The sequence below is a fragment of the Cibotium barometz genome, chromosome 25 (genome assembly GCF_041138505.1).
Source record: "Cibotium barometz isolate CiBa-2024 chromosome 25, ASM4113850v1, whole genome shotgun sequence".
NCBI lineage: Eukaryota > Viridiplantae > Streptophyta > Polypodiopsida > Cyatheales > Cibotiaceae > Cibotium > Cibotium barometz.
The window spans coordinates 51,285,989-51,430,167 of record NC_141070.1 but is presented as its reverse complement, the minus strand read 5'-3'; the positions used below and the strand labels follow the sequence as shown (position 1 = coordinate 51,430,167).

Genomic DNA, 144,179 nt, shown 5'->3' with positions numbered 1-144,179 from the left:
GACACACATCTCACTAGTAAAATATCAACTTTATCTATTGCTAAAATTCACACTTAAAGACTCATCTATTCATTTGCACACCTAAACTTTGGTTCTTATTAAATTGATTAGAGAGCTTACAAACAATTAAACATTTCTTGCATAAAAACTCATTTATTCATATGCACCCAGACTTTGGTTATTTGAGAGCTTATAAATAATTAAACATTTCTTGTGTGAAACCTATTGTGAAGGAAACTATTTTAGGGAAAAGACTATTGGATATGAATGATCCACCCTCATATTTTATTGTATAGGCATGGCTAGCTCATGTTTATATAGGCATGGCTAGCTCATATAGCCCCCATTATTAGGAGTAGCCATGGTTGAGTAGTCCGAGCACTCAGCATCCCCATTATTAGGAGTAGCCATGGTTGAGTAGTCCGAGCACTCAGCATCCCCATATTCACTGGGGAAGGTGGCCTATGAGGCTAAATAGTTTAGAGATGGCTTGGATTAGATTTGGCACACTAAAAATATGCATATTTTTATCACTTCAGCAATACACTATTCTTATTTATCTCTATTATTATGTAATTTGAGTTTTAAAGTGTTGTGCTATAAAAGATCCTACTTCCCATGAATGTTCTCTTGTATACACCACACATTGTAGCCTCTTACATGGCATGAGAGCTATGGCTTTGTACAAAACTTCTTTTCTAATTGTTGTGTCTCTAGCAGTCCCTTAGAGAAATGGCATCTTTCATAAGACCCCACCCACCACCATTTAATGTTGATGGAAAGTTTATGGCACTAATTATCCTCTTTGGAAGTTCAAGATTAAGGCTATTCTTTCCTCCTATGAGCTTTGGGACATCGTCATTAGTGTTAATGTTCACCCGCCACCAATAAGGGATGCAGATGGTAACCTTGTACCACCTATGCCGACCTTGTCCAAGCTTGGAGACAAAGGGATTCAAATGCTCTATGTTTCATTGTCACAAAAGCATGGAAGATAGTGTGTTTGTCCATGGTCCATGGTCCACCACAACTGCAAAAGCATGGGAGACAATACAAGACCACAAATCCCTCAAAGATTTAGAATCTCAAAAATTAGCTTCAACAAGAGATGTTAAATGAAGGTGAAATGATGGAGGTGTTTCTCACCATACGCCAACAATCGGCATAAGTGTGCTCTCCATGGATCTCGCATGTCTCACTGTTTAAGGGTATTTTCACCTAAGTATACTAGTTTTGTTACATCTTTGAACTCTCACATTTGAGGAGTTCACCTCATTCCTTAGGGATGAGAAAATGTGGATACAAATCAAAAGAAAAAGGTCAAGTGCATTTACTATGTAACAAGAAAGGACACATAGCCAAAGAACACAGGAAAAAGTAAGCAAATGCCAAGATTAGTACTCTAAAGACCCAAGGACACTGTAGCAATAGAGTTGTTTTGTTAACATTGAAGAAGTGTGCAATGAGACATCTAATATTTTACAACACATGACAATTCTTGGATCATCAACAATGGGGCTTCTAGGCACATGAACAATCGCAAGGATTGGTATTCCTCCCTAAAGCCTATGGGAGATGACATCATGGTGGTAGTGGGCAATGATGCAAAGTGCTCAATAAAAGGTTCAAACACTACTTCACTTATGTCTAAAGAAGGTTATACAAAAAGTCTTTCAAATATTCTTTGGTCCGTGCTATCTTGGCCATCATAGACCATGACTTGCGGGTTCACTTCAACAAGAATGGTGAATGGTGTATTCATTCTTAATGGACATTTAGAGAAACAACTTGTATGAGCTTTTAGCAGTTGGAATCCACACCTGATTTAATTAGCAGCAAACTTTAACATGAGAGATATGGGCATTTTAGTATGTAAACTCTTTCAGAGATGCTTAAAGGTAAGCTATTTAAGCATTTGCCACCAATTTCTGACAATTCGGATGTATGTGAAGCTTGCATGATGGGTAAGCAACATCGGAAACACTTTTCACAAGAGCCCAATTTTAGGGCCAAGGCTCCTTTTCAGCTCATACATGCCGATCTCTATCGAAGGAGAGTACAATTGAACTTAGAGGTTTTTCTTTTTTCTTCACATTGATAGATGATTACAATGGGAAGATTTAGGTGCATTTTCTTAAGGAAAAGTCTCAAGCTTTTGGAAATTTTAAGGAATGGCTTGCATTGGTTGAAACTGAGATGAGAATAAAATGCAATTCAGACAAATCGAGGAGGAGAATTCATGTCTGATAAATTCTAGGGTTTCTGTAAAGAAAGAGGCATAAAGCAGCAACTCACAACCACTCATACTCCATGGAAAAATAGTGTTGTCAAGCGTAAGAATCGTGCTATTATTGAGTGTTGAGATGGTAAGGAGAATGCTTAAAGGCAAGATTCTCCTAAATCCTTTTGGGATGAGGTAGTTAACATGGTTGTGTGCATTTTTAATAGGAGTGTGTTGAGATGGTAAGGAGTATGCTTAAAGGCAAAATTCTCTTAAATCCTTTTGGGATGAGGTAGTTAACATGGTTGTGTGCATTTGTAATTGGAGTGTTAATATGGTTGTGTACATTTTTTAACAGGAGTGCAACAATAAAGCTCATCAAAGGGATAATGCTTGATTTTCACATAAACTCTTATCCTGTGAAAGGTAGTTTCTTTGACTGCAGGAACTATACTAGAAGAATCACCCTTGGAAGAGGATTGCCAAAGGTGACTGTAACATTCACTAGAGGCACAACCATCAACTTCAAGCAACAAACCATGAACGTTCTTCTTTGTAGAAGGATAACCAAGATAAGTCTCCTTGAAGATCTAGAATTTGCTCACCTTATTATAAGCACGAGATGGTAAGTTTGAAAGCCACACAACAACACTCTTGGGTGATTCTAGTGTGGCTAATTTTAGTAGTTTGACAAGAGGAATGAGCTTTTCTGTAGCTCCAAGATTCATCGAACCAACCACAACCCTTCCCAACTCTACCGTAATCAAGGGCCTACAAGCCAAATGCCAAACTTAAGGAGGTGAAATCTAAACCAAAACCAAGGAGGAACCGTAGGAAGAAATAGAAAAACAAAGAAGAAATCATCCTTAGAAGAGGGTGGATGGCCAAATGTGATTATAGCGTTTATTGGATAAGGACTGCGACCATCAATTTTGGCAACGAACCATGAACATTCTTCTCCGTGGAAGGAGAACCATGAGTCTCCTTAAAGATCCAAAAATTGCTCACCTTATTAAGCAAGTCCGATGAGCTGGTAAGTTTAATTGTCTGCAAGCTCAAGTTTCATCGAAACAACCACAACCCTTCCCAACTCTATCACAAGTAAGAGCCCATAAGCCAAATCCCAAACCTAAGGAGGTGAAATGCAAGCCAAAGCAAGAAGGAACCTTCACAATATCTTTACAATCAAGTCATGCTAGAGAGGCAAGCATAATTATCAAGTCGTCACCTATGTGGGATGTAAAAGGCATAAACATCGAGTCTAAGTCAAGGTTAAGGACAAAAGAAAAGAGTCCCACTCATGCACTAATGGAGATAGCACTCAAGTGAAAACTCAACTCCAAGAGCCACTCAACTATATTCCTAGATGGGGGGCTAGCACATCAAGAGGATAAAAGGGAAGCCTTTCTCTCCTTATCCTAATGAATAACCAATCGCCTAATAATTTCTTTAATCAAATCCTTTCTTCCACCATAACAATGTTTCTAGGTTAAAAACCTCATTTTCAAAACCCTCATTGTGTTTGTTCAAACACTACTTGTTTTATGCATCCAATTGCAACCCTAGGTGTGTTAATAGTACAGAGACACATACATTAGGCACCTTGATATTATTGAGACCCTTGCACTAGCACCCAACCATGACTGAAGAAATCCCAAATAAAGAAAATTAGTACTACCATGCTAATATGAATCCATACCATACCGGGGATCCTAGATTTTGGATCACCACCAAACTTCTAAACAATCATCGATTGCAAAATCTACACCTTCAATAGCCAATCTTAGCTTTGGTTGATCTTAACTTCACATTATCTCTTTTTAGACCACCATTCTACTGATCCCAAACTTTACCTTTCAAATCACTGATCCCATAGTCTCTGATTATTTCACTAACTAGATCACAAATCCCATAGTCTCTGATTGTTTCACTAACTAGATCACAAATCCTACATTTCAAATGGTGTGTTCACTTTCACACTATTGGATTTTGAGACCACCTCATTTCGAGATGGTCTGGTTTCAAATCATATAACTTCAGGATTGTTCAAGTTTGGATGTCACAAACTCGACTCAATTACCACATGGATGATCCGATTGAGATATCTATATATTCCAAAAAGCCCTGAGCTCTTTCATTTCATTGATAATTTAGAATCAACAGAAGAACTCTATCTCGATCGCTAACCACCATCAAAATCAACAACACAAGTGCATGTGCACCATTAGCAATGATCATAACAACAATGGCATGCTTCCACTTGAGAGTGCTGATTTGCATCACCATCTATGCACTCCGCTTGTTGCAATCTCTTAAAGAGGTATTTGCATCATGAGGCATGGTCAAATTATGACCATGAGGCATGGTCTACTGGAGGTGTTTCTAGACCATGGGATCTTACACCCGCACCATGAAGGCCTTCTAAGTAGATCTCATACAAGGTGAGGAAGGGCATAAAGTTATCCTTAAATTAACCATGGAATAAGTGTAGAACTCTCTAAGATTGCCAAGAGTCAACCATGCATGGGCAAAGCACAATGCATCAAAAGTATAGCCATGTTCGACCTAATAAAGATTACAAAGCCCCATTAGATAGATGCCACGCTTCCATATCTCGTTACACTGAGAAAATCCATATGTACATATTTTTATTTATACAAACTAAACCAATTCATGAAGTGGACGCATGAGTGCTTCTAAAGTTATACAAGGCCTATAAAGAGCAAGATTCTAAAACAAAACCATTCAAAATTTTGTAGAGCTCGTCTACAGAAAGATTGGAAAAGCTACTCACATTGGGAGGCCAATACTTAGGGGGATATATCTTGCTCACATGGACTATCTATTTGGGACTAGAAGCACTCCAGTAGCTTCCAGAACCAATGGAAAGGAAAGACATCTACTCGAACCCCACACAATAGAAAGGAAATAGATTTCACAAGTTTCACACTTGCAAGGAAGTCTATAGTGGAAGAAATGTACAAAGCACTACTGAGAAGTCTGTAGAAGCCAAAGGCCACAAGAAAAAAATAAAATTAAGAGGCATTTGGTCTTGACACCTAAGAGTCAAACACAGACTTGGAAAGAACACCCTCTCCATGGCCACAACCCACAAGGAAAGGGCAAGGGAAAAGGGATTGAGGGTCAGTCAATTAGCACTAATGAGGCTAATGCTAAAGAACAAGGGCTGTATGCGGAGCCACAAGTGAGTCAGAGAGGATGCCTCTAGTACCACCGCTATCCCCATAAGAAAATTACTAATTGGGCGGCAAGAGATGCAAGTCCTAGTAGGGATACCTTTGAGAGCTAAAGTCTAACTGTTGATGGAAAACTGGATATCCAAGATGGATGTATCAACTTGATCCAACACTTCGCTACATAGCTGTCATAGTTACACACCATTCAAGCACAAAAAGTTGCAAAAATTGCTCCCTAAATCCTCATCTTGCAAGAACAAATTAGATTGTAGGAAGCTCAAATACACTACACCTTGAGGTCCAAGGATGCTTTGCTAGCAACCTGTAAGGGATATGGAAAGGACTCACTGATAAGCCCAGTTATTCTAGAATGCAACAAAGCTACATAAGCTCACATCACAACTCATGTCCAACCAATCCATTCTTACAAAGAAAGACAAGGCCATTGGCACTTTGTAGAACAAAAAGGAGTTGACCCTTTAGGCATTGTCTGAGCAACAAGCTCAATGAAGCCACCTTGTGGCCGCCGTGACACTAATGCATTACATGTATCAGAGATCTAAAACAAAGATACAATGATCAAAGTGTTGTAAATAGGAGAGAAAATGCTCACAAGCCAAAAAGCCTGGACTCAGACAAGTGGGTTAGTGCTATTGTCTTAAAAAGGATCAATTGATCCTTGAGGTGATGGCAATACACTTACCAAATCTAGTGTTACAGCACCATAGTCCCACCTATAATTCCATTTAGCCCTCCAAGAAATATCCCTAATGTTTATATATCATGGATACACCTTGGATCAACCCCTCAACCTCTAAATGTTCATAGAGTTATGTCGAAAGGTGCAGCAGAATACATGTATCTAGTTAACATGCTCATCTTTAAAGGGGACATCTTCTTAGAGCAACCATCATTATTTATATTCAAAGGATACATCTTGTTATGGCCAACTACCAATCATGGTGCTCCATACTGAATTACCCATGTGCAAAGACTTAGCCAATCATACCGAATGCTGATCACTTTACTGAGCTGATTGCCATCGTAAATGAAATGATGGACCGTGCTTAGAGCTAGATGCATGGGGAAGGCCTTGCCCTCATAAAGACAAAATACAAAGTGCTTCAAGTGACTCCATTCCCTTCTACCTACAACCGAGTTGACATCCTCTCGGGTTATAACTTTATGTTCACACCCACAACAATGGGAAGCCACTCCAATGCTTAAAGGTGATGCAACACTTCACATTATGAGGTCATCTCATGAAGATAAGCTAAAGATCCTATCATTGACAAAGCCCATCATTCATAGCTTTCGAGAACGGAAGCAGGTCTAGGCAGGGGGGTTATCCACTTATTCCATATATCTAGAATCCCTACCTTTAGCCTAGGAATATTTCACATTACGTATGGTCATGTGGGCCCAATGATGTAACAAAACGAAACCATAAGCTTTGTATATATGGATAGAGATAGGCAATGGGCATCCACTTAAGTTGGGTGGCCACACAAAGTCCACTTATATATATATATACAACTTTTGATAATGTGAATGGGATAATTCAATCATTTTCTCAAGTGAAAAGAGTTCTTCTTCTAAAGGCACTCAAAGAAGCTTGAGCAAAGAGCCTCATACCTCTTATGATGTAAATAAGAAGTAAATTTACTAGCCCTAGTGAAGAACATAACTTTTGATAATTCAATCATTTTCTCAAGTGAAAAGAGTTCTTCTTCTGAAGGCACTCAAAGAAGCTTGAGCAAAGAGCCTCATACCTCTTATGATGTAAATAAGAAGTAAATTTACTAGCCCTAGTGAAGAACCTAACCTAGTATTCATTGCCAAAGAGACCTCAACCCTAAGAATAATAAGGAGATTTAATAGCCTTACTCAAAGGATTTCACGGTTTTTTTTGCATGGAATCAAACTCACATGAAGGAAGTTCTCCAAAAGTGGTGAAACATACCATCCCTCTCACTAAAGGGACAAAACCATCAAGATCCTACCACATGAATCCCAAGTATAGACAAATAGTCAAAGAAGAGCTAAACAAGCTTAATATCGATAAAGGATGTATGTATAAGATTGAGTACACTGAGTGGTTATCACCAGCTGTGATGATTCCCAACAAGAATGGAAAGCTTAGTGTGTATTAACCTCAAAAAGTTTGATGTTTCCACAGTCTTGCCTTACACCGACCATATATTAGAGAGAGTCATTTGAGTAGAAGCTTATAGCTTCTTGGATGGTTCTTGGCTTATAAACCAAGTGACAATTGATCCAACTGATTAATACAAGGCATCATTTATGGTGTGGGAAACTCGCATCATGCCATTGTTAGCTTGAAAAATGCCCCTACCACCTCCAATGCTTAATATATATAGCCTTCAAGGATCTCCTTCAAAAGACCTTGGAGATATTTATTGATGACCAAGGTGGAAGGAACATCTTACTCATCTTAGATTAAGTCTAATAGATGCAAATTCTATCACATCTCATTGAACCCACTCAAATGCCAATTTTGGGTGAAACATGGAGTCATATCCTTGGACACATCATTTCCAAGATTGGCATTTCTAATAGATGAGAATAAGATCCATGTGATCTTGGAATTAATGCCACCTATCAACTATAAGGGGGTGGAGGTATTCATGGGGCAGCACATTCACTATTATAAAAAGATTTATCTTTTTGTATGCCATATATGCGAGACCTTTGTATAAACTATACGAAATGTCTTTGAATGGACATACAAATTCCAATAAGCATACATAAAGCTGAAAAAGGCATTAGTGAGAACACTCATCTTGAGATCCCCCAAGTGGGATTTGATTTTCCATGTGTATATTAATGCTTACGCATGTTAGCATAGCCAAGGGGGCATAACATGGACTTCTTTGCTAGCCATCAACTCAATGATAATGTTACGATAATTAATTTATTGGGTGATCCAATAAGTAAAAAGAATATCTTGGGAGACCCAAGTGTGATTAATTTGGTTGTGAGTGAATCCAACCAGCTATGACATGTGTGACGCATGTAAGAAATGTGTGAGTTTGATTGTGAGTGAATCCAATCAACTCTTTTGAATTAATGAGGAGGATGACCCTAGTTGGTTGTGAGTGAGTCCAACCAACTGTGACACGTGTGAGACGTGTGGTATACTTTTGAATACGTGTGATGCGTGTGAAAACATTGTGAGTGAATCCAATGTACGAGTTTGATTGTGAGTGAATCCAATGTACGAGTTTGATTGTGAGGTAATACTTTTGAATACGTGTGATGCGTGTGAAAACATTGTGAGTGAATACTTTTGAATACATGTGATGCGTATGAAAACATTGTGAGTGAATCCAATGTACGAGTTTGATTGTGAGTGAATCCAATCAACTCTTTTGAATTAATGAGGGTGACCCTAGTTGGTTGTGAGTGAGTCCAACCAGCTGTGACACGTGTGAGACGTGTGGTATACTTTGTGAATACGTGTGACGCGTATGAAAACATTGTGAGTGAATCCAATGTGTGAGTTTGATTGTGAGTGAGTCCGATCAACTATAAGACAGGTGTGATGCGTGTTAAGGTTATGTGAATTTGATCGTATCGACTCTAAGGCAAGTGTGATGCATGTGAGAATATGTGGGAGTGAATCCACTTAAATACATGATGACATACTTTGTGAATACGTGTGATGCGTATGAAAACATTGTGAGTGAATCCAATGTGGGAACAATTATTGTGTTTGATCACTCGTGTGTGCTGATAGATACAACCAAGGAGACGGTTGTCTTCTCAAACGGGACGACTATCATGGGAGTGAGATTTTCTAGAATATTTTATCATGGGAGTGAATCCAATTAATTATGTGTAATGCATGGTTCATGTGTGAAGCATGGTAGTGAACGATTTCCATTTGTTAGAATTATTTTTGTGAGTGATTCCAAAGTAATTGTGATCTAATATTGTGGATTATGTTGAGTATAGATGATGAGTTCGGGACGACCAAGGTGGACATTGGACGAGATTATCTAGCCAAGCACATGTGTGCTAAATATTTAATTTTGTATGGTTTGGCCCCTTGTGCATATGTTGGGCAAGATTTATTTTTGATGAGATGCTTTAAAAGCATTGGACTAAGGTTCAATTTTGTAAAAGCCCAATTTTGGAGAAGCTATGCTATTTATGGCTCCAAGGGCTAAATTTATTAATATGATTTAAATACCGCGTGTGGGAGTGGAGCCACACATATCGGGGGGGGGGGAGATTGCACCCAATCTTGTGTTCTTTGATTTTTATGTTCTTGGATTTATGCTATGATGTTATGGTTTATTTCTTTTATTATTTAATTTGTGGAATAATCTTATCTCCATGTACCATGGTCCTATAATAGATAATGCTAAATGTAATTATACAACCACAACAAGAGAGGGTTTAGCTCTGGGGTATGCTATAAGAAGTACATACATTATCTCCTCTTGGCTACATAATTTATTTTCTTTGTTGACCATCAAGCCTTGCTTTATTTGGTAAATAAGCCTTGCACCACGGGCAACATAGGTTGCTAATTATTTTGGAGTTTGACTTTACCATCAAAGTGAGAAAGGGATTAATGCATGTGCCTCTACCACCATCCCAAAAACTTAAGCAATAATGAAGAGCAGTGGCTCTGCCTCTACCATTGTCCCAAAATCTTAAGCACTGGCTCTGCCTCTACCACGTCCCAAAAGCTTAAGCAAGAACAAAGAGCAATGCCACCTCAATGTATGAGCCAACACCACCTCCAAAGGAGCCAAAAGACTCTATGGACACCATCCAGAGAGGCATCACCAACACGCCCGTGTGTGCAATTATTTTACCTAATTCCATTCCTACCACAAGCAATCTCAAGGGTATCACCATAGTGTATGTGATCCCACAATACCACCACATACACCATGTGCTGCAACACCAACTCGCCAACTGGAAGACTAAAGCTCAATCAAGTGCTCCAACAAAGCCAATAGAGGTGGCATCAAAGCTTTCATTATGGATGAGCAATATATTTTTTGCCTTTGTTCATTGAGCACAAGGCTCGAAAGCCTTAAACCTCTTTTGTTCATATCTAACGTAGCACATCCTATTTTTTTGTACAAACAAATATAAATGGGAATGATTTAAAACCTAAAATTTTAAAAAGAAAAGAAAAGATTAACCCTCCCTCTCTATTTATACACACATAAAACACATACACCCCCTATCCACACACATATAGAACACCTACACATGCACACACAAAATAAAAATTTTAAAAAGAAAAGAAAAGATTAACCCTCCCTCTCTATTTATACACACATAAAACACATACACCCACCTACACATGCACACACAAAATAAAAACCCTCCCCTTGCTCTCTCTATCCACACGGACACAAAACACACAAACCACACTTGCACACTCTTTATCTATACCCACAAATACACACACACATACACACAACATTCACACTTGCATACATACACACACACACACACACGTGCACACACACACTCTCTACACTTGCGTGCACACGCACATGCAGACACACACATACAAAACTCATTAAAACAACCCTTCCCTCATTTTTATTTTTTGAATTCCCCTCCCTTGCTTTTAATTTTTAGAAACCCCCCCTTTGTTTCTTTAATTGTAACCCCTTCCTCCTCCCTAAAATTTCCCCCTCTCGTTTTCATTTTATAATTATAACCCCCTGTATTTTTCATCAACACCCCCCTTTCTCTTTTATTTTGCACACGCCCCCCCAAAAAGAACACCACTTATCTTTTTTCCCTAAAAAATAGTAAAAATTTAAAAATTAAAATAAGAAAAAATTAATTGAAAAAAACCACGACTGCTACCCGGCCATGCACAACTAATATGCAAAGCTGTAGGCTCAAGAAACCAAGGCCTAGCCACATAAGACCACAAAGGGGGATGCTATGCCCCCCCCCTCCGCACGAAAAAAGCACCCCTTATCTTCCCCCCCCCAAAAAAAATAATAATCAAAAATTGAAATTCACAGTAATTAAGTTAAAAAAGTAAAATAAGAAAAAAGTAAATTTAAAAAACCATGGATATTACTTGGCCATGCATGATAGAGACTGAGCACTCAGATGTGAGCATAATTTGACACCCTCATCTATAACTTCAAGGATGAGCAAGTGGAGTATCAAGAGGTGGAGGCAACCAAGCTCCATTTCCAAGGATGAAGATGAGGCATCCTATGAATGAAGATAACCAACATGAATACTAAGCTTCACTAGAATAACTAAGCCCCATAGAGTACCCTCCATAAGGAATACTCATAATCTGATGGAATTTGAGATCTCATTCGATACCTAGAGAAGTTCGACCAAGTTTGTGAAGCCATGGGAAGGATTGATGATCCCACCAACATTTGCTCATTTGGAATTTACCTTGATAGGCCATTGGTTTAGGGAACCAAGCCCCCAACCATCGATGCTATGTTATATACACCTTTAGTATTACAACCCCAATCGATTCCTCCTCCCAATACTACACCACGGAACCACCACACTAGTACAACAGTACTCAATGACTTTGTTAGTAAACTTTGAGAGTCCGAAAGCATGAAATTTATGAGTTATATAAGCGATATATACGAGATCTATATGGATATCTAAAATAGCCTCTAGCCATTACCTCCTTTTTTAAAGCCATGGTACAATAAAGAGTAAGACACTTCAATAACATGTCACACATGCCACCTGCCACCTACACAGGCCACCTCTTCAATGTCATTGTGCAAGGGTCAACACCATGTTGCCAAGTGTCCTCATAAAGTCATTGCACCAAGTACCCCAAATCCAATGGCAAACCCCAATATCATTCCTCACAAAGGCACATGCTACAAGTGTGATTCAAATGTGCTTTCATCCAATAGAGTGAGAATTCCTCAGTGGTAGCATCACCCACTTTGATGTGCCTTAACTTGTTGAGTGTACAAGGAGGACTTATTAATATAGTCTCCCTTGATGTCATCGCAAGAAGGCTCCAATCCAAGATGAGGGTAGTTTCTAAGGGCTACTAATAAGTAGAAAGCTCTAGATTCAACCTTAAAGCAAACAACTAAGAGCATGTGAGGCACAAGCCCCAAAGGCCATACTAGCCCCTAAAAAGGCTAGTGAATCAAAACAAGAGGTCCAAAAGAAGAAAACCTCAAAGAGAATGCAGAAACATAATGCATGGTCAGTTGTCAAGGACAACAACATCATGAGTATTTAAAGTGGCTCGAACGAGAGCTTCAAAGTTGCCTTCCTTATAGAGACACTAAGTGATCTGCTCAAACCAACTCTTCCCAAAGAAAAGAAAGACCCAACCCCATGTGAAACAAGCCCAAGAGCTTGTAAGAAACTAAACTAGAGCCTATTCTTCGAGTTCAAACCACATACCTTGCTGTGAGCATATACCTTAACCTACCTTAGAGCTAACCATAGAACCTATGGGGGAGCCTCAGAGCATGGCAAAGACCTTGACCAAACCTATAACCATTCTTAAGAGGCCACAAAAAGATATAGTTTCCAAAATCTCTACCTCTAGAACCAATTCAACCATACCCCTCATTGCTAGATGTAGTGAAAGAGAACCTAGTGGGAGGTGAAATTTGGACCCCTTCAAAGCCACTGCCTCTCTCCTAGGGAAGATTCAGTGTTGTTACACATCACTGACATGATGGCAGGTCCAAGCCCACCTCCGTGACCTCCAAGTGAGTGTGAATATCGCCCATAGGACATAGCAAGCCTCACAACCTTCTTATCCACAAAATTTTGAGCCTTGATAAGCTATATTTAATAAGGAAATTCTCAAGTTTGGAGAGGCTTAAGCATTCAATTGGGGATATTCAACTGGGACAAATAAAAATTCAAGAGCCCATATGGCTGAACTTGAAGAGGAAGAGGATGAGCCCTACCACATTGAGTTCTCTCTCTCCTTATCCAAGACTAGAGGACAGCCAGAAGTGCCCATGAGAAATATGGGACACTACTTTGAAGTGATGAAATGAATGACATGTTACATGTCATTTATAAGGGAATGACATTCCTTTGTAATCTTGGATGATGTTGAGGAATCTTTCATCTATGGGTTCTTAAGGCAAGGTCCTAGATGAAGTGTAGTAAGGGAACTCAAACAATGGAGCAAAAATATGAGGAAGCCATACGACATTACATCTTATGCATGAAAACCCTAAACTAACAATGTTAATTCAAAATGCCCATACCCAAAGTAAATATCTTTATGCTGCAAACATTACAAAACTCTGGGACATGACACCCACCTCATAGTGTCTTCATTCACATACAAAAAGTACACAAAGATTGGCTCAAGTCTTGGTTGTTGCACCCAAAACCTTGATGAGAGGTGCATCACCCCCCTTGCACCATCATGACTGGCACACACGCTTCACCAATTGCTCTAAAGTAAGCCTTGGCAGGACCAAAAATGGGGCTAAGCTGGACGCCCATCCGGCACGCGTGTGAACTCTCGGCCAGCACGTATAATGCGTAAAAGGGCCGCCTACCTCCAAAATCTGTGCACAGCAAGCAAAATCCCTCCAATGGAACGTCAGCGACAGAATTCAGCGGCTTCACCGAGTCGTCGTCTGGCATCGCACTCCATCCTTCTCCTTGCCGGCCTCATCCTGGGCTACACCATGTCTCGCCTTGCCCACCTGCTGCCCAACCTCTTCTCGTAAGCAACTCAACTCGGTATTATTTGTTGATCATGAACTCTGCATAATTTCTAGTACTCAAATGTAACCGTTATAGACACTTTCTTTACCTGATTAATATCAAGTATAGGTTTCAGTTTGTGCTAAATCCATGTTATATTTACACTTGTGAGTCTAAGGGAAGTAAAGTTTTCTTGTGGATGCATGTATGTGGAGAGAGAGATCTTTTATGTTTTGTTCCTAAAATCCATGGATTTAACACTAGACTATATGAGGTACTATTCTTGGGGTGTCTGTGTGGTTCTACGCACAAGTGGTACTATTTTCGAGGCATAGGTAATGAGTTACAAGTGGTACTATTCCCGGTGCTCATGTGGACTAGGCTAGATCAAGTCGGTACTATTTCCAGATCTATGAGGGTCAAGTGGCATGAAAGTGTCTGTTGTTGACGAGGTTACATGATATGGAATTCCTAGCTTAGACTGAAACCTTTAAAAATTATTGTAAGTTGTAATCTACACTTTAATTTATACCGAGGGTGGACACTTTATTTTAAAAGATCGCCCACTTGATAAATCATAAGTATAGGCAACTGTTGTTATTTTTACTGTCAAATATCTCATATTTTTGTAATACTTGTTTTTGGGGGAAAGCAAATGTAATTAAAGAAGAATATAAGCTTGCTACACATTTGTTTTCCCCCATGTTTTGTTGGTGCCAAGCTTACCGGGCATTGGACTTGGGACGGAACTCCATGTCGCTTGCTCCATGAGAGATTAGGGACAGTGATAGGGAAACACGTTCCCTAAGCACCCTTCCTGGGTGTTGTTTATTATGTTGTTTTTAAGTTACATGTTAAGAAAATTTGGTGATCTTGCGAGACACACTTAGCTTGTATATAAATATTTCTTTGCTAATATGAGTATTACAAGGTGGGGTGGGGGAGGGGGGGGGCATAGTCACAAGGAACGGGGGACGGCCATAAGTAGGGAACGGGGACGGGGGAGGGAACGGCACTCAAAAAATACTTTTTTTTTAAAGTTTTTCCACCCTCAAGTAACTACGCAGGCACCGGCTAACTCTACTTTGTGAGTCCCCCCTATATGAGGAGAAGGCATTTATGAGTAGCACGGGTCACCTGATAGGTCCCGGTTTAAACACCGGATGGTGGCCGATTGTGGCCAGATAGCATGAGACGATTTTGGAGAAGGTTGGCACACTGCCAACCAGGCTACATGCATATGCGGTGAGTTATTATACACCTACTGCATATGGGCTGTAAATTTTGACTCCGTTGCGGTGCGCAGTTTCACACCAGCCTACTTGGGGGAAGGTGCGGAGGGGGCCGTGAGCCCCTCTCTGCAGGGGGTCCGGGGGAGAGATGACTCCCCCCCCGGCCCTTCGGGCCGTTTACGCTAAACTCCATGTTTGTAGCCTTGTAGCCTTGTTCTATATATAGATATTAGATAGGCAAGAGAGAGGCAAGGGCAAGTGAGAGAGAGAGAGAGAGGCAAGGGCCAAGCCTCAAGGGCCAAGGCCCAAGGCCCCAAAGCTCAAGCTTAAATGCCAAACCTCAAGGCAAGAGAGAGGCTTATTGTTCTAGGATCGGAAGGGATGGTTTACAGGTTACGTAAGGCCTTGTATGGTCTTAAGCAGGCTCCGAGGGCTTGGAATCAGAAGATTGATTCCTTCTTTATTCGGACTGGATTTCAGAGATCGGTTGCAGATCCGAACCTGTATCTCTTTCGGGAACGCGGCATGGTCACACTCATCATCCTTTATGTGGATGATCTCATTCTCACCGGCGGTCATGTGGAGCACATTGGAGTGACGAAGGCTGCCTTGTCAAAGGAGTTTGAGATGACCGACTTAGGCTTACTCCACTTCTTCTTGGGATTGGAGATCTGGCAGACCCAGAGGGGGTTTTTCGTCTCTCAACAGCGGTATGTTCATGAGTTGCTTGAGGCCTTTGGGATGGAGAACTGCAAGCCTATTACTTCGCCGATGGACCCGAACACAAAGTTAACCGTTACAGATCCTTGTGAGCCAGTTGATGCCTCGCAGTACCGGAAGTTGGTTGGTTCATTGATCTGGTTGCTGAACACCAGATTGGACTTGAGCTTCTCCGTGGGGCTGTTGAGCTCTTTTATGCAGTCTCCATTGAAGACTCATTGGGACGTAGGATTGCGGATCTTGCGGTATCTGCAGAGTACGAAGGATCTGGGACTCTTTTACACAGGAGGGAATGGAGTCAAGCTCCAAGGTTGGAGTGACTCAGATTGGGGAGGAGATCCAGACACGAGGAGGTCTACTTCAGGATACACTTTTACCCTCGGCTCAGGAGCAGTTTCTTGGAGCAGCAAGAAGCAGCCAACTATTGTCCTTTCTTCGACAGAGGCAGAGTATCGGGCTGCTTGTGGTGCTGCTTGTGAGGTTGTATGGCTGCGGAGGCTGCTAGGCGAGATGGGGTTTCCACAGAGGGAGCCCACAGTCATCCAGTGTGATAACCAGAGTTGTATAGCTATTGCTCGGAACCCGGTTTTCCATGCCCGGACCAAGCATATAGAGATACAGTATCACTTTGTACGTGAGAAGATCTTGGCGGGTGACATCTTGCTCCTTTATTGTTCGACGGAGGACAATGCGGCGGACCTCTTCACGAAGTCTCTACCTCAGGCTACGTTCAGGCGGCACTCCAGCTCCCTGGGGTTGGTTACACAGCCAGGAGCCGAGAGGGGGTGTTAGAGGTCATCTCCTGTCTATTTGTATACACCAGGGCCTCTGTTGTGGGTGTGCCCGCCCGTATATCATTTTTCCACACTCCCCGTATTTTTTCCCTATTTTTCCCATTTTTTCCTAGTGGTTGGAGGGCTGCCAGGTGATGCCAGGAGCACCCTATTGCTGGCCGACTGGATCTACATCAGTCGTGGGCTGTAGGAGTGCTGGCCGACTTGCTTTGCTCAGGCGTAGGCATCTGTAGCTGGCCGACTGCTATTTTCAGCAGTCGTGGGTATTTTCTCAGTCGTTGGGGGCACCATCTGAAGCTGGCCGACTGCTCACATGGAGATGTATATATTGCCCCTCAGCCCCCACCACTTCTTCATTCAGTTTTTCGGGATCTTGTGTATAGAGAAGAGTTTACACACCTATCTCTCTGTGTTTCTTGTGCTGATTATTTTCTGCAGTCTACTTGCTCTTGTCTACCCAAGTTTGGTTGTCATTTCTGCTGCATATTCTGACAGGGGGGGTCTCTGGCATGCGAAGACTTGAAGACGAATCATAAACTTGATTAGAGCCTAATTCAACACATAAACTTGATTTGCAATGTAGAACACTTGTGCCTATGTGCTAGGGTTTTTAGAGAAACAAGAGTGCAGTGGGATGACACACAGCACACACGTGTCCTAAACTACTGATCATTTTGACGATTTGGCTATCCAATGTATATATATGCACCAATGCTACTGGTCGGTGTGTTTTATTGCTATCGGCTAGGTCCACGACGTGCCATTGCCACGTGGCACCTGTGCCTGCCCACGGGCCAATCTTCTGTGTACTACATGTTTGACATGCAATCGGTATGATCGTGTAATGCATATCAAGGCCTTCTTTATATCTCTATGTTAGTGAGCATGATCCACTTTAATCTTTATTCACAAGAGATAGAACCGAAGAGAGAACGTAGAGACGATTTACCCACTTAAGGCCCCCCTCCCGCAAGCAAGAGTATTTGCTTTATTGATTTGAAGAACTTTTGTCCAATGTAGAAAACTTATTGAAGACGGTTGACTGAGGATTGCCAAATGTATGGACAATGTAGACTAGTCCAAATATCTGTTAAACCATCAAATGGGTTGAAGCCACTTTGGAGAGCCTTATGCACATCCAGCTCTGTCGAGGGAGATGCAATATGAGAAGCCTTATGCACACCCAGATTTGCTGAGGGCGATGCAATACTATTGGCTGAATGCTGAAGATAGCTTCAGACTGCCTTGGACCATAGCACAACGAGTGCTTGGCTGAATTGATGTATGTACAAGTTCAAAGACTCTAGTACACATACTTCTGCAATGTTTGACTATAGCAGAATGAGTGCTTGGCTGAATTGATGTATGCACAAGTCCAAAGCCTCTAGCACACTATTGCCAGATGCAGGGGTAGTGATGGGCGAACACTAGTAGGACCAACTAGGGCACCTTTTACCCTCCATAAGGGGTGTTTTTTCCCTCGAGCTCTTATGCATGTGAGCCTACCCTTATTTCACTTATAATTTGTATTGTACTTTGGCACTTTATCCAATACATTACAATTCGTGCCTTTCCTTGTACTTTCCAATGACTTTACTTTGTGTGTTTGTATATGTGGGTTCTTGTGCTTGGCTGCACTTTCTCTCGAACAATCTATATCATTGGCTATTGTGCATCTGGGGGATTCCTTCATGTGTAGGCAAGATAAGTGGAGCAGCTCATTTTTCCTTCTTGTAGCCAATTGTAACATGCGAAAGCTTTGGGTAGTCTTCTTTGAGCCCTAAGCATTGCATAGGAACACTCGATGCGAGAACAACCAACATAGACAGAGAATAGAGAGAGGGAGATGGCTGTATTTTCAGTATATTCATAGAGTACAAAAAGGTGCAATTTGTTGGCTGCCTTAGCGACCCCCAAAAACGTAATCTAGACCTCTAGGATCCTATTCTAGACCTATCTCCAAGGAGATTAGATAGCTACAACGTTTTCTAACATGGCCGTTTATAGGCCCTTTGGTTGCTAGTCCAACTGGCCGATCCCGTCTCCACATTTGGTCTTCCATACCTGTCATTGTTGCATGTGTGGAAGCCGATCCGTAGTAAGCCTAATTAAGAACAAGATGTTGTTTAAACATGATTAAGACAGGAGAGAGAAGAACAGAGAGAGTTGGTGTCAGGGTTTTCTATATCTATATGGTACAAAAAGGTGACATGAAAGTCTGTACATAATCTAAGCCATTCCTTAGGGGTGGCCTCTAGCCCCTACATGACTTCTATTGACTTTTACAATGATGAATGACTGAATTATGTTGAATGATTGAAGCCAATGTTGACTTTTTGCTTATATATATATATATATGATTTAGAGGTGCTCGTTGGCTTATATATATTATGTTGAATGATTGAAGCCAATGTTGACTTTTTGCTTATATATGATTTAGAGGTGCTCGTCGGCTTGTATCCTTGTTGTCGACCAGTTGGCTTGGACAAATAATGTATAAAATGTTCCCTTTAATTGCTGCGCTTACTTTAATGCTGCCCACACCTCCTAGTCACTGTCTAGGACCTGACCGCTTGCTGCCTAGGACCCCTATTGGTTGCCGATTGATGTTGATGTTGATATTGATGATGAAGATGCTACGGCTGATGATGGTTTATTCTATGCCTTAATCAATGTCAAGGTGGACACTTTGTCATCCTTCCTCCTTGGACCTTGACCTTCTACTTTAACTTTGACTCTTTTTGTCTGAACACCTTCCACTTATGATCTCCACTTCCAAGTCTAGTTGAAGAATTGAGCAACTGTTCCACTGCTGTCCCCATGCATGCCATCCCTTTCCCTTCACACAATGGCGGGTCACCTGTCGGAATTGATCATGCCTATTGCTAGGCCTTTGGAACTGATTTGAGAGCTTAATGATGTACTGGTTCTGAGTACATATCCTCAGGGAATGCTTTCCTCTAGCTTCACCTGTTGCAAACCACTCCATCTGCTACCCTGCTCCATTCTTATGATGGATCTGTGCACCTCCTTGGGACTATGCTTAGTGGTATAGAGACGGGTGCTGCAGAGGTGGCGTACGATGACTTCACAAAGGTGGCGGCGTGTAGCTGTAGGGGCGGTGCACGGTGGAGATGGCGGAGCAAGGTAGCGGCGACACAAAGGTTGTGGCGCGGTTGCAGGGGTGGCACATGGTGGAGATGGCGGAGTGGAAGATGACGATGGTGATGATGATGATGCTCTTCCCAAGATGGCTCACCACAAGTTGATATATCTCCTCAAGAGGGTACAAGCGTCTTATATACTTGAGGGGGGAGTCCTTGCTTTTTGCCATGCCTTGCTTTTGCCTTTTGCTTTGCTTTTTTCTTTTCTCTTCTAAATATTTTATTAATAGTAAAAAATAGCCAAAGTTCTTGATTTGTGCTTTTTGCCATGCCTTGCTTTTGTCTTTTGCTTTGCTTTTTGCTTCTCTTTTAAATATTTTATTAATAGTAAAAAATAGTCGAAGTTCTTGATTTGTACTTTTGTAGGTTCAGGGCCTTGCTTTTTGGCCCTAGAGCTGCTTTTTGAAAAAGCAGCTTTTAGCTTTTTGAACTAGTTCAATGTCCTCTTTCCAATGGTGTCCTCAGCTCTCGGTCAACCTAGTTTGACTTTTTGCTTTTTCTTGCTTTTTGACCATGACTGGTGCTTTTTCTTGTGCTAGCTTTATGAATCCTGTTCCCATGTGTCCATCAACCTATCCATGTGTCTGGACATGAGTTCTATCATGTGAAAAGAGCTCGGAGGGCCAAATAGACTATATAGTTACATTCCCTCTCTCTTATATCACAGTTGTCCTCAATTGTGGGATACAGATATTCCATATGTTCATGGTACTAGCCCCATCTGGTGTTCTTGTGCATCTGGTCTTTCCTCATATATGTAGTGTCTTTCTTTATGCCTTTTCTTTGACGGATTCCTTGTTCTTGATGGTACTGTTAGAAGTCATCTCCTGTCTAGTTTTATACACCAGGGCCTTTGTTGTGGGTGTGCCCGCCCTTATGAGGTGTTTTCCCATTTTTCCCCACTCTCCGTATTTTTCCCCTATTTTTTCCCATTTTTCTGAGGCTTGGGAGGGCTGCCAGGTGATGCCAGGAGCACTCTGAAGCTGGCCGACTGCATCTGTAGCAGTCGTGGGCTGTCAGAGTGCTGGCCGACTGGATTTGATCAGACATGGGGCACCAGATGCTGGCCGACTGCTGTTTTTCAGCAGTTGTGGGTTTTGTCCAGTCGTGGGCCTCTTCCAGTGCTGGCCGACTGCCCTCTAGGGGAGTATATATAGCTCCTCAGCCCCCATACCTCATTTGTATCATATCTCGGGATCTTCTTGTGTATATAGAGCAAAGTTACACGCCTACATCTGTCTCTCTCTTGTGCTGTTTTTCTGCCTGCGTTTTTGCTCTTGTGTTCCCAGATTTGGTCATCATCTCCGCTGCATATTCTGACATGGTATCAGAGCCTAGGCTCTAGATAGGTCTTGGGATTTGTGTGAGCTAGAGGGGGCTGTTTTGTGGCTGATTGGTGGACTGTTTTGGACTGTTCGGGAAGAGGAGAAGCAAGAGGAAGGCGGGCTGATTTGCTGGACAGCCACTTGCAGGTATCAGTTCTTCTTTGTTCCCACCCACCCACCCTTTTCAGAGTACATCCCCGCTATGGCAGATCTGTTTGAGATGGCCGAGAGACATGTGAAGATCCCGACACTCCCCACGTTCCCGGTGGACCGTCAGTTGGACGGGAGCAACTACGGCATATGGAAGGTGATGATGGAATCCGTTCTGGAGTCCTACGATCTCGCCGATTTCGTCGTTGTTGGTGTTCCACGGCCGGAAGTAGAGGAAGGGGAGTTACCGTCAACCCGAAAGGACCGGGAGGCCCAGACGCAGATGTGGGATCGCGTCAACGCCAGGGTCCGTTCGTTTATTTTCCTCAATTGCACACCACAGGTAATTAATCATGTAAAGCACATGACGCTGGCCAGAGGTATATGGCAGCACTTGGCTTCTCTGTACAACAGGGTATCGCCCATGAAGAGGATTTCTTTGGAAGTACAGATGCGGGTTATGAGCCCTGCAAAGTCGTCGACGATGCGGGAGCATATTAACAAGCTGCAGGCTCTTCAGCAGGAAGTTCTCCAGGCTGGGAAGGAGATATCGTCAGAGGACATGGCCATCACGTTGCTGTCACATTTGCCCTCTTCGTACTCAGCATTCTACTCGTCGTTGATTACCAGTGGCAGGCTCAGCACCATCACGTGGGAGGAGCTTGTGCCCATGGTCTTGGACCAGGAGGAACGATTTACGAACCCTCCTCAGGGTGGAGGTTCGGAGGCCTTTACTGGCCAACGGTCGAAAGGCCGTAACTCGGGCAAGGGGAAGGCTTCATCGGAGAAGTCTTCTGAGAAGATGTCCGACGCTGACCGCGAGAAACTGAAGGCAGAGAGGACCTGTAATGATTGTGGCGAGAAAGGCCACTACTGGAGGCAGTGTCCCAAGCGGAAGACCGAGAAGGGTGAAGACTCCTCAGCAATCACGAAGACTCCGGCTTTTGTGCACCTGGAGGTGATGGACACCGATGCTTCATTTTCTTCAGGCAGGGAGGAGATTGGAGGACTCTCCGCAATGGATACTCGGGAGTGGATTCTCGATAGTGGTGCTTCCAGGCACATGACTCCTTCCCGTTCCGGTTTACAGGATCTCTGCATGGTTTCTGGTCATATTCTTACTGGGGATACGTCCACTATCCCAGTTCACAGTGAGGGCAGGATGGAGATAGTTCCCGATGGCAGAGGGGGGAAGCATTCCTCCCAGGTGTTGTATGTTCCGGCACTTGGTTTTCATCTGTTGTCAGTGCATCAGGTTTGCAAGACTGGCGTACGGGTGGAGTTTGATGAGCATTTTGTTGCTCTCCGGGACAAAGCAACAGGCCAAGTGGTTTGGGAAGGTGGAGTGGAGAAAGGAGTTTACAGGCTTTCAGCACTCTCTCTCCCAGGTCCTCAGGATTGTGATGAGTGGCAGTTTAGTAATGGCTACTCAGGTGTGGATACGCTGCAGGAGCGGGCTTTCCGAGACCAGGTGGTGGATAGCTTGCCAGTAGATGGCAGCAGTTGGCAGGAACTTTCCAGTACTGAGGTTGGTAGTTCTTGTGTTCGTGAGTCAGAGGAAGCTGAACAAGTCACTTATGCTCTGATGTCTCGTCGTGTTCGGGACATAGTACTTCCAGTAGTTGAGGATGTTCTTTCCACGGGGACCTTTCGGAAAGCCAGGCAGGTGACAGGTGTTTACTTGCAGAAGGAGGTGGTTTCTCCAGGCTTTGTGGTTCCGGATTCAGAGGGGGTGGTTGACAGGTTTCATCAGGTTTCCAGGACTTGCTTGTGCACCGTAACAGGTGTTGATCCTTGTGAGCAGTGTGATGTCTCTATGACTCAGAAGCTGTATGGTTCATTGATCTGGTTGATGGACACCGGATTGGACGGGAGCTTCCTGATGAGGCAGTTGAGCTCTTGGTTGCAGATGTCTCTTTGGGAGGCAGGATCGCGTTTCCTGTGGTTTCTGCGGCATGCGAAGGATCAGAGACTCTTTTACACAGGAGGGGGATTGTTGGATGGAGTCCGACTCCACGGTTGGAGTGACTCGGTTTGGGGAGGAGATCCGGACACGAGGAGATCTACTTATGCCCGAGGAGCAGTTTTACGGAGCATGAGGAGGTTACATTGCAGGTTTGGGCTTCCACTGAAGGAACCCTTGGTCATCCAGAGGCACTTTGTTCGTGAACAGATTGTTGCTGATGACATCTTGCTGGAGTTCTGTTCGACGGAGGACAGTACGGTGGACCTCTTCACGAAGTCGCTCTCAGGATTTGCTCAGGCGGCACCCCAGCTCCCAGTGGTTGGTTACACAGCCAGGAGCTGAGAGGGGGTGTTAGAAGTCATCTCCTGTCTAGTTTTATACACCAGGGCCTTTGTTGTGGGTGTGCCCGCCCTTATGAGGTGTTTTCCCATTTTTCCCCACTCTCCGTATTTTTCCCCTATTTTTTCCCATTTTTCTGAGGCTTGGGAGGGCTGCCAGGTGATGCCAGGAGCACTCTGAAGCTGGCCGACTGCATCTGTAGCAGTCGTGGGCTGTCAGAGTGCTGGCCGACTGGATTTGATCAGACATGGGGCACCAGATGCTGGCCGACTGCTGTTTTTCAGCAGTTGTGGGTTTTGTCCAGTCGTGGGCCTCTTCCAGTGCTGGCCGACTGCCCTCTAGGGGAGTATATATAGCTCCTCAGCCCCCATACCTCATTTGTATCATATCTCGGGATCTTCTTGTGTATATAGAGCAAAGTTACACGCCTACATCTGTCTCTCTCTTGTGCTGTTTTTCTGCCTGCGTTTTTGCTCTTGTGTTCCCAGATTTGGTCATCATCTCCGCTGCATATTCTGACAGGTACATCTTCATAGCTTGTCACATGTGTTAGATATAATTAATGCATACTTACCTTTTGCAAAAAACTAGACACAAGCTAGTCAACAAACAAGTATGCATCATCCGCGTCTACTGGGTACTCTAGGTACTGGCCAGGTAGTCTTCTGGAGCCCAGTGGACTATCACATGCCATAAATCCAAGCATTGTCCACACATCAAAAACAGCACACAAAGTCAAAGAATTTCAAACATACATCAGTATGCAATGCACAAGTAATGATCCTCCTGTTCATGGATTTTCCTATCTGGTTTTATCGAAACTCAGACTCTCGCTCCAGACCATTTGGTCACTAGGACCGCCCTAGAATTCTTCCATAGTCATCTGGTCGCATTGACGCCCAACTATGTAATCCAATACAATCATCTAGGCCATCTGGTCGCAATGACAGCCTGACTGCGAAATCCAATACAGTCATCGAGGTCATTTGGTTGCAATGACCGCCCAATTGCGAAATCCAATATAGTCATCTGGGCTATCTGGTCGCAAAATGACCGCCCAACTACGAAGTCCAAAAATATCTGGCATCGTTGCCATCCAATGGGTCATCTGGCACCATTGCTTCCCATATACAAATCTTGCTCTTTGGGCTTTCGGGCATCGTGGCCACCCAAACTAGAGCATATTCAATTAACCATTACATAAGTAAGATAATGATCAATTTCATTTCAGTATAAATATATACAATGAAGAGAGCTAGAGGTACAATCCCTCCCTCTTAAATATGTCTTGATCACAAGACGTCTAAGCCTGTACTTCAAATACATCGGGACCAATCATAAACTTGAAGAATATCTTGGTAGCCCTTGAAGTACTCTTCTGGCATTCATTTCGCATCCATAGGCGAATAGTTCTTAAACTTCAAGAGAAATTTTCTTACCACTGTCTTTCCTCTTTTTCTCACGGAATGGAATACAATCTGTTCCGGTTGCAAAATTTCTTGTTCTTCCATTTCTGGTGGATCCTCCAATACAGGCTTCTCTGGGGGTAGTCTTGTATATGGCTTCAATAAGCTAACATGGAAGGCATTATGTATCCTCCAATGATCTGGAAGGTCCAATCGATAACATACATCATTGATCTTCTTGGTAACCTGAAAAGGTCCTTAGTATCTTGTCACGTGCATCCTACACTTGGATGCCACGTAGACATATCTGTACAGAAGGTGTAGGACCTGGGGTGGAAAACTGGTCCCATGTGAGCCCAGTCCGGGACGAGTCAGCCAGGGTTCCACTCCAGTCGTCCGGGGTTAGTAGGTGTGCATTGCATGGTCACAGGGAATGGGTATTTTTAGACTTGGGAATGTTGGGGATGGCAGCATCTCCCGGTTCCCATTCCCGTCCCATGTCACTCTATAGTCACAAGGAATGGCCATTCTCAATCTGTCCTTCTTTGGTTCACCTGACAACTCCTGTACACAGCCGACAGCATCTTCAGGTCATCTCCAAGTCCCCACTTCACACAGCGCTCCATGTCCTAGTCTTTAATCTCTTTTTTTCATAGTCACAGGGGACGGAGGGGACGGAGGCTTGGAACGCCGGGACGGCGCAGGGACGGGGACGGATGGACGTCCCCCACGAAACGTTTCTCATCACAGGGGACGGCGACGGGGACGGCGCAGGGACGGGGACGGCGCTGTGCGGGGACGGTAGAGAGCCGTTGCGCCTGTCATTTTTGGCCGTTGCGCCTGCCCGTTTCTAGCCGTTTATGGCTGTTGGCTCTTTGAGGCTTGGCCCTCTCTCTCTCAGGCTTTCCTCTCTCTCTCTCTTGCCTATCTATATAAGAAATAGTCTCTACAAGGCTACAAGCACACACAAGTTCACAACTCTCAAGGCTCAAGCTTTCAAGGCTCAAGCTTCTTCTCTCTTCCAACTTCCAAGTTCCAAGCTCTAGGGCCTAGGCTCTCACCTCTCCCTCAAGCCTCTTGAGTCTTGACTCTTCCAACTTCCAAGCCTCTAGGCTCTCTCTCTCTCTCTCTCTCATTCCTCAAGGCTCAAGAGTCAAGCCATCTTCAACCATGGCATCCTCCTCACGTGTCGGGGCTTCTCGTAGGAGGACAACGGGATGGACATGGTGGGAGGAGGTTAACTACACCACATCCGTTCATGGAGGCGGTTCTCGGCCATGGGTATGCAAGCTTTGCCCGTACCGGCGAACGGGTGGCGCCGACAAAGTGCGAGCCCACCTCTTGCATGAGAATGGGCATGAGGTGAGGTTTTGCACGAATGTCACGCCCGAGAAGAGACGGGAACTTCTTGACAAGCTTAGCGTCTACGAAGCGGTCGAAGCGACAAGGACACCATGAGTGGCCGTGGATCCTGTGACGATGGGGAGAGGAACTCAAGCCTCTACAATGGAGTCATGTGGTGGATCGGGATCATGCACACCATCACCTTCACCATCAAGTCGGAATGTTACTCCATCCACGACACCGGCACCCTCCATCTCCACGGCCTCTCAATCATTACGTGGCCCGCCCACGGCGACAATCTACACTTGGGGAGAATTGGAACCCCAAGTTGAAGGAGGAGGTGGATATGGCGGTGGCCCGCTTCTTCTTCCACGACCACATTGTCTTTCAAGCGGCTAGGTAAGTGCAATCGATCATTGCCAATTCATCATTCATGTTTTCATCATCCTAGTCCCCTTCTCATTAGTAAATTACTTTCTTGAATAGGTCGGAATACTTCAAGGTCATGGTTAAGAAGATTGGGGAGTATGGCTCAACCTATACGCCCCCCTCATTCGAGAGCTTGCGCACTACATTGCTCGAGAAGGAGAAGCGCATTGTAGAGCAAGCGGCCGACAACACAAAGCGGCAATGGGAGAGGAACGGAGTCTCCCTCATTGTGGATGGATGGAGTGACACCCGCAAGAGGAGTACTTACGGCATGGTTGCATATTCCCGCGGAGAGATGTACTTCATCTCATCTCATGATGCATCCGGCACTGGGAAGAGCGCAGATGTGCTTGCGGCGGAGTGGGCTACCACCATGGAGATCGTTGGCCCCGAGCATGTAGTGGGCTTTGTTGCGGATGGGGAGCCTTCCAATAGGGCGGCGGGAGCTATTCTCCAAGGTATGTATGGACATGTCACGGTGTCCTTTTGTATGGCTCATTGCCTAAACAACCTCCTAAAGGACATCGGGGCATTACCATGGATCAGCCCGCTCATTGAGGAGGCCAACACCATGGTCTCCTTTGTCCTCAACCACCAAAGACTTCGGCATGAGTTCAACAAGAGGTCCTGTCTCTCTCTTCTCAAATATTCCGACACCCGGTTTGCCTACAACTTTCTCATGTTGGGCCGGTTGAAGGACTGTAGCGGTGCTTTGAGGGGGCTTTTCCTTAGCGACGAGTTTGTCGCCATGCAAGAGTCCCATACAAACACTGGCCAAGAGTGTAGGCTACGGGCGGATGACGCCTCTTGGTGGGAGCGTGTGAAGACCACAGATGCTATGGTGAGGCCCATAGTCCACCTATTGAGGATTGTAGATGCTATGCAACCATGCATAGGCAAGGTCTACAAGGCCATGGATCGCATGATAGAGAAGTTGAAAGACTTCGTGCCTGATACGCATGCCTTGTGTCTAGGAAGGTGGAATTCCTACTACTCTCCATTGCATGCAGCAGCTTATGTGGTGGACCCAGAATTCCAAGGCAACAAGCAGGAGAGCGACCGGGAGGTGAGCGCTGGATGGAGGATCATCTTGGATCGTCTTGTGCCTGATGCATCGGTTAGGCGCAAGATCAAGGACCAGCTTTCGATGTACAGGTCATTTCATGGCTCCTATGGCTGTCATGATGCACAGGTTGACCGCTCCAAAGTTGGTGCTGCTCTATGGTGGGAGGACTTTGGTTCAGATGGACCGGACTGCAGCAGCTTGCCATCCGCATACTTAGCCAGGCCGTTAGCTCCTCTTGCTTGGAGCAACTTTGGAGTACCTACAGCCACATTGCCTCTAGGAAGAGGAACCGACTCGGGGTAGAGCGTGCCAATGACCTTGTCTTCGTCAGCGCGAACTTGCGAATGCTTTGCAAGAGCGTGACCAAGAAGGCAGATTCCTTCACCGAGTGGGAGATGAGTCAACAAGAAGAGCAACAAGAGGATGAGGTGCAGGAGCAGCATGCCAGTGAGGAGGAGACTGAGGATGAGCTTGATGCTTCTTTGGCACAAGCTACCCATGACCATGAGGCGAGCACTTCACGTGGATGATCATTCATGGATCATGATTCATGGGCCTTACTACTTAGCTCTAGCCTCTAGCCTTTAGTCTTCAGCACTTTTTTGTCATTGACTCATTTGAGTATGTATTCTGCCTCCTTAAGGCTTAGTCCTGACTCCTGACTCTTGAGTCTTGAGTCATGACTCATTTTGTATCTACTTAATTATTAATATGACTCAAAAGCTTACCATTTTAGTGTAAATTTGTGCTCATTTTGATGTACTTCCAAAGTTGGATGGATGACAGAGGGACTCCAGGAATAGAGTGGGATGATGACATTCATCCAAGAATAGGTTGGAATCCCGTCATCAAGTTTAGCAGAGGGGGATGTCATGTGCATGAATATGCCATGGACATTCTCACATATTATCCAGAAGAGGCAGCCAAAAAAAGCATAGTCACAAGGGACGGGGGACGGTGACGGGACGGGGGACGGCCATAAGTAGGGAACGGGGACGGGGGAGGGAACGGTACTCAAAAAATACTTTTTTTTAAATTTTTCTACTCTACACTTATTCTACTTTGGACTTTGACTTTGAATAAGATCTATGCCTCTGTTCCCTCCAGTCCCCAATCGGTTCATGCCTTGACTCTAAACACTGTCTTGGTCTTCATTCCTAAGAAATGAGTCTGGCACTCTCACATCACCCCTTGGAGGATAAACCTCCCTTGGGACCGTTGCCCGAGAACCTATCTGGCTCACACAGGACTGACATCTGTCAAAATACGCAGCGGAAATGATAACCAAACTTGAGACCACAAGAGCAAGTAGAGTGCAGAAAATAGACAGCACAAGAAAGACAGAGAGAGAGGTGTGTAAACTCTTCTCTATACACAAGATCCCGATAAAAACTGAATGAATACAAAGTGGGGATCATGGGGCCTATTTATATGGCCCCATGGATGCAAGCAAGGGCAAGAACGGTCCGAATCGTGGACATCCGTGCTGTCGGTGCAAAGGTATCCTCGTAGTCGATGCCTGGCCGCTGAGCATAACCTTTAGCCACAAGTCTGGCTTTGTGTTTGTCCACCGACCCATCTGACGCATATTTGGTCTTGAAGACCCATTTGACACCAATGACTGACCGTTTCGATGGCCTCGGTACCAACTCCCATGTGTTGTTCTTCTCGATGGCATCAAGTTCCACCTGCATGGCTTTCCTCCAAGTATCCTATGAAAGGGCTTCCTTGACGGAAGTGGGCTCGTTGTCCCGCATAATACGAGACATCAGAGCATAGTTTACCTGAAGAAGGTCTGCTGTATTGCTTTTGTCTCGGATTCTTTGTGATCTTCGAGGGCCGTCCTCTGTGGTCCACTCGGAGGGTAACTCCGTGACACCTGACACCCGAAGGGTGTCCAACAACCACCTGGGTACTCGAACAGATTGTGGAGCCTCCTGCTGTTGCGGGGGCTCTACTCCAGCTACGGGCTCAACCTCCTGTGTTGACTGAGGGTGATCAACTGGAGCAATGGTCTAGGAATTATCATCAGACTCCTCTGGATCTCCAAGAAGTGGCGGCTCCTCGACAGTGGATACTGGAACATGCTCATCAAAGACCACATCCCGGCTGACAACAATCTCATTTCTGTCTGGATCATACAATCTATATCCCTTGGAAAGAGAATTATACCCCACAAATGTAAGCTTGCGGGACTTGGAGTCAAGCTTCCCCCTCTGCTTCTTCGGAATATGAACATACGCATCACTCCCAAAAACACAGAAGTGCGAGACATCAAGTTTCTTGCCAAAGTATGCATCAAACGGAGTCATATTAGGTACTGAAGTCGTTGGAGACCGGTTGAGGGTATGGACAGCCGTTGCCACAGCCTCTCCCCAAAGTGGACGAGGAAGATCACAATGCTCCAGCATGGTCCTCGCCATCTCCACCACAGTCCTGTTTTTGCGTTCTACAACCCCATTCTCTGAAGGCGATCCGGTATTGGCCAGTTCCCTCTTGATGCCATGGTCTGCACAAAATCTGAGAAATAGAGTCGAGGAGAATTCACCCCCTTTGTCAGCCCTGAGAGTCTTTACCTGCAATCCAGACTCTTTCTCCACCATCACGTGCCAATCCTTGAACCATGCAAAAGCTTGGTCCTTCTGTGAATGAAAGTAGACCCACGTGAATCTGGTACAGTCAGCAACAAGCAGCATAAAATAGAGAGATCCTCCCAATGATGGTGTCTGCTGAGGTCCACACAAGTCAGTGTGAATCAACTCCAACGGTTTTGAAGCCCGCCTGGAAGCCTGCCTCGGAAAGGATTCCCTGTGCTGCTTACCACGTATGCAAGAACTGCAACGTCCTTGCCTACTGCCAACATCCGGCAAGCCAACCACCATCTGGTCTCGGAAAGCTCGCCGCAATGCATCCACATTTAAGTGGCCAAAACGAAAGTGCCACAAATCTCCGACCTGAGAACCTGTCAACGAGGAGAGTGCAGAGAGCTTGTAGATACCATTCTCCACACCGCCTTCCCAAACAACCTGGCCAGTCTCACGGTCCTGTAGAGCAACTGAATGCTCCTCAAATTCTACCCGAAAGCCAGTCTTGCATACTTCATGCACTGACAGAAGATGAAAACCCAGAGCAGGGACATAAAGAACACGGGAAGCATGCTTGCCCCCCTTGCCATTGGGAATAATCTCCATCCGGCCCTCACTGTGTATCGGAATAGTGGAGTTGTCGCCAATAAAAATGCGACCTGACTGCCGTTTCAGATCCAAAAAGAAGTCACGAGACGGAGTCATGTGCTTGGAAGCACCATTGTCAAGAATCCATTCCCGGATATCCTTCGCGGTGAAGCCAACTGCCTTCTCGCTCGAAGATGATGAAGCATCGGAGTCCATCATCTCTAAGTGAACAAATGCAGGAGTCTTTGTAGCTGAGGCTGAAGAATCAGCACTCTTCCCAGTCCGCTTAGGACACTTCCTCCAATAGTGGCCTTTCTCGCCACAACCATTGCAGGATCGTTCGACCTTCAGCTTCTCTCGTTCTGAGTCGGGCTTCTTCTCAGAAGACTTCTCCGGTGAAGCCTTCCCTTTGCCCTTGTTGTTATTCCGGCCTTTCGACCGTTGGCCAGTTAAGGCCTCCGATCCTCCGCTGTGAGGAGGGTTCGTGAAACGTTCCTCTTGGTCCAAGACCATTGGCACAAGCTCCTCCCAGGTAATGGTGCTGAGCCTGCCACTCGTAATCAAAGAGGAGTAGAAAGCAGAATACTGAGCAGGCAAGTGGGATAGCAAAGTAATGGCCATGTCTTCAGATGATATCTCCTTCCCAGCCTGGAGGACTTCCTGCTGAAGGGCCTGCAGCTTGTTAATGTGCTCCCGCATCGTCGATGACTTTGCAAGGTTCATAACCCGCATCTGCACTTCCAAGGAGATCCTCTTCATGGGTGATACCCTGTTATAAAGAGAAGCCAAGTGCTGCCATATGCCTCTGGCCAGCATCATGTGCTTTACGTGATTGATTACTTGTGGTGTGCAATTGAGGAAAATAAACGACTGGACCCTGGCGTTGACACGATCCCACATCTGTGCCTGTGCCTCTCGGTCCTTTTTCATCGACAGTAACTCCCCTTCCTCTGCTTTTGGCCGTGGAACCCTGATGACGATGAAATCAGCAAGGTCATACGACTCCAGCACAGACTCCATCATAACCTTCCAGATGCCGTAATTGTTCCCGTCCAACTGACGGTCCACTGAGAACGTGGGGAGAGTCGGGATCTTCACGTGCTTCTCAGCCATCTCTAACAAATCTGCCATCGCAGGGATGTAACTGAAAAGGGTGGGTGGGTGGGGAAAAAAAACTCTAAATCTGCAAGTGGCTGTCCAGCACCTTAGCCCGCCTTCCTCTTGCAACTTCTCTTCCCGAACAGTCCAAAACAGTCCACCAATCAGCAACTTAACTATTCCCCCTCTTGCTCAGAAAACTCCCAAGATCTATCAAGAGCCTAGGGCTCAGATACCATGTCAAAATACGTAGCGGAAATGATAACCAAACTTGAAACCACAAGAGCAAGTAGAGTGCAAAAAATAGACAGCACAAGAAAGACAGAGAGATAGGCGTGTAAACTCTTCTCTATACACAAGATCCCGATAAAAACTGAATGAATACAAAGTGGGGATCATGGGGCCTATTTATATGGCCCCATGGATGCAGTCGGCCAGCGCATGAAGTGCCACCAGCCCTCCACAACTGGGCAAAGCCAGTCGGCCAGCAGAAAAACACCACGACCTCCTCTGATCAAGTGGGCCAGTCTTCAGGAACACATGAGTGCAGTCGGCCAGCATCAGAGGCTCCTGCCAGCATGTGGCATCCACCTACACCAAGGAAAAATGGGGAAAAAATACGGGGAGTGAGGAAAAATGATAAAACACCTATACAGGGCGGGCACACCCACAACAGAGGCCATGGTGTCTAATTGACAAGAGATGACTTCTAACACCATCCCCTCTGGCTTTGTGGAACACCACCAACAAACCTCCCGGGAGCTCTTCCCGATTCTGTGTTCCTTGCCTTGGGCTTCATATCCGTGTACTTTCGTGTACCTTGGACCTGTACACCATCATATGGGATTGAATCAATGTTTAGCTGGCTTAGCCTGATGCTCTGATACCAATGTAACACGCGGAAGCTCTGGGGGTCTTCTTTCAGCCCTAAACACTACTGGAAACTTGCTGATGCAAAACACAGACATGAAGACAGAGTAGAGAGAGAGATATGCTGGAAATTCAGTATATTAATATGGTACAAAAAGGTACTCAATCCATAGCCCTAGGCTATCTTGTAAAAAGGGTGATAAACACCAAAATCTAGTCCCTACTTGGACCCTAATGATCCACTCCATAAAGGAATGAATGATTACAATGAGGAGCCTCTTTGCCTATTTATAGGCCTTTGGATTCCGTGGGGAATTGGCCGACCAGCCAACATGAAGATGCGCCTGCAGCCGCCTCAGCCGACAGCTCTTGTGTCCTTCTTTGGTTCAGCCGACAGCTCCTGTACACAGTCGACAACATCTTTAGGTCATCTCCAAGTCCCCACTTCACACAGTGCTCCATGTCCTAGTCTTTAATCTCTTTTTCTGGATGCCTCTTCTAGATAATCTCTGAGAATGTCCATGGCATATTCATGCATATGACATCCCCTTGTGCTAAATTTGATGACGGGATTCCAACCTATTCTTGGATGACTGTCATCATCCAACTCTATTCCCGGAGTCCCTCTGTGTCAAATCCCCATAAATCCCCTCGTAGAACATTCCTGGTACGAGACTCGACACCTGCAAACAAACCAAACAAACAAGAAGGGGGGTGCAGGCCTGACTCACCTCCCAACCATGACAGCCGTGGGCAAGCCCACAGACTTGGCTATCCCCATCGAGCCACGAGCTGAGCTAACTAGATGGACGTACCCGACCAATCTCTACCTTGTGACGTCCCATACCGCCACGAAGCTACCTTTGCGGGCCTCGAGAAGACTGTTGCAGACCTCGGCTGCATGAAGCAGGTGCACGTCTGCGCACTAGATCCAAGCTCCAGACCATAGAGCTCTCACAAATCACGCGAGACTATATGTGACTAATGACTAACCTTGGCCACCCTTTTATAGGCTCTTGGTCGGTCATCGGGCGTCCACACTTGGGTGCCCGCCCGTCCATACTTGGGTGCCCGCCTGTTAGTCTATCCCTAACTCAGCTCGCCAATCAGCCTGCCTAGCTCTAAGCTTCCCCAAACCTCGAAGCTAGTCTTGTGTGCGTGTAGCACACGGTAGATACACACTGTGCACATGACACTCTGTCATCCATTCAACTCTGGCACCCGTTTCACTGAAAACCCGGCCCGGTCTCCAAAACCACTCTGACTCTGAATAAGATCTATGCATCTGTTTCCTCCAATCCCCAATCCGTTCGCGCCTTGACTCTGAACACTGTCTTGGTCTTCATTCCTGAGAAATGTGTCTGGCACTCTCACATCACCCCTTGGAGGATAAACCTCCCTTGGGACCGTTGCTCGAGAACCTATCTGGCTCATAGGACTGCCATCCCCTCTGGCTTTATGGAACACCACCAACAAACCTCCTGGGAGCTCTTCCTGATTCTGTGTTCCTTGCCTTGGGCTTCATATCCGTGTACTTTCCTATACCTTGGACTTGTACACCATCATATGGGACTGAATCAGTGTTTAGCTTTGCTGAGCATGATGCTCTGATACCAATGTAACACGCGGAAGCTCTGGGGGTCTTCTTTCAGCCCTAAACACTACTGGAAACTCGCTGATGCAAAACGCAAACATGAAGAGAGAGTATAGAGAGAGATATGTTGGAAATTCCATATATTAATATGGTACAAAAAGGTACTCAGTCCACAGCCCTAGGCTGTCTTGTAAAAAGGGTGATAAACACCAAAATCTAGTCCCTACTTGGACCCTAATGATCCACTCCATAAAGGAATGAATGACTACAATGAGGAGCCTCTGCCTATTTATAGGCCTTTGGATTCCTTGGGGAACTGGCCGACCAGCAGTCGGCTGGAGATAAATCCCAACATGAAGATGCGCGTGCAGCCGACAGCCGACAACTCCTGTACACAGCCGACAGCATCTTCAGGTCATCTCCAAGTCCCCACTTCACACAATGCTCCATGGCCTAGTCTTTAATCTCTTTTTCTGGCTGCCTCTTCTGGATAATCTCTGAGAATGTCCATGGCATATTCATGCACATGTCATCCCCCTCTACTAAACTTGATGACAGGATTCCAACCTATTCTTGGATGACTGTCATCATCCCACTCTATTCCCGGAGTCCCTCTGTCATCCATCCAACTCTGGCAACCCGTTTCATCGAAAGCCCGGCCCGGTCTCCAAAACCACTCTAACTCTGAATAAGATCTATGCATCTGTTCCCTCCAGTCCCCAATCCGTTTGTGCCCTGACTCTGAACACTGTCTTGGTCTTCATTCCTGAGAAATGAGTCTAGCACTCTCACATCACCCCTTGGAGGATAAACCTCCCTTGGGACCGTTGCCCGAGAACCTATTTGGCTCACATTACTGCCATCCCCTCTGGCTTTGTGGAGCACCACCAACAAACCTCTAGGGAGCTCTTCCCGATTCTGTGTTCCTTGCCTTGGGCTTCATATGCATGTACTTTCCTGTACCTTGGACTTGTACACCATCATATGCGACTGAATCAGTGTTTAGCTTTGCTGAGCTTGATGCTCTGATACCAATGTAACACGCGGAAGCTCTCGGGGTCTTCTTTCAACCCTAAACACTACTTGAAACCTGCTGATGCAAAACGCAGACATGAAGAGAGAGTAGAGAGAGAGAGAGATGCTGGAAATTCAATATATTAATATGTTACAAAAAGGTACTCAGTCCATAGCCCTAGGCTGTCTTGTAAAAATCTAGTCCCTACTTGGAACCTAAGGATCCACTCCATAAAGGAATGAATGATTACAATGAGGAGCCTCTTTGCCTAACTATAGGCCTTTGGATTCCTTGGTGAACTGGCCGACCAGCAGTCGGTTGGAGATAAATCCCAACATGAAGATGTGCCTGCAGCCGCCTCAGCCAACAGCTCCTGTGTTCTTCTTTGTTTCAGCCGACAGCTCCTGTACACAGCCGACATCATCTTCAGGTCATCTCCAAGTCCCCACTTCACACAGTGCTCCATGTCCTAGTCTTTAATCTCTTTTTCTGGTTGCCTGTTCTGGATAATTTCTGCGAATGTCCATGGCATATTTGTGCACATGACATCCCCCTCTACTAAACTTGATGACGGGATTCCAACCTATTCTTGGATGACTGTCATCATCCCACTCTATTCCGGAGTCCCTCTGTCATCCATCCAACTTTGGCAACCCGTTTCACCGAAAACCCGGCCCGGTCTCCAAAACCACTTTGACTCTGAATAAGATCTATGGATGTGCTCCCTCCGGTCCCCAATCCGTTCGTGCCCTGACTCTGAACACTGTCTTGGTCTCAATTCCTCAGAAATGAGTCTGGCACTCACATCACCCCTTGGAGGATAAACCTCCCTTGGGACCGTTGCTCGAGAACCTATCTGGCTCACAGGACTGCCATCCCCTCTGGCTTTGTGGAACACCACCAACACTGGGAGCTCTTTCCGACTTTGTGTCCCTTGCCTTGGACTTCATATCCGTGTACTTTCTTGTACCTTGGACCTATGGGACTGAATCAGTGTTTAGCTTTGCTGAGCATGATGCTTTGATACCAATGTAACACACGGAAGCTCTGGGGGTCTTCTGTCAGCCCTAAACACTACTGGAAACCTGCTGATGCAAAATGCAGACATGAAGAGAGAGTAGAGAGAGAGAGATGCTGGAAATTCAGTATATTAATATGGTACAAAAACGTACTCAGTCCACAGCCCTAGGCTGTCTTGTAAAAAGGGTGATAAACACCGAAATCTAGTCCCTACTTGGACCCTAAGGATCCACTCCATAAAGGAATGAATGATTACAATGAGGAGCCTCTTTGCCTATTTATAGGCCTTTGGATTCCTTGTGAAACTGGCCGACCAGCAACCGGCTGGAGATAAATCCCAACATGAAGATGCGCCTGCAGCCGCCTCAGTCGACAGCTCCTGTGTCCTTTGGTTCAGCTGACAGCTCCTGTACACAGCCGACAGCATCTTCAGGTCATGTTCAAGTCCCCACTTCACACAGTGCTCCATGTCCTAGTCTTTAATCTCTTTTTTTGGGTGCCTCTTCTGGATAATCTGTGAGAATTGATAGAATGTGCAGCGGAAGAAGGGAAAGTGGAAACACAGGAGGGGGAGAGAGAGAGAAAGATGGAGAGGAAACACAGGTGAGAACCTGCTCTCAATATCATCATCAAAAGGAATACATGTCCCGAGCAAGAGGGGAGAACCTCGTAAGTGAGGGACTGCAACTAGGCAAGCAGTGAAAATATGAGGGAGGCATGCCGGCTATATATACCTCTACATGAAGGCAGCCGACTAGGGATAAAAGACCTCCACGACTGGGAAAAAATCCCAAGACCATAAAATGGGGAATAAATATGGGTAAAATATGAGTGAGGGGTGACCAGCCCCTCTGACTAACATGGTCAGCCCTAGAGGCTAAAATAGGACACCAAATAGGAAGCTAGCAAGTAGGGGATGATGTCTAACACCCCCTCTCAGCACCGGATGCTGAGCAAACTCCAAGAAGCCAGAGACGCCGTCCTCGATCAAAGATGAAAGACTGCAGAAACAGGTACCAAGAAAGCTCCACAAGCAATCTCCTCTGCAACTCAGCTACAAAAGCAACAGAACAAGCTGCCAGGTACACCGTTCCTCTGGAAGAAAACAACCATATAGGCTGCGACGTGCTGCTCCAAATAATGGTTCCAAACCCAAGTGTAAGAACACTCCCCGAAGTCGAATGTCGTGTATCCAGCCTGGAGAAGGTATGAAAAACCTCAAAACCAACCAAGATCAGATCCTGTATATAATCAATCCTGGGAGAAGCAAGGTGCTCCTCACTGGAACCCTCAAAAGAAATAGAGTCAATCTGCTCCAACTCTGTACCAAGAGTAGCCAAATGCTGTATAAAAGCATCCTCTGAAAAGGTCGGCATCGCAAGATGTAAAGACTCTGTAGTAGAAAATATGGGGTCCATCTGCTCAAACTCCATAACAGGAGTTGCCCAATGCTGTACATAAGTACACGCCACGGAGGTGGGCATCGCAAGATGAAAGGACTCCACATCCCCCTCTGAAAAATGATATCGTCGGACTGGTACAAGCCCAACCTGATTCTGATCCAAATCCAAAAAACTCTGAAAGTACCACTGTGCCGCAGGCATGGTTAGCAACCACAAATCCAAAGCATCCCACTGGGTCCAAAAAACCACCCTCCACAACAACAAGCCATCAGAACTGGCAGGGGGAGGGGCATCCTCAAAAGCATCATAAAGAGAGGCAGAGGTAGACTCCTCACAATGAGGAAGGGAAGCAGGAATATAAACTGCAGTGGCAACAACGTCCTCAAAAGCATCACAGATAGCAGAAGACTGTTCCAGAAGTAGAACCAGATCCCAAGAATCAGTAACAGATAAAAAATCCATGTGAAAGGATCACACCCAAAAAAAGGGCAAAACACCCTCCTTGTTCTGCAAATACTGCAAAGAACACAAGCTCGGACAAAATAAACTCTGCTCAGGATCTCTGAAAAGATCACTGCTCTCCTCCAAATAACTGTAAACTCCTGTCAAAGAAGAATGTCTCCACAGATACAACACAGCTCCCGAAACTGATCCTCAAGTGAAGTAGCTGGAGAAAGGCCCCCTCTGAGTGTAGAAAACTCCTGTGGGAAGCAAAACGTAGCCAAAACACTGCTATCCAGCAAAAATAGCACTCCACCGCCAACAGAAGGCAAGGAACATGTAGAAACCGGGAAACCGTGTAGGCCAAGAACAAAACACAGGTATAGATGCTCCAAAATCAGCAAAACGCTGACTGAAATCAGAAATTCAGAATCCTCCTCAAGTACCAAACTGCCTCCAAAGCCACAATCCAATCAAGAAACCCCCTCTGCAAGTGATCTGTGTCCACTGGAGAAGAAAACGCAGCCAAACAAGGGCTACAAACCTGAAAATTCAGGCCAACCAGTGTCCACACCTCCTATGAGGAAAAACGCTGAAGAGAAGGTACCTTCGGGTCCAACAGATGAAGCCCAAGTGAAGGTAGAGCTACCAGCAAGATCGGTTCAGAAAAAACGCAGCAACCATGGCTGCAAATCTGAAAACGCAGAGGTATAAGGGGCTGAATGTGGAAACACTCTGGAGAAATAGGTACACCCAAGCCTCAGATCAGCAAATCAGCATCAGAAACCTGTAGAAGAAAAAAACGCAGCAAATATGCTGCTGTTGGCCTGTACAAAACAGGCAACCAGCACTACAGGGGGGGGTATGAATGCTGGGAACTGCTGAAAACTGCTGTAGACAGCCACCTGAAAAAAAACGCAGCAACCTATGTGCTGCTGTCCTTGCTGAAAACGCAAAAACGCAGGTCTGTCCAGGGGCAGAAAAAACGCAGATATGAAGAGGTATAGGAGGGAGCATCCAACGCTGAAAATCACCGGCGCTCTGATACCATGATAGAATGTGCAGCGGAAGAAGGGAAAGTGGAAACACAGGAGGGGGAGAGAGAGAGAAAGATGGAGAGGAAACACAGGTGAGAACCTGCTCTCAATATCATCATCAAAAGGAATACATGTCCCGAGCAAGAGGGGAGAACCTCGTAAGTGAGGGACTGCAACTAGGCAAGCAGTGAAAATATGAGGGAGGCATGCCGGCTATATATACCTCTACATGAAGGCAGCCGACTAGGGATAAAAGACCTCCACGACTGGGAAAAAATCCCAAGACCATAAAATGGGGAATAAATATGGGTAAAATATGAGTGAGGGGTGACCAGCCCCTCTGACTAACATGGTCAGCCCTAGAGGCTAAAATAGGACACCAAATAGGAAGCTAGCAAGTAGGGGATGATGTCTAACAAGAATGTCCATGGCATATTCATGCACATGACATCCCCCTCTGCTAAACTTGATGATGGGATTCCAACCTATTCTTGGATGACTGTCATCATCCCACTCTATTCCTGGAGTCCCTCTGTCATCCATCTAACTCTGGCAACCTGTTTTACCGAAAACCCGGCTTGGTCTCCAAAACCACTCTGACTTTGAATAAGATCTATGCATCTGTTCCCTCCAGTCCCCAATCCGTTCGTGCCTTGACTCTGAACACTGTCTTGGTCTTCATTCCTGAGAAATCAATCTGGCACTCTCACATCACCCCTTGGAGTATAAACCTCCCTTGGGACCGTTGCCCGAGAACCTATTTGGCTCACAGGACTGCCATCCCCTCTGGCTTTCTGGAACACCACCAACAAACCTCCGGGGAGCTCTTCCCGATTTTGTGTTCCTTGCCTTGGGCTTCATATCCGTTTGCTCTCCTGTACCTTGGACCTGTACACCATCATATGGGACTGAATCAGTGTTTAGCTTTGCTGAGCCTGATGCTCTGATACCAATGTAACTCGCGGAAGCTTTGGGGGTCTTCTTTCAGCCCTAAACACTATTGGAAACCTGCTGATGCAAAACGCAGACATGAAGAGAGAGTAGAGAGAGAGATATGCTGGAAATTCAATATATTAATATGGTACAAAAAGGTACTCAGTCCACAACCCTAGGTTGTCTTGTAAAAAGGGTGATAAACACCAAAATCTAGTCCCTACTTGGAACCTAAGGATCCACTCCATAAAGGAATGAATGATTACAATGAAGAGCCTCTTTGCCTATTTATAGGCCTTTGGATTCCTTGGGGAACTGGCCGACCAGCAGTCGGCTACACTAGAGATAAATCCCAACATGAAGATGTGCTTGCAGCCGCCTCAGCTGACAGCTCCTGTGTCCTTCTTTGGTTCAGGCGACAGCTCCTGCACACAGGCGAAAGCATCTTCAGGTCATCTCCAAGTCCCCACTTCACTGCTCCATGTCCTAGTCTTTAATCTCTTTTTCTGGCTGCCTGTTCTGGATAATCTCTGAGAACGTCCATGGCATATTCATGCACATGACATTCCCCCCTTACTAAACTTGATGATGGGATTCCAACCTATTCTTGGATGACTTCCATCATCCCACTCTATTCCCGGAGTCTCTCTGTCATCCATCCAACTCTGGCAAACCGTTTCACCGAAAACATGGCCGGTCTCCAAAATCACTCTGACTCTGAATAAGATCTATGGATCTGTTCCCTCCAGTCCCCAATCCGTTCGTGCTTTGACTCTCAACATTGTCTTGGTCTTCATTCTTGAGAAATGAGTCTGGCACTCTCACATCACCCCTTGGAGGATAAACCTCCCTTGGGACCGTTGCCTGAGAACCTATCTGGCTCACACGACTGCCATCCCCTCTGGCTTTGTGGAACACCACCAACAAACCTCTTGGGAGCTCTTCCCGATTCTGTGTTCCTTGCCTTGGGCTTCATATCAGTGTACTTTTTTGTACCTTGGACTTGTACACCATCATATGGGACTGAATCAGTGTTTAGTTTTGCTGAGCCTGATGCTCTAATATCAATGTAACACGCGGAAGCTTTGGGGGTCTTCTGTGAGCCCTAAACACTACTGGAAACCTGCTGATGCAAAACGCAGACATGAAGAGAGTGTAGAGAGAGAGAGAGAGAGAGAGAGAGAGAGAGAGAGAGAGAGAGAGAGAGAGAGAGAGAGAGAGAGATGTTGGAAATTCAGTATATTAATATGGTACAAAAAGGTGCTCAGTCCACAACCCTAGGCTGTCTTGTAAAAAGGGTGATAAACACCAAAATCTAGTCCCTACTTGGACCCTAAGGATCCACTCCATAAAGGAATGAATGATTACAATGAGGAGCCTCTTTGCCTATTTATAGGCCTTTGGATTCCTTGGGGATCTGGCCGACCAGCAGTCAGCCAGCCGACTAGAGATAAATCCCAACATGTAGAGCCTGCAGAGCCGCATCAGCCGACAGCTCTTGTGTCCTTCTTTGGTTCAGCCGACAGCTCCTGTACACAGCCGACAGCTCCTTCAGGTCATCTCGAAGTCCCCACTTCACACAGTGCTCCATGTCCTAGTCTTTAATCTCTTTTTCTGGCTGCCTCTTCTGGATAATCTCTGAGAATGTCCATGGCATATTCATGCACATGATGTCATGTGCACAGTGTGTATCTACCGTGTGCTACACGCACACAAGACTTGTTTCGAGGCTTGGAGAAGCTTGGAACTAGGCAGGCTGATTGACGAGCTGAGTTAGGGAAATACTAACGGGCGGGCACCCAAGTATGGATGGGCGGGCGCCCAAGTGTCGACGCCCAATGACCGGCCAAGAGCCTATAAAAGAGTGGCCAAGGTTAGTTATTGGGATATAGAGAGTCTCTCGAGTTTGTGAGAGCTCTATGGTCTTGGAGCCTGGATCTAGTGCAGACGTGCACCTACTTTATGCAGCCGAGGTCGGCAGCAGTCTCGAGGCCCGCGAGGGCAGCTTCGTGGCGGTATGGGACGTCGCGAGGAGGAGATTGGTCGGTACGTCAACCTAGTTAGCTCAGCTCGTGGCTCGGTGGGGACAGCCAAGACTGTGGGCTCGCCCATGGCTGTCATGGTTGGGAGGTGAGTCAGGCCTGCACCCCCTTGCTTGTTTGTTTGTTCATCTGTTTGCAGGATTCGAGTTTCGAACCAAGATCGATCACGAGGGGATCCGTGGGGATTTGACAGTGGTATCAGAGCATACCTCGTGAACGAGCAAGTCGGTAGGTAGAGAAGAAGAGGTCGAAGAAAGGTATGTGTTAAAAAACTTGTTGTTTTTTTTGTGCATACTGTAGATTTCAGAATAGTATGTGTTTTCTTTCATCAAAGAAACCCATGTTGATGGGAGATGGTAGGTTTAGAAGGGTCGCTTGCTTTGCAAGGAAGAGAAGTCTTGTTTGTGTAGTCGCATGAACTGCAGGGAGAGAAACAGAAAAAAAAAGCATGTTTGCTTTTCGTTGCTTTTGGCGATTGAGAGAGAGCGCATGCGTTTGTGAGAAGTTGGGCATGCTGGCGGGTTGCACGCTGGCAGGTGTTGCAGTCGGGCTTCCGGCAGCTATAGGCCGGCAGCCACCTAAGGCTTGTATGGCCAGGCGGCCAGGCCTGCGTTGCCAGGCAGCCAGGCCTACGCAGCCTAGCGCAGGCATCCAAGCCAGGCCACGTGGCCTTGTGACCAGGAATACTCGGGCGATGGCAGGCGCAGGCTGGCAGCAGCCGACGGCAGGCAGGGTGGCGCTGCCAGGATGATTCGCGCAGGCAGCCGACGGGGATGTCAACAGCAGCGCCGGCGGCTAATCCAGGGGGGATGAGAGAAAAAAAAAACAAGGAAAGCACTCGTTTTGGGCTTTCGTTTTTATTTTTATTTTTTTAAAGGTTAACCCCCCTCCTCCCCCCCCCTCCTCCAAAGTTTCAAAGGTGTTTTATTTTTTATTTTTTAAAGAGTATAGAATATATATATATATATATATATATATATATATATATATATATATATATATTTATTCAAGAAAAAAAAAACACAAAAGCAAAGCAAAAGCCAAGTCTAGCTTTTGGAGATTTTTGGCTTTTGGGAAACCTTTATAAACCTCCTCAAGTGGGCTTCTTGCCACACATCTCTCAAGTTTTCAAGCTCTCAAGCTCTCAAGTTCGCTCGTACTTTTGTTGTGCAAAGATCGAATTTTCTCTCCCCAACATTACTCTAGAACCGTTCGGGGGCGAGCAAAAGCAGCGAACCAAGGAGATCGTGGACACGTGGCTACATAAGTGGCAAGTTCACTTTCAGTTTCATCCATATGATGATGGAAAGAAGATCCAGTTAGCATTAGGTTTCTTGTTCGGCAAAGCTTTGCTTTGGTGGAAGGAACTCAACCCTAAGCCAACGACTTGGACACAATTTGAAGATATCTTCAAGAAAGAATTCCTCAAGAAAGAGGATGACTATGATGTTGTTGCCCGGTTTTCAGCTTTGACCAATGACCATGACCTTGCAGCACCTCACTTATGAGGTCTACCTCCAGAAGTTTCGTGACTTGCAGATGAGAGCTACAAAGATGGATTTCACTACTCTTTTGGGGTTTTTCGTAGCTGGTTTACCCGTCTTGTATCGATTACAGGTTAAAAATAACAAATGTAAAACATTGGATGAGGCCATTCATTCAGCTCGTATCTATGATGATACGATGGTCTCTTCCAAGTCAAAACCCGTTACCGAGCAGCAGGGGAACAAGCATAAAAGAAAGTTCTCCGCACCTATGGCTAACACGACAGAGGGAAAGTCTTCGGACCAACCTTCGAAGAATTCAAGTTCGATACCAGCGAAGAAAAAACGACTCCTTAGGGCTTTGAAGCTCAAGAAGGAAGGACGTCGTTTTATCTGCGAAGAAAAAGGGCACATGCGTAATGAGTGCCCAAAGTAAAAGAGTACCAAGACAAACGCAGTACCCAAGCCAAAGACTGCTAATCAGTTGTCTTTGACAGGTACGTCAATTTCTGTACTTTCTCGCTCTAGTACTTGTTCTGATTGTCTGTTCAATTCTAAGGTATTTGGCTTGCATGATCTTCTCCGAGTTTATGGAGAAGTGAATGGCCATAAAATTCACTTTCTTTTAGACCCTGGCAGTTCGCATAACTTTGTTAACTACAAACTTGTGCAGAAATTGAGTCTTGATACGACACTCAGCGACCATACCTATGAGGTACGCCTACTTGCGGGAAGGCAAGTTTGGGATCGCAAGGTGGAGATACTTCCAATCCAGATTCAGGATTACAAAGATACTCTGGAATGCTATGTGATGCATCTGGAAAATGTAGACTTGTTATTAGGGATTGAGTGGTTTAAGACTCTTGAAGTCCAAATAGATTGGTCTAGTCATATTTTTTCTTTTCAGCATAGGGACACCCAGTATAGTATTTTAGGTGATTGTATTCATCTCTCTCAGGGACCTCTTGTAAATACAATTGATTTTGGAAATATAATGGATTCTTCTTTGTATACCGCTTTCCATTGTGTATTGATTCCACTTTCTTCTTTTCTCATCCCTTCGTTGGATGTAAATGAATTAAGTGTGTTTGAAAGCAAAGAATTACAGAAGATACTTGATTCTTTTCAAGATGTATTTCCTAAGGAACTGCCATCGGGTTTACCACCTGAACGGGCAGTAGATCATCGTATTGACTTGATCCCTGGTGCTCATCCTGTCAGTATTCCACCTTATAGGATGAGCCAAGCTGAGGAAGATGAGTTGGCTAAACAACTCGAAGATTATTTGAGGATGGGCCAGATCCGTCCAAGTAAATCACCTTGGGGTGCACCTGTGTTGCTTAGGAGAAAGAAGGACAATACGTGGAGAATGTGTATAGATTACAAGAGATTGAACAAGCTGACCATTAAGAACCGTTATCCTCTTCCTAGATCAGATGACTTGATTGACCGGTTAGCAAGAGCGAAATATTTCACGAAGATAGATTTACATACTGGTTATCACCAGATACGTATTCATGAAAGACATGTCGAAAGAACCGCCTTTCGGACTAGGTATGGCCATTACGAGTTTCTCGTATTACCTTTTGGGTTAACTAATGCTCCAGCCACTTTCCAGCAAATGATGAACGATCTTTTTCGTGAACATTTGGGAAAATTTGTGGTGGTGTTCCTGGATGATATTTTGATATATAGTCGTACTCTTGAGGATTATGTCAGACACCTCACGATTGTCTTATCTATTTTGAGACAGAATCGACTATATGCTTAGTTGAGTAAATGTGAGTTCTTTATGACCGACATCATTTACTTGGGACACAAGATCACTCGAGATGGATTGAGCATTGACTATGACCGAGTTCAGAAGGTTCTGGACTGGCCTATACTGCGAACAATGAAACAACTTCGTTCTTTTTTCGGTTTTGTAGTTTTTCTTCGGAAATCTGTACGGGAGTACTCTCAGCTCACACTACCGATGACCGACTTATTGAAAGGTCGTGGACGTAAGTCAAATCAGCCTATCACTTGGAATAACGAGTTGGATATGGCCTTCAGACTTTTGAAAGATAAAGTTAAGGAAGCACCTATCTTAGCATTGCCTGATCCTAGTCGGCCTTATGTCCTTGAAACTGATGCCAGTGACTATGCTATCGGGGCTGCTTTATTTCAAGATGGTAGACCGGTTGCTTTTGAAAGTAAAAAGCTAGACGACACTCAATCTCGTTGGCCAACCCTTGAGAAGGAGCTTTATGCTGTGATTCATGCTCTCAAGGTTTAGAGACATTATTTATACGGCTCCAAGTTTGTGGTATTGACCGATGATCTTGACTGATTATCAGTCAATCAAGTATGTGTGATGCGGATGATTTGAGAGGAAGGAAAGCTCGTTGGGCAGAGTTAATGCAAGATTTTGATTTTGAGATCCGTTATCGGAAAGGGTCCATGAATAGTATTGCAGATGCGCTTAGTCAGATTAGAGAGGTGAATACTTTGTCGTTCACCGAGATTTCTATTGACTTATTTCAGTCATTGAGAGGGCTTTGCAGGACTGATAGTTATTTTGGTCCATTTTGGCAGAAGATCCAGGACGGGCGCTCATTGATTGACCAAGACTCGATGACTGAGCAGTCTACTATTCAGGCTGCAGGAGGCCAGTGGATGATTCGGAATGGTTTGCTATTCCGTAATGACAAAATTTGTGTACCACAGATCCCGGACATTAGGTCCAAGTTTCTTAAGGAGTGTCACGACGCCCCTTCTGCTGGACACCTTGGGGTACACAGGACACTATCATTAGTGAAACACACTTTTTATTGGCCGAAGATGAAAGGGTATGTAGAAGATTATGTTCTCAAGTGTCAAATTTGTCAGGCAAATAAAGCTGAACGCTTTAGACAGACTGGGTTGTTGCATTCTTTGCAAATCCCAGGTAATAAATGGGAAAGCATTTCCATGGATTTTATTACCGGATTGCCAAGAACACATCAAGGCCACGATTCTATTTGGGTTGTGGTAGATCGCTTGACAAAAATGGCTAGATTTTTACCGACCCGGAAGACTTACAGCTACGCAATTAGCTCGGCAGTTTATCGAGCAATTGTTTAGACTGTACGGGTTACCGCAGGACATAGTCAGTGTACGAGTGATTTTTGGAAACTTGTTTTTGAGAAGTTGGAACCAACTTTGAATTTGAGTTCCTCAGATCATCCTCAATCTGATGGCCAGATTGAAAGAGTGAATCAGATTTTGGAGGATATGCTTCGAGCATATGTATCCAAAAGACAGAGTTCATGGGAGGATTATCTTCCTATGTTAGAATTTGCATATAACAGTACTAAGCATACGAGTACAGGTTTTAGTCCTTTCATGCTTATGTATGGTTTTCAACCTAGATCACCTGTTACAGTAGGATTCTCAGGACTTTAGCATGATGTAGCACGTAATTTTTTGCAAGATATGCAGGAAATGTTACAAGTTGCGAAGGAATCTATTAGAAGTGCTCAAGACCGAGACAGGTTTTATTCTAATAGACATCGTTCACCTAGAGAGTTCTCTGAAGGAACGATAGTGTATTTGCGAGTTCCGAAAGATTCCGAGACTTTACGGACATGTAGATCTCCGAAATTATCCCCTAGATACTGTGGACCATTTCGTGTTACACGACGGATTGGTGCAGTTGCATATGAATTGGATTTGCCTTCTCATGTGAAAGTTCATCCTGTATTTCATGTCAGTAGACTTAAGGAAGTACTGGGTGGAGCATATCAGTTAGTTACTCCTCAAGAAATTATAGATGTCGAAGACATGACATTTGTTCCGCACGAACCTGAAAAGATTCTTGGATTTCGTGAACGAAGATTGCGTAATACGCTTATCACGGAATACAAGATCAAGTGGAAGGATTGTGTTGAGGAGGACGCTACATGGGAGACATTGACTACTCTTCAGAGAGATTACCCTGACTTTTTAGTGAGCTTAGGAGTGAGCTCTTAGAGGAAGGGGAGTATGTCATGTGCACAGTGTGTATCTACCGTGTGCTACACGCACGCACTTGTTTCGAGGCTTGGGGAAGGTTGGAACTAGGCAGGCTGATTGACGAGCTGAGTTAGGGAAATACTAACGGGCGGGCACCCAAGTATGGACGGGCGGGCGCCCAAGTGTGGACGCCCGATGACGGGCCAAGAGCCTATAAAAGGGTGGCCAAGGTTAGTTATTGGGATATAGAGAGTCTCGCGAGTTTGTGAGAGCTCTATGGTCTTGGAGCTTGGATTTAGTGCAGACGTGCACCTGCTTTATGCAGCCGAGGCCGGCAGCAATCTCGAGGCCCGCGAGGGCAGCTTCGTGGCGGTATGGGACGTCGCGAGGAGGAGATTGGTCGGCATGTCAACCTAGTTAGCTCAGCTCGTGGCTCGGTGGGAACAGCCAAGACTGTGGGCTCGCCCATGGCTGTCATGGTTGGGAGGTGAGTCAGGCCTGCACCCCCTTGCTTGTTTGTTTGTTCGTTCGTTTGTTTGCAGGATTCGAGTTTCGAACCAAGATCGATCACGAGGGGATCCGTGGGGATTTGACACATGACATGGTGTAAGAAAGAGTAGAACTGTACTCCTACCGGAGATCAAGGTACACGGGTGAAGACGGGAGTTGACCTGATGTGTGATGAAGTAAGGAAGGGAGAGGCTAATGGAGCAAGTGCACGGTGCTGCCACTGGTCCGAGGTTGGGGCGGTGCTGCCCCTGGAATTGGAATTCATAAATTGGAGGAAATAGAAGAGCTAGTGGAATACTTGTTAAGAAATTTTAACAATTGGGTATGAAGTGAGGTGAAATCGACCTAAGAAGTCAAATTTCAGACTGTAATGCTTAGTCACAAGAAAATTTTCATCTATCTCATCGTTTCTTCTTTACGGTTTTTTCAAGAAAATTGAGATGGAGAGGGGGAGAAAGTAAAGGGGAAGAGAAATAAGAAGAGAATTATAATCAAATTTGTATGTATAAGGCTGGCTTGTTCTTTACAGTAAATGGAAGTCATTTTCTATGCATTATTGATGTGTTAAAACTGGATAATGGATTAGTAGTTGGTTATTCAATGCTAAATTTTCAGCTGTTATATTATTTCTCTGCTGAAAAGTCAAAAGGGTATTTAATTGTCTACAAATTTTCTGGAGATTGATGTTAGCTTGATGAACAGTGTAAATTAGTTTACGTTGGACTGCTGAACATGACATATGCTGAGAGAAATCTGTAACAAGGAGCGTGGATCTTGTTATACTTAATTATCCACTTGTGTTTTGCTGTAGCGTATAGGAAATCATTTTCACATGTGAAATATTTGCTGTGGATGTCCACAGAATCGGGAATGCTTGGGAATCCCTGTATATGTTTACTCCAGGAGACAAATATGTTAGATAACCACTTTGGTTTTAACATTGCGCATATCTTCTGTAAGGCATCTGCGCAACTCTTTTGTACTTGCTCTTATTTTTTGTAAGATAGCGCTGTAATATATAGAGCAGCTTAACCATGTGTCTAATGGAAGGAAGGGCAAGTCTCATGACTTCATTTGTCACATTAGAAGTGAATCAAGGAGTATTTTGAGTCTTAGCTGGACGCAATACACTCATAATTAGCTTTTACTCATCATGTTGGATACATTCTCATAATGCAATACACTCTATTTCAAACAGCTTATGAGCTAACTTGTTGTTCTGCTCTCTTGCTTGTTTAATTTGAATGTAAGCGAGTCTAGAATGGAAGGTTGTATGTAGAAGTGTGTAGTAAGATCAGCTTTTCTTAGTAGATGATCTCTTCTTGCTTCTATTAAAGCTAGTAAGGCAAGGTAAATACTTTGTAGCATTATTGGCGCCGTTATTGAGAAGATGAGTCTTAAGAGATAGTTCTCTTTCGTTGTCTATTCTTAGCCAGTCACACCACAAAATACTCTTTGTTTTGGAACAAATCCATTCATTAGCTTTTGATTGCATTTATATATATATATATATATATAAAACGTGACAAAAGATGCAAATCTACAAGAGTCCGGCATGTGCCTTTACAGACATAAAACATATATTCACGGGCGTGAGTCAACCAGAATCATGAATCAGCACAAGACATGAAGTGCCACTTGCAGAAGCATGAATTCAAGAAGCTTATGAACTTACTCGATTCTACTTACCAAAAAAATAAAATTTATAAATAGTCAATTGGTTAGATTGATGTTTGGAATGGTAACGGTAGCAAATCTACAAGAGTCAAGCATGTGTCTTCACAAATGTAAAACATATATTCACGGGCGTGAAGTCAGAATTCATTAATTTGCACAAGACATGAAGTCACACTCGTAGAAGCATGACTGTACATGAAACATGAATTCAAGAAGCTCATGAGCTTACTCATTTCCACTTACCAAAAAAGCAAATTTTATAAATGGTCAGTAGGTTAGATTGGTCACAATGATGTCCGGAATGGTAACGGTAGCAAATCTACAAGGGTCACGCATGTGCCTTCACATATGTAAAACATATATTCATGGGTGTGAGTAAACTAGAATCATGAATCTGCACAAGACATGAAGTCACACTCGCAGAAGCATGACTATACTTGAAACATGAATTCAAGAAGCTCATGACTCATTTCCACTTACCAAAAAAGCAAATTTTATAAATGGTCAATTGGTTAGATTGGTCACGACGATGATGTCCGGAATGGTAACGATAGCAAATCTACAAGGGTCACGCATGTGCCTTCACAGATGTAAAACATATATTCATGGGTGTGAGTAAACTAGAATCATGAATCTGCACAAGACATGAAGTCACACTCGCAGAAGCATGACTGTACTTGAAACATGAATTCAAGAAGCTCATGAGCTTACTCATTTCCACTTACCAAAAAAGCAAATTTTATAAATGGTCAATTGGTTAGATTGGTCACGACGATGATGTCCGGAATGGTAACGGTAGCAAATCTACAAGGGTCACGCATGTGCCTTCACAGATGTAAAACATATATTCATGGGTGTGAGTAAACTAGAATCATGAATCTACACAAGACATGAAGTCACACTCGCAGAAGCATGACTGTACTTGAAACATGAATTCAAGAAGCTCATGAGCTTACTCATTTCCACTTACCAAAAAAGCAAATTTCTAAATAGTCAATTGGTTAGATTGGTCATGATGATGTTTGGAATAATAACGGTAGCACATGGACAAGTTTTGTGTAAGGTGGTTTAAGATTTTAAATACTCACACACCAAGGGTTGGGTTCTTGAGATGTGTTCATAGTGCACATTTAACATAAGGTAACTACTATAGATATATTTTAAACAACAACAAATGAGCAAAAATGACCACATGAGGGGAAGCCAATTTGGACTTCTTTGTCAATTAGTGGGCAATGTGTAACATTAGAAGCTTGTGAGACAACAATAGGGTATGCTCGATAAAATGCCTAGAAATGCCTAGGCTTAATTATTTTGTAGAGAATAAAGGGGTATAGAGTAGACTAAGGTAGGAGTGAGTTATGGACCAAAGAAATGGGTGGATTTTTTGTAACTTCTCTTATTTATTTGTATGCGAGTCAATTTCCTTACTTTCTAAAAGACCAAACTTGAGTGAGAATATGTGAGATTAGCACAAGGTTTAGCTCTATGCTAAGGGTGTGTGTGAGATAGCATGCATAAAGATTTCTTCAGTGAAAGAGCATACTCCCTTACGCGTTCTACATTCTAGAGTGCAGTGGAGTGGAGAACATGGTAGGGAAAATGGAGCTTATGAGATGAGAGAGAAGAGCTTCAAGAGAGGAGTGATCGGAGGAAGTGGAAAAGAAGGGTGGGAATTGAGGGAAGCTATGCAAGACCCAATGGAGAGAAAATCCCCTTTCATTGTGCATACCTTGAGTGATAGGGAGACACCTAGGAACAAGAGAGTCATAACATTACAAGGGGAGTTGCTCATCTTAAGGCGCTCCATTGCTAAAGAACTCTTTGAATCTTCCATAGAAGGTGAAGAAGAAGAAGCAACATGTAAAGCAGCTTGTTGATATTTCATGAATAAGGCTTCATACCTCACTGAAAAGGTAAAAACTGACTCTGCTTCCTTTTGGAAAATTTGATCCAATTGCAATAGTACAGCATTTGGTGACTCCACTGTCCCAAATCTCTCCTTCATTGCTTTGGTCAACCTTTCCCAATCATTCTTGGACTCCTCTGGCAAAGCCTCATGCCAAGTTAAGGCCACACCCTCCAAGAAATGTGGAAGTATTTCTGCCCTCTCCTTCATAGACCAACCCGTCAAGCGGCATGCTCAGTTAAACTCTCGGAGATAACTCCCCGGGTCTTTTCCTTCCGATCCTTGGAACACCGGAATGTTGAACATCTTGCACCAAAAGATGAGTAGCTAACAAGGGAAATTTACTTTTTTCAAAATAACTTTTCTTTAATCATGCAGGACCTTGAGGTTAAAATAGAATAATTCTAAGTAAAACCTGCCCTTCAACTCCACCAAAAGATGTGACATGAAGTTGGGGTTTGGACTTCGATCACTTCTTAGAATCAAAACACACTTGTATGAAACCTCACAGCCTCCTCACCTCTCTTTTTCTCCCTAGGTTAAGATAAAGATATACACATCAAAGGTGAGATCATAATTCATGGAAGGAAAGATAAAAAGCTCCGGAGAAGCAAGAATTTCTGCCAGTCTTGTAGCTCCAAACAAGAGGGCAATTCTTTGTTGGAAGAAAATCTTCCGACTCAGGATTATGTGAACGAAAACATATGGGAAATATTGGTAAGGTTCATTCGTTCGAATTGGGCGATTTAGACAGAACATATTAAAGCAAATGAATATAGCAATCATGTTTGAGGAGACAGTAGCCCCTGTTTGGGTATGTGTGATTTTTGACCACTCCAAGACCTCTATGTGAGATAATGTGGTTCACATACAAATGGCACTTATAGAAGCATGCCAATTTTCATCAATACAAGAGTTTAATGGTGATGATGAGGATTGCAAGGGTGAGCTTCAAAAGGATGTATTCCAAGTACCACTTCAATCACTTTCCCTTCTCACAATGCTCAAACGTGTGCCTCTTCACAAGAGCATATGACATACCTCATATCACTTGCATCACATGATCAAATGGCATACATCTGCATTCCGTAAACTCATATGAAACCATAGCATGATTCATACATGTCATGTGACACATCATAGCATGAAAATGGCTATGAATGGCATACATCTGCATTCCGTAAACTCATATGAAACCATAGCATGATTCATACATGTCATGTGACATATCATAGCCATTTTCATGCTATGATATGTCATGTGACATATCATAGCATGAAAATGGCTATGAATGGCATCTACAACTTTTCAATAGCATGTAACAATACATAAAAGGAGCTCAAATGCCATAGATTTAGCCATATAAACCCTCAATTGCAAAGCAATGTTAGAAATGGATCCAATTTCTCCCAAATGCTTCCAAGAAAATGACAAGGATGCTCAAATCTTGCTTAGGGTTCTCCTAATGCTTCTAGACGCCTCCATTCTTGCAATAACATTACAAAGCAATGTTAGAAATGGATCCAATTTCCCCCAAATGCTTCCAAGAAAATGACAAGGATGCTCAAATCTTGCGTAGGGTTCTCCTAATGCTTCTAGACACCTCCATTCTCGCAATATAACTTGTAATCACTCACCATTAGTAAGGGAAAAACCCTAATAGGAAACATTACAACCCATTTTGCACATCTTGAACAAAAAAAAAACATGTTAATCACACATTGCATGCCTTGTGTCATGTAGAAGAACACTTTAAGTAAAATCCCATGTGGAATGCTTGAGGGAAATCCACTACCCTTAGGCACTGAATTGTGCAAACTAGAGAAGGGAAAACATAGGAGAAACGAGCATAATCGATGCCCTATAATACCATTAAGGCTTCACTCCCAACCATAGAACCTTTGCCAAGAGTTAAGGATGAAAAAAATACCTTGACATTATGCTCAAATCATTGATGGCCAGCCGTGGAGATTTCATGAGAATCCCATTTCCAAATGGCTTTGTTCACAGCCAATGTCAAGCCTAGAAGTACTTAAGTGCTTGGTTAAGCTTCTCCAAGCTTAATCAAATCTCTTTCTAACCTTACAACTCCATATTGGAAGGAAATGCATGAACGGCAACCCGGAACCAGTGACCAGAGTTTTCACAGCATTGTGCAACCTCCCGACCTTCAAACATGGCATGAAGAGGTTCTTTGTGAGACGATCAAGATGAGGCACATGAAAATCCTAACTCAATAGTGTACAGCTTAGCCGCAGATTGAAACCTTATTTCCCTCAAGATCAAGCAAGAAGAAGAGGAAGATTAAACATTTTGGATTAACACCCTAATTAAGATTAGCAATTTTCTCCAATTTTGGTGCCAAGATCTAAAATTAGGGGCGTATCCCTCAAAATCTAGTCCTCTGCCATCCATGGTCCCAAAACTTAGGAAAAAGGTGAACCAAAAGATTAATTACACTCAAGCAAGATTAATTTCCACTCAACATGAGCATCATGTCCCCATTTCTTGATCAAGAAAATCAAGAAATCCAAGACTCAAATTTTCTTGAAACTAAGATGGAAATGGATCAAAGACATGGCTCTGATACTAATGAAAGAAAGTAGCATCTAGGTTAGTCGTGATTTAGCCTAATTAGCCTTGGATTAGCCTAATTAGCCTTGGATTAGCCTAGATTAAGATGGAAACTAAGATGGAAATGGATCAAAGACATGGCTCTGATACTAATGAAAGAAAGTAGCATCTAGGTTAGTCGTGATTTAGCCTAATTATCCTTGGATTAGCCTAGATTAAGATGATTAGCCTAGTTTTAGAGAGAGAAGAGAGAGTAAGTGACTTGTATATTGATAATTATCAAAAGGTACCCAAAATATATTTTGGGTATTTGATGATTATCAAAAAGGTACCCAAAATATGGTGTATGTGACCTATATACATGACCCCCCTTTCACACTATCATAAGTTTTGTCCATGGGCGTGGTCAATTGGCCTTGGACCCATTATTCATATGAGACCATTCCACTTTGTTATAAAGGATAAGAATAAAAATGTAGCTTTAGGGCCTTCACCTATGAATACAAAGATGAAAATATGTCAGCCTCTAATTGAAGGTGAAGCAATGAAGATAGAGACTCCACTATAGAAAGAATGTGATGTAACAGGTCCTATGAAATCTTGACAAAGAGACCAAGGTCCACAAATGAATATGAAAATCCCAACTAGGCAAGGCTCAGGCATAAAATCTCTTTTCTTAGTCTCGATGAGGAAGGTAACTTGCATAACCTGCAGGAGGGTAAGGGGGGGTTTTTTTGGCGAGCATTTTCTAACGAGCACTCCCTCCATCAAGAAGAGCACTCCTTGCATCAAGAAGAGCGAGAAGAAGATTCTAAATCACAATGAGAATCAGAGTCACTATTATAATGAGCGTCATCAAATTCTAACACCGATAAATATTCCTTCTTGTTCTTCTTGTCTTTGTTCTTGTTTAACGTTTCTAGGGACAAATCCATGGTCCTCTCTCTGCAAGACTCTATTGGCCACCATGTGCCACTAGATTTGTTAGAGCTAGAGAAGCTTTAAGGTTACTCCAAAGACTATGGAGACAAACAATGTAGCTAGAAGATGTTCCAAAAGATGATCCTTAAGCCAAAATGTCACATTAATCCAATTATAGATAGTTGAGATCTTTGTAGGATATTCAACAATAGTCTGCATGTTCATTTTTATAGCATATTCAACAATAGTTTTCATCTTCTTTTGAGGACTTACCTAGTTGAGAGATTTATAACATATTCACTAATAGTCTGCATCTTTGTTTGAGGACTTGCTTGTAACTATTTGGAGTAGTTAAATAGATGCTTTTTTTGACCTGAACCTTTTTGAGAGAGGGAGAAGGAGGTGGGTGGAAATGTGTGTGTGTGTGTGTGTGTGTGTGAGAGAGAGAGAGAGAGAGAGAGAGAGAGAGAGAGAGAGAGAGAGAGAGAGAGAGAGAGAGAGAGAGAGAGAGAGAGAGAGAATCAACTCACCACTGGATACCAATGCTCGAAACCATGTGGAGGTAGACCCAAACTTGCTTATTAGTGGTTGGAGGCAAAGGACATGGAGAGGGAAATTTGCGGGCTGTGCACTAATCACATGGACGAGTTACATACACCTATAAGGGCATTGTCAAGAACCACATAGTGGCAAAAACACCCCCAAGGCACTAGCACATGGGTTGATATGTAGAGATTTATAGAGAGCTAGGGTGAGGGAGTGAGCATGGGGAGAAGACTAAGGAATTTATGATGGCATGGGTGTTAGGAAGAAGGAGGTTAACTTAAGCTTGAGGGGCTAAGGAGGAAAGAAGAAAGATGTGTCCCCTTTGATGGTAATAGATGGCCCCTTTTTATAGGTGGAGGAGGACTCCCTTAGCAAAGATATAAGCGGTGTGAATGCGGTTTGATGAAGAGATTATAATTGGAATAGGTCTTAACTATTGCTAGGTCCACGGTGGTGAAGGAAGATTCGAAAAGATATTACAATTTTTCATTTAAGCCAAGGTTTTCAAAGGTCATATTAAATAGGTGTGGGGTGAAAACATTACAAAGTGGTAAGAGAAGAAGTGAGGAAGATATTTGAGCAAGCTGTCTAGACTTTTTGCAAGCAAGTATTTTGGCTGTAACTTTTTGTGTAGCTCAGAATGAGGAGCTTCAAAAAGCAAACTTGAAGCTCATGACCCATTCTACAGAAAAATTTTGCATGACCTGCAAAGTTGTTTATGAACTTTAATTGCCAAATTCTGAGCGAAAAATGCTCAAAAATTCAAATCAAATTTACCTACCCCAAAACAAAAATCTTCCAAGAGGGCCCCTTCATTTTTGCATTCTTTATTTGGAAGATGCTATGGATTATTAACCCTCATTAGACACCTCTCCAACGTCGACGCCATCCATTGGCAACTGTCACTTCATTTGGCCATTGATATAAAAATGCTAGCATTGTATATTTTGTGTGTCCAATCACCGCTTGTCTATGAAAGGCACACCATGGGATAAAAAGTGGATATTGCATGCTTAGATTAAGTGCTTGCACAAGCCTAGGCGGCCTTGGAAATCCATGGACCTATATTTTAAGTATGGCCGTCAAGGTGTGAAGGGGGAGGCTAAGATAAGGGTCAATTTGTATTCTCACCATTCATTCTCTTATGCAACTAATAGAGTGCTCTTCTTCTCTGCTCTCTTGTGTGTCTTGCTTCCTTGCCTAATTCAATTAGAGCTATTATATGCTTATTGTGTATGTGTGAGTGTATGTGAGAGAGGGAGATTGAGTGAGAGGAGGGTCAAGCTTCCTTTGGAGTGCAACGGCAGCATTGGAGTGGAGCTTTGGAGTGTGGATGTAAGGCAACATCGTCTCTTACAAGAATTCGAGCACAAGCATTTATGAGGCAGGTGACACACCTTGCCCATGTAATTGTGAGCTAGGTTATGGAAGATTAGCTTCTCAGTTGAGCTCTTTTATGCTCCCAAGTGCGGTTGGGCAAAGCCCCACGACCTTGGTTAGTTCCTGCACTCTTTCTTTGGTGCAAGGGCTTCCTATAAATGGTGCTGCTGGCCAGGGAATAGCCCCACCGCATAGCCACAATGCATTTTGAATGTGTGCATATGATATATTTTTATTTTCTATTTTTTCAAGAATGGTAGAAATAAATTACAAAAAATTTATCCATTTTGTGGCATTGTTGGCAGTGTTGTTGAAATCTGCAATTTCTAATTATTTCTCAATTTCTACATATTTTGCATTTTTTGTATGTTTTGCATTTTGTGCATTTAGGTTAATTCTCCTTCCACTTATCATTTACAAGTTCAATTGTGGTTTTTTGCATTTTCTTTTCTTCACTTTTCAATTTCAAAATAAAAAAGTAGTCAATTGAACATTAAATTGAAAGAATTGGGTTAAATAGACCACAAAATCGGTTTCCTAGCATAGTTTATCCCAATTTCAACTCCCTCCATGGAGAAATCTGGATAAAAACATAAATTAGGGGAGGATTGGCAACTGAAAAAATTCTGCGTTTTTTGCACATTTTGTATTTTTCATTAGTGTAATTAATACGAGTTAATTATGCTTAATCCTCTCTCTAATTTGGGACATCTTGATTGGCTGGCTGGCTGCATTAAACGCGTGCACGCTTTTAGGCTACTAACCAAAAAAGTTCAAAATTCTGTTTTAAGTGGCTAGGTGCATTTAATGCGTGTAGGCCCCAAGTCAAAGATTCTAGGAAAACCCCTTTTCGATAAAACCAAAAATTGGAATCATAAACAGTAAAGCAAAAACCAATAAAAAGTGAAAAGGTAAAAGGGAAAGGGAAAAGTTAAAAGGTCCGAGGACAAAAAAAGATAGAGAATTTTTTTGCAAAGTGCACGCACAAACTTACCTAATATATGTTTAGGCTGTTTGCAATCGTGTTGATGCAACTTGTGTGACACTCAAAAAAATTACATTTTTACATAGTTAAGGAGCTTAGCTATGGAAGCCAACACCCGTAGTGCTTGACTAAACTGGAAAAATACACTATTTCTGGTGCCAAACAAATAGGTTAAGAAATACAAAAGACGTGTTTCGAAAAAACTTTGGACAATCTAAAAACATTTTGAAAATAATAATAATAATAATAAACAAAAAAATTTAAAAACTTCAAACTTGTCCAAATCATTTGTATAACCTTCTTACATCCCTTATTCACATGCACCTACGATCTGGGCGTGTATTAGAGGCGAATATAGACGATAGTGCATCTATTAAGCTAAGTGTGTACTAGCTTACACTGGGCTTAGGACCTTCAGTTCTCGAAACCCAGTTTAGCATTGTACAAGGACTTGTACTAGGGGCCAGTGATACATTGTCAGCTTTCGATTTAATGGAAGGATTCCTAGTCCCAAGAAGTGAGAACCCTAACCATGCCTCACCAGTCAAGCGATCTTCCAATCTTTTTGACCACGTAGCTAGCTACCTCAGAGGTTCGGCCTCAACCGCTACCTTTGAACCAAATCTTTGGTGTGCTCTCATCGTTGTAAGCAAGGAGCACTCACGTTGATGTAACTGTTCATATAGGTCCTATTGCACCTGCTGCAACTTTGACCATCAAACCACCCCCTACACAAGTTCTTATGCTCGATGGTAGGACATTAAAAGAAGTCCAGGCAATAGAGGCACTAATCCAAGATGCCAGAGCAAAGAAGCAAGAGACTTTGCAAGTGGCACATCAACGATTAGCAGCCCAAATAGCCTAGTTTGCCCAAAACGAGTCCCAAGCTAGGACTGTGCAAGTAGTGCCCACGACAATCTCAACACAAGCACATTACGTCTACCTCGGGGAAAGAGCTAGGCTTAAAAATCATGGATCAACATCTTCTCACAAATGATTTGGAGTATGACACTTCAACAGAGACTCTTTGTGAATTTTTCACAAGCCAAGCTTATGGTGTTAGTTTTGGGAAGGGATTGCCAACCAATATCTGGAGCCACAAAAGAGAAGGAAAGATTACAGGGTATCTACGATTGCACATATAGGGCCATTGGACATGAAAGGATCCAGAGACCTATAACGCAAGTTGGGACATCTAAAGCAAGAATGCCCACAATGAGCAAAATGGTAACACCTCATGTAAGCCCAGTGGATCCTACTTTTGTAGTATCACCCGATTATACCATGGACCAATCCATATCTTCTAACCCAGAGGCCATGCTGAGCATACTAGCATGAGCTTCACCTTCTTTGATCCTAGATATGCCCCCACCCAAGACAATACTAGTACACTGCCTCATCCAATGGCAAGCACCACACCACTAACAATGACACCTATGTGACTGACGAAGAATTACCTTTGAGCCACATTGTTAAAACCCTAAGATCTCTCTAGATAATTTTTATGCATAAACATGCATAAATCAGGCATAAACTCATCCACCCGACCACCCCCGAGCCCAAGGGATGCACACATGAATCATAATGAAGTACATCATACCTTTACCTTGATGTCCCATACCATCAAGAGGTATAACTCCAATCTAGTAGCATGTAGCTATAGTGTGAAATGGTAGGTGAGTAGATATAATCCTCTGTACAAGAGAACATCATATCATAACCTAGCCTCAAGATAACATAGCCTTAGCCTCCCTTGAGTATGCCCCATGCTCCTATTATATAAGAGGGCCCTCAGGTGACTCTTGACTCTCCATTTCCCATGTGTGACCCTTGGATGCCTGACCCTAACCTTAACCCTTAAGGTTAGTCCTAACCCATGCTCCACTAGAGCTTGTTCCCATGCTCCCATGTTCACAAGCCTAATGTGGGTTAGCCTCCTAGTATATGCACACATAATGTGCATATAACACACATGCCCAAAGTTACCCCATGGTAGCCAACACCACTTCACACATGAAGCCCCCTGTGCATGGCATATCTAGTATTACCATTCCTAGAAGGGTCACATCTCATTCTAGTGCACCCATGAAACATCCCTTTCCTAGAGTGAGTGTGCTACCAACTCCCGCGGAGCGAGACCGACTCCCAATGCCTACATGACTAAAGCACCTATTGGGATGCCAGTAGGACACATACATTATGTAGCACATCTACCCCCACCAGGGTTTAGACTATTGTTAGCAAAGGGCTAGTTCTCGAGGTCGAAGGACTCAAACCAGAGCCCGGTTTCGTACCATAAGAGCTTGACTGGGGTCCCTTCGACTGAGCGGCCACATTGGGAGAAGGCCTCCCAGCTATGTGACTAGAATAGACTAGGAGGGAGAGAACAAATGAAACCCTAAATAAAAGCATCTGTATGTCCGTACATTCAGACGCTCCTCTCCATACAGCAAGAAAACTTCTTTCGCAAACACAAAATTTCAAAAACAAAATTGGAAGATGACGATTGACAATAAATGCCAATCAAAATATATTTATACCAAATCTAAATTTTGTAAAAAACAAAAACAAGTAAACTAAAAGAGTGTACTTTACAAATTTTGCGGTTTCAGCTTTCCGGGGACCGGCTCGCGACATCTGCAATACAGCTACCAGGACACCCACCATGTCGATTGATAGCAATGCATGTGAAGATTCATCCTATTGGAAAAAGAGTGCTCTTCTTGTCATCGATATGCAGGTAAGCGGTAGGCTCAGAGACCACAAAGGTTCATGTGAGCCGTCGGGGGCACTTGCCACTCAGAACGTGATCACACTGCTTCCTATTTGTGATGATGGCCAGAATGACTTTATTCTTCCGGGTGGGCCTATGCATGTTAAAGGAGGTGCAGCTATTGTTCCAGCCGTTAAACAGGCAATTTCTTTTGGTCGAGGAAAAGGTGCTTTGATTGTTTGGGTAGGTCACTCTTGCTTCTTGCTGTTTATGCTTGTAGATGTCTTATAAAGTGCTGTTCTTTCGTATTGTATGTGTATATGTATACATGCACATATGCATACACACATACACTTATCTGCATATGTATATACATATATATTATATCGTGTGTGTGTTTTTTGAAGGCTGGATACATTCTCATGTTTTTTGTTGCTTATCCATCATACGTGGCATGATGGAGGGTAAAGCCTTCAGTCTCTCTTGCTTGGATGAGTAGAGGGGCAAGGAAGAGGGTTTTCTTTGCGTGGATGTGCAAGGAATGGGGGATAGGAGGAAAAAGTACGAGTTGTCCAGGTTGGACAGCAGGCTGTCAGGCTGCTTTGCTCCTAGATAAGCCTCTGTTTCCAGTTGTACAAGCGTAAGGGCAAGGTACAGCCCATATGTAGTCCCATGGCAGGCCTGAAGCAAGGTGCACACAGGCTGGTCCATCTCTGCAGGAGGCAGCCAGAAGTGGGGCAGCCGGTTGGTGCTTAAGGGCTGCCAGGAGAGGTGCAGCCAGAGACGCACATGTACTTGGAAACTCATGAGACCAGTGACAGACCAGCAGAAGGGGGGCGCATGGATGTGTGAACCCGTTGATAAAAGAGGATGCTTGTGTGATATCAGAGGTGGGCCAGCTTTTTTTTAGTAAAAGGCATGTTGAAGAGGGGGCTATTTATGAAAGAAAGTGAAGCAAATATAAAACACAGATGTAGGCCCAGGTACAAGACCTGTAAATGCTGGAAACTGATGTGTATTGCTGAAATCTGAGCACGAGGGATGCCCGTAGGTGCTGTACAGTGATGAGAAGCAGTAGCAGCTGCTAATGACCTTAACTGAATGCTGAAAAATGAGATAAATTGAGGGAAAGGGAGCCAGCCCTTATATACTACCTCTGAATGTTGGTCGGCTAGCTGTAGCAGGCCGACAGCATGGCTGTAGCATAAAATGTTACATAAAATGCCTAAAAATACCAAAAATGGTAGAAAAATGTTGGATATCTTTGCTAAGATATGCCAATGCAAGGCCTTGTAAATGGCCAATACAAGCATGAAAAAGATGATGTAGACCCTTTGGAGATGATATAATCCAACACCTCTTCAGTGCTAGAGGGGTGGTCCAATACCAGCACGCTGAAGTAACACCCCCATAGTACCTCTCGGAAGTGGTTTGGTGAAGAGATCAGCCACATTGTCCTTGGTAGAACAGTAGGCCAGTCAAAGAAGGCCCAACTTGATCCAGTCGCGTACAAAATGATAATGCACTTCAATACGTTTGTCCCCGTGTCACAGGATTCTGTGTTAGAGCAATAGCACTCTGAGAATCTGAGAAAATAGTAACCGGGGAAGTGTCGGCATAGCACAAATGCTCCAGAATCTAATGAATCCAAAGTGCCTCAGTAGAGGAGAGAAGGTAGGATTTATACTCAGCCTCGGTGGAAGAAGCAGAAACAATCCTCTGCTTTTGAGACTTCCAAGAAACCAATCCAGAACCAAGCATGAAGCAATATCTAGATGTAGACCTCCGCAACTCAAAGATAACGAAGAACTCTCAAAGCTGCCTACCAATGAGACCTTCGAGCGACTGATGAGAACTGGATGAGGACACTCATAGCATAGGAGATGTCTAGACGGGTGTTGGCAAGGTAAAGCAATGCGCCAACAATTTGCCGGTACATTGTGGAATCCACCAAGGGTGTATCATCCTCCTTGGATAACTTGGCATTGGGATCCATGGGACAAGAGAGTGGTGTACAATTTGACAACCCATAAAGTGTGAGCAGCTTCCTCACATACTTCTGTTGAGAAATGAAGATACAGTCATCTTGCTGCCAAACCTCCAGCCCAAGAAAATAATGTAGAAGGCCAAGATCAGTCATCTCAAATGTCTCTGAAAGCTTGGACTGAACATGTGTGACCAACCCAGTATCTGAACTAGAAAGAATGAGGTCATCAACATACAAAACAATGACACAAACATCTCCATTAGAAAGAAGCACATAGAGATTGCTGTCAGCATATGTTCTCTCAAAGCCAAGAGATAACAAGAAGGCATCAATCTTCTGATACCAGGCACGGGGTGCCTGTTTGAGATCATAAAGAGCCTTCTGCAGAAGATAAACATGGGTGTCTTGTCCCTGAATCACAAGGCTACTCAACATAAACTTCTGTCAGAATATGCAGTGGAGATGATGACAAAATTTGAGAATACAAGAGCAAGTACAAAAAAATACAGCAATGGAGGCGTGTAACTCTGCTCTATATACACAAGAAAATCCCGAGAACATGATACAATGGCATGGGGGCAATGGGGCCATTTTATGTGGCCCCAAACATGTAGTCGGCTTGCATCAAGGACAGCCGATAGGACAAGAAACCTTTGCATACAACCCTATCTTTGCTATCATGTGAAGTGTTGCCCTGCACATCCGGATCCATATGCATATTAGGCTTCGGTACATTAGCATTTTCAACTTTGTTCTTCTTATTTGGGCATGCTCTTGCCATGTGCTCAGTGTTGCACAAGTAAAGCATTTGCCTTCACGCATATATTGCTCCTTCTTCTCAGCACTAAGACCAAAGTTTGTCGGCTTATAAGGGCGCTTTTTAGCAAACTTATTTTCAGCTTTTGGACTTAATTTGGCTTGGTTTTGGTCCCTTTTAGGTGGCTGTCCATCATTTTGCAGGTTTTGGATAGCCCTCTCTTTGCCTTGAAATGAGGGTTTAGCCTTATTGGATCGACTCAATTTGAGTTCCAATTGCTCGGTGGCGGTGGCGGTGGCGGCTGCGATTAATTGGTGTAAGGTATGACCAGGATACATTTGTAATCCCGCTTTGTACACGGGTTGCAATCTCGATTGAAACCTTCTCTTCCTTTCCGCCTCAGTGACATGCATAAATGGAGACACCTCCAAGAGCACTTTCCAAAACTTTTGTACATATGCATTTACCGATTCCCCCTCATTTTACTTTACCCAATCCCACTTCATTGTTATCTCATTCAATGCATTGGGAGGCAAGAATTGAGCATAGAACCTCTCCTTGAACTCTTCCCATGATCTAACAGGATTCGGTGAGAGCTTCTCCGTGAGCCACCAATGGGCAGCAGTGCCTTTCATGAACATGCTTACATGCCGGATCATGGATTTCTGAGTGAAATCCTCATCATTGAAAGCAATATCAAACTGGGCAATAAAAGCAAGTGCCTTTGATGCATCATATTTCCCATGATATGTGTCAAACTTCACAGATTTGTCTCGGGCTTTGAAGTCACGAGACTTTGATGCATGTGTGTGCATCTCAACATGTTTTCCCCATGTTTGTCCATTGGGACAGCCCCTGTGGACTGGCGTCATTTTTGGACCAAAAGGTGATGCATAAGGCATAGATACATGTGCCCTGTAAGCATGAGGCATGGCTGGCCCCTCAACATGCATTGATACATTTTTAGCCGTAACTTCTCCCTCACGAGCACACTCGAAGGCATGAGTGGCATAGAGATACGCGGAATATCTGCACCAACATAAAATTGCAGCCCATGTTGCATGTGTTGTGCATGTACATTTTTAGTCGGCAATGGCATTTGAGATACATTTTGACCACTGCCATAAACATTGTATTCTTCACGGGCTACATGAGGTATTCCTGCATGGCGTGAAGTCACTGATTGTTCCTCTCCCATAGCATGGAGATTTATCCTCTTAGACATAAGTTCTTGTTCGGGCACCAGTGGGGATTCCAAGACATGTGGGATGGTTGCCTTTTCTGCATAGGCATCCTCGGTACGAGCTAAGTATGCACGTGTTGCATCCCTCGGTTGCATGTGCAACTCTTGAGCAATCATTGCCATTGCATGATCCATATAAGATTTAGCTTTCTTGGCCTTCAAACGATCATGTACCAATGGATCCTCGCGGCGATAGAGATTCAATTCTTCTTGTTGTGCATGGAGAAGAGCCTGCATACGAGTAAGTTCAGCCCTCAAGACTATGGACTCTTCTTCTTGCATCTTCTCTTTGCCACGGGACGGCTATCCCACATATTCATGTTTCCTATTGTGCACCACATGAGTTTGCTCATCTTGTAAAGCATTGGAGGCATGCATTTCATTGTCCCTGCCTCTTGTATTAGCATCTCCAACATTCATTGTATGGCTGTCCATAATGTTCTAAGTGTAGAGATAGCTAGTGTTCACGGTGATCGTCTCTCACGATAGAAGTGAAAGAGAACCGTATGCTCTGATACCAATGTAACTTGGTTGAACACAATGCTAATCAATACACTTAAATACACTAAGATTTGAAGGACACTTGCTCATATACAAGAAGTAAATTGCTGAATTGACAAGAGACACAATGAGCCGGAACGGCCGACCCCTCCCTTTAGTAAATTGTATTACTATTGGAGAAATTCAATACATAGCTTCACGGGCATCCATTGCCAAATCCTCCATGCCAATGCATATGAAATTCAGTATTTAGAAAACAATGGTATGTCGATGTAGATCACCAAGGAGCTGCCTTGATGCCCGGCCCGACTTCAGTGCCCATATTCTCTACCATTGGCTCTATGTTCTACCAAGCAAGGTAGCAACATCTTCAAGAGCACGTAGGACAAGAGAAATACTACACAGGGCAGCTAAACAAGGAGTCCTGCCCTTCTACTGAATAAGTAATGACAACACATTGTCCAATTAGCTTACTAGTCTTCATAGAAGTTGTTGCAAGCGAAAGCCTTCGCGTTGGAAGCTTTAGAAGTGTTGATATCTTCGATTTGCCGCAATCCTTCGCGACAAAAGTCTTCAAGAGGATAAAGGGAACCCTGGGAAAGCTTCCCCTATGGTTCAACTTAAGAAAGGAAGGCTGAAATTAGGGTTTTCAGCAAAAAGACCAAAAATTACAGCAAAAATGAGAGCTGTTTTGCTGAATTTCAGTCATTGGGAATGAGTAGGAGAGTGATTAGCACTTGGAAACACTCTTGGAAGCTTGGAAAACACCCTAGCAAATTGGGTATGGCCATGGAGAGCTTGGAAATGGAGAGAAATGGTGGAAAAAAACAGAGTTTTCAGCCTCCAAAAATCCTCATGAAGAGAAAACACGAATTTTCTATAAATATAAACTTTATTAAATAAATGACCAGCCAACTTGACCAGCCTCTAGTTAGTATAAATAGGCTTGCATAGGGCTTAGTTTCTCATTCAGTCTTCAGTGTGCTAAGAGCTTTCCTCCTCAGTCCTAGGAGTTCCCTTGCCTTAAGCACTAGACTAGTCTCATCCAGCCCTTGGAGTGCTTGAGTGTCACGTGCACACCAGTCAGGTGTACAGTGACATGGCTTCATTCTAGCATCATTAGCATCATCAAGAATCATCAAGCTTTTAATCATGATTTATTCAGGCATTTTATGGGCATTTTACATCAGCCAACTAGTATTTACACTATTTTATGGTATGAATTATACAGTCGTGGACATTCAGTAGGCTGGCCGACCAGCAGCCCTTATGCATATAAATAGAAGAGCATATCCATTCAGCACATTCAGTCATCAGGGGCTCAGCAGTGAAGCGCATCCTCCTCAGGATCAGTTGGCGTTTCAGCATATCAGCATCAGCCCTCATCATCAGTAGCAGATAAGGTAACGCATCACCATCTCAGCAGTTGTAGTCAGCAAACGCATCATCCTCAGCATCATATTCAGCAAACGCAGCAGCATACAGTCCAGAATCAGCCATTCAGGTCTGCGTTTTCATCATTCATCAGCATTCAGCATCTGTTCCCAAAGCTCCCTTCAGCGTTTCCTTCCCAGGAGACAAGGGAAAGAGTGGACAGCAGTTCAGCCCGCATTTACAGCATTTAGGCAGCATATTCAGCTTTACAGATCCATTTGGATCATCATTGTAACATCTTTCATTCATCTAATATAGCTGCATTGCATTGACACATATCTGTTGTCTCTTAAACATCATTAAGTGCAATTAAGTGTAGACTAAGGTTGTGATTACTACGGTCTTAACCCCTCGCATGTCACATTGGTATCAGAGCGATACAGGGTAACCAGCCTTAGAGCATGTTCATTCCATCAGTCATTCAGTCAGTCATCATTTTTATCGCTTCCGCACAGTTAAACCCAGTTCTCAAAATTTTGCAAGCCACCCTCAAGGATTTTCCCTTAGGTCTACATCAGTAACCCATCCATCTGCATTCTTGCACAGCATATAGGGTTGCACATGGCTTGCGTAGCAGTTATCATAGCAGTCATCTTAGCAGTCAGTCGTGCATACATGTTACCCATGAACTCTCAGGGAAGAAGGACATCCATCATCAAAGGAGGACATAAGTTTGGACTTCAACTGGCAGCAGCAGGGAGTTGCTCTTCCACAGAAGACGGAAGTTTGCTCCAACATCGCCTCAGGAGGTTCAGAGCTTCAGGTACGACGGAGATGGTAGGTGAAAGGTTTCCAGGAACAGGTCAGGGGTGACTCAGGTATTGGCCATTCAGTTCCCGCAGTACATAGCGTCTTGGCTCAAGGATTTCACTCCTGCAGACGGCCTCAGTCCCAGCAGAAGACAGAAGGGGGCAGTGGTTCGGAGGAGAAGGATCGCAGAAGAGTCGAAGGTTGCCAGGTATACACCCAGCAACAGTTTAGCAGCGGGGAATGTCACGTGCACACCAGTCAGGTGTACAGTGACATGGCTTCATTCTAGCATCATTAGCATCATCAGGAATCATCAGGCTTTTAATCATGATTTATTCAGGCATTTTATGGGCATTTTACATCAGCCGACTAGTATTTACACTATTTTATGGTATGAATTATACAGTCGTGGACATTCAGTAGGCTGGCCGACTGCATTTAGGCTGGCCGACCAGCAGCCCTTATGCATATAAATAGAAGAGCATATCCATTCAGCACATCATCCATTCAGTCATCAGGGGCTCAGCAGTGAAGCGCATCCTCCTCAGGATCAGTTGGCGTTTCAGCATATCAGCATCAGCCCTCATCATCAGTAGCAGATAAGGTAACGCATCACCATCCCAGCAGTTGTAGTCAGCAAACGCATCATCCTCAGCATCATATTCAGCAAACGCAGCAGCATACAGTCCAGAATCAGCCATTCAGGTCTACGTTTTCAATCATGAAAAAACTCTGGTTTTTCATGCCAAAAAGATTTCAAACTTTGGGCTCAAATAGGGATTAATAGTTAGTCTAACATAGGTTATCACCTTACCAATCTTAATTTTTGAATTTTTTTCGACATTAATTCAGCCGCCGTCGTGAAGAACCAGACTGGTTTTTCATGCCAAAAGTTTTTCAAAATTTAAGGATCATATTTTCAAGATAAGATTTTTTAGATTTTACAGCATTTAGGCAGCATATTCAGCTTTACAGATCCATTTGGATCATCATTGTAACATCTTTCATTCATCTAATATAGCTGCATTGCATTGACACATATCTGTTGTCTCTTAAACATCATTAAGTGCAATTAAGTGTAGACTAAGGTTGTGATTACTACGGTCTTAACACCTCGCATGTCACATTGAGTTTGCTTCAGCCAACCTTGGTTCTCCAACGCATGCATCTTCAGCAGCCCTACGGCCATAAGAGCATCAGCATTCAGCCTGCGTTTCAGTCCAGCATCATCCCTACAGGTCTGCGTTTTAGTCTACAGCAGTTCTCAGCCCTGAATCATCAGTTTACATCAGTATCCAGCCTTCAGTACATCATCCAGTCATACACCAACCCTCTGCCCTTCCTCATGCCCTTGGGAAGAGTGCATAGGCTCGAGATCAGTTCATCGAGGTGTTTCTACAGCCGTGTACAGTTCAGCCAATCTTCCGATCCTCCGAGATCTTGCGTTTGGCTTATCTACAGTCCACAGTCATTCTCTCCAAAGAAATAAAGCAAATACTATCTCGTTATCGGGATAGGGGGCCCTTAAGTGGGTAATTCGGGACCCAATGTGGTGTACAGTTCTCATATCCCTCTCTGTCATATCTCTTTAAAGTTTGAAGCATTAAAGTGGATTGCTAAACTCACGAAACTCAGGATACAGAAGACGGTGTGAGTATTTGTGTGACAGGATCTTCCAATACAAAGACTTCCGTTGCATATCACACTGATTGTCATGTGCACAGTGTGTATCTACGGTGTGCTACACGCATGCAAGATTAGTTTCGAGGCTTGGGGAAGCTTGGAACTAGGCAGGCTGATTGACGAGCTGAGTTAGGGAAATACTAATGGGCGGGCATCCAAGTATGGACGGGCGGGTGCCCAAGTGTGGACGCCCGATGACCGGCCAAGAGCCTATAAAAGGGTGGCCAAGGTTAGTTATTGTATTATAGAGAGTCTCGCGAGTTTGTGAGAGCTCTATGGTCTTGGAGCCTGGATCTAGTGTGCAGACGTGCACCTGCTTTACGCAGCCGAGGCCGACAGCAGTCTCGAGGCCCGTGAGGGCAGCTTCGTGGCGGTATGGGACGTCGCGAGGAGGAGATTGGTCGGTACGTCATCCTAGTTAGCTCAGCTCGTGGCTCGGTGGGGACAACCAAGACTGTGGGCTCGCCCACGGCTGTCATGGTTGGGAGGTGAGTCAGGCCTGCACTCCCTTGTTGTTTGTTCGTTCATTTGTTTGAAGGATTCGAGTTTCGAACCGAGATCGATCATGAGGAGATCCGTGGGGATTTGACAGTGGTATCAGAGCATACCTCGTAAACGAGCAAGTCGGTAGGTAGAGAAGATGAGGTCGAAGAACGGTATGTGTTAAAAAGCTTGCTGTTTTTTCTGTGCATACTGCAGATTTCAGAATAGTATGTGTTTTTTCTTCATCAAAGACACCCATGTTGATGGGAGGTGGTAGTCTAAGTAGGGTTGATTGCTTTGCAAAGAAGAGGCATGTTTGTGTGTGCAGTCATATGCATGAACTGCAGGGAGAGAAACAGAAAAAAACGCATGTTTGCTTTTCGTTGCTTTTTGGCGCAAGAGAGAGAGAGAGCGAGGGTATTGCTGTTTGACGCGTTGCTTGCAGGTGTACGTTCTGGTCGAAAGGGGCCCTGTTGGCAGGCGCCTAAGGCCGTTTAGGCAGGTGCGTAGCCAGCCAGGCAGCGCTTAGGCCAGGCCTGCGTAGCCAGCCAGGTAGCGCCCAGACGAGGCCTGCGCAGCCAGCCCAGGCGGCGCCTAGGCCAAGCGAGCGCCCCCAGCCCAGTCCACGCACGGCGGGCGCCCAGGGCTACGTTGCCACAGGCCCACGTGCAGGTTGGCGCAAAGAAGCTCAAGCTGACGCAGGTGACGGCAGTACGTCCGGCTACGGCAGCACTCGACGTCAGCAACGCAGCAGGCCGCCAGCTATTCCAGGAGAAAAAAGAAAAAAACAAGAAAAGCCAAGTTTTTTTTAGTGCTTTCGTTTTTTTTTGGGAGTTTAAATTAAAAAAAAAGAGTTTAAAAGTCATCCCCTCTCCAAGGTTTCAAAGGTGTTTTATTTTTTTTTAAAGAACCTAGAATATATATATCCATATATATATATATATATATATATATATATTTATTCAAGAAAAAAAAAACACAAAAGCAAAGCAAAAGCTAAGCCTAGCTTTTGGAGATTTTTGGCTTTTGGGAAACCTTTATAAACCCCTCAAGTGGGCTTCTTGCCACACATCTCTCAAGTTCTCAAGTTTTCAAGCTCTCAAGCTCTCAAGTTCGCTCGCACTTTTGTTGTGCAAAGATTGAATTTTCTCTCCACGTACCCTCTTCACGATGTCGACCCAAGAATCAGAGTTGGAGCCCCTCGTGGAACGCGAAGGCTTGCCGGCTACGAAAGGTACCGATGCCGATCTTTTTAATGATTTTGTGTCAAAATCAGATTTCCAAGAGTTCAAAGTAGCTCTCGAAGCTTCTTCGACGGAACGTCAGGCACAAATCGCAGCAGATGCAAGCTTTGCAGAACTCCATTGCTCTATTGACCACTACCCTCTCTCCTTTCTCGGGTATGGATACCTTGGCTTCTGCTCTAGGCCCCAACATTACTTCGGAACTGTTCGGAGGCGAGCAAAAGCAGCAAACCAAGGAGATCGTGGACACTTGGCTACATAAGTGGCAAGCACTTTCAGTTTCATCCATATGATGATGGAAAGAAGATACGGTTAGCAGCAGGTTTCCTGTCCGGCAAAGCTTTGCTTTGGTGGAGGGAACTCAACCCTAAGCCAACGACTTGGGCACAATTTGAAGACGTTTTCAAGAAAGAATTCCTCAAGAAAGAGGATGATTACGATGTTGTTGCCCGGTTTTCAGCTTTGACCATGACCTCGCAGCACCTTACTTATGAGGTCTACCTTCAGAAGTTTCGTGACTTGCAGATGAAAGCTACAAAGATGGATCCCACTACTCTTTTGGGGTTTTTCGTAGTTGGTTTACCAGACTCGTACACCGATTACAGGTTAAAAATAACAAATGTAAAACATTGGACGAGGCCATTCATTCAGCTCGTATCTATGATGATACAATGGTCTCTTCCAAGTCGAAACCCGTTACTGAGCAGGGGAACAAGCATAAAAGAAAGTTCTCCGCACCTATGGCTAACACGACAGAAGGAAAGTTTTCAGACCAACCTTCGAAGAGTTCCAGTTCGACACCAACGAAGAAGAAACGACTCCTTAGGGCTTTAAAGCTCAAGAAGGAAGGACGTTGTTTTATCTGCGAAGAAAAAGGACACATGCGTAATGAGTGCCTAAAGCAAAAGGGTACCAAGACAAACGCAAGACCCAAGCCAAAGGCAGCTAACCAGTTGTCTTTGATAGGAACGTCAATTACTGTACTTTCTCGTCCTAGTACTTGTTCTGATTGTCTGTTCAATTCTAAGGTATTTGGCTTGCATGATCTTCTCCGAGTTTATGGAGAAGTGAATGGCCATAAGATTCACATTCTTTTAGATCCTTGCAGTTCGCATAACTTTGTTAACTACAAACTTGTGCAGAAATTGAGTCTTGATACGACACTCAACGACCATACCTATGAGGTATGCCTACCTGTGGGAAGGCAAGTTTGGGATCACAAGGTGGAGATGCTTCCAATCCAGATTCAGGACTACAAAGATACTCTGGAATGCTATGTTATGCATCTGGAAAATGTAGACTTGTTATTAGGGATTGAGTGGTTTAAGACTCTTGATGTCCAGATAGATTGGTCTAGTCATATTTTTTCTTTTCAGCATAGGGACACCAAGTATAGTAATTTAGGTGATTGTATTCATCCCTCTCAGGAATCTCTTGTAAATACAATTGATTTTGGAAATATATTGGATTCTTCTTTGTATACTGCTTTCCATTGTGTATTGATTCCACTTTCTTTTTTTCTTATCCCTTCCATGGATGTAAATGAATTGAGTGTGTTTGAAAGCAAAGAATTACAGAAGATACTTGATTCGTTTCAAGATGTATTTCCTAAGGAACTGCCATCGGGTTTACTACCTGAACGGGGAGTAGATCATCGTATTGACTTGATCCTTGGTGCTCATCCTATCAGTATTCCACCTTATAGGATGAGCCAAGCCGAGGAAGATGAGCTGGCTAAACAACTCGAAGATTATTTGAGGATGGGCCAGATCCGTCCAAGTAAATCACCTTGGGATGCACCTGTGTTGCTTTGGAGAAAGAAGGACAATACTTGGAGAATGTGTATAGATTATAAGAGATTGAACAAGCTGACCATTAAGAACCGTTATCCTCTCCCTAGATCAGATGACCTGATTGACCGGTTAGCGGAGCGAAATATTTCACGAAGATAGATTTACGTACTGGCTATCACCAGATACGTATTCATGAAAGGCATGTCGAAAGAACCGCCTTTCGGACTAGGTATGACCATTACGAGTTTCTCGTATTACCTTTTGGATTAACCAATGCTCCAGCCACTTTCCAGCAAATGATGAACGATCTTTTTCGTGAACATTTGGGGAAATTTGTGGTGGTGTTCCTGGATGATATTTTGATATATAGTCGTACTCTTGAGGATCATGTCAGACACCTCACGATTGTCTTATCTATTTTGAGACAGAATCGACTATATGCTAAGTTGAGTAAATGTGAGTTCTTTATGACCGACATCATTTACTTGGGACACAAGATCACTAGAGATAGATTGAGCATTGACTATGACCGAGTTCAGAAGGTTCTGGACTGGCCTATACCGCGAACAGTGAAACAACTTCGTTCTTTTCTCGATCTTCTTGTTTTTCTTCGGGAATTTGTATGGGAGTACTCTCAGCTCACACTACCGATGACCGACTTATTGAAAGGTCGTGGACGTAAGTCAAATCAGCCTATCACTTGGAATAACGATTTGGATATGGCCTTCAGGCTTTTGAAAGATAAAGTCAAGGAAGCACCTATCTTAGCATTACCCGATCCTAGTCGGCCTTATGTTCTTGAAACTGATGCCAGTGACTATGCTATCGGGGTTGCTTTATTTCAAGATGGTAGACCGGTTGCTTTTGAAAGTAAAAAGCTAGACGACACTCAATCTCGTTGGCCAACCCTTGAGAAGGAGCTTTATGCTGTGATTCATGCTCTCAAGGTTTGGAGACATTATTTATATGGCTCCAAGTTTGTGGTATTGACTGATCATCAATCAATCAAGTATGTGTGTGATGCGGATGATTTGAGAGGAAGGAAAGCTCGTTGGGCAGAGTTAATGCAAGATTTTGATTTTGAGATCCGTTATCGGAAAGGGTCCATGAATAGTATTGCAGATGCGCTTAGTCGGATTAGAGAGGTGAATACTTTGTCGTTCACCGAGATTTCTATTGACTTATTTCAATCATTGAGAGAGCTTTGCAGGACTGATAGTTATTTTGGTCCATTTTGGCAGAAGATCCAGGACGGGAGCTCATTGATTGACCAAGACTCGATGACTGAGCAGTCTACTATTCAGGCTGCAGGAGGCCAGTGGATGATTCGGAATGGTTTACTGTTCCGTGATGACAAAATTTGTGTATCACAGATCCCGAACATTAGGTCCAAGATTCTTAAGGAGTGTCACGACGCCCCTTCTGTTGGACACCCTGGGGTACACAAGACACTATCGTTAGTGAAACACACTTTTTATTGGCCGAAGATGAAAGGGTATGTAGAAGATTATGTTCTCAAGTGTCAAATTTGTAAGGCAAATAAAGCTGAACGCTTTAGACAGGCTGGGTTGTTGCATCCTTTGCAAATCCCAGGTAATAAATGGGAAAGTATTTCCATGGATTTTATTACCGGATTGCCAAGAACACATCAAGGCCACGATTCTATTTGGATTGTGGTAGATCGCTTGACAAAAATGGCTAGATTTTTACCTACCCGGAAGACTATTACAGCTACGCAATTAGCACGGCAGTTTATCGAGCAATTGTTTAGACTGTACGGGTTACCGCAGGACATAGTCAGTGATAGGGACTCTAAGTTTACGAGTGATTTTTGGAAACTTGTTTTTGAGAAGTTGGAAACAACTTCGAATTTGAGTTCCTCAGATCATCCTCAATCTGATGGCCAGACTGAAAGAGTGAATCAGATTTTGGAGGATATGCTTCGAGCATATGTATCCAAAAGACAGAGTTCATGGGAGGATTATCTTCCTATGTTAGAATTTGCATATAACAGTACCAAGCATACGAGTACAGGGTTTAGTCCTTTCATGCTTATGTATGGTTTTCAACCTAGATCACCTGTTACAGTAGGATTCTTAGGACTTCAGCATGATGCAGCAGGTAATTTTTTGCAAGATATGCAGGAAATGTTACAAGTTGCGAAGGAATCTATTAGAAGTGCTCAAGACCGAGACAGGTTTTATTCTAATAGACATCGTTCACCTAGAGAGTTCTCTGAAGGAATGATAGTGTATTTGCAAGTTCCGAAAGATTCCGAGACTTTACGGACAGGTAGATCTCCGAAATTATCCCCTAGATACTGTGGACCATTTCGTGTTACACGACGGATTGGCTCAGTTGCATATGAATTGGATTTGCCTTCTGATGTGAAAGTTCATCTTGTATTTCATGTCAGTAGACTTAAAGAAGTACTGGGTGGAACAGATCAGTTAGTTACTCCTCAAGAAATTATAGATGTCGAGGACATGACATTTGTTCCGCACGAACCTGAAAAGATTCTTGGATTTCGTGAAAGAAGATTGTGTAATACGCTTATCACGGAATACAAGATCAAGTGGAAGGATCGTGTTGAGGAGGACGCTACATGGGAGACATTGACTACTCTTCAGAGAGATTACCCTGGCTTTTTAGTGAGCTCAGGAGTGAGCTCTTAGAGGAAGGGCAGTATGTCATGTGCACAGTGTGTATCTACCGTGTGCTACACGCATGCAAGACTAGTTTCGAAGCTTGGGAAAGCTTGGAACTAGGTAGGCTGATTGACGAGCTGAGTTAGGGAAGTATGGACGGGCAGGCACCCAAGTATGGACAGGCGGGCGCCCAAGTGTGGACGCCCGATGACCGACGAAGAGCCTATAAAAGGGTGGCCAAGGTTAGTTATTGTATTATAGAGAGTCTCGCGAGTTTGTGAGAGCTCTATGGTCTTGGAGCCTGGATCTAGTGCAGACGTGCACTTGCTTTACGCAACCGAGGCCGGCAGCAGTCTCGAGGCCCGCGAGGGCAGCTTCGTGGCGGTATGGGACGTCGCGAGGAGGAGATTGGTCGGTACGTCATCCTAGTTAGCTCAGCTCGTGGCTCGGTGGGGACAGCCAAGACTGTGGGTTCGCCCACGGCTGGCATGGTTGGGAGGTGAGTCAGGCCTGCATCCCCTTGTTGTTTGTTCGTTCGTTTGTTTGCAGGATTTGAGTTTCGAACCGAGATCGATCATGAGGAGATCCGTGGGGATTTGACACTGATGCCATTCACACTGTCCACCATGTCCCCGTGCCCACCTGCATACTGTCCAGAGAAAAACACAGGGTCGTGTTGACAGATGGATGGATGATAGAGGGACTTCGGGAAAAGATTGGGATGACGACAGTCATCCAAGAACAGGTTGGAATCCCGTCATCAAGTTTAGCAGAGGGGGATGTCAGGTGCATGACATGCTCATGTACCTTCTCAGGGCTAATCCAGAAGGGGCAACCAGCAAAAGAGCAGTAGAACTAGATGATGGAGCATAGGGTGCTGAAGTGGCCAGTATGGGATAGTTTGCTGCACCCAGAAGATGTCGGCTGAAGACGAGCCTGTCGGCTGTACCAGAACATGGCGGCTGCAGCAGGCGATTCAGGTCATGAAGAGGCGCAACCCGACCAGGAATTATTGGGGTCCAAGCACCAGTCGGCCAGCTCCTCCAATCATTAAAGAGACTATAAATAGCATAAGATGCTCATTGTGTTCGTCATTCATTCCTCTAGGGAATGGGTCCTTAGGGTCCAGCATTAGGACCACATTTTGGGTGTTTCCAACCTTTTTATGAAGGCAGCCAAGGGCTGTAGATTAGGAGTACCTTTTTGTACCATATTAATATATTGAATTTCCAGCATATCTCTCTCTCTCTCTACTCTCCCTTCTGTCTGCGTTTTTGCATCAGCATGTTCTAAGTGGTGTTTAGGGTTGAAAGAAGACTCTCAGAGCTTCCGTGTGTTACAATTGTAGGATGGTATGTGGGTAGGGGTGGAGCAAGGCCTGGATGAGAGAAACTCAGAGGAAAGATTGGGAATAGGAACTACCTGTGGAGCGGCGAGAGCAAGGGATCCAGGCTGTGATGGTGTTGGAGAATCAACAGAAGGAGCAGCAGTAGAGAAATCTCGTGAAGCCATGTCCTCTGACAAGAAACCTTCTCTGAAGAAAAGGGGCTGAAAAAAATTCAGCAAGTCCTCCTCTCAGACTATGCACAGCAAGAAGAAAGGGAGGGAGGGTGGGAAACTGAAAGGAGAGGAAGAAGATCTCTCCAAGATGTAGTTCCCTGTCCTCAGCACCGAGAAGAGGGCTTCAGCAATCGGAAAAATCAGCAATCTTTGCTGAAAATTCAGAAATACAACAGTCCCAAGTGTCAGATGAAGAAAACTCAGCACTCTTGAGGAAGCCTCTGCTCCCGGAAGAAAACGCCGCACCTTCTACGTTGAAATCTGCAGAAAACGCAGCAAACTGTCGAAGCCTTTGCTCCAAAACAGAAAACACAGCTTTCTTCTGCTCACTGGTCAGCGTTTTTCTCTGATACCATGAAAGAAAGTGAAGCAAATATAAAACACAGATGAAGGCCCAGGTACAAGACCTGTAAATGCTGGAAACTGATGTTTATTGCTGAAATCTGAGCACGAGGGAAGCCCGTAGGTGCTGCACAATGATGAGAAGCAGTAGCAGCTGCTAATGACCTCAACTGAATGCTGAAAAATGAGATAAATTGAGGGAAAGGGAGCCAGTTCTTATATACTACCTCAGGATGTTGGTTGGCCAGTTGGAGCAGGCCGACAGCATGGCTGTAGCATAAAATGCTACATAAAATGCCTAAAAATACCAAAAAATGGTAGAAAAATGTTGAATAATCTTTGCTAAGATATGCCAATGCAGGGCCTCATAAATGGCCAATACAAGCATGAAAAAGATGATGTAGACCCTCTGGAGATGATATCTCTACGCACAAGTTAGCCTTGCCATACACTTCTCATCCACCCCATAAGCTTTGCTCTCCACCTTTCACTTCTCTTTACCAATGGAGTTGGAAAACAACCCTTTTCCTACTCTGAATCCTCAAAATCGAGCCTCTGCATCACCGCCAACTGATCGGAATCAAGCACTCGTTATCACGTACACCAAAAGAAAAATAGGCCTCAAATTTATGTAACCAAGAATGCAAGGTAGAAGGATTGATTTTTGTCATGTTACATGTACCATGGCACTAATCTATGGATTAGGGATCTAATCCAGTGGGATTAGGGGGGCCTAGTGTGTGGACTTCTCGGTCTATTAGTAATTTATAAGACATGATTGGAGACATAACACTGAAAGTAAAGATACTTAGAGCGCAAAGCTGAGTTGTGTGGCATTGAGACACAAGGCCTTTTTAAATAGGGCTTGAAAAGTTACAAATGAAGAGGCACATCCCTGACCAAAGGGTGTGACTCGTGAATGAATAGTTATGTCCTTTGGACGTAGAGATGTGTCCTTTGATCAATAGATGTGTCTCTTTGAATAGATGTGTCCTTTGGTAATGACCCATATGACAGGGTGTGACCCTTCAGTGGTGCCCTTTCAATGACTAAAGACTCATCAAGAGTAATTAAAGAGATTAAGTGATAATCGTGACATTCACTTTCACTTAAAATAAGATCCAAGGTTATATAAGTGATTGCTATTGACTAAAGAACTCTTGAAGTAATTCTGGGTATTGTTGTAGATCGTCATCACTTTGCCAAGTTGAATCTGAACATCTAAATCTTTCCATTGTACCAAAAATTCTAGAATAATCTTTTGTCGAGTTTCTTTCTGTCGAACATCAAGATTCTTCTTTGGAATCAAACTCATATATTCATCTTCAATCTCTAGAACATGATCTAGAATGTTCGGTACAGAAGAATCTCCTTGTACAAATCTCTTGATCCATGATACGTGAAAATTCGAATGAATTTTTCCCTATGAAGGTAGTAAATCCAACTTATAACTCAAAGGAGAATTCTTCTAATAGTCCGAAAAGGATCATAGTACAAATCTAGCAGCCATAGGTTGCCTTCTTGAAAAGGTGTAAAACCTAATCTAAATCTTGGTCTAGTGATCCAGTCCAATGCTGGACTGAATGCTTCAAAATGATGAGCGCAGTTGCCTATTATAGGCTTTGGAATAACCAATTGGACTGGCCGACTATTGGTTTGCCAAGTCCTAGACAAAATCCACATACTGTGCTGCAGCCGACAGGTCATTCTACTCTCTCATGCGCTGGCCGACAACACCCCTTGTCCACCACCTCAGTCTTTTGCCAAAAGCAGCAACACATGCTCAAAAATCTCGTTCTTTATCTGTTGCCCCTTCAAGATTAGCCTTGGGATTAGCCAGTGCATGTCTTGCACATGACAGCTGGCTTTCATTATTTTGTTGACAAGAGAAACGTGCTGTAACAAACTTTATAACATCTGGTTGAGTGAAAATATACTTCAGGGAATGATGATTTGTCTTCACAATAGAATCTGCAGTATTTGAGTCGTGCAATCATCTCTCTCTCTCTCTCTCTCTCTCTCTCTCTCCAAAATCCTCTCCCTCTGCTCGTCATCTTCACCATAGTGATCTACCACCCACCATAACCTTCTATGAGACCTTCAATTGGTATCAAAGCAAGGTCTTGCTTCGAATGATTCGCCGTGCCTACTACTTCGAGCGACTTGCGCTTGCATTGCTTCGCCTCCACCTGCTCCGTCGTTGTTGCCCGTTTTCGCCGCCCAAAGTGGCAGAAATGGGCTGAGCTAAGCGCCACCGCTTAGCCAGTTGGGCTTAGCCCATGATAAGGTGCTGGCCGAGCTAAGTTGAGCGCCACCACTTAGCCGGCTGCCTGTCCTTTGTTTGGCCGCCGGCCTTTGCTGTGCTCAGCCTACTTTTGCTGCCCTATCCATTGTTGAGCTCCTACCTCTTGAGCGTCCCCTTGGTTCAAAGCCATCTTATATCTTTATGTGCTATACAACCCTGGAGAGCACGCTTTCCCCTTGGTGTACTCATTAACAACCTGCCTCTACTACAACATCATGGCCTTGTCAGTACTAACAATAGACAGGTTCTTTGGCACTGGGTCCCTACTTGGCAGATCAAAATGCAGCTTTTACTGAAGCGAGAAGAAGTTTAGGAGATAGTCTCTGGCGACAACGAAGATCCAAGAGCCATTGTGTTAGAAAAGCACAAGATATCGCGACAATGCAATGAGCGAGCCATCACCTTAATCAGCGTGAGCCTTTTAGATGCTTTGGTACATCATATTGACTTCAAATCAGTAGCACAAAAATCTGGACAAAGGTGGAAAGTATCTTCGGTCAACCTCGTTTCTCTCTAGATCATATAACCTGTATCCCTTGGAAAGAGAGTTATATCCCACAAAGATAAGCTTTTGGGACTTTAAAACGCATCACTCCCAAACACACGGAAATGGGAGACATCAGGTTTCCTTCCAAAATATGCCTCAAAGGGAGTCGTGTTCGGTACTGAAGTCGTCGTAGACCGGTTGAGGATATGGACAGCCGTAGCCACAGCCTCTCCCCAAAGTGGACGAGGAAGATCACGATGCTCTAGCATCGTCCTCGCCATCGCCACCAGAGTCCTGTTCTTTCGTTCAACTACTCCATTGTCTGACGGCGAACCGGTATTAGCCAGCTCCCTCTTGATACCATGTTCCGCACAAAATCTCACGAAAGCATTAGAAGAAAATTTACCTCCTTTGTCAGCCCGAAGAGTCTTCACCTGCAAGCTAGACTCTTTCTCCACCATTACGTGCCACTCCTTGAACTGAGCAAAAGCTTGGTCCTTCTCTGAGAAAGGAAATAAACCCATGTGAATTTGGAACAATCATCAAGTAGTAACATGAAGTACAAAGAACCTCCCAAGGATGCTGTCTGCATAGGTCCACACAAGTTAGTGTGTACCAACTCCAATGGTTTCGAAGCCCGCTTGGAAGCCTGCTTCGAAAAAGATTCCATGTGCTGCTTACCACGTATGCAAGAATTGCAGCGTCCTTGCTTGTTGCCAACATCTGGCAAGCCAACCACCATCTGGCCCGGAAAGCTCGCCGCAGCACATCCACATTCAACCTGAGAACTTGTCAAAGAGGAGAGTGTGGAGAGTTTGTATATACCATTCTCCACGCCGCCTTCCCAAACAACCTGGCCAGTCTCACGGTCCCGTAGAGCAACAGAATGCTCCTCAAACTCCACCCGGAAGCCAGTCTTGCATACCTCATGCACTGACAATAGATGAAAACCAAGTGCTGGGACATAAAGAACACGAGAGGAATGCTTCCCCCCTCTGCCATCGGGAGTGATCTCCATCCGGCTCTCATTGTGTATCGGAATTGTGGAATTGTTGCCAATGAAAATGTGTCCTAACTGCCGTTTCAAATCCAGAAAGAAGTCACGGGAAGGAGTCGTGTGCCTGGAAGCCCCACTATCGAAAATCCATTCCCGAGTATCCTTTGCGGTGAAGCTAACTGCCTCCTCGCTCAAAGAAGATGAAGCATCCATGTCCATCATCTCTAAGTGCACAAAGGCTGGAGTATTTGTAGCTGAAGCTGAAGAATCGGCACTCTTCCCAGTCCGCTTGGGACACTTCCTCCAATAGTGTCCTTTCTCGCCACAATCATTACAGGTCCTCTTGGCTTTCAGTTTCTCTCGATCTGAGTCGGGCTTCTTCTCAGAAGACTTCTCTGATGAAGCCTTCCCTTTGTCCTTGTTGTTATTACGGCCTTTTGACTGTTGGCCAGTTAAGGCCTTAGAACCTCCGTCCTGTGGAGGGTTCGTGAATCGCTCTTCCTGGTCCAAGACCATGGGCAGAAGCTCCTCCCATGTGATGGTGCTGAGCCTGCCACTGGTAATCAATGAAGAGTAAAAGGCTGAGTACTGAGAGGGCAAATGTGACAGCAACGTTATGGCCATATCCTCTGATGATATCTCTTTCCTTGCCTGGAGAACTTCCTGCTGAAGAGCCTGCAACTTGTTGATGTGCTCCCGCACCGTTGACGACACCCGCATCCGAACTTCCAAGGAGATTCTCTTCATGGGTGACACCCTGTTGTAGAGAGAAGCCAAATGTTGCCAAATACCTCTGGCCAGCGTCATATGCTTGATATGATTGATTACCTGTGGTGTGCAATTGAGGAAGATGAAAGAACGGACTCTGGCATTGACACGATCCCATAACTATGCTTGTGCCTCCCGTTCCTTCCGAATAGAGGGTAACTCCCCTTCCTCTAACTCCGGCTGTGGAACCCCAACAACAATGAAATCAACAAGGTCAGAAGACTCGAAAATAGATTCCATCATTACCTTCCATATGCTGTAGTTGTTCCCGTCCAACTGACGGTCCACTTGGGGAGTGTCGGGATCTTCACGTGCTTGTCAGCCATCTCAAGTAAATCTGCCATTGCGGGGTTGTAACTGAAAAGGGAGGGTGGGTGGGAAAAAATGAAGAACTAAACTTGCAAGTGGCTGTCCAGCAACAAGGCCCGCCTTTCGCTTGCTTCTCCTCTTCCCATACGGCCCAAAACAGTCCTCCAATCAGCAACACAAACAGCCCCCCTCTTGCTCACACAGTTCCCAAGATCTTCCAAGAGCCTAGAGTTCTGATACCATGTCAGAATATGCAGCGGAGTTGAAGACAAGATCTGAAAACACCTAGAGCAAGTGCACAGCAGAAAAACGCAGAAATGAGAGAGAGAGAGAGAGAGAGAGAGAGAGAGAGAGAGAGAGAGAGAGAGAGAAAGATTGATTTTATTAACGTCTTCCAAAAGACCGAACTCGGCCTATGAGACAAATCATGTACCTGTGTGGGGTATCCTCTGTCATCCCAACAAAATGAAAAAGTACTGAACTAAAAAGCTGAATCTGGGTGTGCAATAAGTACAATGAGTGGGGGAGGGGATGGAGCTCTACTACTAGGAGAATGCAAAGCTATATGCATGGAGTATACAATCATGATATGCAACCTAGCTAGCTCCATCATGTACCATACTGGGGGTATAAAATGGTATACATCAATGAAGGGGGTGTCCACAGCTCCTTGAAGAACATGCCTGGGTCTGCTCTGAAGTGAGCCAGTCGCTCCGCACCCTCTCTGTGAAACTGAGCTCTGATCTTTGTCATCTCTCTCTGGTATAGGCGTGGTGAGAAATCCCAGAATACAAGATGAAAAGTGTGGGGGGGCAAGGGGCCATTTTATATGGCCCCAAGCAACCAATCGGCTTGCTGAAAAACAGTGGACAGCAAGCATAAATGCCCACGACCAGCTTTGCCCTCCAGTCGGCCAGGAGCAAACCATGTTAGCCAGCACACAAGGGAAAGTTGGGGGCAGCAGAGTAGTCGTACAGCCCTCCACACCAAGGAAAAATATGGAGAGTGGGGAAAAATGAGAAAACACATAAATCGAGCGGGCACACCCACAAACACATAAATCGAGCGGGCACACCCACAACAGAGGCCCTGGTGTAAATATACAGACAGGAGATGATTGCTAACACCTTCCTCCTCATATGGCATGATGAACGCGACCTCAATAGCCGAAGCAACTGTGCCCTACATAACAATACGGGCGGGGACACGATCCATAGTGAAAATGCGTAGGATCCTCTGCCAACCCTATTGAGCCTTTGGGTGATCCCAAAGACAATGACGTTGAGACTCGTGGGGATGGCCACACCTCTGACATAATGCTGGTTTGCCCCCAGTGGCCAACCAAGTGCCAACTGCTAAGGTCCTATGTGCTAGCTACCACATAAAAAGAGCGATCTTCTGGGGCCAAAAACTATCCCACAGCCGCTTCCAGAAATCTTAGAGAGTGTGCGGTGGGAGGCTTTGGGATTGCTAGTGTGGTGTTGCTGCTGGAGCGCCCTCCACCTCTGACTTCTAAATCCTATGGCCCAACCGTGCAGTGTAAGCAAAAAAGGGGGTGCCAGGTGTCTCCTCACTATCTTCTGGATCTTGCCATCTCCACTCTCCTGGGTCCCATTGGAGACTCGTGACTCGTGAGAGGCCGGCCCTCTCAAAGCCATAACCGCCAGAGTCTCTCTGTGGCCACTTTGCCCGGTGGAAGGTCGATGTGCCACTCATGTGCATGAAAACAAATCACCCTCACCTTTTGCAAGGTGCATCCCCTGAAGTCCTCTGAGGGGGTCTTTTCTCTCTGCAGTCTACCATGAAGCCCAATAGAGAAGGTGAGTAAGGCGGAGCTCTCATCCGCGCCATGAACTGCGAGGGGTATATCGTGCCTAGTGAACACTCCCAGCCATTGGGAGTCGATGACGGGGCTAAGTTTGTCTCTGCTTAAGGCCTCTGGCCTCTAGGGACAGTTGTCTGAATGTAAGCCAATCTTCAAGTGACCTAGTGAGGCCCGTGCTCAAAGCTTTGCACAACACGTGTAAGCGATGCCTGAGTATGTGACCACTGGGCAGACGGACCATGGGGTTCTAGATCAGAGGCTGTCGGAGCTCCTCGGAGGCTACTGGAGCTGATTGCTAAAGGGCCGGGCCTAGGGGCGTGTATCCCACCCACCCCCCTGGGAAGGTTTGAGCTAGGCCGAGGGGTGGGACTGAAGGAGAAGGCACATGCGGAAGCATAAACAGTAAACATACGAGAGAGCACAAAGGAGATAGAGAGAGTTGGACAAGATCACCTTTTATAACAGCAGTAAAGCTTTACAATGGCAATGGCCAGCAACTAAGTGTTGAACTATGTGCAAGTGGATTGGATGATGAAGTGAATAAAGGGGAACTCCTTATATAGTGCCTTAGTGAGCTAGCTGACTGCCTCTAGGGCTGGCCGACTGCTCACAGGACATATAAATAGGAGATACAATAAAATGTCAGATACATAGTAGAAGCCCCAGAACACTGAGATGCACAATTCTAACACCCCCTGTGTAGCTCATAGTGTGCAAGAGTCGGAAGAAGATAAGTCGATGAAGATGCAACCATGGATCCTCCAGCACCGCAAATACTGGAATCACCTCAGAGAGAGCACCCACCAACTTGTTTCCTCGAAACAAGACGCCACCACGAACAGCAAGGAACTTTGCTTGGCCACGAATTCCTACACAAGTGTGCAGTGGACTCCAAGAATAGATGATGAGCTGTTGAACACACCGCGTCCATAATCCCCAAGAGTGGACGGAACACACCACGTCCCAAAAGCCTCGAACAATGAACTTGGAATAGATCCAGTTCATAATCTCTGTTGTACCAAAGATAACCATGTCCTGCTAGATGTCTAATGCTTGGAACTCCAAATCATGGTCCCCATGCACCAATAGGTGGAGCTGTAATTAGCCCCCTCTCCCGCCCACAAGCCTCTTCTGGCTGGAAGCACATGGGGAGGAAACTGCATGTGTACTAGAGAAGCACACCATCTGGGGTCTCCTGAGCTGGAAGCGCCCTGGGAGTCTTAGAAGTGTTACTAGAATCTGTATCACTATCCTGTGTCGTGTCTTTGCCTTTTCTTTGAGATGAAGCCTTGTCCTTGGTCTTGTCCTTCTTCTTGGACAAACAATCCTTGGACAAATGTCCTTTCTTCCCGCAAGAGAAGCAATGACTCCGACCTTTCTTTTGAACTGAGTAAAGTGCCTGGTCAGAACTATTGATTTACACCTTCAACTTACCCTGTGAGATGAGAACGGACGACTTCTCCAAAAGTAGGGAGCTAAGATCATCAAAATCCAACTGAGTGGATGTAACCTGGCACCGCAAAGATCAAGAAATAACATCATAGTCCGGAGGAAGCTTGGTGAGGATAAGAGCAGGCAGCTGAGAAGAGGACAAAGCAGCACCGATAGCCAGTAATTGGTCATGGATAACCTCGGCCTTTATGAGAAAAGACTGCATGGAATTGACTTCAGGAAATAACAAACCGTAGAGCTGCCCCTGCAAGGTAACTGTCCTCATCGATGAATCTCGAGCAAAGAGATCAGACCATACCTGATGAGCACTGGTGAGAGTTTGCACTGCTTGTGAGACCTCCTCGGTGATGGTCCGCACAAGCACAGAATGCGCCTTCGAGACCCGATTCTCCCAGTCTTGTAATTCCACAGCAAATTCATCCTCTTGATCTTGAGTCCACCTCCTAGAGTTTTGAGGACGCTCAGGCTTTCTTTTAGTGCCTTGAACAATGTCCCACAAACCCTTATGGATGAACCATACCCACATTTGAAGCTTCCAATGAGCGTAGTTGGGTCCTTTCAACTTGTCATCTTTGTTTGTACAGGGGGAGCCATATCCACAGCAGCAAAGAACAAATCTCAGCTCTCAAAACACTTCTCTCAAGTGCTTTCCAACGAAGCGAGGCACTAGGAACAATCAGCCCCCTCTCAAATCGTAGAGAGAAAGAGGCAGAACAGCAGCAAAACAGTCCAAGATCCATGGGAACCTCCTACCGGAAGGGCAGGGACTCGTGGAGAAAGAAGAAAATGTACAGCCACTTGTCTAGCAACTCCGCATGCAAGAGAACTCACCAAATCTGACGCCGGTGCAGAAAACACAGCCACAACTCCAACGTTTGCCTCTGTAGAAGAAAACGCAGCCACCAAAACTGGCCAGATAGCCTCTGTAGGAGAAAACGCAGCCAAAACACTTCAAGATCTGCCTCTAAAGAGAAAAACACAGCCTGTAGGGCTGGCCGACAGCAACCAGAAGAGGGCTGGACCAGAAACGTAGCAAGGTACTGAAAACGCAGCAACTGCATGGACTGATCTGCAGCCAGAGGAGTGATGGAGGCAAAACGCACAGCAGAAGTGGGCAGATTTGCAGGGTTTGGAGCAGCCTGGACCTAAGCGTATGATACCATGAAGGAGAAAGCAAAGGCGGAAGCATAAACAGTAAACATACGAGAGTGCAAAGGAGATAGAGAGAGTTGGACAAGATCACCTTTTATAACAGCAATAAAGCTTTACAATGGCAATGGCCAGCAAACTGAGTGTTGAACTATGTGCAAGTGGATTGGATGATGAAGTGAATAAAGGGGAACTCCTTATATAGTGCCTTAGTGAGCTGGCCGACTGCTCACTGGACAAATAAATAGGAGAAATACAATAAAATGTCAGATAAATAGTAGAAGCCCCAGAACACTGAGATGCACAATTGTAATAGGGACAACTGGAGGCAGTCGCTTGGGCTGCTGACAGGGACAAGCTCGATGTCACCAATTGGCCGACCATTTGGTCCATTCCCACATTTTTGCGTCTCGTTCACTTGAGGCCAGGCCGGTGTCTCATGTGAAGAGGCCAGTATTTTGCTGACATGGACGGGAGCCAGACTGGTGCCACCCGTGTGTTAGCAGGATGGTGTCGTATGGACGGGAGCCTGATCAGTGCCACCCGTGTATGACCTGGACTGTGTTCGATCCATGGGACTGTCACGCCATGGAAGAGCCAGTATTCGTGCCGTGTTTTACCTATGGGACTGTCACACCTAGGGAAACTCGTGCCTGGAACTGCGTCTTACCTATGGGACTGTCACTCCATAGGAAGACCAGGTTTTTATGTAATAAATGTCGTGCCAGTTTTGTGCCGACAGATATTTTGTACATGTTCCATGAACGGGAGATATGTCCATGTTACTTTTTGCACATGCACACATATTTTGTATGCTTGAAACTGTTTTCGCATGACATGTATTCGTGTGTTTGCCTGCCTGACGTGTTACTTACTGAGCGGGGACGCCTGCCAGTGAGTCGTGAAGTGTGCCCTGTATTCTGACGAGTTTCAGTGCATGTGAACAGGTGGTAAGTATATGGAACATGTTGTTTTAAATGTTTTAAATACTAACCCTTTGATTTATAAGGTGAAGTGTTCACATTCATTTAAATGTGGGCACCACTTTGGGCACCCACTTTGGGGCCAAGGTGGGGAGCCCCATTTAAGTGAGTGTGGGGGTGGGCAAAGGCACCTACCCAAACTCCCCCACCCTCATGCAAGCGTGGAGTTAAACTACACATTAATTTTATTAAAAGAAAGGGCCCCCTTCAAAGCGTGGAAAAAATCGTTTTCCACCTTACGTGAGGCAACCGGCGATTCTTCCTCTCTCTGGCGCACGTACTCTACAGGCGATTGCTTCTGTTGTTTCTGCTGCTGGCTGCGCCTCCTTTTCTACAGGCGGCTGGCTGCTATACCATTGCATCCGCCCTACAGGCTGCTGCTCATACAGGCGACTTTACCCTGCTGGCGGCTACTTCTCCTTCCCTGCACAGTGGCGGCACTTCATACAGGTGGCTGCGCCAGTTTTCTGCAGGCTGTGTACCTTCTCTGTACCTTCTTGCTGCAGGCTGTGTACCTTCTGTACCCTCTGCTACGACTGTACTCTCTGGTGGCTGCGTTGAATTCTGCAAGGGGGGGGGGGGGTGTTTATGCTGCTGTTGCCTGCGCCAAACTGTCTACAGGCGGCTGTGCTGCACACGACTCCCTCCTTCCTCTCCAATAGGCGGCTGCTTACCCTGCACAACAGCTGCCACCTTTTGAGGGCTACGTTTCTCTTCCTACAGTCAGCCGGCTCTTTGCAACAAGGTGCTTCCTAGTGGTTGTTTTCTCTCATCCTCTCAGGCGGCTGTGGTTTTCTTTTACGGAGATATCTGCTTTGGTGGTTCACCACGAGGCAACTGCTTCTTCATCACCTGGAAGACTTCATCATTCCACAAGTCTTGGTCTTTTATCAACCAACTACAAGTAAGTGATTTTCAGAATTGAGTAAAGCATTTAATGTTTAAATCTGGTAAAAGATTCGTCCCGCTCGGCCTACACCCGTTCGGTGCCGGGTTGTCCAAGCTATATGGGCGAACCTCGGTCCAAAGGTGCTGAGATCGGGAGAGCCAGGCGTTAGTACGAGAGCGCCTGTCTGTGCGTGGTCTCGGAACACCAGTGTGGTGCTCTCCGCGGAGTCCAGTGAAAGCACAGGACCGTAGCGATTGGACCACACTAGTGGTCAATCTGCTTCGAGCTTCTACATCGAAATTCGAGCTATTTGTTTAGTACTGTTTTCATATGTACATGGACATTATCTGGTTCTCAGAACCCATGGAGCATTGTATTCTTTAAATACTCCCAATAAATATATCATATATTGAGGGGGGGGTCGGCCCGTTCCGGCCCCAGTGCTGGTGTCCATCTTTCCATTTCTGTTCATTTAATTTTCAAGTTGTTTTAAGTTGTCCATTTCATATTTGTGGTTTTAAAGTTGTGCTATTAAACGTGTAGGTGTCCAACTGAGTCTTTCCCACTTGACGGGATCGGTTTCATTGGTATCAGAGCACGGTTGTTTCCCTCTTCCTAGTGGGGAAACGAACCTGTGTACTGGACATCCCGCTTCTAGCCAACTTTGAACACAATGGACAGCCAAGGCAACCCTTTGGAAGTACCAAATTCGAGGGGTCCCTCTAGTGCTTCTCGTGGGTCTGATGCCCTGCGAGGTAGACACAAGCCTCTTGAAAGGGTTCTGGATAGTGAATCCAAAGGTCAACTGTCTCCAGGAAAGACAGTTATGCTTGAACAAGACCCTGATGCTATGAGGGCTGAAATGGAACATATGAGAAAACTTTTGCAGGCTCAAGAGCAAGAATTGAAGTTTTTGCATGAAGATCCTCATCTGCAAAGTGCTATTGAAGCCAGGAAGGCTGATGCTATGGTTGATGTAACCTTTGAATCAATGGCTCGTGAAGTGGGCAAGAAACCAAGGGAGTTGGCACTTGCCTATCTCCTTCGCAAAGGTGATATCAAAGAGGGGGATGACGGAGAGCTAAAATTCAGAAATCCACCTCGTTTAAAGCATGGAGATCCCGCATCCCAGAGGCTGAAATCTTTTATGCAAAAGGAAGAGGTGACTGTCACCTCTCGACATGCATCCTCTCCCCAAGGCACTAAGCCTGACAAATATATGTATGCCAGTGCTCATGGAGGGCACGAAAGTCACATGCATGCAAGATATGTATCTCATGGTGACAGGTCTGCTTCCAGAAAAATTTTGCCTTCTGAGTTGTCTCATGGAGAGACCATGCCATATGCAGGTAAGTCACATGCATCTGAGCTTCGAGTTCGTGGAGCACATGCCACCGTGCCCCATGAAGCTTCTATGACGGCCCATGGAGCCCATGCAGATAGGGCTACCCCGTTGGATAAGGGGAAAAGAAAAAGAGAGGACCATGAGCCTCATGCCAGGAAGCTCAAGGAATTCAAAGCAGGTGATAAATTTGTCAAATTTGATGTCTTTCATGGTGAACATGATGCTTCTAAGGTGTTAGCGTTTGTGGCACAGTTCGACATTGCTTTTAGCGATGAGGACTTTACAGAAAAGTCGAAGGTGCGCCATGCTAGCATGTTTCTAAAAGGCACTGCTGCCCATTGGTGGATCACCGAAAAGATCACCAAGGATCCCATCTCTACTTGGAAGGAATTCAAAGATAGATTTTATGCTCAGTTCTTGCCACCCAATGCAGAGCAAACTCTCACTCAAAAGTGGGATAGGCTGGAACAAAAAGATAACGAGAGTGTGCAACAGTATGTTAACAAATTTTGGAAAGTGTTGCTGGAAGTGACTCCCTTCATGCTAATCTCAGAGGAGGAAAGAAAGAGGAAGTTTCGTTCTGGATTGCAACCTGCTTATAGATCGGGTATTGAATTGCACCCAAAACATACGTTGCAGCAACTCACAGCTTCTGCTCTTGCCACAGAGCAATTGGTGCTCAAGATCAAGCAGGATCAAGGAGGTTCCAAAGCAAAGGACAAGGCTGTCCCAAATCAGCAAAAGGGCGGACAGCCATCTAAAAAGAACTTCCGGGAGCCTTACAAGGGTGGTAAAGCTGAAAATAAAGATCAGGGCCCAAGAAAGAACAAATTTGGATTAACCCCGGAGCAAAGAGAGCAATATGCTAAGGATGGAAAATGCTTTTCTTGTGGTAGCAAAGACCACATGTTCCGGCAATGCCCAGATCGCAAACCAAAGCACGAGGACAAGCACACCAAAGCAAATGTTCATGCAGTTCCTGATGTGCAAGGTAATACAGGTCATGATGCAAAAGAGCGTATGGTTTGCAAGGCTTGGGGCCAAATCAAGGATCAGCCCGCACTCTTCATGTTTGATGACTGTGCAACTGACAATTTCATCTCTATGCAAATGGCAGCTGCATTGGGTATTGAGGTTGAAAACATGGGACCTCAGATTGAAGCTGAAGCTGCATTTATTGGCAAAGAGGTGCAGGTTATCCCTTTGATTGGGAAGTTGCGTATCCATATACAGGGCTATCTTGATAATGAGCATTTCCTAGTTGCTCCTTTGAATGGATGTGATGTATTGTTGGGCAAGCCGTGGCATCATAGGCTTGAGCCCCGCAAAGACTACAAGTTCAATATGATTTCTTTTATGCATAAAGGCCGCATGCACTTTATTGATGCTGGCAAAGAAGGGGATTCTATCCCAGTTGTATCACACATCCAAATTAATAAAGCAATGAAAAAGAGTCTTTCAGCGTACTTGATTTTTGTGCGTGATAGTCTTGTGCCAAATCATCAAAGTGTGGATGCTATGTCTAATGATAGGCTGAATTTTCTTAATGCATTCAACGACTGTTTTGCTGACTCGTTGCCAGGTGAATTACCTCCCCAAAGGCCCGAAGATCATTGCATAGATCTTGTGCCAGGTAGTTCTCCACCTAACAAACCCGCATACCGAGTGAGTGCTGCACAACAAGAAGAAATTATGAAGCAGGTAAACGAGCTTTTAGAGAAAGGTTTGGTTCAGCCCAGTTCCTCACCTTACTGCTCTCCTGTGCTTCTAGTTCAAAAGAAGGACGGATCATTCCGTATGTGTGTAGACTATAGAGCTTTGAACAAGCTTACCATCAAGAACAGATTTCCTATTCCACGTATTGATGATATCTTGGATAAGCTTGATGGTTCAGCTTGTTTTAGCAGACTTGATTTGAAGAGTGGTTATCACCAGATCCGAGTGGTGCCACAAGATGTCCATAAAACTGCATTCAGGACAGCCTTCGGATTATATGAATTCTTGGTAATGCCTTTTGGTCTCACCAATGCTCCTGCTACTTTTAATCGTATGATGGATAGGATATTCCGATCCCATCGCAAGTTTACAGGAGTCTTCTTTGATGATATCTTGGTTTTCTCCAAGAATGAGCAGGAACACAGAACTCATTTGGTCACAGTGTTCGAAGAGTTGCGGAAGCATAAACTTTTCGTCAATGCCAAGAAAAGTGAGTTTTTCCTTTCAGAGATTCATTATCTGGGACATATTGTATCCAAAGATGGAGTTACAATGGATCCTGCAAAGATAGAGACTATTCGGAATTGGCCCGAATTACAAAACGTACATCAAGTACGTAGTTTTCTGGGATTATGTTCGTACTACAGGCGTTTCATAAGGCATTTCGCCATGATTGCCACTCCTCTACATGATCTCACGAAGAAGAAAACTGTTTTCAAATGGACTTCAAAGGAACAGGATGCTTTCTTGCAGCTCAAGCATGCGATCATATGTGGACCAGTATTGATTGTTCCTGACTTGCACAAGTCATTCGTGGTTGAATGTGATGCTTGTGGTGATTGCATAGGAGCTGTCCTAAATCAAGAAGGGCATGCAGTTGCATACGAGAGCCGTCGTTTGCATGATGCTGAGCTTCATATGGATATCTATGAGAAAGAGCTCTTGGCTGTAATTCACGCCTTAAAGATTTGGAAACACTATCTTCTTGGGGCTGAATTTGTGGTCAAGACAGATCATCAAAGCTTGAGATACTTTCTATCTCAAACCAAGCTTTCAGAGAAACAAATGAGAATGGCGAATTTTCTTTCCATGTTTCATTTTTAGATTGTGCATACTCCAGGAAAGAAAAATGTGGTGGCCGATGCACTATCTAGGAGGCCTTATATTGCTGCAGTCTCAGTGGCCTCTCATGGAGATCTATCTGCTATGAGAGATTTGTATCATTTGGATGCTGATTTTTGCCATGTATGGACTGATTTGATGGCTGGTCATTCACATGCCTCTTATGTTATCAATGAGGGTTATCTCATGAAGGATAATTGCCTATGTGTGGTGAAGGATTTGCGTCCAAAGGTTATGGACGAATGTCACGCTCCACCTTATGCTGGTCATAGAGGTATTATGCCTACTACTCGCATGATTCAGAGGTATTTCTTTTGGCCAAGCATGCGTAAAGACATTGAGGCTTATGTGCGTGCATGTATCACTTGCCAAAAGGTGAAATTTGATAGGCAAAAGCCTCCAGGTTTGTTTCAGCCATTGCCTATTCCCTCGCAACCTTGGGAAAGTATCACGATGGATTTTATTATGGATTTGCCTAGATCCCAGCATGGGAATGATGCTATTTGGACTATTGTGGACAGGTTTAGTAAGCAAGCTCACTTCTTGCCCGTCAAGAAAACCATTAAAGCTGATCATATGGTAAAGCTTTTTCTTGCTAATATTTTCAAGCATCATGGTATGCCTAAATCCATTGTTGGGGATAGAGATCCCAGGACTACAAGCCTATTTTGGAGGGCTCTATTTGATAATATGGGTACTAAGCTTGAGTTTTCATCAGCTTATCATCCCCAAACGGATGGCCAAAGTGAAGCTGCAAATTCAGCAGTGTTGGATTTGTTGAAATGTTATGTGGCACATCAAAAGAGTGCATGGGAGAAGTATCTTCCACTTGTTGAGTTTGCCTACAACAATACGATCCATGCTTCCACAGGAAAGGCTCCGTTTGAGATTATTTATGGCAGAGTGGTCTTGCCACCCATCCTTCGTACCAAGGATGAGATTTTTGCAGCTGATGAATATGTTCGTGACTTGGATGTTGCCTTTGGTCAGGTCCGGACAGCCATTGCAAGATCTCAGGATAAGCATAAAAAGGCTGCTGACAAGCATAGAAGGGACATGGAAGTAAAAGAAGGTGATTGGGTATTGCTGAAATTTGAGAAGGCTAGGCTTCGGAAGAGGCCAGGACGAGAAGGATCATATCCTAAGCTTTCTCCTCGCTATTATGGACCCTTCAAGCTGATTCACAAGATCAATGAAGTGTCCTACAGGCTTGCTCTACCTAGTCATTGGAAGATTCACAATGCTTTTCATGTGAGTCTATTTCGGAAATATGTGGGGCCAGATCCTGATGAGCCTGTCACAGAAGATCCGCCAGAGATTGAAGAGCTTGAGGAGATCCTCCAGCCAGAACAGATTGTTTTTCACAAGGAGAGAAAGCTACCTGCAGGAAAGCTTTCCAGGAGATACCTTGTGAAGTTTAAGAATTATTTGCCTATTGATGCCAAATGGGTAAATGAGGATTATTTTGCAGATTATCCGCAGTTGTTGCAGGCATATCTTGAGGCTTTTAAGTTGAGGTCAACTCTTTAGAAGCCCGGGGGGATGTCACCAATTGGCCGACCATTTGGTCCATTCCCACATTTTTGCGTCTCGTTCACTTGAGGCCAGGCCGGTGTCTCATGTGAAGAGGCCAGTATTTTGCTGACATGGACGGGAGCCAGACTGGTGCCACCCGTGTGTTAGCAGGATGGTGTCGTATGGACGGGAGCCTGATCAGTGCCACCCGTGTATGACCTGGACTGTGTTCGATCCATGGGACTGTCACGCCATGGAAGAGCCAGTATTCGTGCCGTGTTTTACCTATGGGACTGTCACACCTAGGGAAACTCGTGCCTGGAACTGCGTCTTACCTATGGGACTGTCACTCCATAGGAAGACCAGGTTTTTATGTAATAAATGTCGTGCCAGTTTTGTGCCGACAGATATTTTGTACATGTTCCATGAACGGGAGATATGTCCATGTTACTTTTTGCACATGCACACATATTTTGTATGCTTGAAACTGTTTTCGCATGACATGTATTCGTGTGTTTGCCTGCCTGACGTGTTACTTACTGAGCGGGGACGCCTGCCAGTGAGTCGTGAAGTGTGCCCTGTATTCTGACGAGTTTCAGTGCATGTGAACAGGTGGTAAGTATATGGAACATGTTGTTTTAAATGTTTTAAATACTAACCCTTTGATTTATAAGGTGAAGTGTTCACATTCATTTAAATGTGGGCACCACTTTGGGCACCCACTTTGGGGCCAAGGTGGGGAGCCCCATTTAAGTGAGTGTGGGGGTGGGCAAAGGCACCTACCCAAACTCCCCCACCCTCATGCAAGCGTGGAGTTAAACTACACATTAATTTTATTAAAAGAAAGGGCCCCCTTCAAAGCGTGGAAAAAATCGTTTTCCACCTTACGTGAGGCAACCGGCGATTCTTCCTCTCTCTGGCGCACGTACTCTACAGGCGATTGCTTCTGTTGTTTCTGCTGCTGGCTGCGCCTCCTTTTCTACAGGCGGCTGGCTGCTATACCATTGCATCCGCCCTACAGGCTGCTGCTCATACAGGCGACTTTACCCTGCTGGCGGCTACTTCTCCTTCCCTGCACAGTGGCGGCACTTCATACAGGTGGCTGCGCCAGTTTTCTGCAGGCTGTGTACCTTCTCTGTACCTTCTTGCTGCAGGCTGTGTACCTTCTGTACCCTCTGCTACGACTGTACTCTCTGGTGGCTGCGTTGAATTCTGCAGGGGGGGGGGGGTGTTTATGCTGCTGTTGCCTGCGCCAAACTGTCTACAGGCGGCTGTGCTGCACACGACTCCCTCCTTCCTCTCCAATAGGCGGCTGCTTACCCTGCACAACAGCTGCCACCTTTTGAGGGCTACGTTTCTCTTCCTACAGTCAGCCGGCTCTTTGCAACAAGGTGCTTCCTAGTGGTTGTTTTCTCTCATCCTCTCAGGCGGCTGTGGTTTTCTTTTACGGAGATATCTGCTTTGGTGGTTCACCACGAGGCAACTGCTTCTTCATCACCTGGAAGACTTCATCATTCCACAAGTCTTGGTCTTTTATCAACCAACTACAAGTAAGTGATTTTCAGAATTGAGTAAAGCATTTAATGTTTAAATCTGGTAAAAGATTCGTCCCGCTCGGCCTACACCCGTTCGGTGCCGGGTTGTCCAAGCTATATGGGCGAACCTCGGTCCAAAGGTGCTGAGATCGGGAGAGCCAGGCGTTAGTACGAGAGCGCCTGTCTGTGCGTGGTCTCGGAACACCAGTGTGGTGCTCTCCGCGGAGTCCAGTGAAAGCACAGGACCGTAGCGATTGGACCACACTAGTGGTCAATCTGCTTCGAGCTTCTACATCGAAATTCGAGCTATTTGTTTAGTACTGTTTTCATATGTACATGGACATTATCTGGTTCTCAGAACCCATGGAGCATTGTATTCTTTAAATACTCCCAATAAATATATCATATATTGAGGGGGGGGTCGGCCCGTTCCGGCCCCAGTGCTGGTGTCCATCTTTCCATTTCTGTTCATTTAATTTTCAAGTTGTTTTAAGTTGTCCATTTCATATTTGTGGTTTTAAAGTTGTGCTATTAAACGTGTAGGTGTCCAACTGAGTCTTTCCCACTTGACGGGATCGGTTTCACTCTAGCAAGGTGTGCTGAAGGGCTGGGGCATGTATCCCATCCATCCCCTTGGGAAGGTCGAGAGGGGGGGGAGGGGGGGGGGGGGGACACAATTGGAGGCGGTTGCCTAGACTGCTGATAGGGACAATCTCTAGAAGGCGTCCCATCTGCCTGCAAATGAAACATTGACCTAGGAGGCAAGAGTACTCAGGCAAGAGTACTCAACTCTTTGCAAAATAAGGTCCCTTGCAGACTAGGGAGCAAAATGGTGTGAGGCACTAAGTTTGGGGAGACAATGTAGATACGAAGGGATGGAATCCTAGCTGTCCGTGCAAGAACTCAACCGGCGGTTGGGGGGGGGGGTTCCATCACTCTTCCGAGAGCACCAGCTATCGGAAGGAGAGGAAGGTATTCCTTCTTAAGACTAGCTATCACTGGGAGGAGAGAAGGTATTCCTTCCTAAGACCTGGAAATTAGACTGTCAAGAAAGCTTGAGACGCCAACCAAAGGATTGGACGCCGGGTCGAAGCCATGATGCCACCACCTCCCAAAGAAGGCCTGGACCGTACGTAGTGCGACGGGGCTCAGCGACATGACTCTGTTCGAAGCTGCAGGCGAATCGAACTCAACCCGATAGAAACCACGCCCCAAGGGATGAATGTCAGTGATCTTTCTAGGTACACCGAGAAGGCTTGCCTGTGATAGATCCTTGAAATGTCTGTGTGTCGGGCGGCTACCCACAATCTTGCATACCAGGGTGGAAGCCTCCAAAGAAGCGACTGTCGTAGCTAGGAGCTGGAAATCTTCTTTTGAAAAGGAGAGGCAAGGGACAACGGCTCCAGGGATGACGAAGTGGCTGCCATGGAGTTCTCGTGGGGGGTAAAGACCAGAAGATGCTGAAACTTGCCACAAATTAAAAAACCTTGAGAGCTATAAGCACTTGACCAGGAAGATAGGAGAGAGGATAAGGAGGAGGAAGGGGGGGAGGGGGGGTCGGGGGGGGGCAGCTAAACGGAAGAGGGAGGCGGAGGCGAATGAGAAGAGGGAGAGAGTGGAGGGGACACAGGCAGAGAGGAGAGCGTTGGCGGGAAGCGAATGGAGGGGGCTGGCGGCCAAGAGGGAGGGGGAGGCGAATGAGGGGGGGGGGGGCTGGGGGGGGAGGGGTGGAAGAGGGGGGGGAGGGGGCGCACAAGCGAAGAAGGGGGGGAGGGGCAGGGCGACGGCGAGGCGAGGGGAATTGTAGGTGCGCATGGGGGAAGCGGGAGCTCCAACACTCGCTCCAACTCGATCCCGAAAATTCCTAATATATGCTGATTTTGCAAGGCTTTGGCATTAATGAAGTTTTTTTTTTTTTTCAGAAAGAGATGCATTAATGAAGTTGTGAGTATTACCGGGGCCAAAAAGGATGTGCAAAATCTTCCCTAACACTGATCCATACATACGTATCAAGTTGTTAGGACCGAAGACTAACATGTTGAAAATATATTCCATGTAGGCACTCTGACCTAGAACGATAGTATCAACATAAGTAATATGAGGGTTACCTGCCACTTCGGTCAAACGAGCTGTCCTAGGCTTGGTCTTTGAGTGCGGGCAACTTGCTTCATGTGACCCTTTTGATTGCAAGTGAATCACTTACCCTCCTGAAGGTTCTATTGGTGCTTCTGATCCTTCTTCGGATTGGACTCACCCAAAGCCTGGGTGTGGAGCCTTCTCAGCCTTAAAACGTTCTTTTTTGCTAGAAAGCTTGCTTAGAGGTTTTTGTGGCCTGAGCTTTCCGGGAGACACTCCTTTGAATCTAGTCGGCCATTGTCTCATAAATCCTAGCATATTGGATGGTATCCTCCAATGTCCTACTCTTCACGTAGAGCTTGTGTTTTCGTGCCAACCCACGTATAAAGAACCTGTACAATATTGTGGCGTCAATGTGCGCCGATGAGGAGGGTGTAGGCAAGCTCACCACCCAACTGTAAATTCCATCTTGAATCTCTCCCGAGCCAGGGGCTAAGGCTCAACTCCCACGAGCCAGTCACACAGCCCTAGCGTTTCATACCACTAGAGCCTGTCCTAAGGGACCCTTGGCAAGATCGCGCGTGATCTGCCATGTCCATCGCAGGAGTATGACTACTTTGGTCTAGGCTTAAACCAATAACAATCAATAACAATAATAACCAATGGCCTCACTTATATAGTGATAATTGTCACCAAAATAACCATCCAGTCATAACTTATATAGTGATAATTGTCACCAAAATAACCATCCAGTCATAAATAGCCAGTTTACGTGGATTTATTAATACTTAACCCTAGCGTATCCGCATGCTTTTCCCCTAATCTTAGGATTCCCTAACCTTGCAAGATTAAGCCCTAATCTCAAGGATTAGTGTTGGGTACGTAACACCAAGGGCACTACCAAGCGTATGAAGAAGGGTGGGGTACTCTTTGGGAAGACCCAAGAAGCCTGACACAAACACTATGGAGTCAGAGTTGGGTGAGAAGCAACAGTGCAATCGAGCAAAGTACGCATGAGCTAAGTAACAGGTGTTAGAAGTCATCTCCTGTCTATTTGTATACACCAGGGCCTCTGTTGTGGGTGTGCCCGCCCGTATATCATTTTTCCACACTCCCCGTATTTTTTCCCTATTTTTCCCATTTTTTTCTAGTGGCTGGAGGGCTGCCAGTTGATGCCAGGAGCACTCTGAAGTTGGCCGACTGCATCTGTATCAGTCGTGGGCTGTCTGAGTGCTGGCCGACTTGTTCTGTCCAGGCGTGGGGCATCAGATGCTGGCCGACTGCTATATTCAGCAGTCGTGTGATTTTGTCCAGTCGTGGGCCACTTCTAGAGCTGGCCGACTGCCCTCATGGGCTTGTATATATTGCCCCCCATCCTCCTCCACTTTCTCATTCAGTTATCTCCGGGATCTTGTGTATAGAGAAGAGTTTACACACATCTCTCTGTGTTTCTTGTGCTGATTATTTTCTGCAGTCTACTTGCTCTTGTCTACCCAAGTTTGGATATCATTTCCGCTGCATATTCTGACATGGTATCAGAGCCCTAGGCTCTAGGAGATCTTGGGCGTTTTTCTGAGCAAGAGGGGGAGCAACAGGTTGCTGATCGGTGGATTGTTTCGGGCTGAACGGGAAGTGAAGGTGCAAGAGGAAGGCGGGCAGAGGGCCTGGACAGCCACTTGCATATATTCTGATTTTCAGATTTTTCCCACCCACCCACCCTTTCAGGTTACTCTCCGAGATGGCGGATTTACTCGAGATGGCAGAGAAGCACGTGAAGATTCCGACTCTCCCCACGTTCCCAGAGGATCGTCAGTTGGACGGGTCCAATTATGGCATCTGGAAGGTCATGATGGAGTCAGTTCTGGAGTCATATGATCTTGCTGATTTTATTATCAAAGGGGTGCCAAGGCCGGAAGCTGAGGAAGGGGAGGTTTTATCAGCGAGGAAGGACCGAGAGGCACAGGCACAAATGTGGGACCGTGTCAACGCCAGGGTCCAGTCATTTATATTCCTCAATTGCACACCACAGGTGATCAACCATGTGAAGCACATGACGTTGGCAAGAGGCATATGGGAGCACTTGGCTTCTTTGTACAACAGGGTATCACCCATGAAGCGGATATCCTTGGAAGTGCAGATGCGGGTTATGAACCCTGCAAAGTCGTCGACGATGCGGGAACACATTAACAAGCTGCAGGCCCTTCAGCAGGAAGTCCTTCAAGCTGGGAAAGAGATATCGTCCGAAGATATGGCCATCACGTTACTTTCCCACTTGCCTGGTCAGTATTCCGCTTTCTATTCCGCAGGCTCAGCACCATTACTTGGGAGGAGCTTGTGCCAATGGTCTTGGACCAGGAGGAACGTTTCACGAACCCTCCTCACGGTGGAGGTTCGGAGGCCTTAACTGGCCAACGGTCGAAAGGCCGTAATACCAACAAGGGCAAAGGGAAGGCTTCATCAGATAAGTCTTCCGAGAAGAAGCCTGATCGAGAACGAGAAAAGCTGAAGGCCGAAAGATCGTGTAATGATTGTGGCGAAAAAGGCCACTACTGGAGGAAGTGCCCTAAGCGGACAGGGAAGAGTGCTGAGTCCTCAGCCTCAGCTGCGAAGACTCCGGCATTTGTGCACTTGGAGATGGTGGACTCCGATGATTCATCGTCTTTGAGCGAGGAGGCAGTTGGCTTCACCGCAAAGGATACTCGGGAATGGATTCTCGACAGTGGTGCTTCCAGGCACATGACTCCATCCCGTGACTTCTTCCTGGATCTGAAACGGCAGTCAGGTCGTATCTTTATTGGCGATAACTCCACTATTCCGATTCATAGTGAGGGCCGGATGGAGATCATTCCCGACGGCAAGGGGGGCAAGCATGCTTCCCGTGTTCTTTATGTCCCTGCTCTGGGCTTTCATCTTTTGTCAGTGCATGAGGTATGCAAGACTGGCTTTCGGGTGGAATTTGAGGAGCATTCAGTTGCTCTAAGGGACCGTGAGACAGGCAAAGTTGTTTGGGAAGGCGGTGTGGAGAACGGCATCTACAAGCTCTCTGCACTCTCCTCACTGACAGGCTCTCAGGTCGGAGATCTGTGGCACTTTCGTTTTGGCCACTTAAATGTGGATGCTTTGCGGCGCGCCTTCCGGGACCAGATGGTGGTTGGCTTGCCAGATGTTGGTAGTAGGCAAGGACGCTGCAGTTCTTGCATACGTGGTAAGCAGCACAGGGAATCCTTTCCGAAGCAGGCTTCCAGGCGGGCTTCGAAACCTTTGGAGTTGATTCACACTGACTTGTGTGGACCACAGCAGATACCATCCTTGGGAGGATCTCTCTACTTCATGCTGCTTGTTGATGATTGTACCAGATTCACGTGGGTCTACTTTCTTTCACAGAAGGACCAGGCTTTTGCTCGGTTCAAGGATTGGCACGTGATGGTGGAGAAAGAGTCTGGATTTCAGGTCAAGACTCTCAGGGCTGACAAAGGAGGGGAATTCTCCTCGACTGTATTCTTTCGGTTTTGTGCAGATCATGGCATCAAGAGGGAATTGGCCAATACCGGATCGCCTTCAGAGAATGGAGTTGTTGAACGTAAGAACAGGACTGTGGTGGAGATGGCGAGGACCATGCTGGAGCATCGAGATCTTCCTCGTCCACTTTGGGGTTAGGCTGTGGCAACGGCTGTCCATACCATTAACCGCTCTCCGACGACTTCTGTACCCCATATGACTCCATTTGAGGCATATTTTGGCAAGAAACCCGATGTCTCGCACTTCCGTGTCTTTGGGAGTGACGCGTATGTACATATTCCGAAGAAGCAGAGGGGGAAGCTTGACTCCAAGTCCCGCAAGCTGGTATTTGTGGGATATAACTCTCTTTCCAAGGGATACAGGTTGTATGATCCAGAGCGGAACGAGATTGTTGTCAGCCGGGATGTGGTCTTTGACGAGCATGTTCCAGCTTCCACTGTCGAGGAGCCGCCACTTCTTGGAGATCCAGAGTCTGATGATGATTCCCAGTCTCTCACTCCAGTTGATCCACCTCAGTCATCACAGGAGGTTGAGCCCGCAGCTGGAGTTGAGCCCCCGCGACCACAGGAGGCTCCACGATCTGTTCGAGTACCTAGGTGGTTGATGGACACCCTTCGGGAGTCAGGTGTCACGGAGCTACCCTCCGAGTGGACCACAGAGGACGGCCCTCGAAGATCACATCGAGTTCGAGATAAAAGCAACACGGCGGAGCTTCTTCTGGTGAACTATGCTCTTATGTCTCGTATCATGCGGGATAAAGAGCCCACTTCCGTAAAGGAAGCCCTTTCACAGGATACTTGGAGGGAAGCCATGCAAGTGGAACTTGACGCCATCGAGAAGAACAACACTTGGGAGTTGGTCAAAGCGGTCAGTCATTGGTGTCAAATGGGTCTTTAAGACCAAGTACGCGGCTGATGGGTCGGTGGACAAACACAAAGCCAGGCTCGTGGCTAAGGGTTATGCTCAGCGGCCAGGCATCGACTACGAGGATACCTTTGCACCGACAGCGCGGATGACCACGATTCGGACCGTTCTTGCCCTTGCTTCTTCTCAGAGGTGGCCCGTGTACCAGATGGATGTAAAATCGGCGTTCCTTAATGGTGACCTGCAGGAGGAGGTGTACGTTGAGCAGCCTCCAGGCTTCATTGTTCCAGGATCGGAAGGGATGGTTTACAGGTTACGTAAGGCCTTGTATGGTCTTAAGCAGGCTCCGCGGGCTTGGAATCAGAAGATTGATTCCTTCTTTATTCGGACTGGATTCCAGAGATCGGTTGCAGATCCGAACCTGTATCTCTTTCGGGAACGCGGCATGGTCACACTCATCATCCTTTATGTGGATGATCTCATTCTCACCGGCGGTCATGTGGAGCACATTGGAGTGACAAAGGCTGCCTTGTCAAAGGAGTTTGAGATGACCGACTTAGGCTTACTCCACTTCTTCTTGGGATTGGAGATCTGGCAGACCCAGAGGGGGTTTTTCGTCTCTCAGCAGCGGTATGTTCATGAGTTGCTTGAGGCCTTTGGGATGGAGAACTGCAAGCCTATTACTTCGCCGATGGACCCGAACACAAAGTTAACCGTTACAGATCCTTGTGAGCCAGTTGATGCCTCGCAGTACCGGAAGTTGGTTGGTTCATTGATCTGGTTGCTGAACACCAGATTGGACTTGAGCTTCTCCGTGGGGCTGTTGAGCTCTTTTATGCAGACGCCATTGAAGACTCATTGGGACGCAGGATTGTATACACCAGGGCCTCTGTTGTGGGTGTGCCCGCCCGTATATCATTTTTCCACACTCCCTGTATTTTTTCCCTATTTTTCCCATTTTTTTCTAGTGGCTGGAGGGCTGCCAGTTGATGCCAGGAGCACTCTGAAGCTGGCCGACTGTATCTGTATCAGTCGTGGGCTGTCTGAGTGCTGGCCGACTTGTTCTGTCCAGGCGTGGGGCATCAGATGCTGGCCGACTGCTATATTCAGCAGTCGTGTGATTTTGTCCAGTCGTGGGCCACTTCTAGAGCTGGCCGACTGCCCTCATGGGCTTGTATATATTGCCCCCCATCCTCCTCCACTTTCTCATTCAGTTATCTCCGGGATCTTGTGTATAGAGAAGAGTTTACACACATCTCTCTGTGTTTCTTGTGCTGATTATTTTCTGCAGTCTACTTGCTCTTGTCTACCCAAGTTTGGATATCATTTCCGCTGCATATTCTGACAACAGGATGGGGCTTGGTGGCAGGTTGGAGTCCGCCAAGGTGCAGAGTCAAACTCCACCTGGATATCAGAGATCCACCCCTACTTGCCAATCAAGGCGACTTGCAGGAGGTCTCGAATCGTGCCCCTGGACGGATGGCTACTGATGAGTTTGCAGACCAAAGAGGGGGCTTCCAAGGAGGCCACATTGGTAGACAAGAGCTGAACATCCGCTCAGATAATTGGCATTGAAAGGACGGTCTCGGTAGGGGAATGTGGAGCGGCTGCCGGTGGGAGGGAGGCTGTGTACAGGCGGGCTGTGCTCGGGAGGGAGGGAGGAGAATGGGCAGCACAAGGACCAGAAGGGCGAGATAGGGCGTGCAGGGGGCAAGGCAACAGGCTGTGCAGGGCTTTCTCGGGAGTTTGCTCACTTCTCACAAGGTCTTATTCATCGACAACTTTGTCTAGCATGACTGTTTTTATTCAGATGTACTAATGGAAATATCTTTATTTTCGAATGAAAGAAGGAACACAAGGATCACTTTATCAAGCAAAGAGAGGTTGGAAATCTTTTAACCAAACATAGGGATTTGTGTAAGTGAGTCAAACTTTTCAAAACATAAGGGGTTCACAGAAAGTAAACCATTGCTATGTGCTTTGCATCATAGTGCTGTCTTAACTATGGAGATTAAGGATATAAGGGATCTCAAAAGTGCGATACATAGTAATTTATATTCCCTAATGTTGTAGGTGATACGAGAACACCATATGAGTGGGAGAGATGTTGAGCTGTTTCGTCGGCATCATTACAACACGGAGCAAGTTGGACCTACTGTGAAGGGAACAAAAGGAGCTGCTCTTGTAGATGGTCTTGAACCCCAGCCTGAAGACCAAGTTGTTGTAAAACATAGGTTCAGTGCATTTTTCGGGACAAATCTACACTCGGTTCTACATTGTGCTGGAATACAAAATGTAATTGTTGTAGGTATGATGTTTGAGACCCTTTTATTTTGACACTTCTTCCTTTGCAGCTTCTGAGTGAAGTAAAATTTAATGATCCCTTAATTGAACTAGAAGAGGGATGGATTTTGAAACAAGTTATTTGTTTTCATTTCAGGAGTTCAAACCCCAAATTGCATCCGGCAGACAGTCTTTGATGCCGTTGCACTTGACTATCCTAGTGTGGTGGTTTTATCTGACGCAACGGGTGCTGCAAGTCCTGAAGTTCATGATGGTTTGTGTTTACATCATTTTCTTTTGCAATCAACCTTACATTTCAGAGGAGAAGGTGCATTCACTCATGCATATTGGCACTCCAAGTTGTATGTATGTATGTATTTCTTTATCGGTCAAAACATTAAGCCCCTACCTCTGCACACCCCCCCCCCCCCCCCCTCCCCAAATACCAAAACAACAACAACAACACAGAAAAAGATCCTTCTGTAAGTTAAAACCAAACGTCTACCAGTGAGGGACTTCATGTTACAGGCATCCCGCACTTGGATGCCACGTCGACATATCTGTACAGAAGGTGCAGGACCTGGTATGGTAAACTAGTCCCATGTGAGCCTAGTCCGGGACGAGTCAGCCAGGGATCCATCTCAGCGTTTGAGGTGAGGTGTGCATTGTCCTGCACAGGAGTCCAAGGTCAGGTGTGCACTGTACTCCACATGAAACAGTGCCAGTCCGTGCTGTGAGTCTCCCTCTGTAATGATGTTAGTGATTATGTGTATCTTGTATGGTACCGGATGCCAGATCATTGCGTAGATAGTTAGGGTTTGCTTTTAGGAATAGGGGCCAGACCATAGGGCTACCCCAAGTCTTAGTGTGGGCATGGGGATAGTATGAAACCACCCCCATGAGGGCCAGGAAGGCCTTGGCTGAACCCACCAGCCATGGAGAGGCTGTAGGACAGCCCTAGGGGCATGCCAAGGGCAGCCAACAACACATCTAGTGTTATGAGGGCTGTAGGGCAAGTTTGGAGCAGCCTATACAGGCTGCCCAGTCCCTAAAACTGTTAGAAGTCATCTCCTGTCTATATTTATACACGAGGGCCTTTGTTGTGGGTGTGCCCGCCTTGTATAAGGTGTTTTATCATTTTTCCTCACTCCCCGTATTTTTCCCTATTTTTTCCCATTTTTTCCAGTGGTGGGGAGGGATGCTAGAGGTTGACAGGAGCACTTCAGGGCTGGCCGACTATCCCAACTGCAGTCCTGTGGCTGGCCGACTGCTCACAGATCATTCGTGGGCTATTGGACTGCTGGCCGACTGGATACATGCAGTCGTGGACATTTTCTCTGCTGGCCGACTGCACATGCAGTCGTGGAGGCCCTTCAGTGCTGGCCAACTGCTCTCATAGGGGCATATAAATAGGCTCCTTGCCCCCACCACTTCCTCATTCACTTTTCTGCGGGATCTTGTGTATAGAGAAGAGTTTACACACCTATCTCTCTGTGTTTCTTGTGCTGTTTATTTTCTGCAGTCTACTTGCTCTTGTCTACCCAAGTTTGGTTATCATTTCCGCTGCATATTCTGACATGGTATCAGAGCCCTAGGCTCGAGATAGATCTTGGGAGTTTTTTCTGAGCAAGAGGGGGAGCGTTAGGCTGCTGATTGGTGGACTGTTTTGGACTGTTTGGAAAGAGAAGGTGCAAGAGGAAGGCGGGCTAAGGTGCTGGACAGCCACTTGCAGGTTTTCAGTTTTTTTTTCCACCCACCCACCCTTTCAGGTTACTCCCCGCGATGGCAGATTTACTAGAGATGGCTGAGAAGCACGTGAAGATTCCGACTCTCCCCAAGTTCCCAGTGGATCGTCAGTTGGACGGGTCCAATTACGGCATCTGGAAGGTCATGATGGAGTCGGTGCTGGAGTCATATGACCTTGCTGATTTTATCATCATCAGGGTTCCACGGCCGGAAGCTGAGGAAGGGGAGTTATTGTCGACGAGGAAGGACCGAGAGGCACAGGCACACATGTGGGATCGTGTCAACGCCAGGTCGTTTATTTTCCTCGATTGCACACCACAAGTGATCAATCATGTGAAGCACATGACGCTGGCGAGAGGCATATGGGAGCACTTGCTTCTTTGTATAACAGGGTATCACCCATGAAATGGATCTCCTTGGAAGTGCAGATGCGGGTTATGAACCCTGCAAAGTCCTCGAGGATGCGGGAACACATTAACAAGCTGCAGGCTCTTCAGCAAGAAGTCCTACAAGCTGGGAAAGAGATATCATCTGAAGACATGGCCATTACTTTGCTGTCCCACTTGCCTGCTCAGTATTCTGCTTTCTATTCCTCGTTGATTACGAGTGGCAGGCTCAGCACCATAACCTGGGAGGAGCTTGTGCCAATGGTCTTGGACCAGGAGGAACGTTTCACGAACCCTTTTCACAGCGGAGGTTTGGAGGCCTTAACTGGCCAACGGTCGAAAGGCCGGAATAACAATAAGTGCAAAGGGAAGGCTTCACCGGAGAAGTCTTTTGAGAAGAAACCTGATTCAGAACGAGAGAAGCTGAAGGCCGAAAGATCCTGTAATGATTGTGGCGAGAAAGGCCACTATTGGAGGAAGTGCCCTAAGCGGACAGGGAAGAGTGCTGATTCCTCAGCCTCAGCTGCAAAGACTCCGGCATTTGTCCACTTAGAGATGGTGGACTCCGATGCTTCATCATCTTCGAGCAAGGAGACAGTTGGCTTCACTGCGAAGGATACCCGGGACAGTGGTGCTTCCAGGCACAGGACTCCATCCTGTGACTTTTTTCTGGATCTGAAACGGCAGTCAGGTCGCATCTTTATTGGCGACAACTCCACTATTCCGATACATAGTGAGGGCCGGATGGAGATTATTCCCGACGGCAAGGGGGGCAAGCATGCTTCCCGTGTTCTTTATGTCCCTGCTCTGGGTTTTCATCGTCTGTCAGTGCATGAGGTATGCAAGACTGGCTTTCGGGTGGAATTTGAGGAGCATTCAGTTGCTCTAAGGGACCGTGAGACTGGCCAGGTTGTTTGGGAAGGCGGTGTGGAGAATGGTATCTACAAGCTCTCTGCAGTCTCCTCATTGACAGGTTCTCAGGTCGGAGATTTGTGGCACTTTCGTTTTGGCCACTTGAATGTGGATTCATTGAGGCGAGCTTTCTGGGACCAGATGGTGGTTGGCTTGCCAGATGTTGGTAGTAGGCAAGGGCGTTGCAATTCTTGCATGGGTGGTAAGCAGCACAGGGAATCCTTTCCGAAGCAGGCTTCCAGGCGGGCTTCGAAACCATTGGCGTTGATTCACACTGACTTGTGTGGACCTCAGCAGATACCATCTTTGGGAGGATCTCTCTACTTTATGCTGCTTGTTGATGATTGTACCAGATTCACGTGGGTCTACTTTCTTTCCCAGAAGGACCAAGCTTTTGCACGGTTCAAGGATTGGCACGTGATGGTGGAGAAAGAGTCTGGATTTCAGGTTAAGACTCTTAGGGCTGATAAAGGAGGTGAATTCTCCTCGACTGTATTTCTCAGATTTTGTGCAGATCATGGCATCAAAAGGGAACTGGCCAATACTGGATCGCCTTCGGAGAATGGAGTTGTTGAACGTAAGAACATGACTGTGGTGGAGATGGCGGAGACCATGCTGGAGCATCGTGATCTTCCTCGTCCACTTTGGGAAGAGGTTGCGGCAACGGCTGTCCATACCCTCAACCGATCTCCGACGACTTCAGTACCCCATATGACTCCATTTGAGGCATACTTTGGCAGGAAACCTGATGTCTCGCACTTCCGTGTCTTTGGGAGTGACGCGTATGTACATATTCCGAAGAAGCAGAGGGGGAAGCTTGACTCCAAGTCCCGTAAGCTTGTATTTGTGGGGTATAACTCTCTTTCCAAGGGATACAGGTTGTATGATCCAGACAGGAACGAGATTGTTGTCAGCGGGGATGTGGTCTTTGACGAGCATGTTCTAGTTTCCACTGTCGAGGAGCCGCCACTTCTTGGAGATCCAGAGGAGTCTGATGATGATTCCTAGACTATCATTCCAGTTGATCCACCTCAGTCATCACAGGAGGTTGAGCCCGCAGCTGGAATAGAGTCCCCGCGATCACAGGAGGCTCCACGATCTGTTGGAGTACCTAGGTGGTTGTTGGACACCCTTCGGGAGTCAGGTGTCACGGAGCTACCCTCCGAGTGGACCACAGAGTACGGCCCTCGAAGATCACATAGAGTTCGAGATAAAAGCAACACAGCGGAGCTTCTTCAGGTGAACTATGCTTTTATGTCTCGTATCATGCGGGACAAAGAGCCCACTTCTGTAAAGGAAGCCCTTTCACAGGATACTTGGAGGAAAGCCACGCAAGTGGAACTTGATGCCATCGAGAAGAACAACACTTGGGAGTTGGTACGGAGGCCGTCAAAGCGGTCAGTCATTGGTGTCAAATGGGTCTTTAAGACCAAATATGTGTCTGATGGGTCGGTGGACAAACACAAAGCCAGACTTGTGGCTAAAGGTTATGCTCAGCGGCCAGGCATCGACTACGAGGATATCTTTGCACCGACAGCGCGGATGTCCACGATTCGGACCGTTCTTGCCCTTGCTTCTTCTCAGAGGTGGTCCGTGTATCAAATGGATGTAAAATCTGCGTTCCTTAATGGTGACCTGCAGGAGGAGGTGTACGTTGAGCAGCCTCCAGGCTTTATTGTTCCAGGATCTAAAGGGATGGTTTACAGGTTACGTAAGGCCTTGTATGGTCTTAAGCAGGCTCCCAGGGCTTGGAATCAGAAGATTGATTCCTTCTTTATTCGGATTGGATTTCAGAGATCGGTTGCAGATCCGAACCTGTATCTCTTTCGGGAACGCGGCATGGTCATGCTTATCATCCTTTATGTGGATGGGCGGTCATGTGGAGCACATTGGAGTGACGAAGGCTGCCTTGTCAAAGGAGTTTGAGATGACCGACTTAGGCTTACTCCACTTCTTTTTGGGATTGGAGATCTGGCAGACCTAGAGGGGGTTTTTCGTCTCTTAGCAGCGGTATGTTCATGAGTTGCTTGAGGCCTTTGGGATGGAGAACTCCAAGCCTATTACTTCACCTATGGACCCGAACACAAAGTTAACCGTTACTGATCCTTGTGAGCCAGTTGATGCCTCGCAGTACAGGAAGTTGGTTGGTTCATTGATCTGGTTGTTGAACACCAGATTGGGCTTGAGCTTCTCCGTGGGGCTGTTGAGCTCTTTTATGCAGACGCCATTGAAGTCTCATTGGGACGCAGGATTGCGGATCTTGCGGTATCTGCAGAGTACGAAGGATCTGGGACTCTTTTACACAAGAGGGAATGGAGTCAGGCTCCAAGGTTGGAGTGACTCAGATTGGGGAGGAGATCTACTTCAGGATACAGCTTTACCCTCGGCTCAGGAGCAGTTTCTTGGAGTAGCAAGAGGTAGCCAACTATTGCCCTTTCTTCGACAGAGGCAGAGTACCGGGCTGCTTGTGGTGCTGCTTGTGAGGTTGTATGGCTGCGGAGGCTGCTTGGCGAGATTGGGTTTCCACAGAGGGAGCCCACAGTCATCCAGTGTGATAACCAGAGTTGTATAGCTTTTGCTCAGAACCCGGTTTTCCATGCCCGGACCAAGCATATAGAGATACAGTATCACTTTGTACATGAGAAGATCTTGGCTGGTGACATCTTGCTACTTTATTGTTCGAGGACAATGCGGTGGACCTCTTCACGAAGTCTCTACCTCAGGCTACGCTCAGGCGGCACCCCAGCTCCCTTGGGTTGGTTTCATAGCCAAGAGCTGAGAGGGAGTGTTAGAAGTCATCTCCTGTCTATATTTATACACCAGGGCCTCTGTTGTGGGTGTGCCCGCCCTGTTTAAGGTGTTTTATCATTTTTCCTCACTCCCCGTATTTTTCCCATTTTTTCCAGTGGTGGGGAGGGATGCCAGAGGTTGGCAGGAGCACTTCAGGGCTGGCCGACTGTCCCAACTGCAGTCTTGTGGCTGGCCGACTGCTCACAGATCATTCGTGGGCTACGGGACTGCTGGCCGACTGGATACATGCAGTCGTGGAGGCCCTTCAGTGCTGGCCGACTGCACATGCAGTCGTGGAGGCCCTTCAGTGCTGGCCGACTGCTCTCATAGGGGCATATGCCCCCACCACTTCCTCATTCAGTTTTTTGCGGGATCTTGTGTATAGAGAAGAGTTTACACACCTATCTCTCTGTGTTTCTTGTGCTGTTTATTTTCTGCAGTCTACTTGCTCTTGTCTACCCAAGTTTGGTTATCATTTCTGCTGCATATTCTGACAAAAACAGCATAGATTCTGTGTCCAGCTCCTTGGATTTCAGGCGCATGATGCCCAGCCAACAAGGGGAAGAAGCTCAGCCTTTTATGTGAATTTTCCAGCATTAAATGCTGATTTTATAGTCGTGGACAGAAACTGAAGCTGGCCGCCTGGATAAGAGCCGGCCGACTGCTGTTTACAAGTAGTATAAATAGGTGAGCCATAAACCATTTGTGTTATCTCACAATTCACCAAGTGCTCAAGCAAAACAGGGCTAGGACAGCCAAGAAGTTGCTAAAGCAAAGGGGTCGAGGACTGCAGGTCAAGGGCAGAGATTTCTCAGCCAAGAAAGGTCAAGATTTCTGTATTTTCTTTTCAGATTTACATCATTCTAATAAAGCAAATACACCATCCGTGGTGGGGGCCCTACAGAGGGTATTTGGGACCCAATACTGTGTCCTCTCCTCTCTCCCTCTCGCTCTCTCTATTTTTTGCACATCTTCATTCAGTTTTGTGCGTTAATTCCGTCTCGCGAAAAGTGTGCTGATTTCTGAGCATTGAAGTTACCGATCTGCCCCGAAGCTTCTGCATGTTACAATACAACCCTTTGTAGAGGTACAACCCTCTGTAGAGGTAAAATGCTAAAAAAAACAAGGGGGTGCTTCCACAATGGCTGGCCGCTCCTCGGAGGGAGACTACATTCTAGGGGGAGCCTGGGGGGAGGGAGGGAAGCCACACTAGGGGCTTATAATGCCAAGTGATATCACCATCCCCTACTGGTGAGGAAGGCGCCATTGCTCCAAGTACACAATGAAAGAAAGTGAAGCAAATAGAAAACACAGATGTAGGCCCAGGTACAAGACCTGTAAATGCTGGAAACTGATGTTTATTGCTGAAAACTAAGCACGAGGGAATGGGGGAAAGGGGGGTCAGCCCTTATATACTCCCCCAAAGTGCTGGTCGGCTGAATGATATCTGCTAAAATATGCCAATGCAGGGTCTCATAAAATGACCAGTACAAGCATGAAAAGTGATGTAGACCCTCTGGAGATGATATAATCCAACACGCAAGAAGGCTGCGCGGCATAGCCGCATGCAGATGGCCAATCGATTCCAAGCTGGAGTGGGGCAAACGCTACATGACTTGTGCAAATTGGTCTTTCGAATTGAGGCAAGGCAGAATACCTCAATCGTTGTTGCAAGTTCCCCTCACCGCCGGCAGAGAGGAAAGCAGTTGTGCCATCAGCAAACTCAAAATCCAAGAGCTCCTCCAAGGTTCTAATAGGCAATTGAAGGCCCGGGTCCTGTGTCCTATGCGCCCATAAAGTTGCTCATGGCTTCCGCCACAGGGAGCAGAATTGGCGTACGGATCTAGAGATGTTGGCCGTATTATAGGCTTTCTTGAAATCCCGTAGCACTCCTAGTGGATCTTGGTTGATGCTGCTGCCTCCGAGAAGGTGAAGATGTTATGTATTTGTCTATTTTTGCAAGTTATTATTACTAAAAAAAATTTCTCGAATGTCTCTATTAAGCTTTTTTTTAAATTTTATTTTTTTTAAAAATTTTGTTTGTTTTTGGTGATTCTCGTCTTTCTTTTAAAATTATTCGTAAGTTCAGATTCATCTGGCCTTATGACGGTATATATAAGATGTTATCTAGGATGCTCCTATCTTGGATGAAACCGGTCTGTGTACCATGGATGAAGTCTGGGAGGTATGGTTTTGTGTTGGGCTTTGGTGAGGTTTTTGTAGGTAGTACCCAAGAGAGTGATGACACCTCCGGTCGGTCTCCCCCCCTTGAGGATAAGATGGATCAACCCCTCTGAAATAAGCTCATGCTTGACTCCAGCCACCATGATCTCATTGGAGGCATTCTGAAAGCCAGCCAGCCTTCATGAGATTCCAGTGCTGACCCTTGCTTGGACACTTCCCCTGAGGAAGAGTTTGGAGTGCTTCCTCCAACTCATTGATGGAGAAGGGAGAATCCAAGAAAGTACTCACGACTGCCAGAATGATCGCCCTTGTGTGTTGGCAGACAGTGTCATGCCCAAATAGACTGACACGAGGCATGTTGATGTGGCAACCTACTGACCTGTCACTTACTGACATGGCAGACGACATCAGTTGACGTAAGCAATGACATCAGCAATGATGACGTAAGCAATGCCCTCATTGATGATGTAAGCAATGAGGTCAGCATGATGATGCCTGAGTCACTAGGATTGTGTTAGCAAGCTGACATCATTGATGATGTGACAAGCTGTCCAGCTAAAGGCAGCCACCTCCAACCTCCTCGACATGTGTATAAAATGGTCCCTGTGCCACACCTGTAAACGCTGTGCATTCAGCTTTCAGCTTTGAGTGATTCTTAACTTAGCTGATCACCATTCTCTCCTTCTTGCTGAAAGTGATTCTGAGCTCGTGTATACAGTTCAGCTCTAGAGTGATTCTCTAGCACTACTGCGAGTGATTCTCAACCTTGTATACATTCAGCTTTTTGCTCTTTAATACAAACACTTGTTCATAGTGTAGTCATGCTGTCCTGAACTACTCTCATGTAATGAGCTGAAATCATATGTGCCACAGAGGAGGGGATGGCACGGTGCATGGTAAAAGGCCAGGACTTTGACTCATGGTTTCGGTTGGAGGGAGTTATGTGCCATACCAAGGCTTTGGAGACCATTACACCTTACAAAGCTTGGAATGGCCGAAAGCCCTCTATGGCTCATTTGCGTGTTTTTGGTTGTCTTGCTTATGCGCTTGTGCCTATGCAACAATGCAGTAAGCTGGATGATAAGGTGGTTAAATGCATATTTGTGGGATACAGTTTGGAAAGAAAAGGGTATAGACTCTACTATCCAGCCACAAAGCAGATTTTGGTGAGTAGAGATGTTTTTGTGGAAAACTTAGTTCAGCCCATGCCTTCATGCAAAAAACAGTGAAGTGTATGCTCACAGGACATTTGATTCACTCCTACGTTTGTACAATTTGGGACATGCATTTTATGGAGCAGTCACATGCTCAATAGGGTGCTGAAATTCAGCCCCTAACAGCTGCAAATCAGCCTCCATTGGCTAAAAATCAGCCCTTGTTACAGTCCACAGATCAGTCCATTGATGAGGGTATTGTGGAGGATGTAGTGAATGAGGACTGGACAGCCATTCAGGAGTCCAATAGGGTGTCGATTTAGACACACTACGTGATAGTAAAATCACAGCTCCTTTGTCTAGTAAGACACATGCAAGTTCTCATTATGCATCTAGTTATCATGTGGATCATGCTCTCATTTTCAGCACATGCAATGACGAGGAACTTGTTTCCTTTGAGGAAGCATAGTAGAATGATCATTGGTTGCATGCCATGCAAGATGAATTTGACTCAATCCTCAAGGACACTTGATATTTAGCAGATTTTCCCTATGGCGAGAAGGACATTGGTACAAAGTGGGTACAAAGCATAAGGCTGATGATCGTATTGACCGCTACAAAGCAAGGCGTGTTGCAAAGGGTTATGCTCAAGAAAAGGGCGAGTATGATGAGACCTTTGTTCCCACATCTCGTACGACTTACCATTAGGTGTATTATCGCGTTGATAGCACATCATGGTTGGTATCTGCATCATTTGGACATCAAGATTGCCTTCTTGAACGATGATTTACATTTATCTCAGCCTCGTGGATTTGTTCAAAAGGGTTAGGAGAGCCAAGTGTGCAAGTTACGGAAGGCTCTATGTGGCCTCAAGCAGGCACCTAGAGCATGGTATGAGAAGAGTCATGCATACTTGATTGCTCTTGGATTTTAGAATAGTTTAACTGAGAGTATCCTCTATGTCAAGAGAACTTGAAATGTTTTCTTGGTCATAGTTTTATATGTTGATGACATGGTGCTCAGAGGCCCTAATGACAAGAAGATTTCAGCCTTAAAGATTGAATTACATGCATCATTTGAGATGATAGATTTGGACCTGTGCATTACTATTTGGGCATTCTGTTTCTTGAGCGTGATGATGGTATTGTCATGTTGCAATCGAAGTATACACAGAAGTTGCTGAAGAGGTTTAATCTTGAAGGCTACAAGCCTGTTGCTACACCAATGGAGACATATATCAGGCTCAGTCTCTAGGATCTAGGTGTAAGGTCTTCACTAGACTGTGCCCATGGATAATCTAACATGGAACCATTGTGGATCAAGATAGAGAATACACCTGAGAAACCATAGCAAGGTTTCCATAGACCTGAACATACACGTTGCGTGACCGTGATAGACTATGAATAGCAACTCACCACCCAACCGTAGGTTCGGTATCTCGAACCACTTCCAAGCTAGAGGTCAAATTGCCGCGAGCTTGCTAGTCACCAATAACCCCAACTTGGTGTCCCATACCACCACGCCGTTGACAGCTCCATAGCCGTGAGATCTTGCATGCTTTGTAGCCCCAGGCTACCGTGTGGCTCCTTGATCTCTTCTGTCTAGTACGTGACCCCAAGGTCACTTATATAGTAATAATCCCGCTATAAGTGGCCTACTTTAACAATACCAACCATTTTCTCAACATTTGGTGAGAATGTTATTAAGTAAGTTGAAGCTGACGTCATGATTTCGGAACATATTGTACTCCACCATTTCAAGCATGGCCCAGGCCATAAGGAGTGCCAATACCTCACGAAATTCCACAGTGAGACGTAATCAACGAAGCTGATGTCATGATTTCAAAACATATTGTACCCCACTGTTTCAAGCATGGCCCAGGCCATAAGGAGTGCCAATATGAAACCGATCCCGTCAAGTGGGAATAGACTCCGTTGGACACCCACACGCGTAATAGCACAACTTAATATCACAATTTGAAATGGACAACTTAATAACAACTTGAAATTGAAATGAGATAAATGGACACCAGCACTGGGGCTGGAACGGGCCGACCCCCCCCTCAATATATGATATATTTATTGGGAGTATTTAATAAATACAATGCTCCATGGGTTCCAAGAACCAGATGATGTCCATGTACAAATGAATACAGTACCAAACAAAAGGCTCGAAGTAGATATTCGAAGTAGAACGACCACTAGCGTGGTCCAATCTCTACGGTCGTGTGCTTTCACTGGACTCCGCGGAGAGAGCCCCACTGGTGTTCCAAGACCATGCACAAACAGGCGCTCTCGTACTAACGCTTGGCTCTCCCGATCTTAGCACCTTTGGACCGTGGTTCTCCAAGAGCTTGGACTACCCGGCACCGAACGGGTGTTGCCGTGGAGAGAGTCCCTTATCAGATTTATCACAAAATACTTTACTTAAATCTGAAAATTCACTTACTTGAAGATGGCAGATGGAAGTCCAATACCCGAGATATCTGTGTGTAGCTACTTGAGTGAAGAAGGAAGTCGTCGCCTATGGAAAGGAGGCACAACCACCTACCGAGGAGATCAGCCACCCGTTGTGTAGGTCACAGCCACCTTCTTGTGGAGGAGGGTGAAGGTGTAGTAGCCGCCTATGGATAGATTGAACAGTCCACTGGAAGCAGTCGTCAATTTGCAGAGTATAGCCGCCAACCGCCTAGATGTAGGAACACAACAGCTGGAGAATGTATACACAGACGCCTCCTGTGGTTGGCAATACAGCCTGTAAGGCTGCGTGACTGGAGGCACGCACACACAGCCTTTGTGGTCGCTTGGCTAGAGAAGTATACACAGCAGCCTGGGTGAGTATGCGCAGCTTGTGGAGATGCAGCCGACTGTAGAAGAGCATGCGCAGCAGTAGAGTAGCAGCCTGGGTGAGTTTGCGCAGCCTGTGGAGATGCAGCCGACTGTAGAAGAGCAGAAGCGTAGCCTTCAGGTGGTGGCAGCCGCCTACTGAGTAGGCAGAGCAGCCTGCAGGAAAACAGGCGCAGCCACCTGTATGGGAGGAAGTGCAGCCGCTGTGCAGGAGAGGTAGCCGCCTGTTGGAGAAGGAAAGAAGCAGCTTGCTGGTGAATACGCGCAGCTTGAAGCGATGCAGGAAAACCAAGGTGATGAACGCCGGGGATACCTACGATAGAAGTGGTGGCTCCCTTTTGTAAAGTTTGGAGGGGGATTTGCACGACTAGAGCTGGCTGGCTCCCCACGTTTGCATGTGGGTGGCCAGCTCTTGGGTGGTGTGGGTAGGTGAGCATGCACCCACCCCCCCACACACACAAGTCAAGTGTGGCTCCCCACCTTGGCCCCCTAAGTGGGTGCCCAAAGGGAGTGCCCACTTTTAAGTAAATGTGAACATATAACCTTATAAAACAAAAGGTTAGAATATAAAATATTAAACCAACATGTGCAATACACTTACCACCTGTTCACATGCACCAAAACTCGTCAGAAGACAGAGTAAACTTCACGACTCACTGGCAGGCGTCCCCGCTCAGTAAGTGACACGTCAAGCAGGCAAACACAAAAATACAAGTCATGCGAAAACAGTTTCAAACATGCAGAACATGAGTGCATGTGCAAATAGTATCATGGACATATCTCCCGTTCATGGAACAAGTACAAAATATATGTCGGGCAAAAAAATGGCACGACATAAAACATAAATCCTGGTCTTCCTATGGAGTGACAGTTCCATAGGTAAGACACAGTTCCAGGCACGAGCCTCTATGGAGTGACAGTCCCATAGGCAAGACACGGCACGAATACTGGCTCTTCTATGGCGTGACAATCCCATGGGTCGAACACAGTCCAGGTCAAGGTTGGATCAAAACGTACGTACGGATCATTCCGTACCGTACATCCGTACAGTACGGGGATCCGTACGTACGGATCGATCCGTACGCTCTTTTTTTTTTTTTTTTTTTTTTGGGTGGTCGTTTCGGGTTTTGCCAACGATAGCGTCTCGTATCCTTTTTTTTTGTGTTCGCTGCCACCGCCTGGACTCCGCCTGTGTGTTCGCCGCCGCCTGGACTCTGTCGCCCTCCCCTCTGTGGCCGCTGACGATACTGTAAGCTGTTCGTCTCTTCGCCTCCTTGGCTGGGTTCGCCTCCCTGTCCGTACATCTTCGCCTCCTTGGGTGGGTTCGCCTCCCTGTCCGTACAGCGTGTGGTGGTGACTGGTCGCCGACTACACCGTAAGCTTTCTGCTACCCTTTTCCCACCCACCCTTGCTCAGGCCCCCAAGGCAGCAACATAACTCTCTCTCTCTCTCTCTCTCTCTCTCTGTCACCTGAGCTGCACACTAAATATTATGCATTGCATGATTGCTGAATCCTGATTGAAATTGTATGGCTGTTGGCATTGTGCATTGAATTTGTGAGAGCAATCATGCCGAAGCGAGAGAACCCATACTGGAAGGAGCACACAAACGTCATTCGCATTGTGACTACTCCAGGGTAGGCAGGTAGTGGCACTCGACAATGGCAGTGCAAGTACTGCAATTTCACTCTCACGAGTACAATTACTCGTGTCATCAAGCACCTCACAGGCATTGGCACCACCAACAATTGTGCAGGGTGCAAGAGAGTGCCACAAGCATTGAGAGACCAGTTGATTGCTGAAAATTTCCCTGCAATGGGGGCAGCTGGAAGAGGAAGAGGCACACAAGAGACACAGGATGCGCTTCATGATGCTCTTCTTGGGGACTTGGCTGGTCCATCCACGCAGGTTGATGAATCTCAGCCTGCCTCTTCTGAGCAGGCATCGTGTGCCAGAAAGAGGCCTTCTGTCACACAAGATGAGAATGAGGGTGATACATATACGGAAAGGCAAACCACCTTGCCTTCTCGTGTGCATGCACAGTCTTGGGTCAAAGAAAGACAAAAGGTGGCTGAGATGGAGATTACTCGCACTCTCATAGAGTGCAATATCTCCTTCAATGTTTTGAGGACTGACCAATGGAAGAGGATGGTCAGAGCTATAGCCCAGGTTGGACACACGGAGTCATGGTCAGGGCTTGAGTACAAAAAGATGCGCACCACGATGCTTGATGAGCAAAAGGCCTTGATAGACAAGGCATTGGTGCCAGTGAAAGCAGGTTGGCAACAATTTGGTTGCACTATCATTTCAGATGGCTGGAGTGACACACGGCGACGACACATCATCAATATTCTTGTCTCTTCATGTCTTGGTACGTATTTCTTACGCGTTGTGGATGCTGGGAAGGCAGGCGAACGCATCACTGCTGAGAGTATCTATGAGCATATTCGCCAGGCAATTGTTGAAGTTGGTCCAGAGAATGTGGTGCAGGTTGTAACAGACAATGCTGCTAATTGCAAGGCAATGGGAGACATGGTGGAGGCGGAGTTTCCTCGCATTGTGTGGACTCCCTGTGCAGCCCATTGCCTTGATTTGCTTATGGAGGACATAGGCAAGCTGAGTTGGGTGCAACCCACAGTTTCTGATGCCACGAAGATCACTACATTCTTCAGAAAGAAGCAGCAGGCATTGGCTATCTTTAGGAGCCACAGCAACCTAGATATGGTGCGGCCATCCAAGACAAGATGATGCTGCCACATAGACTTTACCTTGTGGATCTGTAATTTTAGCTAATGGAATTGATGAATAAACTGAGTAACCTCCGTAGGCTCCTCTCCTGCTCTCTGAAGGCCTCCAGCCGGTCCAAGGCAGCCTGTCTGAGCATCTGGCTGATCTCCTGCAAGCCACTGGCTAGATCGCTGGCTGCCTATATGTATTTGGTGCTACACAGGCTTTTCAAATTGAGAGATCCACTATTACAGACAGTTGTGGATCCAAAGTGGAGAGATATGTATCATTCACAGACAGAGCCCACCAAATACATACAGAGACGGATACTGGATGAGACCCTCTGGACGGATGTGCAAACTCTCTTAGTGGCTTTGCAGCCAGTATTTGTACTTCTGCGAGTCACAGACATGGAGGGCTCCACTTTGGGCTTAGTGTACCACCTCTTCATGCAGATGAAGAGTCATATTGCAGCCTGTACGTCCCTGACACAGAATTGGTAAGTAAAATCTTGATTCTTGATGGCCGATTACAGAATCTTGATTCTTGAGTCTTGACTTACTAATTGCTCTACTTCTCTGTTTATTTTACTCTTGCAGCCGAGATGATATATTGGCTATTGTGGATTATCGATGGGGGTATATGAGTCGCCCCATTCATGGGATGGCTGCATTCCTCCATCCTTTCTACAAGACGCCACTTCTCTTTCATGATAGGGAGCTGCTCACCTTGCGAGATAGGTACATTAATAGTATGTATGACGTGGAGCAGCAATTGGAGATTGATGCGGAGCTCTGCTGCTGGGTCAACAACTTGGGACCCTCATTTGCTAGAGTTGTTGCTCTTAGACCAGAGGCCACCAAGCTTCCTCTTACTTGGTGGCAAAACTATGGAAGACAGGGTCTTCCACAGCTTACAGATATAGCTCTGTGAGTGCTATCTCAGGTATGTATATCATGTATATACTATGGACTATGAACTAGTCTTGTGAAGCTTATTGGGAATTGCTGAGCTCACATGAATGAAGCACTTTTTTTGAATTGGAGTGCAGGATTGTTCAGCAGGTGCTTGTGAGCGCAACTGGAGCGCTTACTCGCTCATACATACAAAGATACGCAATCGTTTGAGCACCTCTCAACTAGAGAGACTGGTCTATTGTAGGGCCAACATGAAGCTCGTACGAGCTTATCATGCTTTGGGCACCCCAAAACAGGTGAGTTTATCCTATTCATTCTCTTATGGGGATTGGCCTCCCATTTACATAGCTTTTATACTATAGTATACAAAAAGTCGAGTCGTTGACACTCCGCGTTCTCTTTTGTTTTACGTTGAATAGGTGGATCCAACACGTGTCAAGCTGGTCCCAGATCCTACCACCATTGATGAGGCAGAGCAACGGTTGAGAGAGGAGCAGGACGAGATTCTTTGCCTCCTGCATAGAGAGCTGGAGAGTGTAGACAGGCGGGTGACGAGATCGAGAGCCCGAGCTTATAAAATTCAGCTACATGAGGGACCTGCAGATGCAGAGAGTTCTGGCCGGAGAGGCGCCCGGAGAGGGAAGCTGCCTATTCAGACTCCTCGAGCACGTGCGAATGAGGCCGTTCGCCTCATTCACACTACCTAGCAGGATGATGCAGAGACAGGGACAGGGACATCTGAGGCAGCCCACCCACATGTGACCATGATGACAGGGCCTGAGTATGATGACGAGGGCAATGTCATCACGGAGGGTTATATGCTTGATTCTCCAGGGTCATCATCCTCATCGGATGATGAGTTTTGATTTGGATTACCTTAGTTTTGATTTGGTGTTGTATGGACATGGCACATTTTGTCATTATTCATAGACTCATTTTCAAATTTCATCATTTCTTGATGTGAATTGTGAGTTGTCACGACTCACTTGTGACAATGTGACTTGTCTTAAGTAATAAGTATTAAGTATTAAGTACGAGTAACTTATTAAGTACGATTGACGACTTTGTGATTCTAATTTCTCACTTTTGAATTAGTAGGTTTTTGACCTTGTTGTGTCTCTATTTCGAAAGTTTTATATGTCAATGTGGACATGGACTGAAATTTAATGTAGGTGGCTGAAATTTATGAGATTATATGTATTTTTATGTATTTTTACCAATGGTACGTATTTTTACGTACCTTAAAATTTTTTTCCGTACCAAACAACGTACAGTACGTACGGATCTGTACAGTACATAACGTTTGGAACCACCTTGGTCCAGGTCATACATGGGTGGCACCAGTCTGGCTCTCCCGTTCATAGGACACCTTCCTGCTAACACACGGGTGGCACCAGTCTGGCTCTCGTCCATGTCAGCAAAATACTGGCCTCTTCACATGAGACACTGGCCTGGCCTCAAGTGAACGAGACACAAAAATTGGAGATGGACCAAATGGTCGGCCAATTGGTGACATCCCCCCGTGCTAAACCTGTCCACAATGGTCCAAATAGCATCATTCCCATGCTGGGATCTAGGCAAATCCATAATAAAATCCATAGTAATACTTTCCCAAGGTTGCGAGGGAATAGGCAATGGCTGAAGCAAACCTGGAGGTTTTTGCCTGTCAAATTTCACCTTTTGGCAAGTTATACATGCACGTACATAAGCCTCAATGTCTTTACGCATGGTTGGCCAAAAGAAATATCTCTGAATCATGCGTGTAGTAGGCATAATACCTCTATGACCAGCATAAGGTGGAGCGTGACATTCGTCCATAACCTTTGGACGCAAATCCTTCACCACACATAGGCAATTATCCTTCATAAGATAACCCTCATTGATAACATAAGAGGCATGTGAATGACCAGCCATCAAATCAGTCCATATATGGCAAAAATCAGCATCCAAATGGTACAAATCTCGCATAGCAGATAAGTCTCCATGAGAGGCCATTGAGACTGCAACTACATAAGGCCTCTTGGATAATGCATCGGCCACCACATTTTTCTTTCCTGGCGCATGCACAATCTGAAAATGAAACATGGAAAGAAAGTTTGCCATTCTCATCTGCATCTCCAAAAGCTTTGTTTGAGATAGAAAATATCTCAAGCTTTGATGATCTGTCTTGACTACAAATTCAGCCCCAAGAAGATAATGTTTCCATATCTTTAAGGCATGAATTACAGCCAAGAGCTCTTTCTCATAGATATCCATATGAAGCTCAGCATCATGCAAACGACGGCTCTCGTATGCAAGTGCATACCCTTCTTGATTTAGGACAGCTCCTATGCAATCACCACAAGCATCACATTCAACGACGAATGACTTGTGCAAGTCAGGAACAATCAAAACTGGACCACATATGATAGCATGCTTGAGCTGCAAGAAAGCATCTTGGTCTTTTGAAGTCCATTTGAAAGTGATTTTCTTCTTTGTGAGATCATGTAGAGGAGTGGCTATCATGGCGAAATGCTTTATGAAACGCCTGTAATACGAACATAATCCTAGAAAACTACATACTTGATGTACGTTTTGCAATTCGGGCCAGTTCCGAATGGTCTCTATCTTTGCAGGATCCATTGTAACTCCATCCTTGGATACAATGTGTCTCAAATAATGAATCTTTGAAAGGAAAAACTCACTTTTCTTGGCATTAATGAAAAGTTTATGCGTCCGCAACTGTTCGAACACTGTGATCAAATGAGTTCTGTGTTCTTGCTCATTCTAGGAGAAAACAAAGATATCATCAAAGAATACTCCTGTGAATTTGCGATGGGGTCGGAATATCCTATCCATCATACGATTAAATGTAGCAAGAGCATTGGTGAGACCAAAAGGCATTACCAAAAATTTATATAATCCAAAGGCTGTCCTGATTGCAGTTTTATGGACATCTTGTGGCACCACTCGTATTTGGTGATAACCACTCTTCAAATCAAGTTTGCTAAAACAAGCTGAGTCATCAAGCTTATCCAAAATATCATCAATTCGCGGAATTGGGAATCTGTTCTTGATGGTAAGCTTGTTTAAAGCTCTATAATCCACACACATGCGGAATGATCCGTCCTTTTGAACAAGAAGCACAGGAGAGCAGTAAGGTGAGAAACTGGGCTGAACCAAACCTTTCTCTAAAAGCTCGTTTACCTGCTTCATGATCTCTTCTTGTTGTGTAGCACTCACTCGGTATGCGGGTTTGTTAGGTGGAGAACTACCTGGCACAAGATCTATGCGATGATCTTCGGGCCTTTGGGGAGGTAATTCTCCTGGCAATGTATCAGCAAAACAGTCATTGAATGCATAAAGAAAATTCAGCCTATCATTAGTCATAGCATCCACATTTTGATGATTTGGTACAAGGCTATCACGAACAAAAACCAAGTACGCAGAAAGACTCTTTTTCATTGTTTTATTAATTTGGATGTGTGATACAAGTGGGATGGAATCCCCTTCTTTGCCAGCATCAGTAAAATGCATGCGGCCTTTATGCATAAAAGAAATCATATTGGTCTTGTATTCTTTGCGGGGCTCAAGCCTATGATGCCACGGCTTGCCCAACAATTCATCACATCCAGTTAGTGGAGCAACTAGGAAATGTTCATTATCAAGGTAGCCCTGGATATGTATGCGCAACTTCCCTATCAAAGGGCTAACCTGCACCTCTTTACCAACAAAAGCAGCTTCGGCTTCAATCTGAGGTCCCATGTTCTCAACCTCAATACCCAATGCAGCTGCCATTTGCATAGAGATAAAGTTATCGGTTGCACAGTCATCAAACATGAATAAGGCGGGCTGATCGTTGATTTGCCCCCAAGCCTTGCATACCATTCGCTCTTTTGCATCATGACTTGTATTTCCTTGCACATCAGGAAGTGCATGTACATTAGCCTTGGTCTGCTTGTCCTCGTGCTTTGGTTTGCGGTCAGGGCACTGTCTAAACATGTGCTCTTTGCTACCACAAGAAAAACATTTTCCCTCCTTGGCATATTGCTCTTTTTCCTCCGGGGTTAAGCCGAATTTGTTCTTCCTTGGGCCTTGATCTTTAGATGTGGTATTTTCAGCTTTACCACTCTTGTAGGTCTCCCGGAAGTTCTTTTTAGGTGGCTGTCCACCCTTTTGAGATTTGGGACAGCCTTGTCTTTCCCCTTTGAACCTCCTTGATCCTGCTTAATTTTGAGCACCAATTGCTCCGTAGCAAGAGCAGAAGCTGTGAGCTGTTGCAAAGTATGTTTCGGGTGCAATTCAATGCCCGAACGATATGCTGGTTGCAGTCCAGAGCGAAACTGCCTTTTTCCTTCATCCTCAGTGATTTGCATAAAGGGAGTTACTTCCAGTAACACTTTCCAAAACTTGTTGACATACTGTTGCACGCTTTCATTATCTCTTTGCTCCAGCTTGTCCCACTTTTGGGTGAGAGTTTGCTCCGCATTTGGTGGCAAAAATTGAGCATAGAATCTATCCTTAAACTCCTTCCAGGTGCAAATAGGATCCTTGGTGATCTTTTCAGTGATCCACCAATGAGCAGCGGTTCCTTTCAAAAACATGCTAGCATGGCGTACTTTTGACTTCTCAGTGAAGTCCTCATCGCTAAAAGCAATGTCAAATTGTGCCACAAATGCTAACACTTTAGAAGCATCATGCTCTCCATGAAAAACATCAAACTTAACAGATTTGTCACCTGCTTTAAATTCCTTGAGCTTTCTGGCATGAGGCTCATGGTCTTCTCTTTTTCTTTTTCCCTTATCCAACGGGACAGCCCTATCTGCATGGGCTCCATGGGCCGTCATAGAAGTTTCATGAGGCACAGTGGCATGTGCTCCACGAACTTGAAACTCAGATGCATGTGACTTTCCTGCATAAGGCATTGTCTCTCCATGAGACAACTTAGAAGGCAAAATTCTTCTAGAAGCAGACCTGTCACCCTTACCATGGGATACATGTCTTGAATACATGTGACCTTTATGCCCTCCATGAGCACTAGCATACATATACCTGTCAGGTTTTGTGCCTTGTGGAGAAGATGCATGTCGAGAGGTGACTGTCACCTCTTCCTTTTGCATAAAAGACCTCAGCCTTTGAGATGCGGGATCTCCATGCTTCAAGCGGGGTGGATTTCTGAATTTCAGTTCTCCGTTGTCCCCCTCTTTGATATCACCTTTGCGGAGGAGGTAGGCAAGTGCCAACTCCCTTGGCTTCTTATGCACTTCCCGTGCCATGGACTCAAAAGTTACATCTACCATTGCATTAGCTTTCCTAGCTTCAATGGCACTTTGCACATGGGGATCTTCATGCAAAAATTTTAACTCTTGCTCTTGTGCCTGCAAAAGTTTTCTCATATGTTCCATTTCAGCCCTCATTGCATCATTCAAGCATAACTGTCTTTTCTCGAGAGAGTTGACCCTTTGATTCACTATCATTAACCCTTTCAAGGGGCTTGTGTCTTCCTCGCAGAGCATCAGAACCACGAGAGGCACTAGATGGACCCCTCGAATTAGGCACTTCCAAAGGGTTGCCTCGGCTGTCCATTGTGTTAAGTGTGCTAGAAGCGGGGTGTCCAGTACACAGGTTTGTTTCTCCACTAGGAATAGGGAAACAACCATGCTCTAATACCAATGAAACCGATCCCGTCAAGTGGGAATAGACTCCGTTGGACACCCACACGCGTAATAGCACAACTTAATATCACAATTTGAAATGGACAACTTAATAACAACTTGAAATTGAAATGAAATGAAATGAGATAAATGGAGACCAGCACTGGGGCCGGAACGGGCCGACCCCCCCTCCCCCCCTCAATATATGATATATTTATTGGGAGTATTTAACAAATACAATGCTCCATGGGTTCCAAGAACCAAATGATGTCCATGTACAAATGAATATAGTACCAAACAAAAGGCTCGAAGTAGATATTCGAAGTAGAACGACCACTAGCATGGTCCAATCTCTACGGTCCTGTGCTTTCACTGGACTCCGCGGATAGCGCCCCACTGGTGTTCCAAGACCACGCACAAACAGGCGCTCTCGTACTAACGCCTGGCTCTCCCGATCTCAGCACCTTTGGACCGTGGTTCTCCAAGAGCTTGGACTACCCGGCACCGAACGGGTGTTGTTGTGGAGAGAGTCCCTTAACAGATTTATCACAAAATACTTTACTTAAATCTGCAAATTCACTTACTTGAAGATGGCAGATGGAAGTCCAATACCCGAGATATCTGTGTGTAGCTACTTGAGTGAGACACCAGATGTAGCCACTTGAAGAAGGAAATCGTCGCCTATGGAAAGGAGGCACAACCACCTACCGAGGAGATCAGCCACCCGCTGTGTAGGTCACAGCCACCTTCTTGTGGAGGAGGGTGAAGGTGTAGTAGCCGCCTATGGATAGATTGAACAGTCCACTGGAGATGGAGAAGCAGCCGTCAATTTGCAGAGTATAGCCGCCAGCCGCCTAGATGTAGGAACACAACAGGTGGAGAATGAATACACAGACGCCTTCTGTGGTTGGCAATACAGCCTGTAAGGCTGCCTGACTAGAGGCGCACACACACAGCCTTTGTGATCGCCTGGCTGGAGAAGTATACACAGCAGCTTGGGTGAGTATGCGCAGCCTGTGGAGATGCATCCAACTGTAGAAGAGCATGCGCAGCAGTACAGTAGCAGCCTGGGTGAGTTTGCGCAGCCTGTGGAGATGCAGCCGACTGTAGAAGAGCAGAAGCGTAGCCTTTAGGTGGTGGCGCCTGCTGAGTAGGCAGAGCAGCTTGCAGGAAAACAGGCGCAGCCACCTGTATGGGAGGAAGTGCAGCCGCTGTGCAGCCTGCAGGAGAGGCAGCCGCCTGTTGGAGAAGGAAAGAAGCAGCTTGCTGGTGAATACGTGCAGCCTGAAGCGATGCAGGAAAACCAAGGTGATGAACGCCGGGGATACCTACGATAGAAGTGGTGGCTCCCTTTTGTAAAGTGTGGAGGGGGAGTTGCACGACTAGAGCTGGCTGGCTCCCCACGTTTGCATGTGGGCGGCCAGCTCTTGGGTGGTGTGGGTAGGTGACCATGCACCCACCCCCACACACACACAAGTCAAGTGTGGCTCCCCACCTTGGCCCCTAAGTGGGTGCCCACTTTTAAGTAAATGTGAACATATAACCTTATAAAACAAAAGGTTAGAATATAAAATATTAAACCAACATGTGCAATACACTTACCACCTGTTCACATGCACCAAAACTCGTCAGAAGACAGAGCAAACTTCACGACTCACTGGCAGGCGTCCCCGCTCAGTAAGTGACGCGTCAAGCAGGCAAACACAAAAATACAAGTCATGCGAAAACAGTTTCAAACATGCAGAACATGAGTGCATGTGCAAATAGTATCATGGACATATCTCCCGTTCATGGAACAAGTACAAAATATCTGTCGGGCAAAAAAATGGCACGACATAAAACATAAATCCTGGTCTTCCTATGGAGTGACAGTCCCATAGGTAAGACACATTTCCAGGCACGAGCCTCCCTATGGAGTGACAGTCCCATAGGCAAGACACGGCACGAATACTGGCTCTTTCATGGCGTGACAATCCCATGGGTCGAACACAGTCCAGGTCATACACGGGTGGCACCAGTCTGGCTCCCGTCCATGTCAGCAAAATATTGGCCTCTTCACATGAGACACTGGCCTGGCCTCAAGTGAACGAGACACAAAAACTGGAGATGGACCAAATGGTCAGCCATTTGGTGACACAATACCTCACCAAATTCCAGAAGTGAGTCTCAACACCAGAGCTTTGCTGCTCAGCATGTATAAATGGTTACCAGACATTTCGTAAAACACACCTCAAAAACATTTTGGAAACGTTCAAAAATGTTTTGGGAACATTTAAGAAGATTGCTCTTGCAAGTGCATGCGATAAGGATGATGGTGTGTGTGCAAAAGGAGAAGCAATGTATGTTTATTATTTTTATTATTTCTAATAGAAAAAAGATTGCGGCTGAAAAACCAGTAAGTAATGTTTTTGATATGTTTTGTACATTTCAAAAGGTATGAAGAAACACGTTTCATTATAGCTATGCATGTGTGGCATTGGGATCACAAGGCTTGTAGTTAAAGCCACCCTGGTACTAGTTTTATTGTGTGGGGAGTGTTGTTTGGGACATGGAAATAGGTCTGGCTCTCCGCTATGATGAGGTCAAAGAGGGCCTGATGCCAGTGCAAGTTTTTTTTTGGTTGTTTGTATTTGTGTGTGTAGAAGGAGCTGAAGAAAACCAAGTAGTGTCTTTGTGTGCCGTCTGCAGGGAGTAGCTTAAAACTGAAGAATTCATTGCTCTCCAAATGTTGTTTGTCTTGTGTTTTGGACAGCCAATCTGTTTGACATGCGCAATGTGGGTGTTGCAACTCCAAGGGTAGCGGAGTGGATGGGGTTCAAGTGAAGCAAGGAGTTGCATCCTCTCAAGATCAGGGCCTAGAGGCCGAATCTTTAGCAAGCATTTGAAGCCATTTCTCTATATTGAAGAAGCATATGGCTGGTCTTGGGATGAATGCCAACATATCCCTTTGTATGAGATTGTGAAAGTAATATTTGTTGACAAATGTTGGGATAGCTTTCAAGCGACCACATTGTTGCTACATGGAGAAAGAGGAACTAAGGGCGTTGAAGAAGGCATAGCGTATTGTACTTGGTGGGATATTGAGAATTTAGTGGGATGAGATTTCAAGGTAGTGGTGTCTATACAATTAGATGTTGTAAACACTTCTTAAAATGAAGAGTACTATTTTTATAGTGTTAATATTTTTTTCTTTTTGTTTGAGGGCCAATTGTTCTAATGAGCAAGCATGTTTGTGAGTTGCATTGATTTGAGTGCTATTTTTGATTGAATAGGTTGATATACAGGTTCTTGTTAAGTTGTATTCAATAGAGACTTAAATTATATGTGAAGCGAATCTTATGTTTATTGACTTTTACCACTTCTCAATGATATCTAGAATATCAAATATAGTTTTAAAACGATCAAGAGATGGGTGTAGATGGTGCAAGAACTTACAACTTGCGCCTGATCTCATGCCAACTAGTGACGCTAAAAATGGGTCTTCATATATGCAATTGTAATAATATTGCACTCATTTCTTAGCAAAATGGACGTGTGGTTCCAACACCTTCGCCCTCATTTGTGAGGACTAGAGGGTCCTTCCTTGAGTCTAATTAGAAACCAAGCTTAGGGTGTACAAAGGTGTAGAAGACTCATGTAAAGCTATAGGAGGACAAATATATGTCTTGTGAGTTTTGATGGTAGGATCAAACTTTAATGATGACCAAAGGCAGACTCATGATGTACAGATATCATGTAAGCAAGAGTCAGTTCCTTTCGAGGCAAGATAGAAGTTCTCTTTCTTGAGGGTCAACATTGAGCAAAGTGACACGTAATCAAGATACAAGGTCGAGGCCCATTTCTAGTTTTTGAAAATTTAGCACTAAGTCCTCAACCATTGAGTGCTTGAAAAGTATGGAAGTGTGAAGCGTTTGAAAGTGTGATTCTTTTAGAGGGTAATATGAATCTTCTTTGCACTAGCCTAGTTTTTGTTTGAGGGCCAATTGTTCTAATGAGCAAGCATGTTAGCGAGTTACATTGATTTGAGTGCTATTTTTATTGAATAGGTTGATATACATGTTCTTGTTAAGTCATGCAAAGATGTTACGCTTAAATTATGTGAAGCGAATCTCATGTTCATTGACTTTTACCACTTCTCAATGATATTCTACAACATCAAGCATGGTTTTAAAACGATCAAGAGATGGGTGTAGATGGTGCAAGAACTTAAAACTTGCGCCTTATCTCATGTCATGATTTTCATTATCATTATCATCCAATCCAACTAGTGATACTAAAAATGGGTCTTCATATATGCAATTGTAATAATATTGCACTCATTTCTTTGCAAAATGGACATGTGCTTCCAACACCTTCGTCCTAATTTGTGAGGAATAGAGGGTCCTTCCTTGAGTCTAATCAGAAACCAAGTTGAGGGTGTACAAAGGTGTAGAAGAGTCATGTAAAGCTGTAGGAAGACAAATATATGGCTTGTGAGTTTTGATTGTAGGATCAAACTTTATAGAGGCAACAGTTTTAAGGGAAATCAATGATGACCAAAGGCGGATTCCCGATGAGTAAGCAAGAGTTTGTTCCTTTTGAGGCAACATAGAAGTTCTCTTTCTTGAGAGTAGTTGAAGGGTCAACATTGAGCAAAATGAGACAGGTAATCAAGATACAAGGTTTGGCCCATTTCTAGTTTTTCAAAATTTGGCACCAAATCTCATATTCTTCAATTATGGAAGTGTGAAGCATTTTCAAGTGTGATTCTTTCACGGGGAAATATGAATCTTCTTTGCACTAGCCTAGTTTTTTATAAAGTAATTTCTATCTAGGTACATGCATTACCCAAAGAAACTTAGGAGTGCTCTATTTTAATGACATGTGGCAATGGGAGAGGAATTGTGAAAAAAAAGTGGATGCTTATGACTAGTCAAAATGCGAAGCATGGTTTGTGAGATTTAAATATTGTCGCTTGCATGCCAACATGGAAACGAGGTTCACAAGGGGACTTAATAGTGAGCAAGCCACAAATCTTCTCTTTCTTGCTTGATTAAAGAGTTCTTTTTATATAAATTATCTCAAAGAGATCTCAAATAATGAAGTGTTGCAGGAGTCTACTTCAAAGGGAAAGACATTATAATTTGAACTCACAATAAATCGACCGAGTGTTAACCGCGTCGTAGGCTAATATAGTTTCACCCACTTAACCTTTTTAGCGTAAGGTACTTTGCTAGCTTACGCGCTTGAACGGAAACCTATTTTTTGTAAGACAGTGTTGGACTTTATAAAACGGTCTTATGATAAGCTTCACGCTAAATAGGGAAGTCACTAACTTTGTGTTTTGACTAGAACTTGTGGTTCGGGATTATTTTTAAGTTATGTCCGGCCTAGTGTAAAAGATAGTCACTTGTATATAAGTCATTTTTGTCACTTGTTTATAAGTCATTAAGCTCTATTCTTCCATCCATTCTTGGTTATTAGGATCACCCCATATTGCCTGGTGTCAATTAGGAATATTGTTTTGGAGGCTTGGATGTGTTTGGTTTGTTGTTTTTTGTTTTGTTTTGAAGTTAGGGCATTCTATTTTCATATCTTGAAAGGGAAAAACCCTAGTTTCATTTGCCTTTTGTATAGTTTGAAAGCTCATAATGCATTAATCTTGTCGCATTAAGTCTAGGAGTATCTTAGCATTTGTGATTGGAAGTGGAATCAACTCCAAAAACATATGCCTCGAGCTCAAATAGGTGTGTATTAGAGTGTGTTGTTCATGCATTTCATATTTTTCATGTATTGTTGGAATTGGTAGCTTAGAAGCATGCAAAATCAACAAAAAAAGTTTAAAGAATACTTAGTTGCTTGCATAATCACCATTAGCTAGGATTAGAAACGTTAATCATCTCCCATCGAGTGAGAAAAAAAAAGGTTCTTCAAAAACCAAAAAAAGTCGAACAAAAAAAAAAACGTATTCTTCATAGCTTGAGCAGAACAAAGGTGTTTGTTTTAATAATGAACCCTAGGTACTTGTACACCAACTTGCTACCCTAATCTTAGGGCTTCCCTAGCCTTGCTAGTTTAGGTCCTAATCCCAAGGATTAGTATTAGTCACGTAACACACTTCCCCTCCTTAAACATTTACTCTTAAATGAGTCAAGGAACCGATGTTTCAAACTACCCTCTATCTTCCAAGTTAAGTCCTCCTCCATCCTATCTTTTCGCTTACTTTTCCACTCGAGGATCAACTTATCCTCTCCCTGAAGTCAACAATGAACTTCGGCTCATGTGGAACAACCTCAACCTCTAGAAGTTCTTCACGTACGAGTAACAACACAATCCTCAATCCCTAGTTTCTCCTTGAGTCTACTCACATGGAAAACTAGGTGAACTCGCACATTAGGATGCGATTTTATAGGCCACCTCACCAATCTTTTTCAAAATCTGGTAAGTTCCACAATATCTAGGGGATAATTTTCCAACCTTCCCTTGTCTAGCTCCATTCTTGATTCTGGTTGTCTTATACTAGAAGTTGATCCTAAATTCCTCCACTTCTATTATTTTATCCTTCCCTTTGGCTTTTGTCTATCTAGAATAGTTGTAAGTCGCACCTCTTCATGCATATTTGCTTCATTCGTCTCCACTGAGCTTAGTTGATCTATTGACACTTGGGCTTTCTTTTTTTTAGATTATCTGATATTTTTTAGGTTTTTGGTCAGCAAGTATTCTTGTAATTCATGGGTGTGATCTTGAGTTCCTTGCATACACAAAACGGTAGCACAAGCACACGAGAGAGATGAATGAATGATTTTCTTTTCTATCTTCTTACTTCTTTACAACTATAACATAAAGATAAGAGTACATACTATAAGGGAAAATACTCTCCTACTAAAACTTCCAAGGTCGGTCCATAGTATGAACCCTACTATATGAGTTAGCACTATAACGATGCCATAACTCTAGTAAAACTAAAATGTGTCACAGTGTGTAAACCAATTGATGGTATATTAACCTTAATCTCACCAACCATGCCAGTGGCATAAGTGTGGAGCTATCATCCTAGTATATCATCTATATCCATAGCTCAAAGCTAATGGCTAGATTTGATGGAAATGGAGATCTCATTCAATATTTCAAAAAGTTGGAACAAGTCTTCGAAGCTATGGGAAGGATTGATGATCCCACCAAGATATGCTTATTCAAACTTTTCATTGAAGGCAAAGCGAGGTAGAAGTTTAGGTTAAATATGAATTTGTATTTATATGTATCTACACATGGCATGCACTCACCCGTGTACTTACATATGGTTGTGTACTCCCACATGTACTCACATGATGATAAGGGGATGGATATTTGAACAAGCAAGTAAGCAAAGGACTTCCGACGCGACAGAAGAGGAGAGGACAAGAATAACACGACATTATTGCAAAAAAGTTGTTTCTTATATTGCAACATGCAATTGTATGATAGCTGGATTCTCACCAACTTGAGACATTGTGTCATGCCATTTAGCCTAATAAATTTCCCCGGCCACATTCCAATGCTTGATGTGTCTAGCCTTCAAGGATCTCCTTTCAAAGATCCTGGTCGACGATATATGCGTGCACTTCAAGTCAAAAGAGCATCTTGCTCATCTTTGGCTAGTCTTCGAAAGGTGCTAATGCATCTCATTAAACCCACTCAAATGTCAATTTTGGGTTAAACATGGTGTCATTCTTGGGCACATCGTCTCTTAGAATGCACCCCTAAGAACGGCATCTCCAGTCATGAAAACAATATCCGCGTGATCTTAGAGTTGCCACCACATGTCAACTCTACAAAGGGGTGCAAAGATTCATGGAGCTAGGTTAAGGGTGCTCTCATCCACCAATGGTATAGTAACCATTCCAAAGGGGATCTCGAGTGTCGTGGTCCTTCTTTGCCAGCCTACTGATGATGTAATCCATGGGACAGCAATCTATCCCCTCTTGAGGATGATGCTCTCTTTTAATGTATATGCGTAGGGGGTCACATAAAACTTACATGACGCAAGTTTAGATCCAATTAGAAACTCCGCTTCAAAACAAGCGATGGTTATGGATGGTAACAAGTCATTTCCCTTGACAATACATGGTGCATGCGCTCTCTTCTTCTTCTTTCTCACCCTCTTGCATGCCTTCTGTTGAATCCTGATTAGCTTGATGGTGGATGCTTGTACGATTAGGATTGGTTTGTGCTTCCTTCTTCTATAGAGTTTCACTCCTCCACCTCTTGCTTGGAGTAGGATTGGTTTGTGCTTCCTTCTTCTATAGAGCTTCACTCCTCCACCTCTTGCTTGGAGTAAGCCAAGTCAAAAGATCTCCCCTTACTTCCATCAAGGAAAAGGAAGCTCTCCCTCCACACCACATTCGTGCGACAGAGCTTTCAAATGTGACAAAAGAAAGGGGATTCGAAAAAGGAGCTAGCGTACCCACAACGGGAATTGCAACTTGCAGCCCTTCGGTGAAGTGTATCAAGACAAGACACCGAGCTAAACACCTTGTGTGAATGTTACGTGGCTAATCAGGGCTTTGGATCCCCGCTTGCATGGAAAAGTTCTTAGAGCAAAGATCCCACTAATTTTAAAGAGGCTCTTCATATTACTTTGAAGAAGGAGGCCACTCTTCATATTGAGTCCACATTCCAATCTTCTCGGAGTGTGCCAACCCCACCACGAGTAGAGATAGCCTCAATACCTGAGGTACAAGCTCCATCCTTCTTGGATCATAACCTTGCACAACTTATGGCAGAATTTGCTGATTTGAAGTTACACTTAGTCAATGCAAGGCCACCTAGGGTGGATAAACCTAGCGATAGAAGTAGTGTCACATGCTATGAATGTCAAGAGAAGGGGCACTATCGCACTGAGTGTCCAAAATGAGGAAAAGAGAGGATAATAGTTTAGCACTTTTAGAGGAAACATGCTCAGAAGAAGAAGAGGAATCATTGATGCCATTAATGGCAAAAGGGGTCGTAAAACTAGGAGTCAAGAAGAAGAAGAACAAGAAGATAAATCTGAAGAAGAGGAGAAAAATAAGAAGAAGAAGACGTCATCTAGGAGAAAAATTGGACAATCTGACTTTCCTCTTGGACAAGGATCTCTTGGTTATGACCTCTTAATAGATCTTAGGGAGAAAACATCACAAATCACATTTGGGTAGCTTTTGGCACTCTCTCCAAAGCTCAGAAAGGAATGGGGTAAGCTGGCTAAGCACAAGGGAATCTAAGAAAAAGAAGAAGAGGGATAATGGGACTCCTATGGCTCAAAAGGTGGATATTGATGTAGGAGATGATGTGCTTTTGTGAGTGTGATGTCATCATGAGGGGCAAACAATTTCTAATGTATACATTGATGGAGGTGCGTCAATCAATGTCATGAGTGAAAAAACAATGAAAGATGCTGATTTAAAGTTGTCTTCTACCAACTCTCCCTATCGCATCAAACTTGCTGAAATACTAGGGTGAAAACCTTAGGAATTGTCAAGAATTTCGGAGTGGATGTATGTGGTATTTCTATGCCTACAACTTTTCAGGTCATTCCTACAAAGTCTGATGCTAGGGCTTACCCATTGATATTGGGTAGGCCATGGCTTCGCCAAGTGAAGGCAATTCAAAAGTGGGAGAGAGTTGATCTTATTCTACAAGGTGAGAATAAGAAGGTCCACTACAACATCAAGAGTTGTCACAAGAAAGTGGTAAGAGGTGAACCTTCAACTTCCGAAAGTTCAGAGTCAGAGTCATCCGATGAAGAGGAGACAAGTGGTAGCTCCGAGGATTCCATCTCAGAAGGGGAGGTGGAGGGAGTTGCATTTGGTCTTTCCCTGGGAAGGGATTGAGGGGATGCTGAAGACAATGGAGCCTTGGAAGGGGAAGCTTCTTCAACCATGGTGGAGGAGTATCTTGGCATATAGGTGGAGAGGCCAAAGGGAGGAGTATCTTGGCATATAGGTGGAGAGGCCAAAGGGAGAGTTTTCTTGAATCTTCCTTGCTGTGAGAGCCTTGGTAAAGCGGTAAGGAAGAGGATTAGGTATAATGGTGGTGATGAAGACTTGACCCAAGCCCTTGCTCTCGGATTGATGAAAATTGGCATGCTTCTATAAGTGCCATTTGTATGTGAACCCCTACTCCTACTCTTCTATTGTAAGCTATTTCCATTTTAGAATCTAGTTTGTGGTGGAGGAGTATCTTGGCATATAGGTGGAGAGGCCAAAGGGAGAGTTTTCTTGAATCTTCCTTGCTATGAGAGCCTTGGTAAAGCGGTAAGGAAGAGGATTAGGTATAATGGTGGTGATGAAGACTTGACCCAAGCCCTTGCTCTCGGATTTTAAACTTGAGTAAGGGGGTTGGAAGAGCTTGGCTGAGAGATTGGCAGGCTTCAATGCTCTACATTAACTTCCAAGTGCTCATAACTCATGAATTTGTATGGGCAAAGATTTGGCAAGCATTGGATATAATATTGCAATTGAATTTCAATTGAGTTATTTGCAAAAACAAAGGAGGTGCTGTTTGATTTTTTGCAAAAAGCATTTAAGCAAGGAACTTGAGGTTAGATTTGGATGCCCAAGATACAAATTGATGTGGTGCATGTCTTTAGATGGGCCTGAGACATTACCAATGCAAAGGGGAAGTGAGGATAGCAATTAGAGAGAATCTTTACAGTTTTCTGCTGCGTTGCTAGATGCTAATTCAGTCTGAGAGGGTTAGGGATGTTTTCAAGGTGTTTGCAAAGCTTCATTCTACTCTCTCCAAGGGCTACATTTAGAGTCCTCAAGTGTTTGATTTTGACTCCGTTTACTTCTCCAATCAGCAAAAGTCTATCCGCAAAGATAAAAGGGGAGCCCAGTCATAAACAGAAAATTAAGTGGCAAATTTGAGCATGTTGGGACTTGCACATACCATTAGCTTCCCGACAAACAAAGGGCTCTTAATTTTGGCACCATTGAGTCAAACGACCATAGTTGACCAGTCAAAGAGGTCAAAATAAAGGATAGTTGTCGGTCAAATATGGTTAAGGCATTGACATGATGCATAGGGCTTGTTAAGTGAATTCCATCAAGCTAAAGACTTCCAAAATCGGCCTCCATTTGATCGAGTTTTGGTCACTTTGGTGATAAAGTTGACTTTTTTAAAAAAAGTCAAAACAAAGAATAGTATAAGGTTGACTAAGTCAAAGTCAACTACATGCGTGGATAGAGCATTGAAATACCTCTCTATAGAGCCAAGGATCATTCAATTTGGAGTTTGGAAACCCTTCCACAAGTTTTTTGAGCAATTGAGATGACGTCGAAGGTCAAACTCAACAAGGGGAACTATAAGAAAGCTCTTGAGTACGAAGCAGGCACATCAGAAGCAAAACAAGAAGCAAACCAGGTTGCTCAAGGAGCCTTGTAAGAAGAAATTGGTGGCAACACCAACGAAGGGATGCATCAAGAGAAAAATGTTCCACAAATACCTAAAGAAGGCGGGAACATGAACATGAATAACATGATTAATCTCATGCAAACTATGATTGAAAGGATGAACCAAAGATTTCAGTTCATGGTGAGCAAGTTTGACTCTATGAGCAAGGAGTTTCATAATGGAATCTCGAACTTGAGGCAAGATGCGGATAAAGGCAAAGGGTGGACCTATGTTGCATCCATATGCACCAAACACTTTTCCACCAATGGGGCCACAAGCTTATAGATCTTTTGCGGGACCTTCACATGGAAATGCATTGCATACTCCTCCGGAACAAGTATGTTTGGTATGCCTATGCATGGTCCTATGAATGGGGTTTCATCAATGCAAGGGAGAAATGTGGACAAAAGCAAAGGCATAGTTTTGGAAGAATCAAGGGTGAATGGAAATTGGAATCATCCACACATGAGTGGACAACACTTTGATGATATGGGTCATCATCCTTCACACATGAGTAGTCATCACTTTGATGAGATGGGTCATGATTTTAATGGGATGGAACCTAATCATGGTAGACCTCATCACTTCAATGAGTTTGGGGGAAATCATGTTAGACCAATGGAGCATAGACCACATGTTCATCATCGAGGTGGTGATGAAGATGAGTTTAAGGGAGTGAAGGACAAGTTCACTTTTACCAAGTTCAAGGGTGAAGGCTCAACCAATGAGGAGCTTGAAGAATGGATTGACAAGATGGAGCTTTACTTTGAACTTAGTTCTTATAGTGATAGGGCGAAGGTTTTGTTTGCTACTTTGCATCTAGAAGGTTATACCCATGCATGGTAGCAGCACTTGAATGCTCATGGCACTACTTTCAACCCTCAATAGATCAAGGATGGTGGAGAAATGGGATGCTCTCACTCAAATGGGCAATGTCAAGGACTGTGCAGAAGTTTATGAAGTTCTCACTTCGTGTGGAAGGCTTGAGTAAGGAGTAAAAATTGACGGAGTTTATCAAAGGGTTGTAAAACAACATCAAGGTTGACGTGGATGCTTAAAGGCCCGAAACCATCAAGGAGGCCATGCTTCTTGTGGAGATCTATGAGACAAAGTATACACATGCTAGTGGATCAAGGAATGGATTTAGGGCTGATATTGGGACTTCAACTTTGGGCATATCTTCAAGTGGAGTTGCTATCACACGGCTCCTCCTAGATTCCCAACCGTCTATGGAAGAGGTGGAAGAGGAAATTTCAGATTTGGTAACTCTTTTCCTCGACCTCCCAATGGTAATGGGAAGCAAGTTGATGTGAAAGCATCTAACAAGAGCAAGGTTTTTAGAGAAGATCGTATTAATAATTTGAAGGAAAAGGTTTTGTGCTTCAAGTGTGGTCACAAATGGAACAAGGATCATTGGAAGGTTTGTAAGGCCAAGAAGATGACCCTAAGTATGATTCTCACCATGAAGACATTAAGTAGGATGTGGATGAATATGAGGAGTACTTTGAAGATGCCAACAATGAAGTTGGGGATGTAGAGAAGGATGGTGAATTTCCTTTTGATCCGGGTGGATTAAAAGGAGAGAGATGTTGACTATGATGATGGGTTACCATTGCCTATGTGTGCTTATCATGGACAAAGATAATATGGCTACTCTATGCAATATTTCATGGTTGCAAAGGAGAAAATACATTTGGTTGAAGGCATTCATTAATGGAAGTGTGGCACCTGTTTTGATTTGATAGTGGAAGCACACATAGCTTTATCAACACCAAATCCATGTGTAGTCTCAAATTACAACCCATAGCTTTATCTTTGTGGCATGAGGTTCAAGTGGCTAATGGAGCAAAGATGGATTGCAACCAATGGTATGCAAGGATGTAAGGTTGATTCTCACAAATTATTACACTTGCAAGGCTGATTTACTTGTATTGGATATGGATCCCATTGACATTTTTTTGGGATGTGATTGGTTGGCAACTCTTGGGTTGTTTCACATGAATTTACAACAAGGGTATATGAGTTTTATGCATGGAAACCATGAGGTTACATTGAGTGGAACTCATGTGCCAAGTATCAAGATGATCAATGTAACACAACTCAAGAGGGAGCTAAAGAAAATGGGATGCATATATGTTTTATAGCTTTCCAAAGAAGAAAGAGATGAACAAAGGGTGAGGTATGAGGAAGTGGCACCAATGTGACAAAAATTACAGCAAGGATCCCATGATGGTTTTCTACATTTTGAACTTTGTAATCGACTCATCTACTACAAAGGCAAAGTTTACCTTATGCCTATATCAAGCTACAAGAAGAGGGTGTTAGAAGAGAGGTCTTCTTCTCAATTATTGAGGCACATGGGACTATTTAAGACCTTTGAGAAGGTGCGGAAGAGTTTTTATTGGAAAGGAATGTGGAAAGATGTGTATACTTTTGTGACAAGTTGCTTGCCTTGTGAATAAAACAAGGATCCCATGCATAAGCCCGGTGGTTTGCTTCATCCTTTGCCTATTCTCGATGGCAAATGGACACACATTTTTATAGATTTCATCACACTCACGGGGCTTCCTCATTACAAGGAGGGGATGGGATAGTATATATGTGGTGGTAGACCAGTTGACAAAAGTGGCACATTTTATTCCTTTGCAAGGTTAAATTTTCAACATCTATGGTTGTAAAACAATTTGTGGATCATGTGTTCAAGTTGCATGGAGTGCCACAACAAATTTTTAGTGACTGAGATGTGAAGTTTATGAGTTCGTTTTGGAGGACATTGTTTGAGATCATGTGGACTATTTTGACACCTAGCACCACCTATCACCCGAAACCGATGGAGAAACCAAGAGAGTGAACAAGTGGGTTGAAACTTACTTAAGGCACTATTTCCATGATATGCAAGGTTTTTGGGATGAGTGGTTGTCGCTTGCTGAGTTTGCACATAATAGCACGCATCATGAGAGCATTGGCATGCCACCTTTTGAGGCACTCTATGGGTACAAAGTGAATATGCCAATGATGGTTCAAAAGCAAGAAGGGGTGAATCCTAATGCAAAAGAGGAGACGGAAAAGTTGGATGCTCTCTTGCAACAATGGTTTCATATGAATAATGGGCCCAAGGCCAATTGACCATGCCCATGGGTGGACAACGCTTATGATAGTGTGAAAGGGGGGTCATGTATATAGGTCACATACACCATATTTTGGGTACCTTTTGATAATCATCAATATACAAGTCACTTACTCTCTCTTCTCTCTCTAAACCTAGGCTAATCATCTTAATCTAGGCTAATCCAAGGCTAATTAGACTAAATCAAGGCTAACTTAGATGCTAATTTCTTTCATTCCTTTTAGTTTTTATCCCCAATCTCTTTTTGTGGTTCCTCATCCAATGGAGTGCTAGCTTGAGAGGATGAGGCTTTGTGTGAGGGAGGGCTAGTCCCTTTCATTTCTCTTACCACCACCACCTTACTACTTTCTTTGTGTTTAGGACTCATTCTCAGAAGAGGTTGAAATAGGTATGCTTTTTCATGCAATAGACTTTCTTAGTCCATAGGTGATTTTCTTGTGTATGAGAAATGGATTTGCGATTTGTGCTAACATGTACAACTATCTTAGAATAACCCTTGTATGTTTGTTTATGTACTTATATATGTTTACTTTACCTACATTAGTATACATTTTGCTTTGCTTACCATTTGTAACACTAGATCTCGGATGTTATCATATAGCGTGCACCTACATGAGCGTGCACCTACATGAGACTTCTTGTAGTTCTTCACGTGTGGGCTTAAGTACATTCCATCCATTTTGTCTAGTTCTTTATGTGTGAACTCAAGTCCAAGTAGGACATCTTTTTTGTTCTTTGGTGCCTCTAGAAATACTAATGCTCAACTATTGATTCTTTCATCATGATCACCTCCACTTTCTGGTTATCTAATGACATTTTTTGGGTCATACAAGTTTAGAAATCTGATGATGGTGGTAGGACATAGTCTAGATCCATAGAAGAAGCCGCCACATTCCCCTGTCATATTGCCTACAACTTTACCATGACTCTTGGTCCTTAAGCCCTGCCTACCTAATGTAGAGGTAATGTACAACTTTACCATGACTCTTGGTTCTTAAGCCCTGCCTACCTAATGTAGAGGTAATGAAATTTTTCATGTTAGCCTTGCCTACCTAGTGTAGAGGTAATGAAATGTCATTAGAATTACACGCAACACATATGGTAAACAAGTGTTAGAAAATACATATTAATAATCTTGAATGCTAATTTGGCATGCTAATTTGGCTTTCTAGGTGAATTAGAGCTATTTATAACAATCTTGAGTTAGAGCTATTTATAATAATCTCCCTATGTGAAGGCATCTTTATACCTTGAAAAGAGTGTAATCACATAAGAATGGTTGTGAGACTAAGCAAGCCTGTGGGGGAGAGTCACTGTGACAAAAACTATGGATATTGGGGGTCAATTATTGAAAAATTTAAGTTCTTATGAGAAAGACCAAACATCTCCCCTTGCTTATTGTGGTGATAAAAAATTTGGCCTTTTGTTTTTTGCTTTAACACTAGTTTGGTAATAGGACATAAACATGTCCTTGGAGATTTTTATGTCTTGCTAAATTAAATGGCCACATTTGATTATTTTTTCCAAACAATCCATAAATACTTTCCATATGCTATCTACATCAAGTCATTTTTTTGACCCAAATTTCATTATAAATATGCTTCATGAAAAAAATTATAGATTTTGGGATGACTAGTATAAAATTTATTGACAATCTAAATTGTTGAAGTTAAAAACAACACTAAAAAGCTACAAAATCAGATTTTTGAAAAAGCATATTTTACAAGGCCTTAATCCATGTGATTCATGAACTATGAATATAAATCATTTGTATATAATCAAGACGCTCAATATAAGCTAAAAGTTTATAGAAATTACAGACATATCTAGGTTTTACATGCTTATTTCTCTCTTTTCTTATTGTTAAACAGGTAAAGCTAACTTACATTCCATGAATTTTATCCTGTAATTGATATCTTCATTTTGAATAGATACATTGCTATTTGCAGATTTTTGAAAAAGAATATTTTACAAGCTCTTAATCCATGTGATTCATGAACTATGAATATAAATCAATTTGCATATAATCAAAGCGCTATACATAGGCTAAACTTTTATAGAAATTGTGGACATATCTAGGTTTTAAATGCTTATGTCTCTCTTTTCTTATTGTCAAACAGGCAAAGCTGACTTGCATTCCATGAATTTGATCTTGTGGTTGATATCTTAATTTTGAATGGATAAGTTCCTATTTGCATATTAATCATAACTTTCCTTTTTTGGGAGACTTGGGAAGAATATGAATGTTTTGCTACCCATCGTGTGAGATACATTTAAATGTCTCATTATCATAATTGTACTTAGGAGAGGTATAATGCCATAGTAGTAGAAATCTTGTTCCAAATATCCTTTTTTGAGTTATGTATGCCCATTCATGATTATACATAACATTTTCAATCTATAATTGCACATATGAAACAAGATTAATGTCACTTTTATGTGATATTGCGGTTTTCTACTACCCATGATCATTCCTCAATCTTTTGGACTATATTAGGGATGATCTATATGCCTATTTATATGTAAGAGCTGATTAACATCATTCAAAACAAGATTCTAAGGTTCAATGTTGATTTTTGTGTAAAGAATGTAGGTTTTGCAAGTGTTTGCCTTTGGTTGGAGCTTACGCAAAGATGACATGCATCTAATTTCTCAAATTTAAATAACCATAAAAGGCTTTTAGTGTTCCAAATTCACCCCATATTTATCTCCTATGATATATGCCAACCCAAAATAAATGTTACCAATGATGGAAGATTTTTTTTGCAAAGATTGGTGATGGAATTATGTTACAAGCAAAAGCTGCATGTGTGAAAATTGTGACCACTTCAATTATTTAGACCAGTTGGACGTCTTTTCATGTCTTTTTGTGTTCAAATATATTTTTCCCATGTCCTTTGACACATGTATAGCACGTATCTTCAAGGGTGTGTAGTTTGGATAGAGGCTTGAAACATTAAAATATGTTTTTATAACCCTTAAAAAAGACATTTTTATGTCCTGTTGAGCTACTAAATTAGTGTTAAAGATGAGGTTTTTGATTTTGAATTGAGAATAGAATGACTTGCTTAAAATTATGATTAATTACAGTTATCAAATAATTTTATGCTTAATTTTTTGGGTAAATAAATCACCAATTTTTCCTAAAAATAGAAGCATTATGACAATTGGTAAAAGCATATGCATCTAGGGAAACATCCTTAAATATAGAAGAAAGCAATGTTCACAATTTAATCAAGAATTAACCAAAAATCGCTTCTTGGATTCGAAAGTTGAAAAAGCAAAATAAGGGCTAAATTCTTCTTTAGAAAAACTTTTAGTTTCTTCCCTTCAACAAACTCTATTTTTATGCTACAAAACATGGGAAAGAAAGGTTACCTAGAGGCCCTAGAATCGATTTGGTATTAAATTAAGGAGGCACAAAAATCAAAGAAAGATTGAGGGATGAAC

At 44.6% G+C, this 144,179-nt stretch overlaps 1 protein-coding gene, 1 long non-coding RNA gene and 1 pseudogene across 3 annotated transcripts; all 3 read left to right on the top strand.

The window, feature by feature from the left end:
* The first annotated feature begins 13,870 nt into the window (after positions 1-13,870).
* Positions 13,871-49,847, top strand: LOC147624705 (uncharacterized). The gene is made up of 2 exons (XR_015269122.1): positions 13,871-14,137; positions 49,460-49,847. It is a non-coding gene; the product is annotated as an uncharacterized LOC147624705 (long non-coding RNA).
* Positions 49,848-61,246: 11,399 nt separating this feature from the next.
* LOC147624703 (Isochorismatase family protein) lies at positions 61,247-129,391 on the top strand. The gene is made up of 5 exons (XM_086819739.1): positions 61,247-61,380; positions 61,483-61,596; positions 104,708-104,942; positions 105,075-105,191; positions 128,964-129,391. Exons 1-5 carry the CDS (start codon positions 61,306-61,308, stop codon positions 129,032-129,034), a joined length of 612 nt encoding a protein of 203 aa, XP_086675865.1. The 5' UTR covers positions 61,247-61,305; the 3' UTR covers positions 129,035-129,391.
* On the top strand, positions 118,489-121,641 carry LOC147624704 (uncharacterized; annotated as a pseudogene). The gene is made up of 4 exons (XR_015269121.1): positions 118,489-119,683; positions 119,860-120,160; positions 120,261-120,874; positions 120,998-121,641. The product of XR_015269121.1 is annotated as an uncharacterized LOC147624704 (transcript).
* Positions 129,392-144,179: the final 14,788 nt, after the last annotated feature.

Excerpts from the sequence above, each read along its gene's own strand:
- LOC147624703 (XM_086819739.1), top strand. The coding sequence starts at position 61,306 with ATGTCGATTGATAGCAATGCATGTGAAGATTCATCCTATTGGAAAAAG. Across the intron at positions 61,597-104,707 it reads AAGGTGCTTTGATTGTTTGG|GTGATACGAGAACACCATAT; the intron begins GTAGGTCACTCT and ends CTAATGTTGTAG. Across the intron at positions 104,943-105,074 it reads ACAAAATGTAATTGTTGTAG|GAGTTCAAACCCCAAATTGC; the intron begins GTATGATGTTTG and ends TTTTCATTTCAG.